We start from the raw sequence: 144,179 nt of genomic DNA, 5'->3' as shown, positions 1-144,179 counted from the left end.
AAACAAGTGAGCTCAGGAGTTCGAGACCAGCCTGGGCAACATAGTGGGACCCTGTCTTAAAAAAAATTTTTTTTTTTTAATTAGCCAGGCTGGTGGTACACACCTGTAGCCCCAGCTACTCAGGAGGCTGAGGTGGAAGGACGGCTTAAGCCCAGGAGTTTGATTGCACCACTGCACTCCAGCCTGGGCAACATAGTGAGATGCCATATCTAAAACAAGCAGAAGAAAAAACATTACTGCAAAATTGATGACATTGAAAAGAGGAAAATTAACCAGGTGTGGTGGTTCATGCCTGTAATCCCAGCACTTTGAGAGGCCGAGATGGGCAGATTACCTGAGGTCAGGAGTTCGAGACCAGTCTGGCCAACATGGTGAGCCCTCGTCTCTACTAAAAGTACAAAAATTAGCTGGGCATGGTGGTGGGCACCTGTAATCCCAGCTACTTGCAAAGGTGAGGCAGGAGGATTGCTTGAACTCAGGAGGCAGAGGTTGCAGTGAGCCGAGATTGCGCCATTGCACTCCAGCCTGGATGACAAGGGTGAAACTCTGTCTCAAAAAAAAAAAAAAAAACCAGTAAAATTATAGAAAAAAAAAAAAAAAAAAAACGGCACCAAGAGTGAGCTATAAACTATGAACTCTAGTTAACAATAATATATCAATACTGATTTATCAGTTATAACAAATGTGCCACACTAACGCGAGATATTAATAATAGGGGATATTGCCAGGTGCCTCACGCCTGTAATCTCAGCACTTTGGGAGACCGAGGCAGGCTGATCACTTGAGGAGTTCGAGACCAGCCTGGCCAACATGGTGAAACCCCATCTCTACTAAAAATACAAAAATTAGCCAGGCATGCTGGTGGGCACCTGTAATCCTAGCACTTTGGGAGACTGAGGCAGGAGAATCACTTGAACCTGGGAGATGGAGGTCGCAGTGAGCCAAGATAGCTCCACTGCACTCCAGCCTGGGTCACCTGGCAAGACCCAGTCTCAAAAAAAAAAGGGGGGGGAGGAGGGTAGGTATTCTGAAACTCTCTGTACATTCTGTTCAATTTTTCTGTAAACCTAAAACTATACTCCTCCCCCATAAAATGTATTAATTTATTTAAAAGTGAGGTTGACTTTTTAACACAAAATGGGAAAGACTTTAGGCAGGAAAGCCACATGGTCAGATATAGGTCTTGAATAAAGTTGTCTGGAGGCAGTATGAAAAGCCATGGTGGGGTGGTAGAGTGAAGCAGAAGGCGAAAGCGTACAAAGCCTCGCATCAAAAAGTAATGCACAGTCCAAGTAGAAGAGGGTGACAGTCTCAGCTAGAATAATGAAGAAGGGAAATAGGAAGCGGGCTTGAGAAATACTTAGGGAGTCAAATGGGCAAGATGAGGTGATTGGTTTCATGTGTACCGTAAGAGAGGGAAAGGAAAGAATGACATCCAGTTTTCTACCATAGGTGCTGAGGTGGGTAAAATTCTACTTAGTTAAATCTCAAGTTCCCCTTTTGCGCTCTCGGATGGCTCACTGCCATTCCTTTATCATTATAGATGGAAATATGTAATTGTGGGTTTTTTTGTTCATTTGTTTTGAGACAGGGTGTTGCTCTGTTACCCAGGCTGGAGTGCAGTGGCACCTTCGCAGCTTACTGTAGCCTCAACCTCCTGGGCTTCTAGCAATCCTCCCATGTCAGCCTCCCAAATAGCTGGGGCTACAGGCACGAGCACCACACCCAGGTAATTTTTTATTTTTTGTAGACACAGGGTCTCACTATGTTGCCCAGGCTGGTCTCAAACTCCCAGGCTCAAGCAATCCTCTCACCTTGGCCTCCCAAAGTGCAGGCCTGAACCACCATGCTGGGCCAGGCTTGTTTGTTTGGTGGCAGTCTGCTTCTCTAGATTGAAAAGGCAGTGGGGTGGAACCATGTGTGGTCTTGCTCATCCTTCTATCCCAGCCCTAGCACAGTGAGTGGCACAGAGTAGGCACTTGATAAATAGTTGTCAACAAATATAGACTGTGTCAGTTATACCTCAATAAATTGGGGAAAAAGAAATTAAAAATGGACTGAGAAAAGGTACATACAGGAAGAAAAGACACTTTAAGAAGTTCCTTTTTGGAGCCAGGCATGGTGGCTCTCGCCTGTAATCCCAGCACTTTGAGAGGCTGAGGCGGGCAGATCATGAGGTCAGGAGTTCAAGACCAGCCTGACTAACATGGTGAAACCCCGTCTCTACTAAAAATACAAAAATTAGCCGGGCATGGTGGCGTGCTCCTGTAATCCCAGCTACTCAGGAGACTGAGGCATGAGAATCACTTGAACCCAGGAGGCAGAGTTTACAGTGAGCCGATATTGAGCCACTGCACTCCAGCCTGGGTGACAGAGCGAAGACTCTGTCTCAGGAAAAAAAAAAAGGAAGTTCCTTTTTGGACATGGTGAGTTTGAAATGACTGTGCAAAAGTCCAGGTGGAGATGGCCAGGAGGCAGCTGGAAATGAGTTTGAGATTCAGGGAGAGATTAGGTTTGGAGATAGAAAGTTGAGAGTTAAGGCCGGGCGCGGTGGCTCACGCTTGTAATTCCAGCACTTCGGGAGGCTGAGGTGGGCGATCACCTGAGGTCAGGAGTTTGAGACCAGGCTGACCAACATGGAGAAACCACATCTCTACTAAAAATACAAAATTAGCAGGCGTGGTGGTGCATGCCTGTAATCCCACCTACTCGGGAGGCTGAGGCAGGAGAATAGTTTGAACCCCGGAGGCGGAGGTTGTGGGGTGAGCCAAGATTGTGTCATTGCACTCCAGCCTCGGCAACAAGAGCAAAACTCCATCTCAAAAAAAAAAAAAAAAGAAAGTTGAGAGTTAACAGCATGTCATAAAATAAAAGCAGGAAAGAAGTGTGTAGGAGCAGACCCCAATGAAGTTCAACATTTAATGTCATTTACTTCCTCCTACTTCTTAGTCAATCACCTCTGCCTTATCCAAGTGCACTGTCACCTTCCCCTGCACTGCTCACGGGGATGGCATATGACACAGCCCCAGGGGACACATTCCTATGCTGTGCTCCAGGGAGGGCCTGCCTTTGCTTTCATGACCTTTTCCAAGGTGACATCATGTGCCTATGATATCTTTTCCCCATTTGCCAACTCAGTTTTCTCCAGTTCCTTAAACAGCCAGTGAATTCACGGAAATCCTCTTCCATTAAATCTTTTTGCTGCAGACCACAGAATAGCAACTATCCTGAATATTCTGACCTCTGAATAGCATATTACCATTCTGTTGAATCAAAATGTGGACTCTTACTCATTCCCAGTTCTTTTTCCAATTAGATGCCTCGTTGTTTACTCTTAAAATCAACTTAAGTCTCTTTCCTTTCTTTCCTCTTTTTCCTTTCTTCCTCCCCTTCCCCTCCCTCCCTCCCTCCCTCCCTCCCTCCCTCCCTCCCTCCCTCCCTTCCTTCCTTCCTTCCTTCCTTCCTTCCTTCCTTCCTTCCTTCCTTCCTTCTTTCCTTTCTCTTTCTCTTTCATCTTTCTTTCTTTTTTGAGATGAAGTTTCTCTCTGTCACCCAGGCTGGAGTGCAGTGGCACGATCTCAGCTCACTGCAACCTCCACCTCCCAAGTTCAAGCGATTCTCCTGCCTCAGCCTCCTGAGCAGCTGGGATTACGGACATGCACCACCACACCTGGCTAATTTTTGTATTTTTAGTAGAGATGGGGTTTTACCATGTTGGCCAGGCTGGTCTGGAATGCCTGACCTCATAATCTGCCCTCCTCGGCCTCTCGAAGTGCTGGGATTATAGACGTGAGCCACCACGCCCAGCCCATTTATTTATTTTTGAAACCGGGTCTCACTTTGTCTCCCAGGCTGGAGTGCAGTGGCAAGATCATGGCTCACTGCAGCCTTGACTTCCCAGACTCAATCCTCCCATCTCAGCCTCTCAAGTAGCTGGGACAACAGACATGTGCCACTATGCTTGGCTAATTTTTATATTTTTTGTACAGACAGGGCCTTGCTATGTTGCCCAGGCTGGTCTTGACCTTCTGGGCTCAAACCATCTGACTACCTCAGCCTTCCAAAGTGCTGGGATTACAGGTGTGAACCACCATGCCTTGCCCAAATTAGGCTTGTCTTGATGCGAACACCTTGTCTGTTGCTATTTGGTTTATTGTTTCTGTGTCATTGTCTGTGTGTTCGGTCATAGCAGTGATTTATGTGTCCTGAGCTGGTGCTTACCCTGAAGAAATCATAGGCTGTGTCAGGTAGAGCCATGGACAGTCTGGATTATCTAGCACAGTTCTGTTGAAAATATTCATTTGATATGTCAAGCTAGGCATTTTGTTTTCTTTTTCTTTGTTTTATATAGAGTCAGGGTCTCACTATGTTGCCCAGGCTGGTTTTGAACTCCTGGCTTCCCACCTTGGCCTCTCAAAGTGCTGGAATTACAAGTGTGAGCCACTGTGCCCAACCCAAACTGTGCATTTTGGCTCAGAAAATGTTGTTAGGGCAGGAACACTTGGCAGATTTCTTGGTATTTACAATTAGGCACTTAATACATGCTTTTTAGAAATAACAACAACAACAAAAAAGGAACTTGAGCTTCTCAAGTCTTAGCTTTGTCTAAAGCCCACAGGGTCTCTTTAGAAAGGATAATGTCTAAAATCAACGTTATAAATATATTTATGGGAGACTAATTTGAGTATTAATAAAACTCCGGTGTCCTGTAAAAATAAAAATAAATAAATATTTATGGTCTATATGTCAATATAGTAACTTCTCAGTGATGGTCAGTAAGGGATAAATTACTCCATTTAGTAAGTGCCTAACTGTAAATACCAGGAAATCTGCCAAGTGTTCCTGCCCTAACACCATCGGAGAACAACAGGAAGCCTGATCAACAGTGGCTTTTCCCTTGATAGCAAGTGCGGGGATAGGCAGTCCCCTGTAGTCCCAGCTACTCGGGAGGCTCATCCGCATAGGAGCTGCCCATAGTCGCCATCAAGGAGGGACCCGGGCTGCTCTCACTTGTCCATTCTGCCCTTCTTAGTTACACTGACTTTTGTCCTCACACTTGTCATCTCATGGACAGTGGTGGCTGCTTCACTTCTAAGTTTCACGTCCCCAGAAAGATGGTAGCAAGAGGTAGGGGGTGGAGGGACAAGGGAAAAAGACATTTCTTGTACTGAGGTATTGTCATTTTATTCAGGAAGGGAAGCCCTCCTTAGCGATTCCACTTACATCTCATTGACCATCTCTCCCTACAAGGGAACAGAGAGATGGAGTTTGCAGCTTTTACAGCTTCTATGACAGAGCTAGACAAGTGAGATGGGAGAAATGATTGGGAGCTGCCAATCAAGTACTTCAGACTTAAGAAAAAAATCGAAACCACATTATTGCATCTGCATATTTCCTAAGATCCTGTGAGCAACACATCTTACGCTAATTTACTTGTGCAGATGTTGATTTCTATCTACATAATTTACAGAATGATCTCATTTCAAAAATTTCCACTCCATAAAATATGAACAATATTACACTCCTTTCTTATTTTCAGTTTTGGTGTCCGTTTGTATGGTCAAAGTGAACTAGGAAAAGGATTGAAAATATTTCTAGATGCTAATTCAGGTAATTGGGTGAATAAGATATTTTTTTTTTTTTTTTGAGATGGAGTCTCGCTCAGTCACCCAGGCTGGAGTGTGGTGGCACAGTCTTGGCTCACTGCAACCTCTGCCTCCCAGATTCAAGTGATTCTCCTGCCTCAGACTCCCGAGTAGCTGGGATTACAGGCATGTACCACCACGCCCAGTTAATTTTTATATTTGTGATAGAGACAGGGTTTCACGATGATGGCCAAGCTGGTTTCGAACTCCTGACCTCAAGTGATCTACCCACCTTGGCCTCCCAAAGTGCTAGGATTACAGGCGTGAGCCACCACGCCTGGCCAAATAAGAAATATTTTTAACCGTGTGTCATTTTTTCTTTCTTTCTTTTTTTTTTTTATGAGATGGGGTATTGCTCTGTTGTCCAGTCTAGAGTACACAGGCACGATCATAGCTCATGGCAACCTCAAATTCCTGGCCTCAAGCAGTCTTCCTGCCTCAGCCTCTTGAGTTGTTGGTATTACAGGCATGAGCCACCACACCTAGCTGTCATTTTTATTTTACCTTATTATTTAATTTATTTAATTAATTATTTAGAAACAGGATCTCAGTCTATCTGTCGCCCAGGCTGGAGTGCAGTGACATGATCATGGCTCACTGGAGGCTTCACCTCCTGGGCTCAGATGATACTACCACCTCAGCCTCCAGAGTAGCTGGAACTACAGGTAAGAGCCACTTTGCCTGGCTAATTTTTTTTACTTTTATTTTTTGTAGAAATGAGGTCTCCCTATGTTGTCCAGGCTGGTCTTCAACTCCTGGGCTCAACTGATCCTTCTGTTTCAGTCTCCCAAAGTGCTGGGATTTCAGGCATGAGCTACCATATCCATCCCTGGCTGTCATTTTTAAAGTTAGTTCCTGGTCTTTTCCTCTGTGGTGGCAAAAATTTCTTTGACTGGCAAGCAGCAGTACCAAAGCTAATGTTACCTACCTTCCCACCTTTGTCCCCACTTGGCAAATTACATCAATTGGAGTCAGCCAGGTTCCATGGCTCATGCCTGTAATCCCAGCAATTTGGGAGGCCAGGATGGGAGGATGGCTTGAGGACAGGAGTTCAAAACCAGCCTGGGCAACATAGTGAGACCTTACCTCTCCAAAAATTAAAAAATTAGCCAAGGCAGGGAACGCCTGTAGTCCCAGCTACTCAAGAAGCTGAGCCTGGAGGATCACTTGAGCCCAGGAGTTCTAGGCTGCAGTGAGCTATGATGGAACCACTGCACTCCATCCCGGGTGACAGAACAAGATCTTGTCTCTAAAAAAAAAAAAAAAATTAAGGGCTGGGCACGGTGGCTCACGCCTGTAATCCCAGCACTTTGGGAGACCGAGGCGGGTGGACCATGAGATCAGGAGTTCGAGACCAGCCTGGCCAACATAGTGAAAACCCATCTCTACTAAAAATACAAAAATTAGCTGGGTGTGGTGGCGCATGCCTGTAGTCCCAGCTCCTTGGGAGTCTGAGGCAGGAAAATCGCTTGAACCTGGGAGGAGGAGGTTGTAGTGAGCCGAGACCAAGCCATTGTACTCCAGCCTGGGTGACAGAATAAGACTCCGCCTCAAAAAAAAAAAAAAAAAAAAAAAATTTAAAAGGAGAAACCATAAATTGGAGTTGGTGTAGACATAAAGTCAGAGAATGGGTTTTGAGTGTGTGGAGCATTTTTCACTGAGAAGGGCTTTATCTCCATCTTGTGGACAACCTTATCTTTGCAATGTTAGCAGTGGTTCTCTGGCCTTAACCACATAGGAGGATCACGAGGAGGACTTGCAAACAGTCCAATATCCAGTCCTCTCCACCCCACCCCCACCAACTCAGTTAGTATACATATATATATAATCTGTAGCTGGGCGATAGGAGGCAGGAAAAAAAGATCTGTAGCCAACTTTCATATGCAATTAGGGCTAAAAACCAATAAGTTAGAAAAAACTCTAAGTCAGTTATGAATACTGGAACAATCATTCCTTCTATAAGACTGCCATAAAGTAAAAAGAGCAATATCTGTAGGTAAATTATATAATCTTCCCAAGGCCCTTTACAACTTGCAGAGAGGAAATCAAGGAGTTGCTAGCAATATGAGAAATCTAAATCCAAATCCAAACTGCTTCCTGTGCAACTCTCCCTATGATGAGGCAGAAATGTGCTGAGCAAAGAGACATGCAAATACACGCACCATCAGACTTGTCCCTGGGCCAAACTGTCAAGTGATTTCCTCCTGATTTTGGTATTGTATGTGTTTACTGGCTGCTTTCTTGCATATATCCTTGTTTCATTCTGGTTCTTCTCATGAATGCCAATACTTCCCTGAGAGTACGGGGCCCTGGAGGGCCTCAGGTACCCACCCAGATCTTGCTTTTCCCTCCATCTTTTCATTTATTAAAACTTACCTTGCCGGGATCTGATTCTTTCTCACCTCATTATCTTTTTAAAAAGCTTCTCAAACTAATTCCTGCTGATGATGGGTGGGTCTTCATCATGATGCACGCATTACTGGAATATGTTTTTTTGTTTTTAGGACGACGTCTCCCTCTGTCACCCAGGCTGGAATGCAGTGGTGCGATCTCAGCTCACGGTAACCTTTTGCCTCCCGGTTCAAGTGATTCTCCTGCCTCAGCCTCCTGAGTAGCTGGGATCACAGGAGCCCGCCATCATGCCTGGCTAAATTTTGTATTTTTAAAAGTAGAAATGGAGTTTCACCATGGTGGTCAGGCTGGTCTCGAACTGCTGACCTCAGGTGATCTGCTGCCTCGGCCTCCCAAAGTGCTGTGAGTACAGGCGTGAGCCACCAAGCCCAGCCTGTAATAAAATTTAGTCATTAAAATAGGAGACCAAGTTCTGCTTTGGCAGTGGTTGACTGGATGGTGCTGAAACCTCTCACTGAAAACAAACTAGAAAAGATGTACAATATATACCGTTAAGAGTGAAAAGACAAGCCAAAGAGTGATAATAATAAAAGTAACAAAAGAGCTCAGACTCAAAATATATAGGACTCCTACAAATAACTAAGGATTGATGACACAATTAAAAAATGGCTGACAGGCCAGGCATGGTGCCTCACACCTGTAATCCCAGTGTTTTGGGGGGCCAAGCAAGATCGCTTGAGGCCAGGAGTTCAAAATTAGACTGGGCAACATAGCAAGAACCCTGTCTCTACAAAAAATTAAAAAATCAGCTGGGCATGGTTGGACGCAGTGGCTCACGCCTGTGAGCAGGAGAACCGGGGAGGCAGAGGTTGCGGTGAGTTGAGATCGCACCATTGCACTCCAGCCTGGGCAATAATAGCGAAACTCCATCTCAAAAAATAAAATCAAATCAAATCAGCTGGGCATGATGGCACACACCTGTCGTCCTAGCGACTTGGAAGGCTGAGGTGGGAGGATTGTTTTAGTCCAGGATTTTGAGGCTGCAGTAAGCTATGACTGCACCACTGCACTCTAGCCTGGGTGACAGAATGAGACCCTGTCTCAAAAAAAAAAAAAAATAGGTGAAAGACTTCACAAAAGGCAACATTGAAAAGTCAATTAAACATGAAAAGTTTCTTAAGCTCATTAGTATGCAAAGAAATGCTAGTTAAAACCACAGTGTATATACCTACTACACCCATGAGAATGGCCAAAATTTAAAAGACTAACAGTTGGTCCAAGAGTTGTGGGTTGTTAAGCTGATTAATATTGTCTCCCTCTACAACCATGCTTGACTCGAAAAAATAAAGAAAATAAAAAATAAAAATGCTGGCCGGGCGCGGTGGCTCACGCCTGTAATCCTAGCACTTTGGGAGGCTGAGATGGGTAGAACATGAGGTCAGGAGATCGAGACCATTCTGGCTAACACGGTGAAACCCCATCTCTACTGAAAATACAAAAAAGTAGCTGGGCGTGGTGGCGGTTGCCTGTAGTCCCAGCTACTTGGGAGGCTGAGGCAGGAGAGTGGCGTGAACGCGGGAGGCGGAGCTTGCAGTGAACTGAGATCGTGCCACTGCATTCCAGCCTGGGAGACAGAACGAGACTGTGTCTCAAAAAAAAAATAAAAATAAATAAATAAATAAAAATAAAAATACTAACAATACCAAGTGATGGTAAACAGCTGAAACTCTCATACCCTGCTGTGAGAGTGTAAATTGGCATAGTCAGTTTGGAAAATTGTTTAGTGGTGTCTAATAAAGTTGAACATACACATATATCCTATGACCTTGCAATTTCACCTTTTGTTATGCCCATAGAAATAGATGCAGATGTGTACCAAAGGCATGTTTTTGTCGTTGTTGTTGTTGTTGTTGATTTTGAGACAGAGTTTAGCTTTCGTTGCCCAGTCTGGAGTGCAATGTTGTGATCTGGGCTCATCACAACCTCCACCACCTGGGTTTAAGTGATTCTCCTGCCTCAGCCTCCTGAGTAGCTGGGATTACAGGCATGTACCACCATGCCCGGCTAATTTTGCATTTTTAGTAGAGATGGGATTTCTCCATGTTGGTCAGGCTAGTTTCAAACTGCCGACCTCAGGTGATCTGCCAGCCTCGGCCTCCCAAAGTGCCTGGCATCAAAGACATGTTTTAAAATGTTTAAAAATAGGCCGGGCACAGTGGCTCACACCTGTAATGCCAGCACTTTGGGAGGCTGAGGCGTCTGGATCACCTGAAGTTGGGAGTTCGAGACCAGCCTGGCAAACATGGTGAAACCCCGTCTCTACTAAAAATACAAAAATTAGCTGGGCGTGGTGGCACGTACCTGTAATCCCAGCTACTCAGGAGGCTGAGGGAGGAGAATCACTTGAACCCGGGAGGTGGTAAGCCAAGATTGTGCCACTGCACTCCAGCCTGGGTGACAGAGTGAGGCTCCGTTTAAAAAAAAAAAAAAAAAAAAAAAAATTAACAATAAAAATTATTGCCTGGAATCCCAGCACTCTGGGAGGCCAAGGCGGTCAGATCACAAGGTCACAGGTTCGAGGCCAGCCTGGCCAAAATGGTGAAACCCTGTCTCTACTAAAAATACAAAAATTAGTTGGGTGAGGTGGTGAGGGCCCGTAATCCCAGCTACTCAGGAGGCTGGGGCAGGAGAATCATTTGAACCCGGGAGGTAGAGGTTGCAGTGAGCTGAGATGGCACCACTGCACTCCAGCCTGGGCAACAGGGCAAGATGCCGTCTCAAAATAAATAAATAATAAAAACTACTTATAAAAAATCCAAAGCTGAAAACCTAAATGCCCTTTGGTAGTAGAATGGATAAATTGTGATACATTCATACATGGAATACTATATAACAATAAAAGCAGGAACAACTATAGCTACACACACAATAAGTGGGTAAATTTCTCAAATGTAATTTTGCAAAAATAAAGTCAGAAACAAACAATATATATACACATATATATTTTTATTATATTTTAGTATATATATGTATATATACAGAGGTTCGCTCTGTTGCCCAGGCTGGAGTGCAGTGGTGCAATCTCGGCTCACTGTAACCTCTGCCTCCTAAGTTCAAGTGATTCTCCTGCCTCAGCCTCCCAAGTATCTGGGATTACAGGCACACGCCACCATGCCCAGTTAATTTTTTGTATTTTAGTAGTCAGGGTTTCACCATGTTGGCCAAGCTGGTCTCAAACTCCTGACCTCAAGGGATCTGCCTACCTTGGTCTCCCAAAGTGCGCAATTAGAGGCGTGAGCCACCATGCATGGCTGTGTTTTTCACTTTAAATAGGAGAGTTTTTAAATCCTTGAAATGGGCTGGGCGTAGTAGCTCACGCCTGTAATCCCAGCACTTTGGGAGGCTGAGGCAGGCAGATCATGAGGTCAGGAGTTCGAGACCAGTCTGACCAACATGGTGAAACCCTGTCTCTATTAAAAATACAAAAATTAGCTGGGCATGGTGGCATGCACCAGTATTCCCTGCTACTTGGGAGGCTGAGGCAGGAGAATCATTTGAACCTCGGAGGCAGAGGTTGCAGTGAGCCGAGATGGCGCCACTGCACTCCAGCCTGGGTGACAAAGCAAGACTCCGTCTAAAATAAATAAATAAAAATAAAATAAAATAAAATCCTTGAGATGTACCTGGAAGTGCTCCTCAAACTTTACTGTATGTATGACTCACCTGGAGATCTTGTTAAAAGGCAGATTTTATCCAGTAGTCTGGGGCAAGCTCCAGTTGATGCCCATACTGGTCCACCAAGCATGCTTTGACTATCAAGGGCCTACGGCACTTCCCAAACTATGTTCCACCAACAGTAATGTTTTGCAAATTGTTAACATTATTAAATTACTAAAATATAATAAACATTTACTTTAAAAACATAATACTGGCTGGGCCCAGTGGCTCATGCCTATAATCCCTACACTTTGGGAGGTCGAGGCAGGAGGATCACTTGAACTCTGGAGTTTGAGAACAGCCTGGGCAACAAAGTGAGACCCCATCTCTACAAAAAATACAAAAATTAGCCGGATGTGGTGGTACATGCCTGTAGTCCCAGCTACTGGAGAGACTGAGGTGGGAGGATGGCTTGAGCCTGGGAGGCAGAGATTGCAGGGGGCCAAGATCGTGTCACTGCACTCCAGCCTGGGCAACAGAGCCAGAATCTGTCTCAAACACGAACACACACACACACACACACACACACTCACTCTCTCTCTCTCTCTCTCTCTCTCTATATATATATATATATATAAAGTATTTTCAGGTTGCTCTTATTTTGTAATAATTTGTTTTTAAAAGTCCGTGTGCCATATCTGAGAATAATAACCTCGTAAACATAAAGCTCAGTAAACAGCTATGTGCCAGGTACTGTGACACTACCTAATTTAATCCTGAAGAATATGCCTGGAAGTGGCAGGAAAGGTCAGCCCATGATGAACATGAGCTGTCTGATGCTTTGCTGGAAAAGCAGCACTTAGCAATTGGCATCTCTGTGGTGGATTGTCTATTGATGGGGCTGGAAAACTTCTGTAAAACACTAGGTGGTAAATATTTAGGCTTTCCGGATATTGAGACTCAGGAAATGCTACCCCAAAGTGAAAGCCTCAGAAGCAGCTCTCTCTGACCTCCTCCTGCCCTTCTGTCTCTTCCCTGCTTTGTCCCCCAGGGCAACCAATAGAAACTAGAATCCTTCTTCTCCATGGTGGGTTATAAGGCCTAAAAATATTATTCTAACCTCTCCCCACCTTTCTGTCTAGAGATGGTCATAAAGAAATTCCCTGACCTATCTGGCTTGACAGTAGGTCATAAGACCCCATTCCAGGATCCTGTTCTATACCTGAGAGAAAGAAATGCTACAACAGAGACGCCAAGAAGAACCTGAACAGACGGGTCTTGCTTGTCTTCCTCTTCTTGGTCTACTGCATTAGATCACACCCTTTGCCACAGTTGTACATGACTAACCACTCTTCGTTGCATCTAAGCATAAAAATGGACAGTTTTTTCTATATCTCTGGGTCTTCATTTTGAAGGCTCCCATGTCATGTAAAACCGTGATTAAATAAACTTGTTACACTTTTCTCTTTTTTTTTTTGAGACAGAGTCTCGCTCTGTCGCCCAGGCTGGAGTGCAGTGGCCGGATCTCAGCTCACTGCAAGCTCCACCTCCCGGGTTTATGCCATTCTCCTGCCTCAGCCTCCCGAGTAGCTGGGACTACAGGCGCCCGCCACTTCGCCCGGCTAGTTTTTTTTTATTTTTTAGTAGAGACGGGGTTTCACCATGTTAGCCGGGATGGTCTGGATCTCCTGACCTCGTGATCCGCCCGTCTCGGCCTCCCAAAGTGCTGGGATTACAGGCTTGAGCCACCGCGCCCGGCCACTTTTCTCTTGTTAACCTGTCTTTTGTTATAGAAGTGTCTGCCCTGACCCTTATGATGGGAACCAAAGTTGTCACACCCTTTTCACCCCTACACAAATCATAGGGTCTGTATCATAACTACTCAGCTCTGCCATTATAGCATGAAAGCATACATATGTAAAACAGTGGCCGTAACTGTGGTCCAAAAAAACTTCATTGACAAAAAAAGTGGCAGGCCATAGTTTCCAGCCTTTGGCCTATTGAATCTTTAGTCAGTGATATATGTCTTGTTTTAAAATTTGCATATATTTTAGCTGATAAAATGTTTTAAAATCTATAGTTTGGTTTCCTTCCTTCCTTCCTTCCTTCCTTTCTTCCTTCCTTCCTTCCTTCCTTCCTTCCTTCCTTCCTTCTTTCTTTCTTTCTTTCTTTCTTTCTTTTTTTTTATGGAGTCTCACTCTGTTTGTTGCTCAGGCTGGAGTGCAGTGGTGTGATCTCGGCTCACTGTAGACTCCATCTCTGGGTTCAAGTGATTCTCCTCTCTCAGCTTCTGGAATAGCTGAGGTTACAGGCATGTGCCACCATGCCTGGCTGATTTTTGTATTTTTAGTAGAGTCAAGGTTTCACCATGTTGGCCAGGCTGGTCTCGAACTCCTGACCTCAGGTGATCCACCCACCTCGGCCTCCCAAAGTGCTGGGATTACAGACATGAGCCACTGCACCCGGCCTATAGTTTGTTTTCTTTCTTTCTTTTCTTTTTTTTTTTTTAAGATGAAGTCTTGCTGTGTCTCCTGGGCTGGAGTGCAGTGGCACAATCTCAGCTTACTGCAACCTCCGCCTCCTCGGTTCAAGCGATTCTCCCATCTCAGCCTCCCGAGTAGCTGGGATCACAGGCATTCGCCATCATGCCTGGCTAATTTTTTGTATTTTTAGTATTTTTAGTAGAGAAGAGGTTTCACTACGTTTGTCAGGCTGGTCTTGAACTCCCGACCTCAAGTGATCTGCCCGCCTCAGCTTCCCAAAGTGCTGGGATTACAGGCGTGAGCCACCGCGCCTGGCCTACAGCTTTCTATTAAAATTTCAAATATGAGTTCTAATTTTTTTAAAAATGAAGAATCCATTTACGTATTCTATCTCAAAAATGAATTTTTGTTGTTGTGAATGGTCATTCATGGTCATTTATGGTCACGTAAGTTTAAAAATGGTCATCTAAGGACAAGAGAGTCCCCACATTAAATGATATAGGCCAGGTGCAATGGCTCACACCTGTAATCTCAGCACTTTGGGAGGCTGAGGCAGAAGGATGGCTTGAGCCCAGAAGTTTGAGACCAGCCTGGGCAACATAGTGAGACCTTGCCTCTACCAAAAAAAAAGAAAAAGAAAAAATTAGCCCGGTGTGATGGTGTGAGCCTATAGTCCTTCCTACTTGGGAGGTTGAGGTGGTAGGATCTCTTGAGCCTGGGAGGTCAATGGTATAGGAAGCCATGATCACATTCATCACCACCCCAGCCTAGGTGACAGAGTGAGACCCTGTCTTTACAAATTTTTTTTTTTTAATTTACAAAATGATTTATGGAGTGACAATACAGAAGGGCTAAGTCTTAAGATAGAATTTGCATTCTTGAACCACATACTGCTAGAGCACCAGGCAAACTGTACTGCAGTTTCATAGAACTAGCAACCGTCAATCATACTGCTAAGTTGGTGTACAGACTGCACAGAAATTAAGTATCTGAATTTAGATTCCATATAGAACCCATTCATACTGAGTCCATACTATGAGGCTATGAGAAAGCAAAATTTCAACAAATTTAGTTTAAAGATCTAATTAGCTTTTGTTAGTGGCTCACAAATTGGGCAGCATCTCTTCTAAAGAACAGATGAAGTGCTCCAGTGGGTATGGTAGAGTAGCTGGTTTTCTAAAGTAGCTAAAGCAGGAGTAAGAAAACAGAATAATACAAAAAGATTGGTTAACATCAGGTTACTTATATGGGTTAAAGCAAAGGGGACTTCCTTAATGATACCTGTTCAGGTTGACTGGGTCTCTTTTTTTTGTTTTTTTTTCTTGAGATGGAATCTCACTCTGTCGCCCAGGCTGGAGTGCAATGGTGCGATCTCGGCTCACTGCACTGAACCTTCTGGGTTCAAGCGATTCTCCTGCCTCAGCCTCCTGAGTAGTTGGGATTACAGGCACCCACAACCATGCCCGGCTAACTTTTGTATTTTTAGTAGAGACAGCGTTTCACCATGTTGGTCAGGCTGGTCTCGCACTCCTGACCTCAGGTGATCTGCTCGCCTTGGCCTCCCAAAGCATTGGGATTACAGGTGTGAGCAACTGTGCCTGGCCTGACTGGTCTTCTTCTGATTGGTTGCTGCAATCACCTGTTTTTAGGAAACACGGTCTACTTGGGGTTTTCCTGCTTCCTTAAAGTTTCAGTTGAACGCTGGGTGTGGTGGCTCATGCCTGTAATCCTAGCACTTTGAGAGGCTAAGGTGGGCAGATTGTCTGAGCTCAGGAGTTCGAGACCAGCCTGGGCAAAAAGGCAAAACTCCATCTCTACTAAAAATACAAAAAATTAGCCGGGTGTGGTGGTGTGCACCTGTAATCCCAGCTACTCGGGAGGCTGAGGCAGGAGAATTGCTTGAATCCGGGAGACAGAGGCTGCAGTAAGTTGAGATTGTGCCACTGCACTCCAGCCAGGGTGACAGAGTGAGATTCTGTCTCAAAATAAAAAGTTTAGGCTGGGTGCAGTGGCTGATGCCTGTAATCCCAGCACTTTGGGAGGCCGAGGTGGGCGGATCACCTGAGGTTGGGAATTTGAGACCAGCCTGGCTAACATGGAGAAACCCCATCTCTACTAAAAATACAAAATTGGCCAGGTGTGATGGTTTATGCCTGTAATCCCAGCTACTTGGGAGGCTGAGGCAGAATCACTTGAACCCGGGAGGCAGAGGTTGCTGTGAGCCGAGATTGCGGCATTGCACTTCAGCCTGGGCAACAAGAGAGAAACTCCGTCTCAAAAAAAAAAAGTTTCAGTTTGATTGTCGGGCACTTTAGCATCAGTGATTCCATTTTGGTTTGGTCTGTTGGGGCTTAGTGTAGGAGCTCAGTCCAAAATAATGGCCATCTATAAATTTAACCCAGGCCATCACAGATAAACAAAGCTGGACTTTAATTGAAGTGGTGACAACTGATGTTATTCAGTAACTATTGACAGTAGTGGAAACAGCTGAACTTCATTCTAATTTACACAAGGTGCCTGTGTTTTAAAGGGAGCATGAGGGCGTAGGAAGGAGGAGCAATAGGGAACGCAAGTGAAACATTACAAAGGGTTGGTCAGTGTAAATGTGAATAGACTGTGTCTGCAAGCTGGGAATTACGTTTTTGTTTGTTTGTTTTGAGACAGGGTGTCACTCTGTCACCCAGGCTGGAGTATAGTGACATGATCTCAGCTCACTGCAACCTAGGCTCAAGTGATCTTCCCACCTCAGCCTTTCGAGTAGCTGGAGGCTGAGGTGGGAGGATTGTCTGGCTAATTTTTTGTATTTTTAGTAGAGACGGGGTCTTGCCATGTTGCCCAGGCTGGTCTTGAACTCCTGAGCTCAAGCAATCCCCCTACCTTGGCCTCCCAAAGTGCTGGGATTACAGGCGTGAGCCACCACACCCGGCCATGCCAAGCAGGCAGTTATGGAAGTTAGGATTCTATCCTCCCACAGAGACTGGGAGACAGAGGCACTGTCCTCATAATTATATCTTTATTTTTTCTTGAGACAGAGTCTCACTCTGTTGCCCAGGCTGGAGTGCAGTGGTACAATCTTGGCTCACTGCAATGGCCACCTCCCAGGTTCAAGCAATTTTCCTGCCTCAGCGTCCCGAGTAGCTGGGACTACAGGCGTGCACCACCATGTCTGGCTAACTTGTATTTTTAGTAGAGACGGGGTTTTGCCATGTTGGCCAGGTTGGTCTCAAACTCCTGACCTCAGGTGATCTGCCTGCCTTGGCCTCCCAAAGTGCACAGGCAGGAGCCAATGCACCCAACCTAATTTTATATTTCTAACTCACACTACCTTATAGTTGTGGAAAGATTTCTCTGAAACACTTCCAAAAATATGATCGTTTGCTACAATAAAGAACAAGTGTGACTGGGCACTGTGGCTCATGCATGTAATCCCAGCACTTTGGGAGGCCAGGGTGAGACGATCGCTTGGGCCCAGGAGAGTTGGAGACCAGCCTGGGCAAAATGGCGAGATTCCTGTCTCTACAAAAAATTAAAAAATTAGCCAGGTGTGGTGGCATGCACCTGCAGTCCCAGCTACTCGGGAGGCTGAGGCAGGAGGATTGCCTGAGCCTGGGAGTCCGAGGCTGCAATGAGCTATGATGGTGCTACCACTCTGCAGCCTGGGTGACAGAGTGAGACCCCCAGCTCTAAAAAATACAAAAAAAGAAAAGAAAGAAAAGGAAAAAGAACAAGTGTATCTACTCTATAGCAGAAACAGAAACTTTGAAAACTGTTTTTGTAAATATGTGCTAGAAGCTTTCACTTGGCACTATCAGTACATCTAATTTTAGCTATGCTAGTCTGCATGGAATGGTATCTTTTTTTTTTTTTTTTTTTTTTTTGAAACGGAGTTTCGCTCTTGTTGCCCAGACTGGAGTGCAGTGGCGTGATCTCGGCTCACTGCAACCTGTGCCTCCCAGGTTCAGGTGATTCTCCTGCCTCAGCCTCCTGAGTAGCTGGGATTAGAGGCATGCGCCACAACGCCCAGCTAATTTTTTTGGTATTTTTAGTAGAGATGGGGTTTCACCATGTTGGTCAGGCTGGTCTCGAACTCCTGACCTCAAGTGATCCATCCACCTCAGCCTCCCAAAGTGCTGGGATTACAGGCGTAAGCCACCACGCCCGGCCTCATTTTGTTTTTCTAAAAAATACTTTTGTCACCAGCAAAGAAGACAAAAAAAAAAAATCATTTAAAACACTCAACCCAAAAGAAAACATTTAAAAATAATAAAAACAGATTTAAAAATAGAAAATAAATAGCAAAATAATAGATTTATACCAAATAACTTTTCCCCCAGCTTTTTAGTTGCTAAAGAACATTTCCGTCTGGGCACTATGGCTCTTGCCTGTAATCCCAGCACTTTGGGAGACCAAGGCGGGTGGATCACCTGAAGTCAGGAGTTTGAGACCAGTCTGACAAACACGGTGAAACCCTGTCTCTACTAAAAATACAAAATTAGCTGGGCATGGTGGTGCATGCCTGTAATCCCAGCTACTCGGGAAGCTGAGGCAGGAGAATCACTTGAACCCGGGAGGCGGAGGTTGCGGTGAGCCGAGATCGCACGGTTGCACTCCAGCCTGGGCAACAAGAGTGAAACTCTGTCTCAAAAAACAAAAAACAAAACAAACAAACAAAGAACATTTCCATTGTAAAGTTTCCTCAAGTCCTTTCACCCTATGTCCTGGTTCCAGATTCCAGGCAATCACTGATCTCTCATTATAGTTTTGCCTTTCACTGTGGCTTTACTTTGCATTTCCCTGATAGTCAATGACCTTAAGGATTTTTTCAAAGGTATATTGACCGCTGCCTATATCTTCTTTAGTGAAGCATCTATTCTTTTACCAGATTTCTATTGGGTTGTCTTGTAATCCAAGAGTTTCTCATATGTTCTTATGTAAGTCCTTTGTTTGCTTTATGTATTGCAAAAACATCTTCCCAGTTAGCAGCCTGCCTTATTTTAATGGTATCTTCTGAAGAGAAGATATTTTTAGCCAGGTGCGGTGGCTTACCCGTTGTCCCAGTTACTCTGGAGGCTCGGGTGGGAGGATTGCTTGAGGCCAGGAGTTTGAGACCAGCTTGGGCAACATAGATACATGAGACCCTGTATCTAATACACACACACACACACACACACACACACACACACACACACACACACACATATATATATATATATTTTTTTGAGATGGAGTTTTGCTCTTGTTGTCCAGGCTAGAGTGCAATGGCGTGATCTTGGCTCACTGCAACTTCCAACTCCTGAGTTCAAGTGATTCTCCTGCCTCAGCCTCTCGAGTAGCTGGGTTACAGGTGCCCGCCACCACGCCCAACTAATTTTTGTTATTTTTAGTATAGACGGGGTTTCTCTATGTTGGCCACGGTGGTCTCAATCACTGTGTTGGCCAGGGTGGTCTCGAACTCCTGACCTCAGGTGATTTACCTGCCTCGGTCTCCCAAAGTGCTGGGATTACAGGCGTGAGCCACTGTTCCTGGCCTAAAAATATATATATATTTAAAAATTAGCCAGCTATGGTGGTGTGCACCTGAGTAGTTCCAGCTACTCAGGGATGCTGAGCTGCGCCTAGCTCTTGAGTCCAGGAGTTTGAGGCTGCAGTGAGCTATGATTGCACCACTGCATTCCAGCCTGGGTGACAGAGCAAGACCGTTTCTATTTACAAAAGAACAACAAAACAAAACAAAAAAACCAATCAAACAAAGAAAAAACATATAAGAGAGAGAAGACATTTTTGGCCTGGCACGGTGGTTCACGCCTGTAATCCCAGCACTTTGGGAGGCTGAGGCGGGCAGATCACGAGGTCAGGAGATCAAGACCATCCTGGCTAACACGGTGAAACCCAGTTTCTACTAAAAATACAAAAAATTATCCAGGTATGGTGGCAGTCACCTGTAGTCCCAGCTACTTGGGAGGCTGAGGCAGGAGAATGGTGTGAATCCGGGAGGCAGAGTTTGCGGTGAGCCGAGATTGCGCCACTGCACTCCATCCAGCCTGGGCCACAGGGTGAGACTCCATCTCAAAAAAAAAAAAAAAAAAAAGTTTTAAAATTAAAAAACTTCAATTTGTCATTTTTTTCCCAAAAAGATTTCCCATTTCCTTGTAGTTTTATAGTTTTAGTTTTTATTTAAATCTGTAGTAATATTTACTTATTTTTTGAGACGGTCTTGCTGTCACCCAGGCTGGAGTGCAACCTGGGCTCAAGAGATCCACCTCAGCCTCTCCGGTAACTGGGACCTCAGACACGTGCCACCACACCTGGCTAATTTTTTATAGAGATGGGGTCACATTATGTTGCCCAGGCTGGCTCAAGCAATCCTCCCACCTCAGCCTCCCAAAGTACTGGGATTACAGGTGTGAGTCACTGTGCCTGGCTGTAGTCCTTTTTGTGTTAATTTTTTTATTATTATTTATTTTCCAAATAGTTATTATTTTGGAGATGGAGTCTCACTCTGTTGCCCAGGCTGGAGTGCAATGGAGCGATCTTGGCTCACTGCAACCTCTGCCTCCTCGGTTTAAGCAATTTTCCTGCCTCAGACTTCCAACATAGCTGAGATTACAGGTGTGTGCCACCATGTGTGGCAATTTTTTTTTTTTTTTCTTGCCCAGGCTGGAGTCAGTGGCACGATCTCAGCTCACTGCAACCTCCACCTCTCGGGTTCAAGTGATTCTCCTGCCTCAGCCTCCCGAGTAGCTGGGACTACAGGCACGTGCCAACACGCCCAGCTAATTTTTTTTGTATTTTTAGTAGAGATGGGGTTTCACCATATTGGCCAGGCTGGTCTCAAACTCCTGACCTCATGATCCGCCCACCTTGGCCTCCCAAAGTGCTGGGATTACAGGCATGAGCCACTATGCCTGGCCCACATCCGGTTAATTTTTGTATTTTTAGTAGTGGTGAGGTTTTACCATGTTGACCAGGCTGGTCTCAAACTCCTGACCTCAGGTGATTCACCTGCTTCAGCCTCCCAAAGTGCTGGGATTATAGGCGTGAGCCACTGAGCCTGACCCTTTTTGTGTTAATTTTACACACACTGTGAAGTAAGGGCTAAGGTTAAATTGTTTACCTAAAGGACATCCAGTTATTTATTTTTTGTGACAGAGTCTCACTCTATTGCCCAGGATGGAGTGCAGTCTCACAATCTCAGCTCACTGCAACCTCCACCTCCTTGGTTCAAGTGATTCTCCTGCCTCAGCCTTCCGAGTCTGGGATTACAGGTGCCCCCACCACACCTGGCTAGTTTTTGTATTTTTTAGTAGAGGTAGGGTTTTGCCATGTTGGTCAGGCTGGTCTCAAACTCCTGACTTCAGGTGATCTGCCTGCATCGGCCTCCCAGTGCTGGGATTACAGGCGTGAGCCACTGCGCCCAGCCTATCCAGTTATTCTTGAATGATTTGTTGAAAGACTATTTTTCATTCATTGAATTACCATGACACTTTTGTCAAAAACAACTGAAATCAATGTGTGGATCTATTTCTAGACTCTAAATTCTATTTTGTTTATCTATATGACTGTCTTTAGGCCAATACCACACTGTCTTGATTACTACAGTTTTCTATAAGCTTTGCTATCATGATGGGTAACTTTGTTCTTTATTTTCAAAATTAACTTAGCTATTCAGGATTCTTTTCATGTCCATGTACATTTTACTTATTTTTGAGATAGGGTCTTGCTCTGTCACCCAGGCTGGAGTGCAGTGGTACAATCATGGCTCCCTGTAGCCTTGACCTCGTGGGCTCAAGCGCTTCTCCCACCTCAGCCTCCCAAGTAGATGGGACTACAAGCATGCACGACCACACCCAACTAATTTTTGTATTTTTTGTAGACATGGGGTTTCACCATGTTGCCCAGGCTGGTCTGAAACTCCTGGACTCAAGCAGTTCAACCACCTTAGCCTCCCAGTGTTGAGATTACAGGCATGAGCCAACGTGCCCTGTTGATTTTATTTTTGAGACAGGGTCTCGCTCCGTCATCCAGGCTAGAGTGCAGTGGTGTGATCACAGCTCACTTTAACCTTAAATTCCTGGGCTCAAGGGATCCTCCTGCCTCAGCCTCCCAATTAGCTAGGACTACAGGTTTGCACCATCAGGCCTGGCTAAATTTTATTTTATCTTTTGTAGTGATGGGGGTGGGGGTCTTGCTATGTTGCCCAGGCTGGTCTCAAATTCTTGGCTTCAAGTGATCCTCCCACCTCGGCCTCTCAAAGTGCTAGGATTAAAGGCATGAGCCACGGTGCCTGGTATATCTTATTACAGTATCACGGGACCTCAGTTATGATCCCAAGACAAGTGAGAAATATTTTTCCTCCCGTCCATCACCTTTCAATCCGTAAATATGAGCAAACATCCTTTTGGATCTTTAAATTTTTCTCTTAGCAATGCTTTGAAGTTTTCAGTGTACAGGTTTTACATACTTGTACAACTTTACCCCTAAATTCCTTATATTTTGATGTGATTGAAAATTCTATTTTAATTTTGTTGCTAGTGTATAGATAATTGACTTGTTAATGTTGAGTTGTATCCTGCAATTTCGTTATTAGTAGTAGCATTTTTAGTATTCTCTAAGTATGTGATCATGTAGTCCGTGAACAGTTTTACTTCATCCTTCCCAATGTTTATGCCTTACTGCGCTGACTAGGACCTCAAATACAAGTTTGAAGAGAAGTGGTGTCTTGGTGCAGATCTAAGGGGGAAAGTGTTCAACATTTTATCATTAAATATTACCTGTAGGCCAGGCGTGGTGGCTCACGCCTGTAATCCCAGCACTTTGGGAGGCTGAGGTGGGTGAATCACCTGAAGTCAGGAGTTCAAGACCAGCCTGGCCAACATGGTGAAACCCCGTCTCTACTAAAAATACAGAAATTAGCCGGGCATGCTGACAGGCGCCTATAATCCCAGTGACTCGGGAGGCTGAAGCAGGAGAATCGCTTGAACCTAGGAGGTGGAGGTTGCAGTGAGCCAAGATTGTACCACTGCACTCCAGCCTGGGCGATGAGACTCCCTCTCAAAAAAAGGAAAGAAAAAGTTACCTGTAGATATTTTGTAAATTCCCTTTATTACATTGAGAAAGTTACCTTCTACTCTTTAAGCTTTTATCGTGAACTTTGTAAAATGCTTACTGTATCTATTGAAATAATCCATAATGTGTTTTCTTATTTCTGTTACCATGGTAAATAACACTAATTGATTTTTTCTTTTCTTTTTTTCTGAGACTAAGTCTTGCTCTGTTGCCCAGGCTGGAGTGCGGTGGTGCGATCTCAGCTCACTGCAACCTCCACCTCCTGGGTTCAGGCGATTCTCCTGCCTCAGCCTCCCGAGTATCTGGGATTTCTGGTGTGTGCCACCACGCCCAGCTAATTTTTGAATTTTTAGTATAGACAGGGTTTTACCATGTTGGCCAGGCTGGTCTCAGACTCCTGACCTCAGGTGATCCGCTGGCCTTGGCTTCCCAAAGTGCTGGACAGGTGTGAGCCACCAGACCCTGCCTGATTTTCTTTTTTTTTTTCTTTTTCTTTTTTGAGATGGTGTCTTGCTCTGTCACCCAGGCTGGAGTGCAGTGGCGCCATCTTGGCTCACTGCAACCTCCGCCTCCCAGGTTCAAGGAATTCTCTCGTTTTAGCCTCCCAACTAGCTGGGATTACAGGAACACACCACCATGCCCGGCTAATTTTTGTATTTTTTTTAGTAGAGACGGGGTTTCACCATGTTGGCCAGGCTAGTCTTGAACTCCTGACCTTGTGATCTGCCCACCTTGGCCTCCCAAAGTGCTGAGATTACAGGCGTGAGCCACTGCACCCAACCCTGATTTTCAAATAATATATCAATCTTGAATTCCTGGGAAAATTCTACTGGTCATCATGTAAGGTTGGTGTAATATTTGAAAATCAATTGTATAAAAAATTCATTTTTATGTACTGCTGGATTGAAATTGCTAATATTTTATTAAGGACTTTTGGGATTGTTTTTAAGGGCTTGGAGCTTTCTTTTCTTGAAATATCTTTGAGTTGGAATAGGGGTAATACTAGCCTCGTCAAGTGAGTTGGGAAGGCCTTCCCTGTTTTCTAAAATGTTATGTAAGATTGGTATAATTCCTTCCTTAGATGTTGAATAGAATTCATTAGTGAAGCCATATGGGTCTGGAAGTTTCATTATGGGAAGGGTTTCAATTATGATTCAATTTCTTTAACAGGCAAGGGAATATTCAAATCACCTATTTCTTTTCATGTCTGTTTTGGCAATTTGTGTCTTTCAAGGAATGTGTCCATCTCATCTAAGTTGTCAGATTTACTGGTATATAGTTGTCTATAACAAAGAGCAAGAAGACAAAGGCCAGACTTCCCTCTGAGTGAGGGAAAATTCCTTATCACATACTGACCTTGTTATTAGAAGACACTTGATGCAGTATTTAGGGGTGAGGAGTCATAACATCTGCAACTTACTCTCAAATGATTTGGCAAAACACATACGCGCGCAAGCACACATACACATATAAGAGAGAACGGACAGGATATGAAACAAACAAAATTGGTCAATACAGGGTGAAGGGTATCTGGGAATTCACTGGACTATTTCAACAACTTTTCTGTAGAGTAAACATTTTTCAATATATAAAGTTAAAGAACATATTCACATTCCATAACCCGGCAATTTAAGGGAATAATCAGAAAACCACACACATACTCAGCACAACAAAGTTTATCACAGATCAAAACTTGAAAACACCCTAAACCCCCCCAGAGGATTCAATAAACAAACAATACAATATGATACCAAAGAGCCGCCGACAACAACATACAACATACAACAACAACAACAACAACAACAACAAAAGACATACTTTTTTCAAGGGTATCATGTGGAAAATGCTTAGTACAAATAGGCTACTGAGGGGAAGAGTTCCAACACTGAGTATGTGACCCCTTCCTATATGCACAGGAAGAAGACTGCAGAGAAACACCATGCAAGCAGTGGCTATCTCTGTGGTGGTGTCACAGGTGAAAATGACTCTTCCTCATACTCCTCTTCCAAACATTTTTTTTTTTTTTTTTTTAAGACAGAGTCTCACTCTGTTGCCCAGGCTGGAGTGCAGTGCCACGATCTCGGCTCACTGCAACCTCCACCTTCCAGGTTCAAGCAATTCTCTTTCTCTTGCCTCAGCCTCCCGAGTAGCTGGGAGTATAGGCATGTGCCACCACGCCCAGCTAACTTTGTATTTTTAGTAGAGATGGGGTTTCACCATGTTGGCCAGGCTGGTCTTGACCTCCTGACCTCAAGTGATCCACCCTCCTCAGCCTCCCAAAATGCTGGGATTACAAGTGTGAGCCACCACGCCTGGCCTCTTCCAAACTTCTGGAAAGATCCCAGAAACTCTCTATCACTCCAGGGCAATAGGAAAAAGAGCTTACACTTGTTTAAGGCCTGGATTACCCCCAAAAGGAAGGGAAGGAGATTCTGCAGGCAGTGGTGATAACTGGTTTCAAAGTAGCCTGGCAAAGTGGACTGGGTATGACTGTGAGATCTGGTCTCATGCCCTCCAAAATAGGCAAGGTTAAGAGATCAAGTAAGACGGTACATGGGAAAAAGGTAAAGTTATATACACATGTAAAAGCAACTGTCTGTTTCACAAGGACATTCATCGGCTTGGAAGCTATTATTACAGGAAATCCACATGAAATAATGAGGTCTACACTCTAAAGAGCTGAGTGGAGGTTTGAATCTGCTTCCTGGATGATCCCGTGCAAACTATTCAGCCTTTCTGAGCCTATTTCCACCTCTGAAAATTTGGGATGATGAAAATTTTTATCACTATCCTCCCTGTTGAAAGATTGTGGGCTGGGTACAGTGGCTCATGCCTGTAATCTCTGTTTTTTGGGAGGCTGAGGCAGGAGGATTGCTTGAGGCCAGGAGTTCAAGACCAGCCTGGCCAACAGAGAGAGACCCTGTCTCTACAAAAAAGAAAAGTAAAATAATGTTGGTGTGGTGGTACACATCTGTAGCCCTAGCTCCTTGGGAGGTTGCATGAGCTAAGGAGTTTGAGGCTGCAGTGAGCTATGATCACACCACTACACTTCAGCCTGGGAGACAGAGAGCCTGTCTTTAAAAAAGTGTCTGGGTGCAGTGGCTCATGCCTGTAATCCCAGCACTTTAGGAGGACAAGGCGGGTGGATCTTCTGAGGTCAGGAATTTGAGACCAGCCTGGCCAACATGGCAAAACCCCATCTCTACTAAAAATACAAAAAAGTAGCCGAGCAAAGCGGTGCGCACAGTAATCCTACCTACTCCAGAGGCTGAGGCAGGAGAATCGCTGGGACCTGGGAGGCGGGGGTTGCAGTGAGCCGAGATCGCACCACTGCACTCTAGCCTGGCTGACAGAGTGAGACTCTGTCTCAAAAAAACAAAACAAAACAAAACGAAACAAAAAAACAAAAAAGCAACAGGGGAACCTGTTGAGTCCCCGGAGAACGAATACAACTGTCCCAACTCATAAATCCTGGGGTTGCTCTTGACCTCTGTGTGGGGCTGCCGGATCGTCCCTGAGTACAATGCTGACTGCACAGGCTGGACCACTGTCCTAGGCTGGGAAGTGAGGAACAAGCAGATTTCCTCTTGAAATGCCTGCCTGAGCCAGCTGGCCTCTACATGAGTAGAAAAATTATTTTGACAGGGATCAAGAAGACAGAGATTGAACAAGATATCTGCCTCAACTGCAGCTGGAGATGTGGCAAGAAGATGTAAGGACTCATTGTAGAAGAGAGAAATATTTTGTTTTTCTATCCGTTTTATTTTTGTCCCTGTAAGGGTAGGAACAAATCTTTCTGGGTTTGGAGTCAGTGACAATACTCACAGCAAGGAATCCAACATCAAATACTGAGATTCTTGTTTTACAAAAGTGATCTATTCTTAAGGTTGTGAAATTGAGTCTTCTATTTGACAAAAATCATTGTTACCCAGAAACACTTTAAAAATGTTAATATAATTCACTGCTTTCTGCATTATGAACAATGAAAGCAAGAAATCTGGTCAAACTGAGATGTTGAGAGGTAGGCTGAAAACTGGCCACTGTACTGTTTCACTAAAACTGGAAAAATAATACAAATGCAGACTCCAGAGGTGAAATTCAGGCGATTTATTGTAAACAGGATAACCCTAGCACTCCACCATACTGGCTGTGTCACATGCTCCCTCTTTCACATCAACTGGTCAAAAAAGAAGACTTTCTTAAGAAGCCTCAGGTAACCAATAACTTAGTTCCACAAATCTCATTTACTAAGCACTGAGTAAACTGCAGTATATGGGGTAGTCTGTTATTGCTCATGGACTGCAGCTTGGACCCATCTAAATGAATCCATTAGTATGCCTGAGTGATCAACAGCAGCTCTAGATCCAACCTGGAAATTGGAAAATGCTGATGCATACTAAACAACAATTGCAGGTTCATGGAAGACTACATGAGATTGCTCTCAGATTTCTTCATGTGTCATTCTCATAAAAAAAGACTTAAATTTCACCCACTTTTTAAAAAGAGCTAAAAGTTACTCAATAGCACATAATTTTCCACACAAAAGGTAGGTGGATTTTTATTTACTAGTACAGTGGTGGATTGGAACACTCAGGCCTAATTTTAGATCTGTCTTGTATATACTTGCAGTTTAATGAAAAGCTGCATAGTCAACAAATGCATAAAACCAGAAGGAAGTGATTTCACACACCTTCCGATGGACAAAGACAGGCCTCATACAAGGAGATTCTTGGAAAGTAGGGATAAAAACACGGTCACAGCACCACACTGATCTGACAGTAGAAATGGAGCCCCGCTTTTGAAAGCAAGCCCATAGTTGTGACTATATCGTTCTTGCCCCAAATTGAGATTTGGAAAATGGCAAATGTAAAAACTTAAGATGTGAAAAGATACGACTCTACAGAAGAAAGTCCTAGCCAATCTAATCATATGGGGAGGTAAAATGTCCTTTGAAAACGCCATTCTTCACTGTGCCTGAGTTAGTGGATGACAGGGCCACTTACTGTTACTAGTGCTTGTATATGGAAATATATTCACAATTTCTCTTGAAGCAAGTTTTAATAACAGTAAATATTTCAAAACAGCTGTTAAATCTACAGTAACAATTTCACCTAAAATAGTATCTCATGAAAAAAATATTTTTTTAAAAGTCCACTCCAGTCATCATCTGTGTACGTGTTTATATTTATATATTCAAAAAAATAACTTAACATTTAAGGCAAGATTAGACTGGTAGCAACAAGGAATTTTAGAGTCTTATGAAGACCTGCTATATAAGAATGCAAGGCTTTATTTTTTATATTTCCAAAAAGGTGACTTGTATTTGCTGCCTTTTAAATTCATAAAGGGGCAAGATATTTTGGTTCACATACTGACTGCAATTTCACTGTAATAAAAAGTTATACAGGTGGTTACAAAAAGCTGATGTTGGAAAAGCATGTCACACACTCAGTAGGATCTGAAATTGACCCTATTTGTATGTGTTAAATAAATATGTTGTGTTAAAGCAGTATGTTGATGAGGAAAAGTAAAACTCATGGAACACTGCAAACCAACTATGAAGAAGGAGGTCAATATAATTCAACCAGAATGAAAGAAACCACAGTAATCCTGAGAAATTCGGTTTAGGACAAAATTGATGTAAGGTAAGTCTGTACTTCTAGCATTGTAAATAAGTAGGGTTTTCTAGCATTTTACTAGTTGGAATAAAAAACATGTTCAAATTTTATAAAAAGATTAAAACCATGCCTTATATAACCAGCAATTTCACTAATAAAAGATTACATTGCTTTATCATCTGCCAAATGTAATGTTTTTCACTGATTTACATGAAACCATCAAGTAGAAAGCAAATTTGAGGATCAATTTTTAAAAAGGTATTACTTTCTAAATGTTGTGAAGCCTTCTATGTCAACCTAGGAGGCTTTTAGAAAAGAACTTTTACTTTCCTCGAACAAGTGACTATTTTACAGAATAGGGAAGGAAGATTCTACAGGAATATCATTCATTTTAAGCATTGTTATACAGGGGAAATTTCTCTCAGTAATGAAAAGAAAAATTTTAAAATATTTAAGAGGCATGTATTTAAAAAATATTCTACATCTATAAGATTTTGTAATTACTTTGGATTTATAATATTTCTACATAATGACATTTGACAACTTTTCAGTTTGTTTCTCTAATAATGAATCAGAAACTATTAAAGTGGCCAAGATGATTTTCCTAGGCTCTGGAAGACTCAGGAATGCATCCACTTGCACTTTCCCACATGTGGGGAATCTTCAGAGTTTTGCAGCCATGAAGTTAATATGCGGTTTTACAAGGGGAAACAACGGCAAACCACGCTTGAATTCGGTCATGTTCTGAATCACTTCAGGCTGCGAAGAAAAAAGTTTCCTTTTAATGTATTTAACCTAAACATCAGAATAAGGACATCGACTTTTCTGGGGGACACTGGGAGCACACCTCAGTTCTACTCAATATACTGGTTTTTTGTTTTGGCCTGAGGCTGCTCTACTTAATAACCCATGTATCACGATTTGCTGACCTTTCTTCTGGATCAGTAGGTCCGGAGGGTCATGAGTTGGTCTGTACAAACCTATGGTAAGTGTCCTTAGTCCTTTTGGTTTTCCTCTGGGCAAACAAGGGCTGGTTCACCAGGGACTTAGAGGCCTAGCATCAAGGCTTCAGCAGAGTAGCAGAAGCTGATGTGCCCACCCACAAAGAGCCTAGTTACACTGCCAGTTTCCTCCTCTTGCAAGTGAATGTCAATCTTTCTAGATGATTAAAATATGCAGGTAACATGGGAGAGACTAAGAAGTCTCTCTCCAATATTCAGTGCTGGGAACGGATGTAGCCAGAGATGATACATTGTAAAATAACACAACTGTTCCAACAGGAGGCAAAGGCAGACACGGGTAGAGGCTGAGTGACTAGATGTTCAGGGAAGAACTAAAGTAGAAGCTCCAATACTTGGTGACCTGAAACTTTTAGTTCATCAGTGTCCTGATGAACAAGCCTCTTCCGGCTGGGCACGGTGTCTCATGCCTATAATCCCAGCACTCTGGGAGGCTGAGGCGGGTGGATCATCACTTGAGGTCAGCAGTGCAAGACCAGCCTGGCCAACATGGTGAAACCTCGTCTCTACTTAAAACACAAAAACTAGCTGGGCGTGGTGGCGTGTGCCTGTAATCCCAGCTACTCAAGAGGCTGAGGCAGGAGAATTGCTTGAACCCGAGAGGTGGAGGTTGCAGTGAGCTGAGATCGCACCACTGTACTCCAGCCTGGGTGACTGTGTGAGACTCCATCTCAAAACAATAACAACAACAACAACAACAACAACAACAAAACAACAAGCTGCTTCTTCTAAATAGAAAGTCCTCTCTCAGTACAATCTAACATAACATATTTCTTACTTGTGGCAAGGCTGGTGCTTGTGACAAATTTATATCATTTTGACATGGGAACTCTCCAACAACAGGACCTATAAGAAAATAAAAGGTTTAATACTTTGTACTTACTGATACTATCACACAAGAACAACTAAAAAAAATCTAAACCAGACTCAGTTAATTAAAAACACTGCACCAGGCCCCGTTCATGTACTTCTCAGATTCTCTCAAGGTTGTCTGCTACCCAAGGCCTTAAGTACCTGTCCTGCCTTCTATCCAGAGCCACCCAATGATGGCTCATGATATTCCTGAGGTCATAAAACTTTGGCCACAGCAGTTTTAGTGCCCAGGTCTAATGTGACTTTCTGGCCACCCAGAAGGACCTAGTAAAACTGCCCAGAAAGCCAGGGGAGTTAATGGCCACAGGACAAACTTTGGCTAGTAAAAGCCAGGAAGCAAGAAGGACTGGGAAGTTAGCTTGCTTACCCATACTCCCCACATGCAGTGGTTCATGCAGCCTCTTTGGAGACATCCCAACAGCAAGCCTCTGTGTTTTCCTGTGATACTGTGGCTAGCTCAGCATTCTGTCACCTGGTACTGGCTCTCTCCTTCACTGCCTCATTTCTCTTTTCCCCTTATTATCTGCAGGCATTATCTCCAGTTTCCGTTCTCTACCTCTTTTACTTTCTGGTGTTCTGTAAGGCATGTAGCTATGACAAAGGCCAACCATCAGATGGCTCAACATGAGCCTAAAAAGGCAATATTTAATACTTACAAGAATCCATTTCCCTGGCAAGAACATGGACGGATACCTTATGTCTCCTTGGGGCATCTACTGCCAACATTTCCTAGGCAGAAAGAAGAGCAGGGTCACCCTTTTGCTCCACTAAAGAACTTACATTGAAGTGTTCTCTGATGACTATGAAGACTCAGCTATCACGCAGTCAGATATAGAAAAGATGCTTCCCTTTCTGGCCGGGTGCGGTGGCTCATGCCTATAATCCCAGCACTTTGGGAGGCCGAGGCAGGTGGATCACTTGAGGTCAGGAGTTCGAGACCAGCTTGGCCAACATAGTGAAACCCTGTCTTTACCAAAAATACAACAATTAGCCAAATGTGGTGGCACATGCTTGTAATCCCAGATACTTGGGAGGCTGAGGTGGAAGGATTGCCTGACACCAGGAGGCAAAGTATGCCATGTGCGGTGAGCCAAGATCACGCCACTGCACTCTAGCCTGGGCGACAGAGCAAGACTCTGTCTCAAAAAAAAAAAAAAAAAGAAAAGAAAAAGAAAAGATACTTCCCTTTCTTTTTCCTCACTTACATTATTTTATTTAAGTTCTACAAATATTTAGCAAGGCAGGCAAGAATTATTCTTTTTTTTCCCCTTTCCTTTTCTTACTCTAAGGAAATAATTATTCTTAACCCAATTTTATAGATGAGAAAACTGAATCCAAGGAGATTAAAAAATTGCTCAAACTCCTACAGCTGATAAGTGCCTGAGCTAGGATTCACACCCTAGCTTAGTACTCACTGGGCTGGGCTGTGCAGGGCTGTACCTGGTGATCTTTAGTGTCTACAGAGACAATGGTCTGAGCTTAGACAGGGACAAGCACAACGCCTGCTCCTCTAAGAACCTTCTCAGATTCTGCTTGTAAACTGTGGTTCATCTACCAAAAGAGAAAGGAAACTAACAATTACTGAGTCCTGCGTTATATCAGGCACTCTCCTATGTCAGCTCTCTTAATTCTCTGTGAACTAAGCATCATGATGATTCTTACTTTAGAGGCATGGACTCTAAGACACAGCAGCTTACATGAATTACATGGGTCACACAGTTCATAGGTGATGGTGTCGGAGGCTGGAGTCTGCTTGCTCTCTCCATTCCACCTTGCTGCTTGGAGGGATTCCCCTTGGTTACTACCATGAACGCCAGCAGTGCTAGGTTGGCAGGTGGATCCTGTGGGGAAGTATGTCCCAACCTTTCCCTTAACAGCAGACTTTTACTTTCCTTTCTAATGGGGTACAAATTGTGACAAAGTTCCTCTGATGTCTTAGCCATAAGCAACGTTTCATATCCTTAGAGCGGAGAAATCATCAGCCAAACCAAATCCACTCAACAGTTACTTACTAATAACTGTTATTAGTTATTAGTAACTGAGTAGTTGCTAATTAGTTACTAGTAACTGAGCAGTTACTAATAAGCCTGGTCCTGTGTGCAAGGAAGCCCTGTTGATGTTGCACAGCAAACCTGCCCATGGCTCCCCGCTCTACTCCCCGCCAGCAGGCATAACAGCCCAGATTCTCACAGGCCTGCTCTGACCTCTCCGGCCTCTTTTCCAGGAGCTCAGCCCAGGTCTGCCTCTATTAACATGTAGTACCTCATCTAAGAACTTCATCTTACTGGAGTAAAAAGTTTGTTTCCAAAGATCTCTTCTCCACTTCCTGTCACCCAAACCTTTACTACCCGCTTGTCTACCCACATCAGCAGACAGCAGAACACCCTCTCCAGTTTCAGATTGTTCCCAATTTTCTGCCCAACTCTGGACAATCCTCATTTTTCTAAAAACAAACAACTGCACCTTCTTGCAAACTATTAGTATGTTCTAAGGAACACTACAGTCCCAGGAGATATTTATAGGTATTCTGTGTAAAAAAGGATGCATGGTGAAATCAGTTTAGAAAATGTTAGTCAAAATTAAATAAATGCAGGCTAAAGTCTTTACTGTGAGACTTCTTACAATTTCTACAATACCAGCACACTCTGTGATTCTCTAAGAATGGGAATAGCCTTTCCCAAACTTGTATGATCATGAAATCCTTTTCCTAGGTACCCCATTAATATCTTGCATACCATGGAATACAGCTAGGGAAATGCTATTCTAAACTTAGCTGAAGCCTGGTTATAAATACTCTGTTTTTTTTTTTTTTTTTTTTTTTGAGACGAAGTCTCACTTTGTCGCCTAGGCTGGAGTGCAGTGGTGCGATCTTGGCTCACTGCAACCTCTGCCTTCTGAGTTCAAGCGATTCTCCTGCCTCAGGCTCCTGAGTAGCTGGGATTAAAGGCGTGCATCACCATGCCCGGCTAATTTTGTATTTTTAGTAGAAATGAGGTTTCACCATGTTGGCCAGGCTGGTCTTGAACTCCTGACCTCGTGCTCCACCCACCTCCGCCTCCCAAAGTGCTGGGATTACAGGCGTGAGCTACCGCGCCCAGCCCCTCTCTCTTTTTTTTGAAGCAGGGTCTAGCTATGTTTCCAAGGTTGGTCTTGAACTCCTGGGCTCTAGCGATCTTCCTGTCTCAGCCTCCCCAGCAGCTGGGACTACAGGCTATTATTACAGAATAACAAGAGTAATTTAGATGAGACTCTTCTCTTCCTCTATACAATGCAAAGGGAGCCATGATGTAAAGAAAATACTTTGTCCAGCCATTCATTTTCGTAGCCAAAATGGGTGAAATCTCATTGCTGAAAAAGATGCATTCAAAATACCAGCTTTTGCTGCTCAATTCTGAAACTAGAATCTCCTTTTCTTATTGTTAAAGTAATAACAGCTATATTAATACTTGTTTGCAAACAGCCTTAATACTTTTGCAGAAGAGTTGCAGGGAGAGGTGTAACCAACTCATGGATGATACAAAATCACCATTTTTCTCAAAGAAACTATCAGCACCTTTTGGTCAAAGACTGTTACTTTTTCCTTACCCTCTCACTCAGCACTAGGAGTGGTGAATTACATAAACATTAGAAACTCTAGTACAGGAAAAAATGTGATCAAGCCTCATTGTACCACTAACTTCACAAAGTCATTCTAATGAGAACTGTAAGCACTGACTTCTGTGCTGGTAGCTATAATACATCCCTAGAAAAAAATACCATAAAGTAGAGTATCTCTCTAAAAGGATGTGGGCACAGGGTGGGACTGAGTCCCCGACCAAACAACCTAATGACAAACCAGAAATGGCTAGAACATCAAGGGACAATTCTAAGGTACTATAGTAATCACAGAGTATAATTTTGCTCCTTATTTTGAAAAACAGGCATAACAGTATTTTATACAAACTAGAGGCCCCAATATATTACAAAAAATATATGTAACACTTTAGGTACAATTCCATTGCAGCATACATTTTGAATTTTTGCATTTAGCATACTTATTACACATTAATATACCTACTTAATGGAAATTTTGCTGTCCTTAGAATTTTTATAGAGGGGAAGATTTAGATGGTGTGAACCTCTTTTTTTTTTTTTTTTTTTTTTTTTTTTTTTTGAGACAGAGTCTCGCACTGTTGCCCAGGCTGGTGTGCAGTGGTGCGATCTCAGCTTGCTGCAACCTCCGCCTCCCAGATTCAAGCGATTCTCCTGCCTCAGTCTCCTGAGTAGCTAGGATTACAGGCACCCGCCACCACGCCTGGCTAATTTTTTATTTTTATTTTTAGTAGAGACAGGGTTTCACTATGTTGGCCAGGCTGGTCTTGAACTGCTGACCTCATGATTCACCCACCTCAGCCTCCCAAAGTGCTGGGATTACAGGTGTGAGCCACCGCACCCAGCCGGTGTGAATCTCTTAAAGTTTGCTGGAAACACTTTAATGGTGGTGCCTCCCTTTCCTTTTGATAAACTTCCTCAGTGAGCACAAGCATGTAAAACTTATAATATCTCTGACCATGATTCAAAGGTGAGTAATCATTTATTTTAAAAAGCGGCCATAGTGGCACCTAAATGGGTGAAGACAATTTATAGTTGTCAGAGCTTGGAAAATAATCTGATTATCAAGTTCTTTTGTTTTCTTCGTTCTTCCTTCCCACCAAACAAGCTCAGCAATATTCTTTGCAGAGTAGGGTGGAGAACAGAGAGAAGAAACTGAAAGCGTGCCTAAAAAGGTAGATTTGGAAGTCAGGAAGGGCTGTCACAGTCCTTGGTTTAGAGCATGGGTCAATCTTTTGACTTCCTTGTGCCACACTGGGAGAAGAACTGTCATGGGCCACACGTAAAATACACTAACAATAGCTGATAAGCTAAAACAAAAAAAAAAATTTTGCAAAACATCTCATAACGTGGGCTGCACGTGGCCTGCAGGCTGCAGGTTCGGCAAACTTGGTTTAGAGGGAAAGGAAAACAGTACTTGGTTCAATAAAAACTGTCTTTATTCTAAAAGTCATTAAGTGTTTGTGTCAAAAAACTTAAATCCACAAAAACACCTTCATAAATCCAGCCTGAATGGCTTCAAAGCAGCAACACACAATATAGCACATACAATAGATGTTTTGGTTTTTTTGAGGCACAGTTTCACTCTGTCACCCAGGCTGGAGTGCAGTGGCATCATCTCCACTCACTGCAACCTCTGCCTCCCAGGTTCAAGTGATTCTCATGCTTCAGCCTCCTGAGTAGCTGGGATTACAGGTGTATGCCACCATGCCCAGCTAATTCTTGTATTTTTAGTATAAATGGGGTTTCACCACGTTGGCCAGGCTCGTCTTTAACTCCTGACCTTAAGCGATCCTTCCGCCTTGGCCTCCCAAAGTGCTAGGATTACAGGTGTAGGCCACCATACCCAGCCCTACAATACTTTCTTATGAGTCAAAATCTAAATATATGAATTTGACTTACTTTATAGAATTTGATGATATCTTCCTTGGTAAGTGTCTTTAAATAAGCAACTTCAGTGTTATCTGAAAAAGTAATTAAACAATATTTTACTAACATTTCCATATGAAGTAGCCCAGAACAGTACACTAAATGACAATATACTTCACTCCAAGACTCTTAAGTATCCATATATATTTTTTGAGACAGAGTTTCACTCTGTCGCCCACACTGGAGTGCAGTGGCTAGATCTCGGCTCACTGCAACCTCTGCTTCCTGGGTTCAAGTGATTCTCCTGCCTTAGCCTCCTGAGTAGCTGGGATTACAGATGCAAGCCAACACGTCTGGGTAATTTTTGTATTTTTAGTAGAGACGGCGTTTTGCCATGTTGGCTAGGCTGGTCTTGAACTCCCGACCTCAAGTGATCTGTCCATCTCAGCTTCCCAAAGTGCTGGGATTATAGGCGTGAGCCATCGCATCTGGCCAAGTATCCACATTTTTTTTTTTTTTTTTTTTGAGATGGAGTCTTGCTCCGTCGCCCAGGCTTTGGTGCAGACGCGCAATCTCGGCTCCCTGTAAGCTCCGCCTCCTGGGTTCATGCCATTCTCCTGCCTCAGCCTCCCAAGTAGCTGGGACTATAGGCGCCTGCCACCAGGCCCAGCTATTTTTTTTTTTTTTTTGTATTTTTAGCAGAGATGGGGTTTCACTGTGTTAGCCAGGATGGTCTTGATCTCCTACCTTGTGATCTGCTCACCTCAGCCTCCCAAAGTGTTGGGATTACAGGCGTGAGCTACTGCGCCCAGTCAAGCATCCACATTTTTAAGTGACCATTTGCTTTGATTTCAAATAAAAGTAAGTGGGTGCTGGCTGGGCACAGTGGCTCATGCTTGTAATCCCAGCACTTTGGGAGGCCAAGGTGGGTGGATCACTCGAGGCCAGAAGTTTGAGACCAGCCTGGCCAACATGGTAAAACCCCATCTCCATTAAAAATATAAAAATTAGCCAGGTGTAGTGAAGTGCGCCTGTAGTCCTAGCTATTCGGGAGAGGCTGAGACATGAGAATCACCTGAACCCGGGAAGCAGAGGTTGAAGTGAGCCAAGATCACATCACTGTAGCCTGGGTGACAAAGCAAAATTGTCTCAAAAAAAAAAAAAAAAAAGGGGGCCAGGTGTGGTGGCTCACACCTGTAATCCCAGCACTTTGGGAGGCCGAGGCGGGGGGATCACCTAAGGTTGGGAGTTCGAGACCACCCTGACCAACATGGAGAAACCCCATCTCTACAAAAAAAACAAAGTGGTGGCACATGCCTGTAATCCCAGCTACTTGGGAGGCTGAGGCAGGAGAACTGCTTGAACCCGGGAGGCAGAGGTTGCGGTGAGCCGGAGATCGCGCCATTGCACTCCAGCCTGGGCAACAAGAGTGAAACTCCGTCTCAAAAAAAAAAAAAAAAAAGGAAGTGGATATAGTGCAATGGGTAAGAGCCTTGGCTCAGGAGCCAGGCCAGCCTGGATTCACATCCTGGCTGTCTGGTTATGAGCTTTTGGATCCTGGCCAGTCATCTCAACTTTTCTGAGCCTCAGTTTCCTCATCTGGAAATGGGGGATAACAACTACTTAATAGGGCTGCAGTGAGAATTAGGAAAAAGATATATGACAATAACACAACGCTAGGTACATGGTAAATGCTCAATAAATGAGAGATACTATTATCATTAACAGTGAATCCAACTGCCAGATACATTATAGGTAGGCCGGACATGGTGGCTCATGCCTATAATCCCAGCACTTTGGGGGTCTGAGGCAGGAGAATTGCTTGAGCCTAGGAATTCAAGGCTATGGTGAGCTATGATGACACACTGCACTCAAGCCTGGCTGACAGAGTGAGATACTGTCTGAAAGAAGAAAACAAAAATAAAAATTATGGGTAAGGAAACTGAGGTCCAAAAACGGTGTCTTGACCAAGAATTTTAGCTTGTTGGTGTCAGAGTAAGAACACAACCCACATCCCCTGACTTCTAGTACAGCTTGGCACAATTCATTGTTAATCTATGCTCTAGAAGCAAGGTGAAAGGAAGCTGATTCAAGACAGGAGACTTCAAGAATCACAGCTCTCCCAAATCTGAAAGGAGTGAAAAATCTTTGGAGATCCCTATAGGCAAATCTCCTGTGGCTCAAGGGTAGCATTTGCCTCAAAGGGGTTCAATCTGGTATTATCTCATTTTTTTAGTATTATGGGAAATAGATACTTAGGTACCTGTGATCAGAATCTCAGGATACACTGATGAAACAAAAATGTGAAATTGATATTATTATTAATACTTTATTGTGAGATATGGGTGGATCCAGGTCTAGGTTTGGAGGAAAAAAAGAGATAAGGTTTCTAATAGAAAACTGGAGTTAAATTAAGTAACAGTTCTTTAAAAGTGCCAGCCATCCCCCCACCCCAACTCCCCAAATAGGAAATGGAATATCACCTACAAAATGAATACCATTTTGTAGAATGGCCTTAATCAAATGTTACTTGAATGCCATAAATGTTGGGGCCCTAATTTTACCTTACCTCTATCAAAATGATATTGCTGGGAGATGATTTCTCCCCAGTATTTAGCACACTCTGCAGATAGCTTCTTTGGTTTGTCTAGTCGACGAATTGCTAATGCTTGAATGTGTTTTTGGAAGGCCTCTTCTGTCATGTCCTCTATGGACTTTTCCATGGTAATTAAGAAAGCTTCCACTCTGCTTTCTAGGTAGTGAGGTGGCTTTTCTGACTGGATGATGAATCGCAAGCCCTGTATGCCATTGGCTCGACGTGGCCCGCTGAAGACGATATAGCCTGAAACACAGATATCAGCCAGTCAGGACCTTGGCATTTGAGACCTGGGTCATTTTTAATCCTTTAAAAACTAACCTGTCTGAGCAAATAAAATCTAGTTTAAGGTTTTAGATTACTCGCCTCTTAAAGAAATATGAGCACTTAAGATAGTTTCAGTTCCTAAGGACAGAGCAGAAGAGCTCTCTGAAGAATTACAAGGTTGGAGACGACTTTTTCTTCTTCTTAGGAAAAAAAACCCTATTCGTTATTCAAACTCCCATCTTGTCATTCCTCACTCTCTGCTAGCTAATCGTCTTCAATTTATGCTAAAGTTACTCCTAGACTATAAAATGCTGGACTCATTTTCATCCCTTAGTCACAGTCCTAGCTGTGTTTCCTTTAACATCCAAGTTCAGCATATGAACCTGGCTCTCCTACTGTATTTCTTGTTAAGTAATCCATTCCTGAACCAATTCATTCAGAATGCAACTCTCTAGAGATGAAGCTAACTAAAAGTCATACTTCCATGTTATCTCATGAAGCCATGCACTACCTCCCTTCAACACCTTTTCAAAACCAAGCTCTTGGCTTATCTCCTTCAGCTGCCCTGCCCTGATCCACCACCTTCAACAGCTGTGGTGCCTCTGGGTCTCACTTCTGAGGAAGTTTCTTTCTTCAACATAGCCACTCATAGTTTGATTTTTTTGAGATGGAATCTCGCTCTGTCACCCAAGCTGGAGTGCAGTGGCACGATCTCCGCTCACTGCAAACTCTGCCTCCTGGGTTCAAGTGATTCTCTGCCTCAGCTCCTGAGTAGCTGGGATTACAGGCATGCACCACCATGCCCAGCTAATTTTTGTATTTTTAGTAGAGATGGGGTCTCACCATGTTGGCCAGTCTGGTCTTGAACTCCTGACCTCAGGGGATCCACCTGCCTCAGCCTCCCAAAGTGCTGGGATTACAGGCGTGAGCCACTGTGCCCAGCCAATAGTTTTAGCTCTTATAATAATATTTACCATGCTGTACTAAAATTATTCCTTTACAGGCCTGCCATCCTGATTTGACTGTGAGCTCCTTGAAAGGAAGGACCATCCAGAGCATCCATTTTCCATGTCCAGCACCTAGCACAATGTGTATTTAAACAACGACGGGTACTTGGAGAGACTCATCCTTTTTTCACTGGTTCCCTTCTGTCATTACTGGGGCTTCTTTGAACTTCTTTCCTCACTGATCAAATCTGCCAGGACCTCCAGACTTTTAACAATGTCTAAAACTGCAAACACTTGCTGAGAACCTTCTGTATGTTCCAGGCTTGGGATATAAAGATGAATGAGAGATAATACCTGCCCTCAAGGAACTCAAACTTTATTGAATCTAAGCTCCTCTGGATGGCTTGTTTCTCATCTTGCTATCCATAAGCTTGTCCTTAGTATCCTTTCCCCCCACCTAAAATGCCTTTCATTGACATGTATGTAATATACAGTATCATCTCATAAAGAATTGCTTTAATGTCCATAAGATAGTGATTGCTTATCTTTTAGAAGTGGATTCTCTGTAACAAGGTTTTCTCAAGTCTCTCTAAGTAGAGCACGCCTGATACACTGTCAGGTGAAAATGTGGAAAATGTTTTACAGGGAAAATAATTCATCAAAGTCTACAGTACCCTGCTATTTCCCCACTTTCCTCTCACCCAACTGCTCCTTGGTGCGCAGGGTGTTGAAGCAAGGTTCCGAGATAATCTGACAGAAGAGCTCCAGAAACATATTCTCTGAGGTGCTTTGCATGTCTGTTTGGTAGTATATCTCGATGCCACAGTTATTGTGAACTTCATTTCTCTGCTGATAAACAAACCATCCTCCTAGGAAGTTTCAAAAAGACAGCAGCAAGTTCAAAAACTTATTTGGGGTTTAATAAAGTCAATGCTATGTCTGCCCACACTTACGGATGATAATTTAGACATTAATAGAAAAGGGAGGTAGAGAAGCCTGGAGTTATATTTCACTGATTTCACTTTTCTGATCATGTCCAACTTTGACCAACAGTCAAACTTTCTGATTATAAATTGGCAGCACTAAGTTCCCTCTCATCAGAAGGAGGGGAGCCAGCAACATGGCTCACATTTATAGTCCCAGCTACTTGGGAGGCTGAGGCAGGAGGATCACTTGACTCCAGGAGTTTGAGGCTGCAGTGAGCTGTGACTGTACCACTGCGCTCCAGTGGTACAGAGTGAGACCCTGTCTCAAAAAAACAAAACAAAACAAAACAAGCAGAAAGAGAGGAACGTGGCCTGTAAGCCTCTCTCCCTCACCCACCTCACATTCTTCTAGCTTTTTCATACCTTTTTTTTTTTTTTTTTGAGACAAAGTCTTGCTCTGTCACCCAGGCTGGAGTGCAGTGGTGCCATCTCAGCTCACTGCAACCTCCGCCTACCGAGTTCAATCAATTCTCCTGCCTCAGCCTCCTGAGTAGCTGGGACTACAGGCATATGCCACCACACCTGGCTAATGTATCTATTTTTGGTAGATACAGGGTTTTGCCATGTTGGCCAGGCTGGTCTTGAACTCCTGACCTCAGGTGATCCGCCTGCCTTGGCCTCCCAAAAAGGTGGGTTTACAGACATGGGCCACCGCACCTGGCCCCCCTTTTTTTTTTTTTGAGATGGAGTCTCAACCTCCATCTCCTAGGTTCAAGCAACTCTCCTACCTCAGCCTCCCAAGTAGCCGGGATTACAGGTGCCTGCCACTATGCCTAGCTAATTTTTGTATTTTTAGTAGAGACAGGGTTTTACCACGTTGGCCAGGATGGTTGCAAACTCCTGACCTCAGGTGATCTGCCCACCTCGGCCTCCCAAAGTGCTGGGATTACAGGTGTGAGCCACCGCACCTGGCTGCCTGGCCTTTTTCACACATATTCTAAAACATCTCCTTGGTTGCAGTGAGCTGACATCGCGCCACTATACTCCAGCCTGGGTGACAGAGTAAGACTCCATCTCAAAAAATAATAAAAATAAAGATAAATAAAACATCCCCTTTATAATGCCTGAACATTTTCCTTTTCACTTGAGACAGTCTCTCACTCTGGCACCCAGACTGGAGTGCAGTGGCACAATCATGGCTCACTGCAGTCTCAATCTCCTGGGTTCAAGCGATCATCCCACCTCAGCCTCCGCTACAGGTGTGTGCCACTATGCCCACTAATTTTTTTTATTTTAAAGTTTTTGTAGAAACAAGTTCTCACTATGTTACCCAGCCTAGTCTCAAATTCCTGGCTTCAAGCAATCTTTTTACGTTGGCCTCCCAAAGTGCTGGGATTATAGGCATGAGCCACCACCCTGGCCTGAATATTTTATTTTTAAACAGTAAGAGCCTTTCCATGGAGAGTTAAGTGAAGAACTATTTAAAGCATTCACATCTGATCAGTTGGCTAATTCAGAATGATTTCCTACCACCTAGCATTTTGAGAATGAGCTGTGAACTGGGCTATTTTTGAACATGGAAAAATTTGGAAGGGTACTTAGGAGGCAAAAGAGATAAGATCCTAGGAAAGAGACAGAAAGAGGGAAGTGGAGTCAAAAGAAGTAGGAAAGATGAATTTCACTTTGAAATATTGTTTCTAGACTGGCCTCACTTTGAAGTCAACTGCTATGGCTCTTGAAAAGCATATCCTGAGTCTTTCTCTAATTGTAGTGGAATCAGCATATCCTGATTCTTGCCCTGGTTGTAGTGACTGAGGAATAAACTAGCAAAAGTTGGAAATAAACCACTACCAGATCTGTGATGACTGGTCATGCACAACAGCAGAGCTGGGCTCAACGTATCTCTAAGCGTTCAACAAAGGTATCCTGAAGTAATAATATGTTCCAGTTGCTTTAGAAGCTACTCAAATGAAACAGACACACTTTGGCTTTAAGGAAAGTACAGTCTAATAAGAAGATGGAGATGCACTTCAATCCCAACACAAGAGAAGTGCTAAGTAGCTTGAATAGGGAGGTTCAGAAAAATTGTGCTGCAAGTCCAGAGGTAGATGTGATTATTTCTAGCTGGGAGTTTTAGAAAAAGTTTAGTGGAATAAGTAGCTTATAAAATAGGCCTGGAAGAAGTAGGATGTAGGCACTGGCCCATGAGGAAGAAGGCAGAAAGAACACCATTTTGGGAGGATAAAATAGCTGGGGGGAAAAGGCAGCACAGATGGTTAATGCATAGGGAACAGCCAAACAATCAAGCTTGGCCAAAAAAAGCTTCTCTTCCTTCATTTAATATACCTTCTATTACACAGTTTTGAGCAATATCGACAATAATGCTTAATGAGTTTTTATCAGAAGAAACCACTGTTAATGTAAAAGTAACCCAGCATTGTAAACTGCAATATATAAATTCAATAAGTCTTTGTTAATCCCTTATAAAAATATATTTGTAATGATTACAAGTTATCTGCACCTGTGGGTTTCCTAAAACTATTTCTGCCAAAGAATCCTATGGGTTTCCAATTAAATATTATAATTCCAGTTTCCATTTTTATAAATGTATTTTATTTCATGACTTATAGTCAATAGCTCTGTGATACTTTTACTTCCTAATTCCTGTTCATTCAAGTACCCATCAATTCCAGTATCATTCTCTTCAAAATTATTGCCTACCTCCAATTTTACTACTTTGGCCCTCCTACCAAAAATTTTTTTGGCTGAATTATCTATCTCTAATCATACTTCTATAAATAGTAGAGGTTCCCAGGTAAATCTTTGGCATAAAACTATACCAAATTCAGTCCACCTGTAATCACCCACACTGTTATGTCAAAGTAGTCCATCCCCAAAGTTACAACATCTCTACTTACTGTCAGGGAGCTGAACTTCTCTATACCGAACCAGCTGGCTTGGAAGGAGAGGTTTGGTATGAGCATGTTCAATAAGGGTGTCTTCGACCATCTGCATAATTCCTAATGCAGCCTGTAGAAAAAGATATGTCCCAGTATATTACAAAAACATAAACATATCTTGTTTGTGAAATAAACTAGCTTTGTTTATCATAAAAGTGGATTTTTAAATCTTAAATACATTTGATCCTACTCAAATGGATAAAAACTGAGTTTGTCAGTATGGTCATTTTGCAATAGAGTCAATACGGTAGTGGTGAAAGAAACAGACACCCAAACAATCATCAACACTGATGCTGATGCTGGAAAAAGGCACTGCCCAAGATGGTCCCAAGTGAAATGATCCTCACTACAGACACCTGGGGTCACAGAAAAGCAAGGGAGGCAAACATAGGTTTTATTGTAGATAAAATGACCTTGGTAAGAATCTTGCTTCTGCCACTTATTAACATCTGACCTTGGGCATATTGTGCTGGAGGGGGTATAGCAGAGTGGTAGAGACTAAGGGATCTTTTCTTTTTTTTTTGAGACAGAGTTTCATTCTGTCACCCATGCTGGAGTGCAATGGCACAATCATGATTCACTGCAGTCTCAACCTCTAGGCTCAAGAGATCCTCCTGCCTCAGCCTCCTGAGTGGCTAGGACTACAGGCATGCGCTACCACACCTGGCTGGTTTTCAATTTTTTGTAGAGTTATGTTGCCCAGGCTGCTCTCGAACTCTTGGGTTCAAGCAATCCTCCTGCCTCAGCCTCCAAAGTACTGAGATGACACGCGTGAGCCACTGCACCATGCCGAGACTGAGGGATCTTGAGACAAGACTGCCACGGAAATTTTGTAGTGCTTTCCATGTGCTAAGTACTTATCATGTACTATTTAATCCTTACCACACATGATGTAGGCGCTTCTATAACTAATTTTACAGAGAAGAAAACAGATAAGCACAGAGTTAAGACATTTTCAAAAGATTACAGATCTGGTATATAGCAGAGCCAGGATTTGAATCCAGGCTGTCTGATTCTACAGCACGTGCTCTTATCTACTATACAATTATGCCACCCTATACAGAGTAGGGATAATTACTCCCATTTCCTCCTATGATTGCATAAGGTAGGAAACAGCAGAAGAGGCAGCCATGGAAGTAGGTCCTCAGTTAATCACCATCATTCTACTTTCCCTGTGCTCTCTACCTTCCTCCACAGAGCGAGACGGTTGAGTAAACTCTAATGTGTTTCTTATCACACCATGCTGGTTAACAATCTTGAGAAAGACTAGAGGGAAAAAATATCTTGCAATGATCCACAAAAGACTGCTAAAACCTCAACCACCCACCTGCTTTGTTATGTTTCCATGGAGAAGGGCTTCAATGTGCAGCCGTGACAGGAGCTGAGGTATGAAGGCCTTAAGGCGAGGAAGGGTTACATCTGCAAAGGTGTAAGAAGACATAGTGAGTGCTACCTATGAGGGTTTTTTTTTTTTTTTAATTTGAGATAATTTGAGACTTACCAAAGATTTGCAAAAATAGTACAGAGAGTTACTGCAAACACTTCACTTAGTTTTCCCTAATGTTAACATCTTTCAGAACCATCAAAACTAAGAAATTAACATTGGTATATACTATTAACCAAAGTACAGACTTTATTTGGATTTTTCCCATTTTTGTCTTTTTTTTTTTATTCCAGGATTTGATCCACAACCCTCCATTACATTTAGCTGTCATATGTCTTCAGTTCTCTCTAATCTCTGACAGTTTCTCAGTCTTTCCATTTATTTCATGACATTAAGACGTCTGAAGAGTACTGTTCAGTTATTTTATAGAAGTCCCTCATTTGGGTTTGTCTAGTGTTTTCTCACAATTAGATTTCATGTCTGTATTACTATAAAGAATACCACAAAGGTAATGCACCTTTCTCATTGCATCCTATCAGGGGACTCATGAAGTTGATATGTTGTAGTACTTAGTGATGTTAACACTGATCACTTGGTTAAGGTGGTGTCTGCCACATGTCCTCACTGTAAATGTATTATTTTATTCTTTTGTTTATAATCTAATAACTCATATATGCTCTATATGCAATTTGGAAAAGCCCACTTGCCCATCTACACCTATTTTTCCTATTGTAATTACTAAATATTTATTTTGGAAAAAATAAATGAGATTATACAAATATTTTTTTTTTCTTTAAACTTGACCCACTAATTTTAGCATCCATTAGTGGTTACTGCCTGTAGCAATTATTACTACGGAGTTCTAATGGCAATTTTTCTACTTCCCTCATTCTTTTTATATATATTGATTTAATCCTTCTGTAAGGAAGAGCTGTCCCTTCTCCATTAGGACACCATAATAATAATTGCTACATGCAAGATCTACCAATGGATGCTAAAATCAGTGACAGACATTTAAGGAGAAACACGGGAATGGAAATAACAAGTGCTTACCACAAATCAGGAATTTTACAGATGTTATCTTTCACACTATGAAGTAGGTACTATTATCCCCACTTTAAAGATAGGAAAATTAAGTTAAGAAAATTTAAGTCTGTTGTTCAAAGTCATTAAGCTAGTAAATTGCAGAGCTGGGATTTGATCCTTGGTCAGTTCCAAAGTGGATGTTCATTCTACTCCACTGTACTGCCTTAGGAGTCCTCTTCACTAGGCTCCCTCAGCACTCTGCAGCTTTCCATCACAATACTTACCCCCTTGTCTCTCTCTATTAAAATGATCTACTCACATTCACACTTCACCAGACTGGAGGTCCTTCATCAAAGAAACCCCATCTAATTGATCATTTTAAATTATTATTTATTTATTTTTGAGACAGAATCTTGCTCTGTCACCCAGGCTGAAGTGCAGTGGTACAACCTCCGCCTCCTGGGTTCAAGCGATTATCCTGCCTTAGCCTCTTGAGTAGCTGGGACTACAGGCATGCACTACCATGCCTGGCTAATTTTTGTATTTTTTTGTAGAGATGGGGTTTTGCCATGTTTAATTGATTATTTTTTAATCTCAACACCTGGAGTTTTGGGCTGGGTGCATGGTAGTCAGTAAATGCTGCTGGACCACACTGAACCCTGAAGTTCTTGCTACCCTGGCACTTGGATAGCTGAATGATTTAGAGTCACTGAAGAGGCAGCCTCTCACACTGAGTTGTTTCCAAATGAAGCCATTCTGCCATTTTGGATTATTGTAGGATTATATATATCAAAATGGAATAATTATTTACTTGAGCAGAAAAATTTAAACCAAAAAAGTACTGACTTTTCTCTTTATAAAATCCATTTTAGAAAGCCTTCATATCCCTCTGAGATACTATAGAGCTTATTCTGCTTAAAATTAACATGCCATCTGACCCAGATTCTAACGAAGGGTGAAAAAAACCCTCAAACCTTTGCTTTTTGATCATTATAAAAGTAGGCTTTGTTTTGGAAAACATTTAAAATTAATTGTGTGGTATTTTTTTAAAGGTATAATTCTTGCTATTAATTGGATATGACCATAATCATTTTGCAAAGAAAAGCATATTATTTGTCCTGATAAAAAATGCACCTGTTCTAGTTAATGATTTTCATAATCTAGCCTCCTATCCAATGCCTGAGGCAACCAACAAAATAATGACTTTCAGTACTTTGCTCAATTTGTGTCACTGAAGACATCAAAAGCATAGTGTTACATAAGTATAAGAACTTGTCATAAAAGGTTATTAAAACATTCAACAGAATCCTTTTTTTTTTTTTTTTTTTGAGATGGAGTCTCTCTCTGTTGCCAGGCTAGAGTGCAGTGGACGATCTCAGCTCACCGCAACGTCTGCCTCCCGGGTTCAAGTAATTCTCCCATCTCAGCCTCCCAAGTAGCTGGGACTATAGGCGTGTGACACCATGCCCAGCTAATTTTTGTATTTTTAGTAGAGATGGTTTTCACCATGTTGGTCAGAATGGTCTTGATCTCTTGACCTTGTGATCCACCTGCCTCGGCCTCCCAAAGTTGCTGAGATTACAGGCATGAGCCACCACGCCCAGCCCAGAATTATTTTTATTGTATTTTAATGCTTATGACTGAGCACATAGGAAGAGAGATTAATTGGTGAGGTAACGTTGAGAAGTAAAAAATCTAAAACAATAATAAAGGGTGATACCAATCTACATTTTTTCACAATAAAGAAATCCTGAAAGTAATTTCTTTGCATTCAATAGGCATTCATTAGATACACACTGAGGGCATAATATTATACTAGATACTAGGTGAAGAAGTATGGAAGGAAGGTATAATCACTGCTCTCAAGAATTTTAGATTTTCAAGCCAAACTCCTGAAAAATAGATTTAAGATTCTAGGAAAAAAAACAACAAAAGATGACTCTTTAGGCTTTATACATTTTCCAATTTTTAACTGAACTGATCTAAGGATGCTAAAGCAGGAAAAAAAAAAAAAAAAAGCCTGAACATTGTGTGTTAAGACTTTGAAGTTCAGCTAACTTTTTCTTTTCTTAAAACTTCAATATTGGTCGGTTGCAGTGGCTCACACCTGTAATCTCAGCACTTTGGGAGGCCAAGGTGGGTGGATCACCTGAGGTCAGGAGTTCAAGACCAGCCTGGCCAACATGGTGAAACCCTGTCCCTACGAAAAATACAAAAAATTTGCTGGGCATGGTGGTGTACGCCTGTAATCCCAGCTACTTGGGAGGCTGAGGCAGGAGAATCGCTTGAACCCGGGAGGTAGAGGTTGCGATGAACTGAGATTGCACCACTGCACTCCAGCCTGGGCAACAGAGCACACTCTGTCTTCAAAAAAAAAAAAACAAACAAAAAACCTTCATTATTAACAAGGTTAGTACTTGGGTCAGAGCATTTACTCTGCAGAAAAAAAAATTTTTTTTTTTTGGAGGCACAGACAGAGTCTTGCTCTGTCATCCAAGCTGAAGTGCAGTGGCGTAATCATGGCTCACTGTAGTCTCAACTTCCCAGGCATAAGCAATCCTCTCGCCACAGCCTCTTGAGTAAGTGGGACCACAGGTGTATGCTACCACATCCAGCTAATATTTTTATTATTTTTTGTAGAGACAGAGTCTCACTATATTGCCCAGGCTGGTCTCAAACTCCTGGGATCAAGCGATCCTCCTGTCTCTGCCTTCCAAAAGTACTAGTATTACAGGTACGTGCCACCGCACCCAGCCCGTCTGCAGAAATCTAAAAATAGTAATAATTAACTGGTATAGGTCCAGATTGAAAACAGTATATATGGCTAACCTGCCTGAATGCAAAAACCACTTCAAAGCTACCACTGTTTTTTTTATTTTATTTTAAATTGAGAAATAATAACTGTAGATATTCATAGAGTATATAATGATGTTATTATATATACATATAACGTATAGTGATCACATCAGGGTACTAAGTATATCCATCATCTCAAGTTTATTTATCATTTGTTTGGGTTGGGAATGTTCAATATCTTCCTTCTACCTATTTAAAAGTATATGTTACTGTTAATTATAGCCATCCTGCCCACCACTGTTTTTATAAAACATAGGCATAGCCAGTTTTAATAGAACTACACGTTATTTAAAAGTATAAACAGTCAATATCAGAATAAACCAAAATGAATTTAGGAAAAAAATGAAGAAAGTATTAAGCTTTAAGTAGAAAGTCTCACCATCTAGAGCTTCTTTTAACTCATCTTTAGTCCAGGCCACTTCAGTCATCAGCAAGCGGAGGTAGTACATGGCATGCTGGTGAGGCTGTTCAGCCCGGAAATTGTTAAGAGACCGCATATACTAGTGAAGGAGACATGCTTTCATTAATTTTATAAATCTTTTAAAAATCATTTCAAAAGTCCAGTTATAATCAAATTTCAATTCTCTATAAACTATGTGTTACTAGGATATTTTCTTCTTTCCCCTTTCTGAAGTTATACAATTAAGAATGGGGTTTACTCCTCTCCGATACTTACATAAAAGTGCATGCTTTTTCATTTGTTCAGCATCTGACACGGACTATAAATGCCTTCACTATGGGATATCTTTCGTCCCTCAGAAAGTTATCCCTAGTTTTCAGGGATGTCTTTTGGAATCTTTAGGTTCTATGCTATAAAGCCATCCCCAAAGTCTCCATAAGCAAACAACACAAATAGGTAGCCATATAAAATATGGGATCTTTATTTGAAAACTGATGGTAGTTTCTTCTGGTATACAAGAAAAGGTCACAGTTTAGCTTCAGAAGCAGCAGCTGTTCATCCCGTACTTCCATTACTGGGCCAAATATGAATTGAATTTAAGTGGAAGATATGTCAAACCCAAATAGTGTGCTCTAATGTGACAAGGTCTTGTGGGAAAGCAGACCTCAGTCTGATGAATTGTGTGTTCTTCTGAACTGGAGGTTGGGATGGAACATTCAAGGAGGCCTTGACAGCCACTAAGTACTTCTCTTTGAAATTTTGAGCTGCAACTCTGAATTGCAGTGAGCTCTTGGCACCCACAGAGAAGAGGCCAGGTGTCCACAAGAGTCAACTAGGCTTTCTTTCTGGCTGGAGTATCAGATTTTGCAAAGACAAGGTGAGATGACTGCAACAGGGTTATGAATGCTTCTTTTACTCCTTGCTTCTTTTATGAAAACTATTATGAAAACTTTTTATAACACAGCAATATTATCTTATGAATAAAAAAACAGGGTTCAGAAAACTTACTGCTTCTTTGATAATTTCAAATCTTTTTTCATCAATCTCAAAGGTAGCCATTTTCTCAATAATCTTCTTTAGTAAAATTGGCTGCTTGTCATTGTAACCTTTCACGGAAAGCTACAGAAAGAATTCAGGGTATTAAAAGTCTAAAAATATCACAAAACAACTTCCAAATAAACGACTTGATTTTTAAACATGTAGAAAATTCCAAAAGACATATAAAAAATGAAACATTCACTTTAATGTCTCATAAATATATAAATATAGTGTAACAGGAAGATAACATTAACCATCTTTTTTTTTTTGGGACAGAGTTTCACTCTTGTTGCCCAGGCTGGAATGCAACGGCACGATTTCGATTCACTGCAACCTCAGCCTCCCAGGTTCAAGCAATTCTCCTATAACAGCCTCCAGAATAGCTGGGATTACAGATGTGCGCCACTAGGCCCGGCTAGTATTTTGTATTTTTAGTAGAGATGGGGTTTCACCATGTTAGTCAGGCTGGTTTTGAACTCCTGACCTCAGGTGATCTACCCGCCTCGGCCTTCCAAAGTGCTGAGATTACAGGTGTGAGCCACCATGCCCAGCCTTAACCATGTTTTTAAAAAAATTTATTTATTTATTTATTTATTTATTCATTCATTCATTCATTCATTCGAGACAGGGTCTTGCTAGGGTACCCAGGCTAGACTCAAACTCCTGGGCTCAAGTGATCCTCCTGCCTCAGTCTCCCAAGTAGCTGGAACTATATGTGTGAGCCAAAGTACCTGGCCATTAGCAATCTCTATACCCAAAAGCATAATTTTACTTTTCTGAAACAAAACCAACAGTAAGTAAACTCACCTAACATTGAATTATGGTGGCATATACTACATCATCAAAATTCAAGTTCTCATTATAAAATTAATTGTAGAATGTGGCTAAGTTTTTTCTTCAAAAAGAATATCTAATGAATGGCAGGCTTAAGGTTTTTATAGCTGAGGTAAGAAGATAAAAATCACAGGGCATAGTGGCATGTACATGTCATCCCAGCTACTTGGAAAGCTGAGATGGAAGGATTGCTTGAGCCCAAGAGTTTAAGACCAACCTGGGCAACATAGTGAGACTCCTGACCTCAGGTGATCCACCTGCCTAGCCCCCCAAAATGCCGGGACTATAGGCACGAGGCACGGTGCCATGCAGGATCCACAATTCTAACCACTTGCTTATTTGATAAGTTCTGTTGCTGTTCCAAAAGCTAATGGCAAAACAAACATGTAAGAAGGATACAGCGTATGTATCATCAGGATCTTGGCTTAGCACATTTTTTTTTTTTTTTGAGACAGGGTCTGACTCTGCCACCCAGGCTGGAGTGCAGTGGTACAATCTCGGCTGACTGCAACTTCTGCTCCGCGGACTCAAGCGATCCTCCCATCTCAGCCTCCAGAGTAGCTGGACTACAGCCATGTACCACCACGTCTGGTTAATTTTTTTGTATTTTTTGTAGACAGGGTCTTACCATGTTGCCTAGGAGGTTGGTCTTGAACTCCTAGCTCAAAGCAATCTGCCTGCCTTGGCCTCCCAAAGTGCTGGGATTATAGGCGTGAGCCACTGTGCCCAGCCAACTTAGCACAATTTACTTTGTCTCTAAATGCCTAACATTTTGAGAAGTGGGGAATGGAGAATTTCTATCATGATATTTCCACATGGTGGCACCCAAAGCAGTAGAGGATACACTGCAGCTAGAATATCATGAAAGTCTCCATGCTGCGCAGGATGATAGGCAAGAACCTCAGCAGGAGGGAAGGCCACTGGCCATGGCAAGCACATCATGTTTCCTACTGGAGGAGCTAGACTGACAATTAGCAGAAAACCCATTTTGTCATAAATAAATATTATGTGTTTTGATGGTAATATGCTACTAAAAATCAACAGAAAAAAAGAGAAAACAGATGATTACTTTTCTATTTGGAGTTAATTTTGATCTCTGAGCTTCAAACTTCTGTGGACTCTGAGAATGGTTAGATTAATATACATTCTTATACATTAAACAAAAGTTACCAGAGAATTTATTTATGTGAAGAAAAAAAAGTCACTGGAAAATAAATAAAATTTAAAACTCCTAAAATCTTTTGTGTAAGAATTTAAATAAGGAGTACCCCAAAATGCTCTTGTTTTCATTTTTACTAAAATATGTGATACATTTTCAAGAAAAGTGAAGATGAATGTGTGCTATGAAAGGGATGTTAACTTGGAATTGAGATATAAGCAAGCTTGAAAACACATTCCAAAGACAGGATCTAGTTATTTCTTAGATGGATTTAATAATGCTTATTTTAAAACACACATAAAATAGGTAATGGTGCATGCTACAAAATAAATTAAAATGTCAGGTTTATCTGAATATAGAAACTTTATACTACTATCTGCAGAAATAAAGGGAGCCTATTTATAAGTAAAATTCAATCACCACAACAACTATTGATATCTTCTACTTACAGATGTTAATATACTCAATTATATGGAAAGAACAACATGCTTTCAGGATTAATATGTTAAACATCTCAGGCAGAAGAACATGCAAATAAATGTAGCACACATACATGTTCACAAGATGCACTAAACTTTATTAAATCATTCATTAGTGGAACTAACACTAATTTGAGTTCTTCAATCATCAAAAAGGTGCAAGGAAGAAAACCATCAACTTTCTTGTTTAAAAATGCAGAAGTTAATAGTTTTCCCAAGCTCAACATAATGCTTAAACGGGGTGGTGCCTTTTCTTTGGTTTTCATTTTACTTACAAGTATTGCATTCATTCCTGATGCAATGCCATAGCTCAAACCTGAGAGGCGTGCTGCATATGTATACTCTTTTAAATCATCCTTCAATAACCTGATAAACAGGTATGTCATGTTGCAATGAAGAGGATCAGCATAAATGTAGCGACTAACAAAAAGAAAAACAAAAGAAATGCTTTGATACCTCAAGCAGTGGCATGGTAATGAAGAAACATGACCGAAGAGTATGGATATGCAGCCTCATGATCTGGATTTCTAGGGAAATAGTATATGACAACCTTAGGTTTTACAAAAGAAGGAAGACTTCATTTTCCTTTGCCAAAGACCAAGATTTTAAATACAGAATGGGTAAGATCTAAACCTAAATCAGGGTCCAATTTTGTTTGAGTAGAAAAATATGACATTCTGATGAAAGACATTAAAAAAAAAAAAGAAATCAAGGAAAATTTGCATAATATGAATGGTATGTAGTTGAACACTTAGAATAAGAGCTAACTTAAAAATTAAATGAGAAAATATGATTAGCCATAAAGATTAAAAAAAAGAAATTAAACTCATACCCTCAATCAAAAAATGCTTCCATCAAATCAATATAAAAAATGTTGATGAGTGGAAGGCTCTAAGGCGTGGGTACTTACATACATCCCATAGATGGTATTTTGGAGATCATAGCTCAAGCCTGCTAGCTCTGCTGCATATGCATACTCGTTGAGTGAATCTTTGAGGAGCTCAAGGTACAAATAGGCCATGTTACAGTGCAAGGGGTCCACATAAGCAAATGGGCTGGAAGAAAATGTTGACAGTAAAATAGCTGATTTTATTACTTCTCAATGTGATATGGCCTTTTGAGAAGGATCAAGATATTGAACACCGGTTAATATGATTTCCTGAGGATATGGTTGAATTCTTGAGGTTATTTCTTCTTATGAGGAAAAAAACAAGATGTCTGAAAAAGAAGCCTGAAACGTATGTGTATGTGTGTGTGTGTGCGCGCGCGTGCGCACGCACTGCTGGTGGCGAAGAAGGAGAAGGAACTGCCTACCCCAGATGGTGTGGCAGAACTGACAAGTTAGAAATGCAGGGTATGTGAGGAGTGGGAACGGGCCAAAATGCATGGCTATGCTTAGGCTAACGGGAGAAGCACAGTCGACAGAACAGATACAGCATTTGCATGTCTTCCTTCTCTCTCCAATCAAGTCACACCCTTGGTGGACAGGAGTAAAAGACTGGGAAATGTGTCTGTGGTAATTACATGAACTTAGAAAAATTGAGACCTGTGAAAATGTTAGCTTATCCCTGAGTTTTCCCCAAAACAGTAAAGCTAGAGAACTGTCAGTAAAATAATTGATAATTTCTATCATATAGCAGCAGCCAAAACTACGGAAAAAAACTAAAATAGAAAAATAGTTAAATGAGAAAGAACAAAGAAGAAAGAATTATAGAGTACAAGAACTAAACAACCACAGTGATCAACTAAACTTCATTTCCCAGATAAGAAACATAATTTTCTTCAGGTCCCCTGAGTTCGTGGCAGCAGAGCTAGGATTCAAATGCAAGTTAAACGACCTGCTCCTCTGACTATACAACCTTGCTTACCTTTTATCAGAAGAAAGTAAAAGTTTCACTCATTCAACAAATATGTATTATATGCTTACTACAGTGCCAGGCTCTTTTCTAGGCACTGAAGATAAAGAGTGAACAAATCAGGCAAAGTCCCTGACCTCAGAGCTGATAATCTAGCTAGAGGGGACAAATAATAATAAATTTAAATTTGACATTTTAGTTGGTGACAGTGTTATGGGGTAAAATTAAGAAGGGTAAGGGGAATAACAAATGATGGGGTGATGGCAGCAGGGAAGAAAGACTACTGCTTTACATAAGAATGGCCAGTCAAGGCCACTCTTATCACGTGACATCTGGACCCAGACTTGAAGAAGGCGAGTGAGTGAGCCCTGGGGATATCTAATGGGTGGAGTGGAGAACTTCCCAGGCTGAAGAAATAAATAGCTAGTGCTAAAGGCCTGAGGCAGATGCCTGCTTGGCTTGTTTGGCAGCAAATTAAAAGTTTCACTCTATTTGTATCACAGTAAATATAACTAATGTACTGAAAACAAAACCAACATTTTGTTTTTTAATGTTGAGTCAAGGTCTCACTGTGTTGTCCAGGCTGGTCTTGAACTCCTAGGTTCAAGTGATCTTCCTGCCTTGGCTTCCCAAAATGTTAGGATTACAGGTGTGAGCTATTGCACCCAGCCAAAGTCCAACAATTTTATCAAAGCTGATAAAAAAGCAAAAATAGGGATAAAATGTGTAGTCACTTAGAGAATTAAAATCAAAGACAAAGTTCTACAGCTATCCAAATATTCTCCAACTGGAAAATTTGAATAAATGTTCTGCCATAAAATTTTTTAAAGTATGATACATGATGACAGATTTCCTTCTTTGGGCAAATAGCAGCTCAAAAACTTAAGGCACAATTCACAAAAACAAAATCATCAAAACAAAAGAGAGGCTACGACAGAGGTCGGCCCCACAGGCAACTATGCACCATTCTCAGATGGAAATGAAAAGCCAGAAAGTTTGGGGTTTCAAAGCACTACGGCTCAGGCTTAGAAAATAATTCCAAGGAGTGTCCTAAAATGCTGTATCCAGCCTGGCAAGGTGGCATGCGCCTGTAGTCCCAGCTACTCAGGAGGCTGAGATGGGAGGATCACTTGAGCCCAAGAGTTTGAGGCTGCAGTAACTGCACTCCAGCCCTGGGTGACAGAGTAAGACTCTGTCTCCTAAAAAAAAGAACAAAAACAGCTGTATCCACAGCAGCTGTGCTGGTGAAGTGGAGAAGATACTAAACTAACTTTTAAAAGATAATAGGATTCAACAGGGATACCTAAATTCTGGTTCATGTGTTAATTTAAAAAATATATTATTTTGTAACCAGATACTATATGCTTAAATATGGATCACAGGGTTTTAAAAACCATAGGTAACTACACATAATATAATCTTATTTCTGAAAAGATGAAAAGGATATAGACACACACATGAAAATTTCAATTAAAATGTACAAGAAACAGAACAGTGGTTACCTCTAGGAAGACAGACCAGAGGATGGGATTTGTGTGGGAGGTAGACATTTTCAATTCTAGGAAATGTGCTAGGCAGTTTAGAGAACACAAAAATGTAAAATGGTCTCTCAAAGGGTATTCTAAAGAAATTCATCATCACAAAGGCCAAATGGGAAAATGGTGACAAGCTGCTTACAGTGTTAAAAATCTCACTCTCAAATATCAAAAAATAAAAAGCAGCTTTGTAATGCCCTTTACCAATAATAAGCCACAACCTGACAGCCCATGTTTGGTGTAAACAATAAAAAAATCTCTGCACAGTTCTAGATAATCTGTAACTCTCATGCTATAAAACCACAATATTTATAATCACTATAATCTCAATATATTTGTTGATGGAAAATCAGATTCTTTTCCCTTTTTCCAAAGCATTTAAACCATATCTACCTTTAATTTCATGTCAAGCCAACTGAATAAAAATTAATGAAAAAGATGATTATCATATTGAACATTACTGAACAAATAAACCATGACAGGCTTATCTTACAAACCACTGAATTTTAGAAATATAAAATTATAAAAAGTATAAACTCACAAAGTAAAATCTGAATTGGGTGATTAACACACAAATAAGTAAAGGAAGACAGAAACGAATTGAAAATGCACTGAGAAATTACTGCAATAGCATTACTCATAAATTTTACTAAACATCTTCTCCCTTTTTATTAGTAATTTTTAAGTAATCAAGCCAGAAATAGAGGAAGCTCCAGACAAAAGACGAAACAAGACTCAGGATAATTTAGTAACTAGTACCTCTTCTTCTAGACAAGTTCCAGGAATACAAAACCAAAGCAATAAAAACACCCCAAATTATTTATTCTTTCTTCAGTGAGTCTTCTGGGTAAATCTACGGCCTCCTCAGAATCCAAAACCCTGAAGGCTAAGAAGGTCGTCCTAACAATAGCTAACATAAATCATTTCAGCTAAAGGGTATACTCTGACTCAGTATATGGAAGAGTCAGTACATTTTTAATGGAAAAAAAAAAAGAGTTAACAACATTGGTTTTTAAAATACCTCTTAACAGCAACAGCCTCTCCTTTTTTTTTTTTTTTTTTTTTTCCTGAGGCAGAGTCTCACTCTGTCACTCAGGCTGGAGTGCAGTGGTGCAAACTCGGCTGACTGCAACCTCCACCGCCTGGGTTCACACCATTCTCCTGCCTCAGCCTCCCGAGTAGCTGGGACTACAGGTGTCTGCCACTATGCCCGGCTAATTTTTTGTATTTTTAGTAGAGACGGGGTTTCACCGTGTTAGTCAGGATGGTCTTGATCTCCTGACCTCATGATCCGCCTGCCTTGGCCTCCCAAAGTGCTGGGATTACAGGAGTGAGCCACTGTGCCTGGCCAGCCTCTCCTTTTCTTTATATTTATTTATTTATTTATTTCAGCCTCTTCTTTTCTAGGTGAAATAACTCTAATTCCTTTTATTTCTAGACATGGATGTTTAAGAAGAACAGACAACTTTTGGAAATGTAATTTTTGATTTTTATAAGAAGCTTTATAAGCTAGACTCATCTTACATACCTGAAAAATTCAAAGTTGAGACAAGCCTTCGGCAAAAAAAACTTATCATCTTGTTTGAACCAGAGTTTGCTCATAGCTGTATCCTGTGATGGAGAAACAGTTTGGTTAGGGAAATAGAGGTGCATTCAGCAAAAATGTTCAATCAAATCACTCTTCAAGAGGAGGAGGACAGAGGCAATAGAGTTTTGTTCTGGAGCTGCTGTCCCATGGCCCTGAAACATACTCAGAGTCAGGAGGTAGAAAGCTGGAGACAAAGACTGCAGACTCCTGTAGCAGAGTGAAATCTGCCTTCTATTTCCCCTGTATTAGGGAGATGGGGGTACAGAGAAGGAAAAGACAGATCAGAGAAGCCAATACCAACTGTCCTGTCTTCATCTTTCCGGACACTGGGAGGCAGGCAGAGGCAGAAGTCCCTTGCAAGCGAATGGCAGCCAGCTTCCAGGGTGGCCCGCCTGCTGACATTCACAGTCTTGGGTGGTCCCCTCCCACACTAGACCAGGTTGGTCTGCCTTACTAACAAAATATGACAGAATTAATGGTATACCTCTGAGACTGCATTTATAAAAGACACCGCGGCTTGCATCCTGATCACTCACTTTCCCTCTTGGATCATTCACTTTGGGGGAACCCTGCTGCCATGTCAAGCAACTCTACAGAGAGGTCCATGCGGTGAAAAATTAAGGCTGGCCAACAATCACATAACTGAACTTGGAAGAGAATCCTCCAGCCCTAGTTGAACCTTCAGATGACTGAAGCCTTGGCCAACAGCTTGACTATAACCTCACAACGGGCCCTGAGCCAGAACTACCCAACTAAGTCACTGCTGGATTCCTGGCCCTCCTCAGAAACTGTATATGAGGACTGGGCGTGGTGGCTTCACTCCTGTAATTCCAACACTTTGGGATGCTGAGGTGGGCAGATCATGAGGTCAGGAGTTCGAGACCATCCTGGCCAACATGGTGAAACCCCACCTCTACTAATAATACAAAAATGAGCAGGGTGTGGTGGCTCGTGCCTGTAGTCCCAGCTATTTGGGAGGCTGAGGCAGGAGAATTGCTTGAACTGGGACTTGGGAGGCAGAGGTTGCAGTGAGCCAAGATGGTGCCACTGCACTCCAGCCTGGGTGACAGAGCGAGACACCGTCTCAAAAAACAAAACAAAACAAAACAAAAAAAAGAAACTGTGTGTGAGATAGGGTACAGTGGCTCACACCTGTAATCCCAGCACTTTGGGAGGCCAAGGCAGGCAGATCACTTGAGGCCAGGAGTTTGAGACCAGCCTGGCCAACTAGCAAAACCCTGTCTCTACTAAAAATACAAAAATTAGTTGGGCATGGTGGCACATGCCTGTCCCAGTTACGAAGTAATCCCAGTTACTTCGGAGGTTAAGGCACGAGAATTGCTTGAACCTGGGAAGCGGAGGTTGCAGTGAGCTGAGACTGAACTACTGCACTCCAGCCTGGGCAATGGAGAGAGACTCTGTCTCAAAACAAAAACAAAAACAAAAATTGTGTGAGAGACCAGGAATGATGGTTCATGCCTGTGATCCCAGAAATTTGGAAGGCTGAGGCAGGAGGATCGCTTGAGCCTAGGAGTTTGAGATCGGCCTGGGCAACATAGTGAGATCTCACCTCTACAGATATATTGAACGATTAATTAGCTGGGCATGGTGGTGTGTGCCTGTAGTCCTAGGAACACAAGAGGCTGAGGTTGGTGGATCACTTTAGCCCAGGAGGCTGAGGTTACAGTGAGCCATGACTGCACCACTTCACCACAGCCTGGGCAATGGAATGCGAGTCTTAAAAAAAAAGAAAAAAACTGTGTGAGATAATAAATGGTGCGTGGCTTTTACTGGCTAATTTTTTTTTAGTAGAGATGGGGTTTCACCATTTTGGTCAGGCTGGTCTTGAACTCCTGACCTCGTGATCCGCCCACCTCGGCCTCCCAAAGTGCTGGGATTACAGGCACAAGCCACCGCACGTGGCCTAACTTAAATGTTATGGTTTTAAGCTGCTAAGTTTTGGAATAATTTAATACGCAACCATGGATAACCAACACGGCCAAGGATGAACAAATAAGCTATTTATCTTGCCTCTCCACTTCACTCATGCTATACTAAGAATGGCTTTAGTCACTTGAAAGTACCTTGAAACTCTGGGAAGAGATATAAATGGTTTAATGTTCTTGTTAGTTTGCTCTGGGAAGGCCTATTTAAAACAAAGAGCAAAAGTCAGATATGGTAGCTAACACCTACAATTCCAGCTACTTGAGAGGCCGAAGGAGGAGGATCACTTGAGGCCAGGAGTTCCAGACCAGCCCAGGCAACATAGCAAGATCCCATCTCTACAAAAAATTAAAAACAAACTAGCTGGGTGTGGTGTGCGTCTGTAGTCCAGCTACTTAGGAGGCTGAGGCCAGAAGATGGTTTGAACCCAGGAGTTTCAGACTGCAGTGAGCTATGATCCCACCACTGCACTCCAGCCTGGGCAACAGAGAGATCCTGTCTCCAAAAATAAATAAATAGATAAATAAAAACAATACATAAAAAACAGGAGGGGTAAATGAACTTTCTCTTTGCATAAGCTAATACAAAACTCTTTAAAATGTCATTTTTAAAGAAAAATGGGCTAGGCGCGGTGGCTCATGCCTATAATCCCAGTAGTTTGGGAGGCCGAGGCAGGTTGATCACCTGAGGTCAGGAGTTCGAGGCCAGCCTGGCTAACATGGTGAAACCCCATCTCTACTAAAAATACAAAAGATTAGCTGGACGTGGTGGCGGATGCCTGTAATCCCAGCTACTCGGGAGGCTTGAACTTGGGAGGCGGAAGTTACAGTGAGCCAAGATTATGCCATTACACTCCAGCCTGGGCAACAAGAACAAGACTATGTCTCAAAAAAAAAAGAAAAAACAAGAAAAGAAAAGAAAAAAAAAGAAAAATGGTTGCCTCATTAATAATCTAGTTGCTTAAGACAAATTTTCATGTTCCTAAACACTGATTGTTATCTCACTGAACTCATCTAAATTCTTCCAAATGTCAGGTCATTTGAAGAAGATAAAAAGAAAGATGTGTGTGTGTGCCTATAGTCATCAGTTTACAAACAGTTTAGAAGGGAGAAGAAATACGTTTAGAAGGGAGAATGTGCTGTAATAATTTGATACAATTTTTTTACATACTTTACTCAAGCTCTGAAACAATGGCATGAAAAGGACAGTCTGAAAAAGAGGGGGAAGGAACCCTACTTCTCAATAGCACTTCGCACTAGTTTATTATTCCATTAATTTAATATAGTCACTATGTCATAATGAATGTTTTTAAGGGCAGGAAATCCAACAGCTCCCCCTGGACCTGCTCTCTTTCCGGCTTTAGAGATCCTTTCTTATCTTTAATGTCCACGACGCAGCACAAACTTACTTCCTTATTGGGTCTTCAGCAGACATGGAAAAGAGGCACAGACCTTTCCACAGACTTGTGGTTACAGCTCAGACTTACTTTTTTCTCCTATAAAGAAAGCGATTCCCTAGATTCTGCATTGTTTAGTTTTGTTTGCTTGCTTTAATATTTTCAACCTTCTAATATTTCTTGTAGTTATTCTTTCTGCAGCTTTTTTGTCATCTATCAGTATGTGAGCCCCCCCAAATCAACGTAGTACCAAATGTAAGAAATCATTTCTCTAGTCCCCCATGTATTAGGTCTGTCCCCCAATTTAAAATCACTGATTCAAACACATTACCTTAATAAGAGCAGGGTATGGTGTCGCCTCTTTTTCTAATGGTAAAATCTCAAAATTCGTAGGAATAAATTCATTCTTTGTAGGAAGTTTAAATTTCCCATTCAGGTCAGCATTTTGCCATTTCTGGATGAGTAATGAAACACACAAATGCAGTAAGAGCCTGATTTAAGACTTTAAAATAGTATCTCTGCTCAATATATGGGCAAGTATTAAGTGCACAAATGTCACACAGCATTGTTTTCCATCATATATAAAGGAGGTACTACCAAATCTACTGATGGGTTTTCATGAAACTTGAGTCGGTCTTTCTAGTACTAGCAAAGATTTTGTGCTCATATATCTATCCTTCCTCTCCACATCTCCAAAATGACCAGCTGAGGAACAATCTGAGACTATGGAACACAGAAAAGCTGACTGGTCCATATGCAGATCATGTTTATTCTAGCTCTTTAAATAATGGAGAATAATCTGCCCAGGAATATATTCCCACAACTGCTAGACAATAGGTCATTTATATAAGAGCCATAGTTTCAGCTATACAAAGTTATATCCATGTATGACCTGAAAGCCAGGCTAAAGGGGTGTCTTTCACTTCAGTACTTCTCTCTTTTTTTTCTTCTGGAGACAGAGTCTTGTTCTGTTGCCCAGGTTGGAGTGCAGTGGCATGATCTCAACTCACTGCAACCTCCGCCTCGTGTGTTCAAGCGATTCTCATGACTCAGCCTCTCAAGTAGCTGGGACTACAGGTGTGTGCCACCGCACCCGACTAATTTTTGTATTTTTAGTAGAGATGAGGTTTTACCATGTTGGCCAGGCTGGTCTTGAACTCCTGGCCTCAACTGATCCACCCACTTCAGCCTCCCAAAGTGCTGGGATTACAGGTGTAAGCCATCATGTCCGGCATCACTTCAGTACTTCTTTTTTACTTTTACAGACAGAATTTCACTCTGTTGCCCAGGCTGGAATGCAGTGGCGTGATCTTCACTCACTGCATCCTCCAACTCCCTGGGATTACAGGTGTGCACCACCACACCCAGCTAATTTCTATATTTTATTAGAGACGGGGTTTCACTGTATTGCCCAGGCTGGTCTCAAACTCCTGATTTCAATCTGCCCACCTCAGCCTCCTAAAGTGCTAGGATTACAGACATGACCCACCGTGCTCGGCCTTCAGTACTTCTTAAGAACTGGCCCACACCTCTCCCAGATGATCATGTAAACTTTTAAGTGAACCAGTAGTTCAAGCACAAGGTTAAGAACAAAGTTGAGGCCAGGCGCAGTGGTTCACGCCTGTAATCCCAGCACTTTGGGAAGCCAAGATGTGTGGATCACGAGGTCAGGAGTTTGAGACCAGTCTGGCCAACATAGTGAAACCTCATCTCTATTAAAAATACAAAAAATCAGCCAGGTGTGGTGGTATGCACCTATAATCCCAGCTACTCAGGAGGCTGAGACAGGAGAATCACATGAACCTGGGAGGCAGAGGTTGCAATGAGCCAAGATCGCGCCATTGCACTCCAGCCTGGGCAACAGTGCGAGACTCTGTCTAAAAAACAAAAAAAAACACACAAAGTTGAGATTTAGGTTGGGATTCATACAACCTGTAGGCTAGATCTGTTCCCTGTCCTAGTTCCAAAACCTAAGTGGGAGAGATCACAGGCCACTGATTGTTGAACCTAATTTATAAGGCTTTTCAACATTAAAAAAAAAAAAAGCAACTGGCCAGGAGAAAAAAGCAACCAGCCTGGACAACAGAGCAATGTCCTGTCTATTAAAAAAACAACCACCACCACCAATTGTTAATAATTCTGATTTCTGGATTCAGTAATTTGATCTCTAGCTGGTGTGGCACAGCCTTGCAGATTTTTTTTTTTTTTTTTTTTTTGAGACGGAGTCTCGCTCTGTCGCCCAGGCTGGAGTGCAGTGGCCGGATCTCAGCTCACTGCAAGCTCCGCCTCCCGGGTTTACGCCATTCTCCCGCCTCAGCCTCCCGAGTAGCTGGGACTACAGGCGCCCGCCTCGTCGCCCGGCTAGTTTTTTTTGTATTTTTTAGTAGAGACGGGGTTTCACCGTATTACCAGGATGGTCTCGATCTCCTGACCTCGTGATCCGCCCGTCTCGGCCTCCCAAAGTGCTGGGATTACAGGCTTGAGCCACCGCGCCCGGCCTAGCCTTGCAGATTTTACGGTTCTATCTTAGCTCCTGTGTTTGTGTCTTTCTGCACTGGGCAAGTTGGCCATATTTCCTAAGTGGTATCTTAGGTTTCCAGAACAGCTGAATAGTAGGGACTAGGAAACACTTAATAAGTAATTTCACTACTGAGTTCCCAGAGAGATGTGTTCTTAAAAAATTCCCAACCAGGCATGGTGGCTCAAGCCTGTAATCCTAGCACTTTGGGAGGCTGAGCTGGGAGGATCACAAGGTCAAGAGATTGAGACCATCCTAGCCAACATGGTAAAACCCTGTCTCTACTAAAAATACAAAAATTAGCTTGGCATGGTGGCATGCGCCTATAGTCCCAGGTACTTGGGAGGCTGAGGTAGGAGAATCGCTTGAACCCGGGAGGTGGAGGTTACAGTGAGCCGAGATTATGCCTCTGTACTTCAGCCTGGTGACAGAGCAAGACTCCATCTCAAAAAAAAAAAAAAAAAAAAAAAAAAAAGCCCATTCAGGGCAGGTTTATTCTGGTCAGAGTCTGGTGAACACGGGGATTCTTTCTTGTTTTAGGACGATTTCAGACCCAGCACTAATTCATGGAAGATCAGTTTTCCTCACAGTTTAGAGAGATGGACATTTTCACACACTGGGGGGCTTCAACGATCTCCTTCTGTATCATGAATATGTCAGAGAGCTGTGAAGTATCAGTGATGATTTTCTTTCTTAAACTAATTACTTTTTTGTATGTCATTACACAGGTACATTTTTAAAATGTCCATTACTCGAGTTTAGCTAGAATCTAGTCAGTAAAGTTTTCTGGTCTTTTCCCAGGAATAATGGAGCCAATCTCAAAGGCACATAGCCAATGAGAATCAAAAGAGAAAGAAAGAAAAAGTACTAGATAAGTAGGTAACATTCACAAGCAAAATCCTGACTACTGATGAATGGGACAAAATATTGTCTTAACATACCTGTTCTGAAAATCATAATTCCCCTATGTTGACAAAAAGAACGGTGCTATAACATGAGGCATAAAACATAGCACCTCCTGAAGTGAACATGGTATGAATCCTAGAGCCTCCTCTCAGCCTGTGTTCACAGCAAGACTGTGAGCTCTTTGGTCTCTCATGCTTCCTACTTCCATCTCTTCTTGCTTTTCTGCTGCCTGTGCCCGTGTACCCTGCACTTCAGTTACCAAATTTTATGGCATGAGGCACAACCCTGGTGGTTTGATAGACACATGAGAAAGTGGCTAGAGTATCATGTCTTCATGAAAAGGCTAAACTCCAGCTCCTTATCTACTTGTTGATTTCTCTTAGGATGGTACAGACAACACTAGATCATCAGTCTTCCACTCTCTGGGGTCTTAGTTGGTGGATCTAGGGAGCAATGTCCTTCTGATTCCTCACAGGCTTATTCATAGATGAGCTAACCCTACCTTGATGACTTCATCTGGTATAGCTTCTTGTTTGTACTGGGTTCCATACCACTCTTCTGTGCGATCAGTTTTTCCTTCAAAAGATTTAGAAACTATTGCAACCCTAGAGATAGAAAAAACAAACAAAAAAACCCTGTAAACTCACACTGTATATATAAATTTAAAGAACCCGATTCAGGACAATATAAATAATATCCAAGAACGTGCTGGGCCTCTTAAGACCCAGCAAATCCTGTAAGGCTTAGTCCAAACAAGCAATATAAGAATAGAGGTTTCTGATCATAGTCCCTGTTACCCTTTAGTTATAGTCCATTATTTTCAGTGTGAAAAAGTGCTCACAGGAGAGATTCCTCTAGGTTGCTACTGACTAAAATTTAAAAGAAGAGTAGCTAGGGGAAAAAAATATAACAAGGTCGGTTAAAAAACAGTCCTTAAAAAAAGCAAAGAAGTTGCGGATGTGGTGGCTCATGCCTGAAATCCCAGCACTTTATGAGGCTGAGGCAGGAAGATCGCTTGAGACCAGGAGTTCAAGAGCAACCTGGGCAAAATAGTGGGACCCGTCTCTACAAAAAATTTTAATAATTAACCAGGTGGGGGGTGGCAAGCACCTGTAGTCCCAACTACTTGGGAATCTGAGGTGGGAGGATTGCTTGAGCCCAAGTGTTTGAGGCTGCAGTAGGCTAGAATCACACCACTACACCCTTGCCTGGGTGACAAATCAAAACCTTTTCTCTTAAAAAAAAAAAAAGGCAAAAAAGTACTCCTTCCTAGGAATATCTCAGGCGCAGAATTAACAGGAATGATAACAGGAATGACTAACGAAACCTGTTGGCTCATCCAGATATTTTAAAAACGTGACACACATACCCAAGAAACTTTTATTATTGCTTGCTACATTTGTGCTCTATGTTTTTTCCTGCCAGAGACTAGCATCAAATATATCTACTACAAATACACAGGCCTTCCTGCTACTAGGGGAGAAAGGGACAAGACCAAAAAATGTCTACCACTGTAACCTCTGCCTCCCGGGTTCAAGAATTCTCCTGTCTCAGCCTCCCAAGTAGCTGGGATTACAGGCGCCTGCCACCATGCCTGGTTAATTTTTTTTTTTTTTTTTTGAGTCAGAGTTTTGCTCTTGCCACTCAGGCTGGAGTGCAATGGTGTGATCTTGGCTCACTGCAACCTCCGCCTCCCGGGTTCAAGCAATTTTCCGGCCTCAGCCTCCCAAGTAGCTGGGATTACAGGCACCTGCCACCATGCCCAGCTAATTTTTGTATTGTTAGTAGAGATGGGGTTTCACCATGTTGGCCAGGCTGGTCTTGAACTCCTGACCTCAGGTGATCCGCCTTCCTCGGCCTCCCAAAGTGCTGGGATTACAGGTGTGAGCCACCACGCCCAGCCTAAAAGCTTTTTTTGATGCGACAGTAGAAATAGCCCAGAAGAGAAGTCAGATGGAAAAAAGTGTTCAAGGACGGGCGCGGTGGCTCACGCCTGTAATCCCAGCATTTTCAGAGGCCGAGGCAGGCGGATCATGAGGTCAGGAGATCAAGACCAACCTGGCTAACATGGTGAAACCCTGTCTCTACTAAAAATACAAAAAATTAGTCAGGCGTGGTGGTGGGTGCCTGTATTCCCAGCTACTTGGGAGGCTGAGGCAGGAGAATGGTGTGAACCTGGGAGGCGGAGCTTGCAGGGAGCCAAGACTGCCTACTACACACCAGCCTGGGCGACAGAGCGAGACTGTCTCAAACAAAAAAAGAAAAGAAAAAAAAAGTGTTCAAGGAGGGAAGGCAGAGGTAAAATGATGTCAAAAGATAAGTGAACAAAAAATGACAAGACTAGAGGAGCAAAAGAAGTTCACAACCAGTGGAACTCTAAGCCATCCCTGTGGAGCACTATCAGGGACACTCTGCCTCTACTGCCTTTTAATCATCAAAGTTGGAATCATTACACCCCCACCAGTGGACTCAACCACAGGCTGGGACCAATCCTATTTTGAATCTTATGGGTCAAGGAATTCTAGCCAATTAGCTTGGGCAACTTGGTATAAAGTCACTCCTGCTATTGGTTCCACTTCTCCCTTAAGTCCCAATTCCCAATTCAAATAACTAGGTCCATATCTGTTCCTGCTTGTTCTCACCTATCCCCCTAGAGGTTTGATTCTAGCCTCTGAATGCTGGCCTCACAGCTGAAAGCCTAGTACTTGCAATCAAAACTCCCCTCTGATGATACTCATCCATTTTGAGAATCTCAATCTCTTTTCCAAATACCTGCCCCTTGTAGAACCTCCCCAACTTCAACGCTAGTAGTCTGACCTACCATCTATTTTTTATTCATTCTAGACAAAATACTCTACCTGGCTGACTGGACTTGGTCTTGTTATCTGGTTTTTAGTAGATATCCTAAAGCAAGCTGACTCACCTGTCAGTATGACTGACTAATCCTCCAGCTGTAGGTGTTTCTGATCTGGCCTATCTGCCACTAACCACTATCAGTTCTAGAAAACATGCTAAATAAGAAATATGTTCCACAGAAAGATACAGAGGAATCATACGGTTTGACACATCAAAGAGTTCTATTATTGCACCCAGAAGGAAGTGATTCATGTTGGTAGTTCGAGAATCCCTTTTGAGTTGTATGTGTAGAGTTCACAGAAATCATATAGCTGTATGAAGAGTGTATGGTATCTCTTCATATGTGTAAGGGCATTCAATACATGATAGAGCCTATGCAGACTCAGGCCTAGGATCTCGGGCTTCCACTTTTGTTGATTTCTCAGAGAATGAATGGATTGATTCTCAAGGAGACTTCTAAAAAACATATTAAGTAGAAGAATCTGGTAGATGGTCTTCTCATCTACTCTTCCATGAAATACTTGATTTCTTTTCTTTTTAAAGACAGGGTCTCACTCTGACACCCAGGCTGGAGTGGAGTGGACTTGCCCTCTGAAACAAGAAAACCTTAAACTCAGTTCTGAGAGAGAAAGTAAACAAGCTGCCAAGCCAGATGCTCTGGAGGATGACTATCTGACACAGAAAGCAGACACTGAAGGCTGTGTAGTAATGCTTAGGTTAAAAAAAGGAGGGGAAAAAGGCAGACCCATCAAGTACAGTCTTTAGGGATTTGGATAGCTATATACCAAAGTGAGGTGTACGGGTAACATGTGAAATGTTATTATAAGGAAATAGACAAGCACAGTTCCTCAGACTAGGCACAGATCAAATACCAGACTAACAAAAAGAGATACTTTCAGACCAACAGTTAGTATATCATTAAGGAATTCAAGATTGAAATATACAATGAAAGGGAATGTATGAGGTAATAAATAAAGACAGGGAAGAAAATAACAGTAGAGACAGAGTATACATACATCAAACCCATATAGACACCTATGAACCAGAGTGTGAAAGTACAGGGAAGAGCACTTGAATTAGGAGAAAAACAATAATTGAAGTACAGATACCTATGGTATACACAACCGCAGACAGTTGAGAAAAACTAGTACAAATATTGGAGTATTTTAGACCATCTGCTGAAAATCTAATTATACGAAAAATAGGGTTTCTTTTTTCTGAGATGGGGTCTTGTACAGTGGTGTGATCATACCTCACTGCAGCCTTGAACTCCTGGGCTCAGGTGATCCTCCTGCCTCAGTCTCTCGAGTAGCTGGGACTATAGGCATATACCACCATATCCAGCTAATTTTTATTTTTTTGGTAGAAACGAGGTCTCACCATGTTGCCCAGACTGGTCTCAAACTTCTGAGCTCAAACAATCCTCCCTCCTTGGCCTCCCAGAGTGCTAGGATTACAGGTGTGAGCCACCATGCCCAGCCCAGTTTTTTTTTTAATGTGGCTAGAGTGTGGGGGAAGAAAAGGCTGCCAATATGGTAATGATGTGATCCTTAGAAATGAGTGAATAGGCCAGGCACGGTGGCTCAAGTCTGTAATCCCAACACTTTGGGAGGCCAAGGCTGGTGGGTCACTTGAGCCCAGGAGTTCAAGGCAAGCCTGGGCAATACAGTGAGACTCTGTCTCTATTTAAAGAAAAAGAAAGAAATTTAAAAATGAAACATGAGAAAACACAACCTTTTCATACTAAAACTTACAACAGCAAGAAAAGGAAGCAGTGGGCTAGAATGAATGCTGTTGACTTCAAGTATATTTAAAAATGTTTGGAGGGAACGCAGCTGTCAAAGCTGGATGGAACTCACCTGGAAACAAAAGGTCTCCTGACTACAGACATTAAAAGGCAATATGGTTCCCAAATAATAAATTCTCTTGAGATTTTTACAAAGGATCCCTGACAAAGAAAAGGGAAAAGATATCCAAATAATGAGAAGAGGCTTCATAGGTAATTGTGATTAATTCAAACAGAATTAGTGGAAAGGGCACAGACCTGGCAATAAGAAACTGGGATTCTGGCAGATACTGTGAATCACTTTCTTTGAAATCTTGCCAAAATTACAGATCTAAGTTAGGCACAAGCCATTTAGCCTCTCTAAGCCTCAGTTTCATTAATTTTTTATTTTTATTTATTTATTTTTTTTGAAATGGAGTCTCACTCTGTTGCCCAGGCTGGAGTGTAGTGGTGTGATCTTGGCTCACCACAACCTCCGCCTCCTGGGTTCAAGCATTCTCCTGCCTCAGCCTCCCGAGTAGCTGAGACTACAGGAACACACCACCATGCCTGGCTAATTTTTGTATTTTTAGCAGAGACAGGGTTTCACTATGTTGGCCAGGCTGGTCTCAAACTCCTGACCTCATGATCCGCCCACCTCGGCCTCCCAAAGTGCTGGGATTAGAGGCATGAGCCACTGCGCCCGGGCTTTTGTATTTTTAATAGAGACGGGGTTTTGCCATGTTGGCCAGGCTGGTCTTGAACTCCTGACCTCAGGTGACCCACCCACCTTGGCCTCCTAAAGTGCTGGGACTACAGGCGTGAGCCACCACACCCGGCCTAATTTTTAAATAGGGATTCAAATTAGATGAACTCTCTCCTTCCACTAGTAAAATTCTACACTATCATGATATCAAATTAGATTTTTAAAGGATACACAGAGAAGACAGAAGGTTGAAAAAAAAATCTATTGATGAGACTCAAAAATCATACTTAAATAGTGATGAGGCTCGTGAAAAATGCTAAAAACCATTTTTTTAAAGTGTGTGTGTGCGTTTTTTTTTTTTTTTTCTTGGGGCGGGGGAGACAGAGTCTCGCTCTATCCCCCAGACTGGAATGCAGTGGCATGATCTTGGCTCACTGCAACCTCCACCCCCTGGGTTCAAGCGATTTCCATGCCTCAGCCTTCTGAGTAGCTGGGATTACAGGTGCCTGCCACCATGCCCGACTAATTTTTGTATTTTTAGTAGAGATGGGGTTTCACCATGTTGGTCAGGCTGGTCTCAAACACCCAACCTCAGGTGATCCACCTGCCTCAGCCTCCCAAAGTGCTGGGATTACAGGCGTGAGCCACCACGCCTGGACTAAAGTGTTTAAAGTAAGAAAAAAGTCAAGAAAGATAAGGCTTAAAGTTGAGAAAATTCAGTCAACTTTTATTGAGTTCTTACCAGGTCAAATTCTGGGAAAGACAAAATACAGTTCCTATTTAGAAGAAACTCATAATTTAATAGGACACATGACCTACAGCAAAATGTAATCAGTTAATCTCATGTTAACAGATGGCAGGACTACTCCTCTCTTATTTACCTTGTCTTTGAAAGAAACATGGGTCTTTAAACTGTAAAGGTGGACCAAACACAGAAAAAAGGAGTTGAAGATAGGTGAATGAGCCACGTATGAAATCACCTCTCTAGCCAGGTGTGGTGGCTCACGCCTGTAATCTCAACAATTTGGGAGGCTGAGTCCGGTGGATCACTTGAGTTCAGGAGTTCAAGACCAGTCTGGCCAATATGGTAAAACCCTGTCTCCACTAAAAATACAAAAATTAGCTGGGTGTGGTAGTGGGTGCCTGTAATGCCAGCTACTCGGGAGGCTGAGGCAGGAGAATCCTTTGAATCCAGGAGGAAGAGGTTGCAGTGAGCCGAGATTGTGCCACTGCACTCCAGCCTGGGCAACACAGCAAGACTCTGTCTCAAAAAAAAATAAAAATTAAAAAAGAGAAATCACATCTCCAAATACAGATGAGTCACAATTTCTAATGCTTATGCCACTACCAAATCCTAACAGAATCATTGTCCATCATCTTTTAGAAACGCTGGCGAACACGAGATGAGGCAGAAAACTGGAGATGGAGATGGGCAAATGCTGTAACTTTCAAAAAGAAAAAAGGAGTGAAGCCTGAACACCATAAGCCAGTAAATTAGGCATTGATCCCTGACAAAATTCTACAATTAACTGTCAGACTGTCAAACATTTAGACAAGAAGACCGTTGTTACCACTAGGACTTTCATGGATTAATTAAGAATAACTTCTCCCAAATAAATGGAATTATTTATGACTAAAGGAAGGCACATGACAAAGACTCTATAGCTGTTTTTGTAGATTTAATATGGTAAAACAGGCACCAAATGATAGGATCGGGGGAGGCGGGTGACAATGATCATGGAGTAATAACAGGTAAACACCTTTGAACAAGTCATCAAGTCTCAAAATTCAAAATAATTTTCTAACAATTAGGACTGGCAAAAATGAAACTGGCTACCTTAGTATTATGAGTTACCCATCCTTGGTAGAAGTTAAACTGAAGCTGGTAACTACTTAGCTGGGATACTACAGAACAGATACACAGTACCATACTGCACTATTTTACATAAGGGACCTGAGCACCTTGGATTTTGATATCCATGGGAGTCTTGGAACCAATCCCCTGCAGATATGGAGGGCCAAGTGTATACCTAACAGGAGTTGGATTAAATGGCCTCTAAGGTTCCTTTTATTCTTAAGAGTTTCCTGTTTATTTCCCTACCTGGTTGCAATGTTAAACTTGTCTCAGTGGGTATTAAAGAAGGTAATCTTACCCTTGAGCCACCCTAGTCTGGCCTGGCAGTTGGCAATATTATCCCAGGTTGTTTTGCACCATGTATCACTGACCTACTGCAGTTACAATTGTAACAGTCACAGAGACCAATCCTGTAGAGGAAAAGTGCTTTCTCTTTAAATATGAGAGTAAAAAGAAGTACCTAATTGCATAAGGTATCACATTTAGAAATATGCAATTTCAAAAGTAAAACATATGCTCCAGCAAATGCACTCCTACAAAATGTTGCTGGGTCAATTACTGGCTCTAGAGCAGCAAGAATTAGAATTTAAATCATGGTTTTTTCCTACAAAAAAAAAAGCACATCCTTATTATATGGTATAGCTTTTTTTTTTTTTTTTTTTTTTTTTTTAGACGGAGTCTTACTCTGTCGCCCGGGCTGGAGTGCAATGGCCGGATCTCAGCTCACTGCAAGCTCCGCCTCCCGGGTTCACGCCATTCTCCTGCCTCAGCCTCCCAAGTAGCTGGGACTACAGGCGCCAGCCACCTCGCCCGGCTAGCTTTTTTTGTATTTTTTAGTAGAGACAGGGTTTCACCGTGTTAGCCAGGATGGTCTCGAACTCCTGACCTTGTGATCCGCCCGTCTCGGCCTCCCAAAGTGCTGGGATTACAGGCTTGAGCCACCGCGCCCGGCCTATGGTATAGCTTTAATACAGCATTAGCTTGTGTTTGTACAACGCTTTTTGACTTTGCTAAAACATTTTACATCATATAAAGCACTATCCCCATTTTGCAGATGAGCAGGGTTCAAGGAAATTAAATGAGAGCCAGTATTCATGACATTATATAAAGTTAACTTTTCACAAATCCCCCTTTCAGGACTGTCAACTCTGAGGTGTCACATAAGTGATTCAATAAACATTGAAGGAAAAAAATTATGTATCCAAGATCTCATGACTAGTAGTAGGTGACAAAACCACACAAAACTAGTAACTGGAAGGAAGCTTAAAGATTGTTTAGTGAGGCCGGGTATGGTGGCTCATGCCTGTAATCCCAGCACTTTGGGAGGATGGGGCGGGTGGATCACTAGAGGTCAGGAGTTTGAGACCAGCCTAGCTAACGTGGTGAAATCTTGTCTCTACCAAAAAAAAAAAAAAAAAAAAAATACAGGCCGGGCATGGTGGCTCACACCTGCAATCCCAGCACTTTGGGAGGCCGAGGCAGGTGGATCGCCTGAGGTCAGGAGTTCAAGACCAGCCTGGCCAACACAGCAAAAGCCCATCTCTACTAAAAATTCAAAAAGTTAGCTGGGCGTGGTGGCAGGAGACTGTAATCCCAGCTACTCGGGAGGCTGAGGCAGGAGAATTGTCTGAACCCGGGAGGCGCAGGTGCAGTGAGCCGAGATCATGCCACTGTACTCCAGCCTAGGCAACAAGAGCGAAACTCCATCTCAAAAAACAAAAAACAAAAATTAGTCAGGCATGGTGGCAGGTGCGTGTTATTCCAGCTACTGGGAGGCTGAGGCAAGAGAATTGCTTGAACCTGCAAAACAGATTGTCTAATAAGTTCTATTAGTAAATCTATAGCTCTTCCTCCTCATGTTGGTAAGAGGTTTAATTTGTAGAAGGTATATGATAAAATTCAACCAGATTTAGGTTGATTTTTTTCCCCCCGGAATACATAGGTACACTGAGGAAAATACAAATATTTAAACTGTTTTACTTGCCTAAATGAGGCAAGTATTAAAATTAGTGTGGCAAGTAAAGTAAAAATTAGTGTGTGTTCTGGGTATTTTTCTTCCATGTATTTTAATCATGTAAGTAAATGCATATATCACTTAATGAGCAGTTTTTAATATTGATGATGTCCATTTTATCAGTGTGTTTTTTTTTTTTTTGAGATGGAGTAAAGTGGTGTGATCTTGGCTCACTGCAACCTATGGCCCCCCAGGTTCAAGTGATTCTCCTGCCTCAGCTTCCCAAGTAGCTGGGATTATGGTAGAGATGGGGTTTTGCCATTTTGGCCAGGCTGGTCTTGAACTCCTGACCTTAGGTGATCCACCCACTTCAGTCTCCCAAAGTGCTAGGATTATAGGCATGAGCCACCGCGCCCAGCCTTCTTTAAGGCACGGTCTCACTCTGTTGCCCAGGCTGGAGTACAGTGGCATGATCATGGCTCACTGCAAGCTCCACCTCCTCGGCTCAAGCGATCCTCCCACCTCAGCCTCCTGAGTAGCTGGGACTACAGGCATGCACCACCACACCCTGCTAATTTGCATTTTTTTTTTAGAGATGGGGTTTCATCATGTTGCCCAGGCTGGTCTCGAACTCCTGAGCTCAAGCAATCCTCCCTCTATGCCTTGCAAAATGCTGGCATTACAGGCGTGAACCACTGTGCACGGCCAATGTGTTTTCGTCAGTGGTTACTGCTTTTCATGTTCTATCCAAGAAATCTTTGCCTATCTCAAGGTTTTGAAGATATTTTCCTATTTTTTCTGGAAGTTTTATAGATTTAGTGCTTATATTTAGGTCTATGATCTATCTCAAATTTTATAAATAGTATGAGGTAAAGGTCAAGTTTCATCATTTTTCATATAGATATGCAGCTGGTAGAACAGCACCATTTGTTGAAAAGATTTTCCATTCTCAATTATGTTGATGCTCTTGTCAAAAATAAAATCAACTGACTGGCCGGGTACAGTGACTTATACCCTCATGCCTGTAATCCCAGCACTTTGGGAGGCCAAGGTGGGCCGATCACCTGAGGTAATGAGTTCGAGACCAGCCTGACCAACATGGAGAAACCCCATCTCTACTGAAAATACAAAAATTAGCCAGGCGTGGTGGCATATACCTGTAATCTCAGCTACTTGGGAGGCTGAGGCAAGAGAATCGCTTGAACCTGGGAAGCAGAGGTTGCAGTGAGCTGAGATCGCACCACTGCACTCTAGCCTGGGCGAGAGTGAGACCCCATCTCAGAAAAAAATAAAAAAAATAAAAAAGGCCAGGTGCAGTGGCACATGCCTGTAATCCCAGCACTTTGGGAAGCTGAGGTGGGAGGATCATTTGAGCTTAGGAGTTTGAGACTAATCTGGGCAACATAGTGAGACTCTATCTCTACGAAAAAATTTAAAAATTAGCTGAGCATTGGTGGCATATGCCTGTAATCACAGCTACTTGGGAGGCTCAGGCATGAGAATTGCTTGAACTCAGGAGGAGGAGGTTGCAGTGAGCCAAGATCATGCCAGTGCACTCCAGCCTGGGCAACAGAGCAAGACTATTAAACAAACAAAAAAAAAAGCCGGATGCGTTGGTTCACGTCTGTAATCCCAGCACTTTGGGAGGCCAAGGCAGGCAGATCACCAGGACAAGAGATCAAGACCATCCTGGCCAACATGGTGAAACTCTGTCTCTACTAAAAATACAAAAATTGGCTGGGCATGGTGGCACGTGCCTGTAGTTACAGCTACCAGGGAGGCTAAGGCAGGAGAATCGCTTGATCCCAGGACACAGAGGTTGCAGTGAGCCAAGACTGTGCCATTGCACTCCAGCCTGACTCCATCTAAAAAAAAAAAAAAGAAAAAAGGCCCAGAACAGTGGCTCATGCCTGTAATCCCAGCACTTTAGGAGGCTGAGGTGGGCGGATCACCTGAGGTCAGGAGTTTGAGACCAGCCTGGTCAACACGGTGAAACCCCATCTCTACTGAAATAAATTAGCCAGGTGTGGTGGCGGGTGTCTGTAATCCCAGCTACTCAGGAGGCTAAGGCAGGAGAATTGCTTGAACCTGGGAGGCGGGGTTGCAGTAAGCCAAGATCGCGCCATTGCACTCCAGCCTGGGTGATAAGAGTGAAACTCCATCTCAAAAAAAAAAAAAAAAATTAAACCAGTATAGTGGCTTGCACCCATAGTCCCAGCTACTCAGGAAGCTGATGCAGGAAGATCACTTAAGCCCAAGAGGTCTAGGCTGCAGTGAGCTATGATCCTGCCACTACAGTCCAGCCTTGGTGACAATGCAAGACCCTGTCTCTAAATAAATAAATCAAAAGAAGAAAAACAGCCTACCAGGATTTGGGTTATGATGACATTGAGTCTATGAATCAGATTGGAGAGAACTAACATATTAATAATATCAAGTCTCCTAATGTATGAATATAGTATGCTTCTTCATTTATTTAAGTCTTCTTTCATTTTTCTTGGCTACTGTTTGCTCTCTTCTACTGTTTTTAGTTTTTTATGTAGAAGTCTTGCTTATCTTTGGTTAAACTCATTCCTAGTATATATGCAATTCATTTTTGTATATTGACCTTGCAACCTGTGACTGTGCTGAATTCACTTATTAGTTCCAGATTTTTGCAGGCGAAAGTAGATTCCTTAGGATTTTCTACATACGCAACCACGTGTATCAGTGTATATATCACTTTAAATCATTTAAATTATGTGAACTATATCTCGCCATCCCCCACTAGACTACATCAGGCATGAATAACTTAACATATTAGCTTATACAAATATTTAATCTACAACTTTATCTGTTGTTCGCTGAATGGAAAAGGAAAGATTTCTTCATTTTTCAATTCCTCAGTAAATTACCTAGAGTTGAAAAAGAGCATTTGCTATTAAAGGCAGAATGATCAACTCATCAATCTCTAATGAATTCACAGCTGTTGGTAACTTCGTCTAGTTTTTTAGTATGATTTTCTGTATCATAATCAATTTTTGAGTAATTAAGGATTAGGCAATAAATGGGGACTTAACATATTGACAAGAAACTGCATAGGAAACATTGTAACCTACTGGGTACCTCAAACCGGAAATTCAATTTCTAAATAATTTTACATTATTTTCATTGAAAAAGATTTCTAAATTTTGACCCTTAATATATTTTTTAAACCTCAAAACCATGGTATCTTATTCCAATTTTAAAATTCTAGGCTCAGTAAGAAAAAGAAAAGATAATTATAGGCTGCGCATGTGAATCCCAGCACTTTGGGGGGCTAAACTGGATTGTTTGAGGCCAGGAGTTTGAGATCCACCTGGGCAATACAGTGAGACCCTATCTCTATAAAAAATTGTTCTTGAAGCTAATTATTTGTACTCACCCAAACACTGTATCATAATATAAAAAATCATTAAAACTTTTTAAAATAGAGATGGGGTCTCACCATGCTCCTCAGGCTGGTCTTAAATTCCTAGGCTCAAGTGATCCTCCTGCTTTGGCTTCCCAAAAAAATAGAATATTTAGCTGAATCCTAGCATGAGGTCAGGTAAAATCTGGCTAACAGTATTTCCTAGAAGAAAGTCACCTGAGTCCACCAACCACCTAGGAGTCACAATAGATAGGTCAAGCCCACCTGAACATTAGAAGACATTAGTTATTGTTCTCAACCTAAACAGTATGGTGCAAGTCATATATATGCAATTATAGCTAATGAATCTTTGATAATATGTCTGGAAAAGTTCAAACAATGGTAACTAGGAAAAGACTCTGACAGTACAGTCTGTCAAAAGGATTTTTTTTTTTTTTTTGAGATGGAGTTTCACTCTTGTTTCCTAGGCTGGAGTGCAATGGCATGATATTGGCTCACAGCAACCTCCACTTCCCGGGTTCAAGCAGGTCTCCTGCCACAGCCTCCTGAGTAGCTGGGATTACAGACGCATGCCACCACACCTGGGTAATTTTGTATTTTTAGTAGAGACGGAATTTCTCCATGTTGGTCAGACTGGTCTCGAACCCCCGACCTCAGGTGTTCCGCCCACCCTGGCCTCCCAAAGTGCTGAGATTACAGGTGGGAGCCACCATGCCAAGCCCCAAAAGATTTTTTCTTCAAAAAGTTCTATCACATTGTTGATCTTATTCATAAAACAACTGTTCCAAAAAACTTATTTACTTAATCACCAAATTGCCAGTAGAATTTCAAAAATACTTCCCTGAGGAAAAAAATTAAAAATGTAAAACGTGTCATTCAATTATATTCCATCATTTGACTTTAGAAAACATATATGAAATTCAGTTTTAAGGGAGGAATATCATGTGGTGGCTCACAGGCACTTTAGGGACTACTTTCCTCTAGCAAGAATACCTCTGCTGCTGTAAGAGTTTGGACTTTTGATTTCCTGGTTAACCACTGGTCAATCAGGAGGATTCTGAGATTGTAATCTTTACTGTGGCTTAAGAAAAAGAGGGTGTCTTCACTTGCTTATACGAGCCAGATAGGTTGGGCTGACACTTTGGGAGTTTGAGTTAGAATAAAGTCAGGTTAAGACAGGTTATTATTCTATTTTATTTATGATAATAAAATTATATTTGTTTTTTAAAATGTCCTCATCTTTTGGAGATATTGCCTCAAAATAATCTAGGGTGGAAGGAGGATGACTGAAGAGGGATGGATAAAAAAGACTGGCCATGTATCAATGGTTGAAGCTTGCTGTTGCTTCATTATACTATTCTCTACTTTTGTAATCATGCTTGATAAAATGTTTTAAAGCATTTTATTCACAATTTCAAGTTTTTTCAGATTCTAATCACTATTGAAAATTTAGTGTATAATAGTAAAATCTGTATGGTGACTCACCGGACATTTTCTGGTCTGAGTTTATCGAGAACCATCTCTATTAAGTCAGGTCTAAATTCTTCCAGTAAATATTCTGCTGTGAGCACTTCTTCTAGGGGATAATACTTTTAAAAAGGAAAATATAAATAAATATACATAGCTACTACATAGTTTATTAAAGCAGATATGTAATACATTAAATTCATTACTGTACACCCTTTCTCCCTTCAATTAAATTTTACTCCATTGGAAAAATTTTCTGAGGCCCTAAATCATTTTCTCTTTCCTACCACATTGTTAAGCAGTTTCATATTGTTTGATGATTCTGCCAAATATACTGTTAATCTCCAAACATACTTCCATTATAGAGAGCAAAATCACATTTCTTTCAGGGAAAACCATGAATATTTCTGGTCAAAAATTGAGTACTTGTTAATGAAGAAAATTCGGTAATAAAATGCTGACACCTACAGGATTTTTAAATATAAAGTACACACATTTTTATGAACAGAATTTCCTAAATTTCTATGAAACAAACTAGACAAACATTTGGGAAACTGTTGTGGGGAAAAAAACGGCTCATATTTTTGACCAGTGTAGAAAAACAATCCAGAAGATGCTTTTTGGTAAGAGCAACTTCCAATATTGGTAAGAGCAGCTTCCACACTGACTGATTCATTCATCCAATAAATATTTAATGAACATCTACTCTGTGCCAGGCACTGTTCCACGTACTATGGATAAAACAGTAGGTAAGACACATGAAATCCTTTGTCCTCCAAGAAGTGCACAAACATTGTAATTGGGAGGGAGGCAGACAATAAACAAATATTGTAATTTTAGTGAGAGGTGCTATGAAAACAATAAAAAAGGGGGAGGGGCATTATTTTAGATTGGGAGGTCAGAGAAGGTCTGAGGAGAAGAAATCTGAGGGGAGACTCAAATGATAAGAATCTAGCCAGGCAAAGATCAGATAGAAGAGTGTTTCATGTAGAGAAAATAGCAATGGGGGAGGAATAAACTTAATGTCTGAAAATTAGAGAGCCAGTACAGTTGGAGTGGAATGCAAATGGGAGAGGTGGGCTGGACAGTAGTATGGAAGATGGCCAGATAGGCTGGGGCCACATCACCTTGTAGGCCAAGGAAAATTTTGCATTTTATGCCAACTCTGTTGGGAAACCACTGAAGGAATTTAAACAGAGGAGTGAAACATTCAGATTTTAGTTTTCAAAAGATCACGAGGCTGGAAAAATAAACTACAATGGGGATCAAGAGGAAAATAGGGATCCCAGGTAAAAGACTATCATGGTAGCCCAAGCAAGAAATCATGATAACTCAGACTAGGATGGTAGCAATGGAAATTAAAAAAAAGTAAATGATCAATAGCTTTCACATAAGTAGCACTTGACATGCTGCAGAACTGAAATATATTTAAAGCCAATAAGCAAAATGCGTATTTAATAAAAACATTACAGAAAATAAATTTCAGGATGAAAATTAAGATTTTAAACATATCCTGGCATCAACATTTGCCCTGTTGCTACAAAGTTTAAAGTTTTATACCTCAGCTTCAATTTTAATAATTCACTTATTATTGAAAATAATATATGCAAGATTGCTGAAATACTCTACACAGCAATGTATACAGTAAAATAACAACAAACTTACATGCAATATTCCTGCAATCTTAGATGTATAGCCCCGTGGCCTCTCTTTGTCTTTAAACCTAAAAGCAACAGCATTCAAGTCCTAAAATAGAAAATTAATCCAATTAGATACATCCACCCTTATTTAGAAACTTTTTTTTTTTTAAGTGTTTGGCTTGCACTATAAGCTTGCTACTCCATAAATACTCCATAAATACTTTATCACACTTTCTGAAAAAATGGCTATGCTTGATTTAGAAATGCATAGAGTATTTAAAAAAATTCTTAATGTGTATAAAATTTAATCCATCAACCTAGGCTTAAAACCAAAAACAAAATAGGTAAACAATTTTCAATGAAAATAACAAATACAGGATATGGCTCTATAGCCTAAGTTGTTGAAACTAGTAGCCAAAGAATTTAGAAAAACTGTGTGAAAGAACCTTGTGAGATCCAACAATTCCACCATAGATGATTTTGGTGACTCATTCAGAGAACAGCACCCAGATTAGGAGTTATTGTCATAATTTTTGGAAGCAGAAATTATACCTTTAAACTTTTATCTAGTTAAAAAGGATGTTTCTTATACTAAAATACATTTGAGAATCTCGATAGGCTTTAAAGCACATATTTTTAAAAACCCATTTTAAAAAGGCTTTTAAAAATTTGAAAGACAAACACCATTTGTTTTATGCAAAAAAAAAAAAAAAAAAAAAGCCAGGCTCTTCCCACACATACAATAATAAAATCACTTTTAATAACACAATCATACATAAACAATTCATTACTTCTTTGAGAGTTTGCTACAGATTTAAAGATCTGAAAATGACAGAGCTCATGCAGCTTCAGGCAGGAAGTAACATAACCCCTGACAGATTCTAGCTCAAGAAACTGCTGATTTTCTTCTGAGCGATGGAAAAGCATTTGATTTCTTCCCTTTTCCATCCTAAAAAGGGCTACATGATGCCTTTCCCCTTAGTTGTGCCCCAAGTAGCAAATCAGACTAGTACAACTAAGCCTTAACTAATACTATTATACATTGCAAAATTTTAGAGTTCAATTAGGAAAAAAACGTTAAAAGTTTAACTGGGCCTTAAATTTAAACTAATTCACATGTATTTGTTCTTGAAAAATAGATTCCTTAAGAAAAGTTTTGGTGAAACAAAAGTACCTTGCACTCTTGGAAAACCCATTCTTGAGGTCCTTCTGCACGTAACTTCTGAATGTATTGAAACATGTGCAAAATTATATCTTCAACATGTACTGGAAAAAAGGGGCACACTTAAAAACCATTCAGTCCTTGAATCCTTCAAAGCAGTGAGCTCACTCCTAAGGTAAAGTCAGGTAAGTGGAAGATGGTCCCTCTTAGAAAATGCAGTCCTCACCTCCCTGAGACTGGTTTTAGGTGTCCCACACACATGGCCCTCTGGGCTCAGGGATATGTGACAGAAAGGGTGTTGGGGCAGTAAATGAGCAAATAAAAAGCCAAGTCCACATTTAACAAGTGCAACATAATGATCAGTTGTTAAGGGGAGAAGAATCGTCCATGAAACAAAGGCCAAGTTACATATGAAAAATACAATGGATAAGTTGTATGAATTAAAGTGTTATAGCTTTCAACATAAAACAGATCCACAGCAAGAAGAAGTTAAAAAACATCATAGAAAGTAAATTTTCATTCAAAAGTAAAAAGGTGAATCAATACTTACATAATCCTTCCTCGGTCAAGTCCACATTAATGATAAAAAACATAAAACCTCGGGCTCCTTCCTTCTGCCCACCAACAAGAGTATTAACCCAGCCTGCAACATTCAAAGGAAATCAACATGATTGATTGCATATGTGGCTTCTTTGAAGCTAAGAAAAATTTTTTAAATTCATACTGTATGTTCCTAAGACATGAGAATGAACCTCTTGCAAAAAAGATGGGGGAAAAAATCAGTTCAGAAAAACAGTTTCAGATGGTGCAGAAGTGGGGTCTTTCCTGAAGATTCCTCACATCAATTCCCAGTCAAGAGTAGACTACTGGCTGGGCACGGTGGCTCATGCCTGTAATCCCAGCACTTTGGGAGGCCAAGGTGGGCGATTGCTTGAGACCAGGAGTTTGAGACTAGCCTGGGCAAAATGGCGAAACCCCATCTCTATCTAAAAAAGAAAAAAAAAAAAAGACAACAGCATGCCAATAACCACCATCTCACTTACTAACCCAAAATGGTCACATCTAAGAATGTTCATTCACAGGACAATATGCAGGAGAAAATGAGAGCCAGAGTGAAAAGATGTGGTGGACACTCAGAAGCTGCTGCCCAGGAGACTTACCCTTTGATTTAAGTTCTGATAACAGACTTCCAGGACCTTCATGCCCAATGAGATGACCAAGATAATGACCAGGATTTGATTTGTAGTATTTCTGAAGGTCAGGTATGGGAAATGTCACATAGAGATTCCTAATATCTTTAATGGGTACTATTTTGTAAAGTTGCTGGAGAAAACAAATCACAGAGATTAGCTATATACAACTCCTACTGAAGAAAATATTTCTAAACTATGAAGAATGATTTTCATGGAAGAATACCAAATTTAAGAGCAAATCAGGGCCGGGCGCGGTGGCTCAAGCCTGTAATCCCAGCACTTTGGGAGGCCGAGACGGGTGGATCACAAGGTCAGGAGATCGAGACCATCCTGGCTAACACGGTGAAACCCCGTCTCTACTAAGAAATACAAAAAACTAGCCGGGCGACCTGGTGGGCGCCTGTAGTCCCAGCTACTTGGGAGGCTGAGGCAGGAGAATGGCGTGAACCCGGGAGGCGGAGCTTGCAGTGAGCTGAGATCCGGCCACTGCACTCCAGCCTGGGTGATAGCGAGACACCGTCTCAAAAAAAAAAAAAAAAAAAGAGCAAATCAATTGCCACAGAAAATGATACACTGACCACAAATAAATAATGACTCAGCACTCTCCTAGTGGAATTTCATTACAGTCGGTATATAGTCCATGTTTGACCCCCTGAACCATGCAGCTAAATATTAATGGTTTTGAATGCTTATCTTCAGGTACAGGGTAACAGCTTCAACAGTTATTAAGACTACAGCTACCAAAACTACTTTTAGCATGTAAAGACCAGAACATATTGATATGTTTTTGGTGATTCATGATCCTAATAAATGTGAGATTGATTTTATTATCCTGACAAATACTTAAAACCACATGGGGGCTGGGTGCGGTGGCTCACACCTATAATCCCTGCACTTTGGGAGGCCAAAGGAGACAGATCACCTGAGGTCAGGAGTTCGACCTCAGCCTGGCCAACATGGTGAAACCCCATCTCTGTTAAAAATACAAAAATTAGCCGGGCACGGTGGCATGCACCTACAGTTCCAGCTACTCAGGGGGCTGAGGCAGAAGAATTGCTTGAACTTGGGAAGCAGAGGTTGCAGGGAGCCGAGATCGCACCGCTGCACACCAGCCTGGGCAACAGAGCGTAACTCCTTGTCAAAAAAACCAAAAACAGAAACAAACAAACAAACAAACAAACTACATATGGGCTGGGTACAGTGGCTCACGCCTGTAATTCTAGCATTTTGGGAGGCTGAGACAGGTGGGTCACTTGAGATCGGGAGTTCAAGATCAGTCAAGGCAACACAGTGAAACCCTGTTTCTATTAAAAATACAAAAATTAGCCAGGTGTGGCAGTGTGTGCTTGTAGTCCCAACTACTCAGAAGGCTGAGGTGGGAGGATCAACTGAGCCAGGGAGGTTAAGGCTTCAGTGAGCCATGATGGCACCACTGTACTCCAGCCTGGGTGACAATGCAAAACTCTGTTTCAAAGAAAAAAAAAGCATAAATAATGAAATCTCCAAAAATTTTCACCTGGTCTACGCTAAACTGGGTATATATTATGTCAACAAATTAAGAAGACAAAATGCCAAAATTTATGCACTTACTTTAAGATGTTCTTCTTGGAAAGGGTGTTCAGGAAATTCTGGCAGTGGGACACTTTTGTTCTCTACTTCAGAAAATAACTTTACCACCAGATTAGTCAAGTCATCTAAAGATTCTACAAGAAAACAAACAAGGAAAACAGAACTTAAGTGAATCATAACATACAACAGGGAGAGCTTAAAATCTTAGGATCTCCTGAAAAGTTTCAGTACCACTGAAAGGAAAATGTGAAAATGATTACACCTCACACCTATCTCTCTCTATTTTAAAAAATTATTCACAAGTATTATTCACAATATTATTTCACAAGTATAATAAAATTAAAACAAATATTAGAAACAATAATTAATTGCATTTGGAAAAATGACTATGATTATCAACAGGCATATATACTGAACTACTAGCAGAGTATAACATTCACCTTATACATAAAGAATTTCCTTCTATGGTATAAAATTATCTTTTGTGCCTTTAAATGTGAGCATTTGCATTTTATTTATAAAATATGCCTGTTTTTACTTCAATTTTTTGACATGTATGAAGGACTCCAAAATGCACATTTTATATATGTGTGTGTGTATATATATGATATTAGCAAAATTCTACTTTTGGAAGTATAACAAGAAATGAGTTAGGTGTTTGAGAAGAGGGCACAGCAGTCATAGGATGGAATAAAGAACAGCTTGCTTTTTATTTTATACCTTTCTGTGTGGAATTAAATTTTTTCCATTTGTACAAATTACTATTATCCTAAAAAGAAAGGAGTATAAAAAAAACCTATCTTTTTTTTTTTTTTTTTTGAGGTAAGGTCTTGCTCTGTTGCACAGGCTGGAGTGCAGTGGCACGATGCCAGCTAACTGCAACCTCCGCCTCCCAGGTTCAAGTGATTCTCGTGCCTCAGCCTCCCCAGTAGCTGGGATTACAGGCGTGCACCACCATGCCCTGTTAGTTTTTTGTATTTTTAATAGAGACAGGGTTTCATCATGTTGCCCAGGCTGGTCTCAAACTCCTGAGCTCAAGTGATCTGCCAACCTCAGCCTCCCGAAGTGCTGGATTTACAGATGTGAGCCACTGTGTCCAGCCAAAACATATCTTTTTATAAACAAGATAACCTCTCATCTTGATTCTGTCTCCTCAAAAACAGGTTATTTGTAAATGGTATAAACATTCATAACCTGTTACTATCAGTAAGCATTTGAATCAAATAAGAATCTTGCCTTGATATTCTGTGACCCATTTGGAACTTTTCCATGAATTCTTGGGAGTACTAAATTACTATTTGAGAGCTGCCTTTATATGGTGTAAAATTCTCTTTTGTGCCTTTAAGTGTAGGCATTTGCATTTTATTTATAAAATATACCTACTTTTGCCTCAATTTTTTGACATGTATGGTGGACTCCAAAATGTCCAGAGCCAAATAAAAGGCAGACCAGTGGCTGCTTGTTATATGACAAGTGAATTTAGGAATGCAGAGGGAATATTGTAGCAAGAGATGTCAGAGACATCTTTTTGCAGATGGGACATATGACTTGAAACAAGGTGAGCAGTTAATAAAGGTTTGTGGGCCTGCAGTGCTGGTGACAGCAACACCCTGAGCAAGGTTCTACCAGGTGATTCTTTCTTCTTGCATATTTCTACCCTAAAAGCATAAATTCACAGTGTCACTTTTTAAAGGTAAGGGAGCTAAACACTATAGCACAGTCTATCTACCCCACTAAACTGTGAGCTCCCCAGAGATCAGGGAACTGAGTCCCACTCACCTTCATATCATCAAGTTTGGCAACCTTAGTGTCTGCACTTGATGATTACCTATGTGGCAAGTGTTCAGGCAGTTAGTGCTGCCACAGCTAGAGAAACAGCTTCAGGCAAGAAAAGAAAAACTTCTCTTTGTACCCTTGTGACAGAGATCCTTCCACATGGTTACTCTTCCTCTCTCCTCCAGCCAAAAGAAGGAGTGGATTATCTTTTAATCCTCTAAGAGATCCAGTTTCCTCCTCATACCTCTGTACTGTAAAGACATCTCTCTCAGGTTCAGCACAGGAAGTCAGTCACAATGGGAGAGTGATGTGTATGGATCAGGGAACTGAGACACTTTATTTTTTAGATGCTTATTCTGTCATTTCCACTAAACCAAGAACATTCTGAGGACAGGGCTCAGGTTTGATTCATCTATTGCAATTGTCACTTGCCCATTAAATGCTTACTGAAATCATGTGTTTAATCTCAAATACAACATAGATTTAAAAAAAAAAAACAGCTTAGGCACCTATTCCCAGGACTGGGTTCTAAACAGCAAGTGATATTTTAACATTCTAAACCCACCTACCTGAAGCAAGCACATAGCATTACAGAGTATGCTTTTTTTTTTTTTTTTTTTTTTTTTTTTTTTTTTTTTTTTTTTTTGAGACGGAGTCTTGCTCTGTCGCCCGGGCTGGAGTGCAGTGGCCGGATCTCAGCTCACTGCAAGCTCCGCCTCCCGGGTTTACGCCATTCTCCTGCCTCAGCCTCCGGAGTAGCTGGGACTACAGGCGCCCGCCACCTCGCCCGGCTAGTTTTTTTGTATTTTTAGTAGAGACGGGGTTTCACCGTGTTAGCCAGGATGGTCTCGATCTCCTGACCTCGTGATCCGCCCGTCTCGGCCTCCCAAAGTGCTGGGATTACAGGCTTGAGCCACCGCGCCCGGCGAGTATGCTTTTTTTTATTGTCCTCTCTCCCTGAACCCATTTTACACCCTGGTTCTTGCTACCAACTTAAAAAATAGTTTATTTTCTAACTATAAAAGTCACATTTGCCAACAGTAGAAAACTTAGAAACAAAAGCTAAATTACGGTAACAAAAGTTACCATAATTTCATGATTATAAAGATGCTAGAGTGGCTACCACCATTTATGGAGCATTTGCTATGTGCCATACACCATGCTAAACACTTTTTATTATCTCAATTAAACCTCACAACAGGTACAAGGCACCACCCACCACTTTACAAATGTGAAAACTGAAGTTTGAAAAACTGAAGTAAGTTTGTTAGCTCACAGCCACACAGCTAAGTAAGCGGTATATTTGGAATGAAAAGCCAGGTTGTTGGACTGTGAACTGTGAGTTCTTAACTACTATACAACATTATCAAATTTCTAGTACATGCTTTTCCATTTTGTCTTTCACCTACACCATATATGGGATATTAGAGTTTTTAGTGTTTTTGTTGTTGTTTGTTTGAGACAGAGTCTCACTCTGTTGCCCAAGCTGTAGTGCAGTGGCACAATCTTGGCTCACTGCAGGCTCCACCTCCCAGGTTCAAGCGATTCTCCTGCCTTAGCCTCCCAAGTAACTGGGATTACAGGTGCCTGCCACCATGCCTGGGTAATTTTTACATTTTTAGTAGAGATGGGGTTTCGCCATGTTGGCCGGACTGGTCTCAAACTCCTGACCACAAGTGATCCACCTGCCTCGGCCTTCCAAAGTGCTGGAAATACAGGTGTGGGCCACTGCGCCTGGTCCCTATTAGAGTTTTAAAAAATTTGGGGGGAGGGATATGTCTTAGAATTTTTAATAAATCCCCAAATGGGACCATATAGCATATGTTTTTGTAAACAGCTTTTGTTTTCTCTTTAATATATTAAGAACACTAAAAAATATACAATATATTATTATATATAATATACATGTATTAATTAAAAATGTTTTGTTATATTTATATATGCATATATTAGAATATATATTCATATATAGGAGAATATATTAAGAATATCTTCTTCCCATGGTATTAAAATGCTGTCATAAAACTGTTTATTCATTCAATATACATTTACCTATGATGTGCCAAGCACCAAGCACGAGCCCAGGTACTAAGGATAAAGCAGTGAACAAAACAGTTTCTACTCTCAAGTAATTTACATTTTGCTAGGGTGGACAACAAAAACACACAAATATTTAATACCTGAAGCATTAATAAATACTATAAAGAAAAAGCAAGTAAGATGGAAAGCAGAATAAGAAATGCTATTTTTCTATAAGATATTCTATTTTACAATTATAAAATCAGTATTTAGCGAATTTCCTATTAACATTTAGATTGCTAAATTTTTACTAATATATACTATACTGACAGAAACATCCTTTTATATCTCCTATTTGAACTCTGATTATTTCCTGAAATTGCATTTTTAAAAGTAAAAATGCATATTTACTTTTAAGACTGATATTGTTAAACTGCCCTCCAGAAGACTAGAGCAACTGATAACCACCATTACCAATACAAAAAAGCAACACCATCTGCAGTGGGTAGGTATTACTTAAAAACAGCAGGAAACAATGTTAGTAGTTAATTTGCATTTTAAAAATCAAACTGTTGTTTACATTCCAAATGGTCTCCCAAGTTTATCATCATCTGTTTTTTTTTTTTTCCCCAGTTTTTTGAATTGTTATAAGGTCAAATCTGCCAATCTTTGTCCTTTTTGTGTGTGTGTATTTTTTTAACATGGGATCTCTCTCTGCCACCCAGGCTGGAGTGCAGTGGTGTGGTGATCACAGCCCACTGCAGCTTTTAACTACTGGGCTCAAGGGATCTTCCTCCTTCAGCCTCCCTAGCAGCTAGGACTATAGGTGCAGACTACCACATCTCGCTAATTTAGAAAAAAATTTTTTTGGTAGAGACAGGATCTTACTATGGTGCCCAGGCTGGGCTTGCTTTGCTTTTATATGCTTAGAGCACCTATTATTGTAGTAATTTGTATTCTTTTCAGATCTCCACTTAAACTTCTTTGGGGAACACAATGATTTAAACATAAAAATCCCCACCTACGTATTCTCTAACAAGTAGATCATTTTCAAAAGACTCTGAGCAAGTACCTCTATCTTATATCCATCTTCTAATACTGTGAAAAAGCCAATACGAAAAACTTACATTATCCAACTCTATAAAAAATTGTAAGGGTTCTTACCTCGACCTAAAACACAAACAGCCATTAAGTTGGATGAATAGTAAGTAGAATGGAATTTCAGTAGCTCTTGTCTTACATCAATGCCTTCTTGGTTTGGTCTAGTCTCCAGAGTATATTTGTTTCCTGGAAGGGAAGAAAAGGCATTTTTTAGAAAAAGCAAAATATGTGGACGTTTAAAGTTTTGTAATTATCACTGATATTCCTTAAGATGAACTTTAAAAATAGAGTTTTAATACACATAATAACTCAAATTTATTTGAATGTTAAGTGAATAAACAGGATAACATAGTAAAAACCAGCAACGTTTTAAACTATAGTCTTCTCTACGGAATTAAAAGTGTCTTTTTTTTTTTTTTTTTTGATACGGAGTCTTGCTTTGTGGCTCAGGCTGGAGTGCAGTGGCGCGATCTCGGCTCACTGCAAGCTCCACCTCCTGGGTTCTCGCCATTCTCCTGCCTCAGCCCCCTGAGTAGCTGGGACTACAGGCACCCGCCACCACGGCCCGCTAACGTAGAGATGGGGTTTCACTGCGTTAGCCAGGATGGTCTCGATCTCCTGACCTCGTGATCCGCCTGTCTCGGCTCCCAAAGTGCTGGGAGCCACCGTGCCCTTTTTTTTTTTTTTTTTTTTTTTTTGAGACAGAATTTCGCCTTTGTTGCCCAGGCTGGAGTGCAATGGCACGATCTTGGCTCACCCCAACCTCCACCTCCCAGGTTGAAGTGATTCTCCTGCCTCAGCCTCTCTAGTAGCTGGGATTACAGGCATGCGCCACAACGCCTGTCTAATTTTGTATTTTTAGTAGAGACGGGGTTTCTCCATGTTGGTCAGGCTGGTCTTGAACTCCAGACCTCAGGTGATCCGCCCGCCTCGGCCTCCCAAAGTGCTGAGATTGCAGGCCTGAGCCACCAAGCCTGGCCTAAAAGTGTCTTATAAAAATTATACTTTTGGCCGGGTGCGGTGGCTCAAGCCTGTAATCCCAGCACTTTGGGAGGCTGAGACGGGCGGATCACGAGGTCAGGAGATCAAGACCATCCTGGCTAACACGGTGAAACCTCGTCTCTACTAAAAAGTACAAAAAACTAGCCAGGTGAGGTGGCGGGCGCCTGTAGTCCCAGCTAATGAAGTCCCAGCTACTCGGGAGGCTGAGGCAGAATGGCGTAAACCCGGGAGGCGGAGCTTGCAGTGAGCTGTGATTCGGCCACTGCACTCCAGCCTGGGCGATAGAGCGAGACTCCGTCTCAAAAAAAAAAAAAAAAAAAAATTATACTTTTGGCCAGGTACGGTGGCTCACGCCTATAATCCAAGCACTTTGGGAGGCTGAGGCGGGCGGATCGCCTGAGGTCGGGAGTTCAAGACCAGCCTGACCAACATGGAGAAACCCTGTCTCTAATAAAAATACAAAATTAGCCAGGTGTGGTGGCGCATGCCTGTAATCCCAGCTACTTGGGAGGTTGAGGCGGGATAATTACTTGAACCCAGGAGGCAGAAGTTGCAGTGAGCCGAGATCGTGCGGAGCCGGGATCGCACCATTGCACTCCAGCCTAGGCAACAAGAGGGAAACTCTGTCTCAAAAGAAAAAAAATTATACTTCTTTGCTGGGCAGAGTGGCTCTCACCTGTAATCTCAGCACTTTGGGAGGCCAAGATGGGTGCATCATCTGAGGTCAGGAGTTCAAGACCAGCCTGGCCAACATGGTGAAACCCCCTATTAAAAATAAAAAAATTAGCCAGGCATGGTGGTGGGCACCTGTAGTCTCAGCTACTCGGGAGGCTGAGGGATGAGAATCACTTGAACCTGGGAGGCAGAGGTGGCAGTGAGCCAAGATCACACTACTGCACTCCTGGGCAACAGAGTGAGACTGTTTCAGAAAAATGTCTACATCTGTATCTGTATTTCCACTTCTTAAAATCCCTATGAGATAGTATTATGAGCGCTTAAAAGACAAAGTAAGATCCACATGGCCTCCATTCGTGCTTATTTTAATTTTCAATTCTCTATGTACTCCATAATTAATTGAACAGAGTCACTAAGGGATTTTTTTGGAACTTGCCAAGTTACTTGTGGAAAGAAATTCACTATTTTGGGCCAAAGCATTAAATTTGTGATGTGAATTCTCACAGATGTGACCTAGACTGGTTAAAAAAAGGATACAATGCTATTTTTATAACTCTCCAGCGATGTATGTAGTGAACCACTAACAGCTCTCATGAAATCTTAATAACTAATTCAAGTAGGGTAAAATATGTAAGTCAAAAACAAATAGTCAAATTCTCTAAATAATACTTTGCAAATTAGGGACTGGAAGATGAAATTCCAATGATCGGTGTCTCTCCAAAATGGCATCTTGACCGGAAATATCCTAAGATCCTGGCACAATAACTTTTATTATTGGTTCTACTTACACTACTAAGTAAGATCCTGTCTTTCTTCTGAAGAGATAAAACTATGGTAGAGTATGTTCTTGATGTGGTTTAATTTTTTTTTTTTTCTTGTGTTTTTATAATATCTGATACAGGGGCACTGGGAAAGTCCCTTTCATGAAATTGGATGTCTACCGAAAGCCACCAGATGGCGCTCTCAAACTCAGTCTTCAGCTCAGTAAGCACAGCACTGAGTAAAGATTCATGTCCCAGAATACTTAACAGATCCAGTGAAGAGAAAATGTGCAAAAAACAGCCTAGCAAGTAACCTTAATCTTAACTCATTAACTTTTTGCTAGTCACAAAGTAATCACATACTTTCATACTCAGTAGACGTAGCTTATCACCCAAGTTTCCAGGTTGTTCTTGTTTTTAAGGTAGGGTCTTACTCTGTTGCCCAGGCTAGACTGCAGTGGTATAATCACAGCTCACTACAGCCTCGACCTCCTGGGCTCAAGATCCTTCTACCTCAGCCTCCAGAGTAGCTGGGACCACAAGCATGTGCCATCACGTCCAGTTATTTTTTTATTTTTTTGGTAGAACCAGGGTCTATGTTGTCCAAGTTGGTTCCAGGTTCTTAATTAGTCCTCTCAATTTCTCACTGAAGACGAGCTCAAGCTGGGCACAGTGAATCATGCCTGTAATCCCAGCGCTTTGGGAGGCCAAGGCAGGCGCATCACTTGAGGCCAGGAGTTCAAGACCAGCCTGGCAAATACGGTGGCATGCCTATCATCCTAGCTACTCAAGAGGCTGAGGCATGAGAATCACTTGAAACCAGGAGGCAGACTGCAGTGAGCCAAGATCGCACCACTGCACTTCAGCCTGGGTGACAGAGTGAGACTCCATCTGATTAACTGATAGATAAATAAATAAATAAACAAATAAATAAGACCTAGTTCTGCTTTACTGCCCAGAGAGGTCCTGAGACATTCTCTCACTCTACCTGAGGGGTCCAGATGCTCTTAGATGCATACCCATAGTCCTAACTCCTTAGGAAAAAAAAAAAAAGGCCTTTCGCTGGAGAATGTTTGAAGTTCTCTCATATCAAGCTGAAATTTGAGTATTGATGATGCCTTTCTTTTCTACTAAATGAAGATGCTAAAAGCCACAGTTCCAGAGGAAGTTTTGCTTAAGCTCCTTAGTGCTTTACATTGCCATCTCGGCTCACTGCAACCTCCACCTCCAAGGTTCAATTGATTCTCCTGGGGCCAGATATCTTCTGACTGCATAGCCTTGAACAAGTTACTTTACTTCTCTTTGGCTCAATCTCCTAAACTGACATTAGTGGGCTTATAGTACGTAGTAAGAAAAATACATGTAAAAAAAGCGTAAGACTATTACTTAACAAAAATGTTAAAGTCTTATGACACCAACTGTTGTTTAGTATGCAGCGAATGAGAACTCAGACACTGCCTGAGGGAGTGCATCTTGGATCAACCGCTACAGGAAACAATCTAGTCAATTTGAAGATGTCCATATCCTACTACATAGTAATTCCACTCCTGGATATATGTATCCAGAAGTCTGCGTACAAGGAGACCTGTACAAGAATTCCATAGTAACACTGTTTCACTAATAGGAAAATGGATAAATAGTGGTACAGTCATTCAGCGAATTTTTCAAAGAGCAATAAAATACAAAAATTATCAGAGGAATACTCATCAATATGGACAAGTCTTACAAAACAAAATGTTGAATGAAAAAATATAAGCAGCAGAGATTACATACAATAAAATACTATTTCTATGAAACATAAAAACATATAAAACTATACACATGGAAATGATAATCATTAAAGAAGATAGTGGTTATCTCTCAGGAGCAGGGAGGAAAATGCAATTGAAGTGTACACCGGATGCTCAAAGTGCATTTGTAACATTCTCTTTCTTTAAGCAGTGTGACAGGGAATGATATGGCAAATGTCTGTGTACCTACCTCTTTGTATGACAACTACATCATACATCTGTAAAAATACTGAAGTATTTAACATAATAATGAATAAACAACAGAAAATAAACAACAAACAGTAGCTACTGCTGTTACAATTTGAATTGTAGGAAAGACTCTTGGCTTCTGAGTGGATTATTAAATAAAAAGATGTACTCACCAAGGAAAAAAACAGATTGTGGCTAGAAGCTGAGTAAATGGTCCAGATTACTGCCCCCCAACAACTAAGAATCCGGCCGGGCGCGGTGGCTCAAGCCTGTAATCCCAGCACTTTGGGAGGCCGAGACGGGCGGATCACGAGGTCAGGAGATCGAGACCATCCTGGCTAACACGGCGAAACCCCGTCTCTACTAAAAACTACAAAAAACTAGCCGGGCGAGGTGGCGGCGCCTGTAGTCCCAGCTACTCGGGAGGCTGAGGCAGGAGAATGGCGTGAACCCGGGAGGCGGAGCTTGCAGTGAGCTGAGATCCGGCCACAGCACTCCAGCCTGGGTGACAGAGCGAGACTCCGTCTCAAAAAAAAAAAAAAAAAAAAAACAACTAAGAATCCATGTATGGAGAACAACGTGAATGAGACTGGGATAATAAATACCAGTTTAGTCTCTAGACACATACTGTCCTAATTATGGAGGATCAGGGTTGCTCACCTACTGGGACCCTTCCACTCTAGGCCTGCTAGGAGAGAACACTGCCTTGGCATTTAGGAATTCAGGGATTCTTGTCCTGACTCCATCATGTGCTAATTAGAAACCCTGGAAAAGTCTCCAAATATCTCCAAGGGGTCATTTATTTCATCTGTAAAATAGGGATAATATGGATATTTGTCCAGTTGGCAAGAGCAAGGAAGGGCTCAATCCCTGACTCTCCTTCATTTCCTAGCTGTGAGACACAGGCAGGTTTCTTAACCTCTCTTACACCTCAGTTTTACTTATTCATAAATGGGAATAGTAAGAGAACCAACCTCACAGGATTGCTGTGAGAATTAAAATATAAATAATCTGCTGGGCTCGGTGGCTGACACCTGTAATCCCAACACTTCAGGAGGCTGAGGCAGGCGGATCATTGGAGGTCAGGAGTTTGAGACCGGCATGGCCAATATGGAGAAACCCCGTCTTTACTAAAAATACAAAACTTAGCCAGTCATGGTGGCAGTCACCTGTAGTTCCAGCTACTCGGGGAGGCCAAGTCAGGAGAATCGCTTCAACCCGAGAGGTGGAGGCTGCAGTGAGCCGAAATCAAGCCATTGCACTCCAGTCTGGGTGACAGAGCAAGACTCCATCTCATAAATAAATAAATAATCCATGTTAAGGTTCAGCATAGCATTTATCAGACAATAATTACACAGTATTAACATGGGGTTTTGTGAAGCCTAAGAAATGTAATAATGGATGTGAAGAGGGGTTGGTAAATTGTAAAATCCAGTAAGTGCTACTTTATATTTTCATTTTAACAACCTTTATTTTATTTTCAATTCTGTTTAGAATAAATAAAGCTTACAAACTCAGTACTAATGTATATGAATGCTGATTTTCGAGGGAATAAAATTTATTTTCCTGGAAAATTCTAAAGTCAGCAATATATTTCTTATTCTGAGAAGGAATGAGTTTTAAGTTTTAGAAATGTCTTAGAAACCAGAGGTTTCTCCAATAGTATGTTCTCAGGAAAGGTCAACTTTATAGTTATAACCCATTTTAATTTTATACGTTCTCTGAAAATCCAAGATCCTGAAAGTTAGGCTAACATACATATAGCTAGTTAGTTGGAATTATTATAAACTTTTTTTAAAGTCTTTTCTTCTTGCTATAGCAATCTTCTAAAAATCCTGGAAGTGAGAGACTAAAGCCTTTTAATATATGTGAATTTTCTCACAAAATTTAAAATGACAATTCTTCTGCAGCTAAGTATATGCAAGCACAAGATACGAGTTATAAGAGGGAATTTTAAGCAAAAACCTCTTAAATGCCATCAGAAAACATTCCTACACTTGATTGGTCCAGCTCTTGTTTTCAGTAAATTTCTAGTTTTCTGTAGACACATATCCCAGTGAGGGTAAAAAGGTAACAAAATCCATGGAAAAGCTTAGGGAACAATAAATGATTACATGGACTAAAATATATGAAATGTTTTTATATCCATGAGTTTATGTGATACACTCAAAAAAACAAATTAGTCACCTTGAAGGATGCTGACGAACCAATTCATTATTTTCAAAACTGGTCAATAAATGGAATGGAATAAAAGCATTTATCCTGCCTTTCCTATAGTAACTGTACCACTGACTAGCCAAATAGTAGAAAAAGAGATTTTACAGTAGTACTCAAATTAACCAAAACAGATGGAATAATAGAATTAGCATTAGAAAAAACAAAATTAGGGAGGTGATGCACTGGGAATCAATGTTTGCAACATCATAAATAAATGACCAGACATTGTATGCCCAATGGAAAAATACATCACCACCTATGAAGGTGCCTTGTCAAAAAGTCAAACATAAATTTGATCAAACCTCTATATCCAACTGCCAATTTGTAGAAATACAGAAGACAGAGGACTTGTTAAACTACATTGTTAGGGGTGCAGTAAAAAAAAAATCTAGGCTATGAGAAGTTCGATAAAACAAACAACCTGATTATTCGATAAATAAATTCCAAGAGGGGAGTGAGGGGAAGGAGCAGAGGAAGAGATGAAGGATGAACTTATAAGCTAAAAAGAGACTTAAAAGACATCAGACTGGTGTGGTGGCTCACTTTGGGTGGCTCACTTTGGTGTCCTAGCACTTTGGGTGGTCAAAGTGGGAGAATCGCTTGGAGCTAGGATTTCAAGACCAGCCTGGACAACATAGTGAGATCCTATCTCTACAAAAATTAAAATAATAATAATAATAAAGGACATATCAAACAGTCACTAATACTTGAGCCTTATTTGGACTCTGATTCAAATAAACTTTAAAAATTATGATTTTTATAAGAACACTAGAAATTTGAACACTAACTGGATATTTGATAATAATGGTAACAATAATGGTATTTTTATGTTTTTAAAAATGAACTGTTATGTTTTAGAGATATATACTAAAATATTTACGAGCAAAATGATATCTAGAACCTCTTTAAAATAATACAAAAGGGTAAATGGAAATGTAATGCACACATAGGGTCATTATAGTATTTTACATACTTTTGTGTATGTTTTAAATTCTTCACAAAAAAAAAAATGGTGAAGGGAAAGAAAGAGGAAATAAGGGTGGGAGGGAAGAGAGAAAAAAGTAATTGAACTTGTATTAGAGTCTGATTTGGTGTGTTATTATCTTTACCACAGGATCAGGAGTCACTGAACTACCCTCTGGCTCATATTCCACAATTTTATTTGGTTCTATTTTTTTATTCTATTCCTTCCTATTTCTCTATGCAAAGGCATCCTTTGTTATACTCAAACTATCCTAACTCATGTTCTCCAAAAGAAACCAGGCTCACTCCTTGGTCTTTTCTTCATGTCATGGTTTTGGGGGTCAACCTAATTATTATCATGAAGAACATAGGCTTTGAGTTCAGACTGACTTGATAATTGAAATCCATAACCCATACAGAGAGTTCCACTACCGCCCTATTGCTCTCCTCTCTGTACTCCCTGCAAGACTAAAACATTAGCCAAATACAATAAATATTAGTTCCTTTTCTTTTTCCCCTTGAATGGCTCTTCCTTCTGCTTAAGGAAATCTTATCTATACTTCAGGAGAAGTGAAACTGCATCTCCACTAAGATCCTGGAGAATTAAATTCTGGGCAACACTAAAACAGGCAAAATAGAATAGTGTTTAAAAGCTCCAAATCTGGACTCAGATCCTGACTCCAGCACTTAAAAGCTGAGGGACCCTAGGCAATTTAATTATCTTAAGTCGTAATCTACACGTATGTAAGATGGAAATAAGAGCATCTACCTACTGGGGTTACTGTGAGAATTATTAGAAATTAAATAATCCACATAAAGTGCTTAGCACAGCACTCAATAAAAATTAGTAAGAAAAAGGAGGAAGAAAAAGGAGAGATGATGATCCTGGAAAATCAAAGCTAAAATTACACTCAATGAAATCCTGGGTTTGCCTTGCTTCTCCAACTAAACTTTCAGCACCTTGAGTGCAACGACATTGGTTACACTTCTTTGCATTTTCGAATGCACTTCACATGTAGGGCGACTAAAAAAATTACTTTTCAACTGAGAGAGACAAAATTCGGGCTCATTTATATTTATAATCCTATGAACTTGCAATAAGCATACTAGAGTAAATAGCAGCGGAGTCAGAGAGATCACTTGAGCTCAGGAGTTTGAGACTAGCCTGGGCAACATGGTGAAACCTTGTCTCTAATAAAAATACAAAAACTAGCCAGGTGTGACGGCACATGCCTGTAATCCCAGCTACTCTAGAGGCTGAGGCAGGAGAATCGTTTGAACCCAGGAAATGAAGGCTGCAGTGAGCCGAGATTATGTGACTGTACCCCAGCCTGAATGACAGAAGGAAACCCTGTCTGAAAGAAAGAAAAGAAAAGAAAAGAAAAGAAAAGAAAAGAAATTTTCTTTCTTTTCACTGGCTGGGCGCAGTGGCTCACACCATAATCCTAGCACTTTGGGAGCCCAAGGTGGGCAAATCACCTGACGTCAGGAGTTTGAGAGCAGCCTGGCCAACATGGTGAAACCCGTCTTTACTTAAAAAAAAAAAAAAAATTAGCTGGGCGTTGTGGTATGCGCCTATAATCCCAGCAACTTGGGTGGCTGAGACATGATAACCACTTAAACCTAGGAGGTGGAGGTTGCAGTGAGCCAAGATCATGCCATGTCACTCCAGCGTGGGCGACAAGAGTAAGACTCAGTCTCAAAAAAAAAAAAAAAAAAAAAGTCACCCACACCTAAAATACAGCCCCACCCTCTATATTCTTGTCTTCTACTTTGCCTTTCCTTCTACCTATACATGAAGGAGTACCTGTTTCAATGCTCCCACCTACTCTTTGACCTCCTTCTTTTATTTTCCTCCCAGCTGACTAAACCCAGTTGCTCCCACAGTGTCGGCAGAGTTGTTTGGAGAAACAGATCAGTAAGGCATAACCAGAACTAAGTTTTTCCTTTTCCTATTCTAAACGTACTTGTAAATATTCAACTGTTCCTACTTTAATTCCATGAAGAGGCAAACAAAAAAACAAAATAGGGCAGAAAAATGGCTTCCAATTTATCAGGAACTATGAAACTAAAGGCATATGTGAATAATGAAGAGAAAAAGCCAAAGTGGACACCAACTGAATTCAATAACATAGTAAAAATATCATTCATAAATTAGCCAGGCATGGTGGCAGGCATGTAATCCTGGCTACTTGGGAGGCTGAGGCAGAACTGCTTGAACCTGGGAGGTAGAGGTTGCGGTAAGCCGAGATTACACCACTGCACTCCAGCCTGGGTGACAGAGCGAGACTCTACCTCAAAAAAAAAAAAAAAAGAAAATATAAATATAAATATATATATGTATCATTCAACATGATCAAGCGGGATTCATCTCAGGGATGCAAAGATGGTTCAACATATACGTATCAGGCTGGGCACAGTGTCTCACGCCTATAATCCCAGCACTTTGGGAGGCCAAGGCAGGTGGATCACCTAAGGTCAGAAGTTTGAGATCAGCCTGGCCAACATAGTAAAACCCTGTCTCTACTAAAAATACAAAAATTAACCAAATGTGGTGGTGGGTGCTGCAGTCCCAGCTTCTTGAAAGGCTGAGGCAGCAGAATCGCTTGAACACAGAATGTGGAAGTTTGCAGTGAGCCGAGATGGCACCACTGTACTCTAGCCTGGGCGAAAGAGTGAGACTCCATCTCAAACAAACAAACAAACACAAAATATATACAAATATATACACATCAATAAACATGATACATCACAGGGCCAGGTGTAATGGCTCATGCCTGTAATCCCAGCACTTTGGGAGGCCGAGGCGGGTGGATCACTTGAGATCAGGAGTTCCAGATCAGCCTGGCCAACATGGCAAAACCCAGTCTCTACTAAAAATACAAAAATTAGCCAGGCATGTGCCTGTAATCCCAGCTACTGGGGAGGCTGAAGCAAGAGAATCACTCGAACCCGGGAGGTAGAGGTTGCAGTAAGCCGAGACTGCACCACTGCCCTCCAGCCTGGGCAACAGAGTGAGACTATATCAAAACAAAATAAAACAAAAACATGATACATCATAGTAACAGAATCAAGGACAAACACCATAAGCTGAAAAAGGCATTTGACAAAATTCAACATCCCTTCACGATAAACATTCTCAACACACTGGGTACAGAAGGAACATATGTCAAAACAATAAAGGCCATACATGACAAACTCAGAGCTAATATCATACGGAACAGCAAAAAATTGAAAGCCTTTGCTCTAAGATCTGAAGAAGACAAGCATCCCCACTTTTACCACTTTATACAGCATAGTACTGGAAGTCCTAGCCAGAGCCATTAGACAAGACATAAAGGGCATCTAAAATGTAAAGAAAGAAGTCAAACTGTCATTGTTTGTAGACAACATAATCTTATATTTAGAAAAACCTAAAGACTACCAAAAACACCTGTTATAACTGATAAATGAATTTAGTAGGGCCGGGCGCGGTGGCTCAAGCCTGTAATCCCAGCACTTTGGGAGGCCGAGACGGGCGGATCATGAGGTCAGGAGATCGAGACCATCCTGGCTAATACGGTGAAACCCTGTCTCTACTTAAAAATACAAAAAACTAGCCGGGCGCTGAGGCAGGCGCCTATAGTCCCAGCTGCTCGGGAGGCTGAGGCAGGAGAATGGCGTAAACCTGGGAGGCGGAGCTTGCAGTAAGCTGAGATCCGGCCACTGCACTCCAGCCTGGGTGGCAGAGCAAGACTCCATCTCAAAAAAAAAAAAAAAAAAAAAAAAAAATTTAGTAAAGTTGCAGGATACAAAAGTCAGCATACCAAAATCAGTGGCGTTTCTATATGCCAACAGTGAACAATCTGGAGAGGAAAAAAGGAAAAAAAAAAAACAAACAAATCAAGAAAGCAATCCCATTTATAATAGCTACAAAAAACAAAAACAAAAAACACACAAAAAAACACAAAACACACACACACACACACCCTCTAAGAACAAATTGAACCAAAAAAGTAAAAGATATCAGCCTGGATGCAGTGGCTCACACCTGTAATCCCAGAACTTTGGGAGGCCAAGGTAGGTGGATCATTTGAGCTCAGAAGTTTGAGACCAGTCTGGCCAACGTGCGAAACCTCGTCTCTACTAAAAATACAAAAATCAGCTGGGCGTGGTGGTGCAAGCCTATAATCCCAGTTACTTGGGAGGCTGAGGCAGAATTACTTGAACCCAGGAAGTGGAGGTTGCAGTGAGCTGAGATGGCGCCACTGCACTCCAGCCTGGGCAAAAGAGTGGGACTCCATCTCAGAAAAACAAGAAAAAAGTAAAAGATCTCTACAATAAAAACTATAAAATACTAATGAGAGAAATTAAAGAGGGCATACACAAAAAGGAAAGATATCCTGCGTTCACGGGCTGGAAGAACTAATATTGTTAAAATTCCATACTATCCAAATATCTACAGATTCAATACAACCCCTATCAAAATACCAATGACATTTTCCACAGAAATAGAAAAAAACAATCCTCCAGGCCGGGCGCGGTGGCTCAAGCCTGTAATCCCAGCACTTTGGGAGGCCGAGACGGGCGGATCACGAGGTCAGCAGATCGAGACCATCCTGGCTAACACAGTGAAACCCCGTCTCTACTAAAAAATACAAAAAACTAGCCGGGCGAGGTGGCGGGCGCCTGTAGTCCCAGCTACTCGGGAGGCTGAGGCAGGAGAATGGCGTAAACCCGGGAGGCGGAGCTTGCAGTGAGCTGAGATCCGGCCACTGCACTCCAGCCTGGGCGACAGAGCGACTCCGTCTCAAAAAAAAAAAAAAAAAGAAAAAAAGAAAAAAACAATCCTAAAATCTATATGGAATCAAGGCAAGGATGTTTTCAGAATCCTACTGTCCTTTCACAGCTACCAATCAGGTATTATACTATTAACATGATTTATTTAACATTATTATGGGCTTCACAAGCACAATCTCATTTAATATTGACATCAACCTGATGTGGAAGGAAACTGGGGCTTAGAGAAGTTAAGAGGCTGAGCAAGATGGTTCATGCCTGTAATCCTAGCACTTTGGGAGGCTGAGACAGGAGGATCACTTGAGCCTAGGAGTTTGAGATCAGCTTGGGCAACATAGGGAGACCCCATCTCTACAAAAGATTAAATAATTAGCTGAGTGCTGTAGCGTGTGCGTGTAGTCTCAGCTACTTGTGAGGCTGGGGTAGGAGGCTCATTTGAGCCCAGGAGGAGGAGGTTACAGAGTGCCAATATTGCACCACTGCACTCCAGCCTGGGCAACAGGGTGAGGCCCTGTCTCCAAAAAAAAAAAAAAAAAAAAAGACAGGGTCTATGTTGCCTAGACTGGTCTTGAACTCCTGGGTGCAAACCATCCTCCTGCCTCAGCTTCCTGAGAAGCTGGGATTACAGGTACATACCACCACATCTAGCTTTTTGTGTCTCTTTTGAACAAGAATTTTAAATTTCAATGAGGTCAAGTTTATCTCTAAACCTATGGTTTATGTCTATCTTTATGGGTTTTTTTTGTGTGTTTAAGAATTTTTCTTCTACCTGAAGATCAAAAAAATTCTCATATATTTTCTTTTAAAAGTTGTAGCGAACCAAACTCAGTGGCACGTGCCTGTAGTCTATGGAAAGTCTACATAAAGTCCTAAGGAAGAACTATATTTTTTTCATTCATTTATAATGTACCTCTTCCTTACATCAAGTTTCCATGTTTGTGGATGTTTCCAGGGTCTATAATCTGTTCTACTGGTATCTTCATGCACCCCTGCATCAATTCTAATACTGTAACAACTAGAACTTTATAATAAGTCTTGGTACCTGGTAGAAGTAGTTTTCCTTGTTCTTCAAAATTATCTTAGCTATTCTTGGCCTTTTACTCTCTTATTAATTTTATAATGAGATTATAAAATCCCTCAAAAAAACTTACAGGACTTTCAACTGGCACTGCACTGAATTTAGAGAAATTTGGGGCATATTTACATTTGTGTTATATAGAGTTTAACTATCCATGTGCATAATAAACCTCCCCATTTAGGCATTCTTTTATATCCATTACATATTTCTTGCAACTCTTTCACTGGATTTCTGAGTATTTTACAGCTTTGTTAAATATTGCGAATGAAATAATTTTTACCCCAGCATTTTCCTGTAATTGATTATTGATACAAGAACAAGAACGGGCGCAGTGGCTCACGCCTGTAATCCCAACTACTTGGGAAGTTGAGACAGGAGAATTGTTTGAACCCGGGAGACGGAGGTGGCAGTGAGCCAAGGTCGCACCACTGCACTCCAGCCTGGGTGACAGAGCAAGACTCCATCTCAAAAACAAAACAAAACAAAACAAAAAACCGCAATTTTAGTGTGTTTCTCTTCTTTCTGGCAACCTTGCTTAATTATTTGTAATGACTGATCTGAAGATTTCCTTCAGTATTTTTATGGAGGCAACTCTGTCATATAGAAATAAAGAAATAGGTTTTGTTTGTTGTGCTTCCTTTCCATCTTTTATAATCACATTTTCCCCTTGACTTACTATAACGATTAATACTTGTAAGTATAGCCAAACAAAAAGTGATGGTGGGCATCCTTATTTTTTCAACAGAAATCCTCTGAAACCTCCATTAATCAGGAGGTTTGACAATAGTTTTTAATTAGCTTAAAAGTTTTTTATTGTTGTGGTTTATTTTTGTTCATGGATGAGTGCTGTATTTTATCCAATGCTCAGAGTTTATTGTCTATCACTTTGGACTACTAAAACTGTGGGTCAGGACCCATTATATTGTAATTAAATGCATTTGAAGTATTAACAGACCAGAGATTCTCTACAAAAAAAAAAAAAAAAAAAAAAAAAAAAAAACAGAATATAACGGAAAGTGCCAGACTACATCCCATGATGTAAGATAGTGTTTCACAAAACTTTTGTTTCAGCTGCTTACACAAACACATATATGTACTTTGAATTGCTAAATAAAATGTCCTTCTTACTATGAGTTGTATACAAAAAAGAGTTTGAAAGCCACTAATCTATACTATTTCTGAAGCATGAAAAATGTTAGGGACAAACATCTTACTGTAAAGTTTTCTTAAAACAGATAATACAATGTGTGGTTTTTATTCATTCAAAAATACATACCTTTTCCTGGTATTATTATTTTAAATCAAAATCCCTTGATGAGACCAGGCATGATGGCTTATGCCTGTAATCCCAGCACTTTGGGAGGCTGAGACGGGGGGATCACTTGAGGTCAGGAGTTTGAGATCAGCCTGGCTAACATGGTGAAATCCCATCTCTACTAAAAATACAAAAATAGCTGGGCATGGTAGTGGGTGCCTGTAATCCCAGTTACTCGGAAGGCTGAGGCAGGAGGATTGCTTGAATCTGAGAGGCAGAGGTTGCAGTGAGCCAAGATCACCATACTGTACTCCAGCCTGGGCAACAGAGCAAGACTGTCTCAAAAAAACAAAAACAAAAACAAAAACAAATTCCCTGATGAACAAAGTGGCCCACATTCACAAAAACATCTGAGGCCAAAGCAATCTACATACATTAGCATAAATTTCTGACAAAGGATCCTACTTCAAGGATCACTTTTGCAAAGTTTTAAATATGCATAATATCTGAGATGAGGGCATACAGCTTTCATCAAATTTTCAAATGTACCTGTGACCTTAAAAATACATACAACTATGGCCGGGCGCAGTGGCTCACGCCTGTAATCCCAGCACTTTGGGAGGCCGAGGCGGGCGGATCATGAGGTCAGGAGATCGAGACCATCCTGGCTAACACGGTGAAACCCCATCTCTACTAAAAAAAAAAAAAAATACAAACAATTAGCCGGGCGTGGTGGCGGGCGCCTGTAGTCCCAGCTACTTGGGAGGCTGAGACAGGAGAATGGCAAGAACCTGGGAGGCAGAGCTTGCAGTGAGCCGAGATTGTGCCACTGCACTCCAGCCTGGGTGACAGAGCAAGACTCCGTCTCAAAAAAAAAAAAAAAAAAATACATAGAACCTCTATTCCAAAAAATTCAATGTAAGTTTATAACTCTAAAATCAGAAGGTAACTTGACATCTGTATTATTTATATCACATTTTCTGTACTGTGTACCGAGTCTGGCTCACTTGTTTCTCAGCTGTTTATATTACCATGTACTTTGCTAACTGCCTAGCTTTGTCAGGCTATAAAAAGAAATATGCCCTGAAACTTCATCCATATGGATATGCCATGCAATGTATCTCTTTGCCCATCATTCCTGAAATCTTTCTATAGAATATTTTAAGATTGTTCTTATGGCCAGGCATGGTGACTCATGCCTGTAATCTCAGCACTTTGGGAGGCTAAGGCAGGAAGAATACTTGAGGCCAGGAGTTCAAGATCAGCCTGGTCAACATAGTGAAATCCGATCTCTACAGGAAAAAAAAAAATGTTCCTTGTTTGTGACCAGAAGTAACATTACTCACCTTATTCACTGGATTTATTTCTGGAAAATGTGTAACTGCTTTCTGATTATGCTGATTATAATTTGTCACCAGTGAAGTTATTTTAAAAAAGGCAACTCCCAAAGAGGAGTTCCAACATATTCTGCACAATAGCAGCATTGTTTGTGTAAGTATCTAACATACCAAAGAGACTACTTTAAAAAACAAATAATCGCTGGGCGCGGTGGATCACGCCTGTAATTCAGTACTTTGGGAGGCCGAGGTGGGCGGATCACCTGAGGTCAGGATTTCAAGACCAGCCTGACCAACATGGCGAAATCCCATCTCTACTAAAAGTACACAAATTAGCTGGGCGTGGTGGCAGGCGCCTGTAATCCCAGCTACTCAGAAGGCTGAGGCGGGAGAATTGCTGGAATCTGGGAGGCAGAGGTTTCAGTGAGCTGAGATCAGGCCACTGCACTCCAGCCTCGGTGACAAAAGCCAGACTCCATCTCAAATAAATAAATAATCATTTGAATGTAATGTTTTTGAAAAAACAAAAAAAAAAAGTTGGTTTTTTTTTTTTTTTTTTTTTGAGGCAAGGTCTTACTATCACCCAGGCTGGAGTGCAGTGGCTCAACTGCAGCTCACTGCAGTTGACCTCATTGGCTCAAGCCATCCTCAGCCTCCCAGGTAGCAGGGACTACAGGCACACACCACCATGCCTGGCTAATTATTTTATTTTCTTGTAGAGACAGTGTCTCACTATGTTGCCCAGGCTGGTCTCAAACTCCTGAACTCAAGCAATCCTCCCACCTTGGTCTTCCAAAGTATTGCAGTTACAGGCATGAGCCACCATGCCTGACCTGATATTTGTTTTTTAAAACTCACATTCCCTTCTTGACATACCATGTATGCTGATATTCTCCACAAAAATCACTTCTCAAAAAATTCAGCATTATGTAGACATTCTAAGAACCATACTATTCATCTTGGCAACTATGTTAATATTGAGTGCAGAGTACTACGGTTCTAAAGAATATAATGTCACTGCTTCAAAGTGTAATTTTTGAAAACTCCTAATTCTGTAAAGCTATGCTAATTTCTCTGACTGCTGTTGGATATATTAGAATGATATCCAAGCTTAAAGTTGTCTTTATGGTTTTAAAAAGTTCCCAAAACTAATTTATAAAATAAGCATGTTCTCATAATAGAGAAGTTAATTTTTAAGCATAAATTTCTAAGTACACTAAATAATATATTATCATTATTCTTATACACTTTTATAATACCCAAAACAGTATTTTAAAAGTAAAGCAATCTGTTAACAATGATTACCTCTGGTGAGTAGGACTGGCAGGAATAGATAAAGAATAGACAGACTTGGTGTTTCTGCTTTTATTTTTACTTTAAATGCTTTTGTACTGTTTAAATATTTAAACAAGTACTTTTTAATGAAAAATTGAAGAAAAAGGTACAATTATAAAGTCAAGAGTCTCCACATTTATCTTATTCTACTTCCTGTTATCCCCACTTCTTATCTCCCTCTAGGAGATTGTAGCACTTTCAGAGCAGGGATCTTCTGTGTCTTCTACAGTGTCCTGTCTCCCACAGAGCTAACCCCATAGCAGATGCTATGCATCTGGATTAGCAGAAGTGGAGGAAATGAGGACAAGTGGATTCAACAATACTATAGTGAGCCTTTACAAAAAAAAGTACTTTGGAAGGTAGGCTTCGGAATAAAAGAATCTATTATCTTCTCCATATGGAATGCTGGTTAATATCTATTCACAACTCTAACTGCTCTGCTCCTTAAATGTTTAGAACCCTATTTGAACAGGTTCTAATGTGGAACCACAGTAGAAATGTGGAATTTTGAAATCTATCCTGAATTGTAAAATATGCCATGAACTGTATATGCCATGGGTTATATACATAAATATATACATAAATATATTTTATATAAACATTAAAATATAATACTATGCAGTGGCCTTGGGTTTAAATGAGGTCAAGGAAAACAGCTGTTGACAAACCTGTCCCAAATTTACTAAAGGGGTGTTTAGGATTCCCTGTAGCTTTTTCCAATTGAAAGAGTCTCCAGGCATCGTTCATCACATTCTTCTCATGTTCTGAGTCAACTGCATTCACCTCTCTGTCTTTGCAACTTTCATCGAACAAGGGGCACAGAAAAAACTGTGCAAACCTAAGGGTATGAAACATAATTAAAACTTGAAAGACGTCATTTTAAAAGAATGGTCTTTTAAAAAGATTTTTCAAACTTATTAGATAGGAAATGCAAATTTTGCAGAATCAGAAACATAACAACCGTTGCTACTAAGAAAAAAGGAATATAAAATAAGTGTTATGGAAGAGAAGAAAAATCTAATATTGAACAGAGGTAAATGCAGAGGAGTTGATCTACCCCAGAGATGATAAATAGTGAAAATTTAAAAAATTAACACCAAAAAAGGTAGATTATGGAGACAACAGCAGTCTATTTAAGATTTTTAATTTGGCATGTCTATAAAAACTGTTATATGTGGTTAATTCTCCAAAAAAAAAGAGAAAGAAAGAAAAAGGCAGGTCATAGTTTTGAGGCCAATCTTAAATTTTAGGTGCAATGTCACTAAGACTCAGGCACCTTAGGACAAACAAGTGACCTACTTTTAACAGGCTCAATTTGAATATTTCTTTCTTCTTACGTAGAAAAACAAACTTGAATTAGTAGGAAAAAACATAATGCAGTGAAAAACCTGAGGTATGACATAGTTTGACTAAGTCATGATTATGGGCTTTGATGAAATTATAAGAGAAACAGTCCATAAACTTTTAATAAGCAGTGATTCGGTAAATAACACAGTATGTAACTTTAACATAAGTAACTGATAGGCCTTTCTTGAGGCTATTCCTTAATAATAGTACCAAAGTTTAAGATACCTACAGCTAATAAATTAACTCTTCTATATCAGGTTAAATTTAACTCAGGATTCCTGTAGTAATTCTTAAGAAACTTCACATCCCATTTTATAGAATAAGACTTGATTTAGATGAAGTTAAGAGCAGAGGCTCTGAACAGGACTATTTTATTCAGTGGGTCTAAGGAACTCTTGGGTCTATAAACATCTCAGTTACTACACCTCACAGTTCAGCTGTCACAGAAGCCATTATCATTACTTGCTATTTACTTTAAGTGCATAAGTAAATATGATACTGTGCTAAGTACTTTACATATACCACAAGGGGAAACTCTATCTATCTGGAGTCTATAATCAAAGATGTATGAAAACAGAATTTCTGGCCACATAACATCTTTTATCCACCCCAATACCTCGAGGCTGGAAAAAATGTCTAACAGCTACATACCAAAGCTGGATAGGCCCAGATAAAGGGTCATGTTATGACACAGTATAATCAAGTTTTTTAAATGATCCTCTTATACAAGTGGATTTTTAGTTTGAGACAAGTAACAGACATCCTCCATCATACAGAGATCTACTATATGAACATCTGCTGTAGCATTTGTAAAGCAGGAAATGAAATTCAGTGTATGATCCCAGGGCACTCATTAATGGAAGTCCTCTGGGAATACGTATCAGAGATGATTATACCTTAAAGCTGCTGCCTAAAGACCGAAACATAAAATAGAATAAGTAGGAAACAGACTACTTTGACCCAGTACATATCGTAAACCCACGCCCTTGCCTTGATAATGCTTTTTCAAAAATACAACAATTATTATTAAAAGTAAGCAAATAAAGCTGACAGTGACTAAAAGTGTCAAATTTCATTATAGATCCAAAAAGTTGCTGAATTACACCTTGGCATCACAGAAAACTATAAATATTCACCAAGGATAAGTTACACTTCAAATAATGAATCAAATCACTGATGTAACAAAAAAAATTAGAAATTGTTAGCTGTATAAAAAATTGACCCCCCCCAAAAAAAAAAATTGACCAAGGCTGGGTGCAGTGGCTCACATCTGTAATCCCAGCATTCTGGGAGGCTAAGGTGGGCGGATCACCTGAGGTCAGGAGTTCGAGACCAGCCTGACAAACATGGGGAAAGCCCATCTCTACTAAAAATACCAAATTAGCCGGGCATGGTGGCACATGCCTGTAATCCCGATTACTCAGGAGGCTGAGGCAGAATTGCTTGAACCCGGGAGGCGAAGGTTGCAGTGAGCCAAGACTGTGCCATGGCCTGGACAACAAGAGCGAAACTCCATCTAAAGAAAAAACTATATATACATTGACCAAGAAATTAAATTGGCCTAATGGAGCTTGCTCCAGGAAACACTTTCAAAATATCTCCATGGTTGAAACAGCAGGTCAAAACGTTCTGTATCTACTAAGCATCCTTGAGAAGCAAGGAAATGAATGAGGAGAGAATATTTAAGGTTTCGCATTCTGGAACAGAAGTATGTCTGAAAAGAGATCAATGACACTATCAGGTTAGTCCTCATCACATGCTTTATATGTAACACCAGTTAGAATGGAAAGGGCTGCTGAAAATTCTATACCTCAATAAAATACTTTGCAGGCCTGAAGACTCATTTAAAGTCATGCCATTATTATTCCTTTACTACTCAGTAAGTATATGACATCACTTATTGTTTCTTTTTCAGAAAACACAGGTTAAAATACCTTTTGTTAAACTATGAAGCTATAAAGCCACCTCTGTAGAAATAACAATTGTTGTTATTATTAATATGACAAGTACACAAAGTTGGATAATTCATAGGGTATTCTGCATTACCTGTCTAGGGCACCTTCTAGGTGTTCATGAGAAACATCAAAATAGTAATTGGTATGTTCTCCACTAGTAAAGGCATTTGAACTTCCTGCATGCTCACTGAGAAACTGGCTGTATTCATTTTCTTTAGGGTATTTCTTTGTTCCCAAAAAAAGCATATGTTCACAAAAATGACTTAAGCCAGCAATATGTGGAGGATCCGACAATGAACCTGAAAGAGAAAACACGTATATAATAAATCATTGTCTTATGTTGAAAGCTAGTAAATACAGATGACTTGTAGTTCTTGTTAGCATGACAACTCCAACCACATAATCAGAGAAAGTTAAGCACAAGCTACCTAAAATGGTATTATTTAGAAAGCAAATCAGTAGTCAGAAGACTGGTTTCTAGTGCCTGCTCTTGACACTAATTAGTTGGTAACTTTGGACAGGTTACTTAGTGTCTCCAAACATTAGTTTTACCACATCCTGGACAGGAAGAAAGAGCTGGACTCACAGTTTTAAGAGCTAGAATTTTCTTGTCATGATTTCATTGCAGGAGACTATACAGCACAGTGCTAACAGCATGCATTTGGGGGTTACCGGCTCTACTAGCTGTGAAATGGTAAGCATGATACTTTACCTATCTTGGCTCAATTGCTTCAATATATACCCATCTAAGAGGGCTGTGTGAGTACAAATTAGATGACATTTGCAAATCACTCTGGTAGTCCAAAGCATTATGGCAGGCAATAGTCAATATTACCTTATTTCCTCAGTTCTAAAATGGCACTGAGTTAAAAGCTTTTCAAAGAAGACAAAAAGAAACACTGTCCCACTAACTGTGCACATACATAAAAAGCAACCCAGCCGGGCACAGTGGCCCACACCCCTAATCCCAGCACTTCGGGAGGATGAGGTGGTCAGATCACCTGAGGTCGGGAGTTTGAGATCAGCCTGGCCTACATGGCAAAACCTCATCTCTAATAAAAATACAAAAATCAGCTGGGCATGCTGGCGGGCACCTGTAATCCCAGCTACTAGGGAGGCTGAGGTAGGTAAATTGCTTGAACCTGGAGGTGGGGGCTGCAGTGGGCGGAGACTGTGCCACTGCACTCTAGCCTGGGCAACAGACTGATACTCTGTCTCATAGAAAAAAGAAAAAAAAAAAAGCAACCTGATTAAAGCAACATTAAATCTGTAAGAAACATGCACATGGCAGGGCGTGGTGGCTCATACCTGTAATCCCAACACTTTAGGAGGCTGAGGTGGGTGGATCACCTGAGGTCAGGAGTTCGAGACCAGCCTGGCCAATGTGGTGAAACTCCATCTCTACTAAAAATACACAAATTAGCTGGGCGTGGAGGCGGTCACCTGTACTCCCAGCTACTCAGGAGGGTGAGGCAGGAGAATCGCTTGAACCTGGGAGGTGGAGGTTGCAGTCAGCTGAGATCACGCCACTGTACTCCAGCATGGGTGACAACAGTGAAACTCCATCTCAAAAAAAAAAAAAAGAAATGTGCACACGAGGCTGGGCACGGTGGCTTACACCTATAATCTCTGCACTTTGGGAGGCCGAGGCGGGCAGATCATCTGAGGTCGGGAGTTCAAGACCAGCCTGACCAACATGGAGAAACCCTGTCTCTACTAAAAATACAAAATTAGGCGGGCATGGTGGTGCATACCTGTAATCCCAGCTACTCGGGAGGCTGAGGTAGGAGAATTGCTTGAACTAGGGAGGTGGAGGTTGCAGTGAGCAGAGATCGCACCATTGCACTCCACCCTGGGCAACAAAAGCAAAACTTCTACTCAAAAAAAAAAAAAAAAAAGAAATGCACACACAAGAGCCTATGAAATATGATATTAGGCCAGGCACAGTGGCTCACGCCTGTAATCCCAGCACTTTGGGAGGCCGAGGCGGGCAGATCACAAGGTCAAGCGATCAAGACCATCCTGGCCAACATGGTGAAACCCCGTCTCCAATAAAAATACAAAAATTAGCTGGGTGTGGTGGCACGCGCCTGCAATCCCAGCTACTCAGGGGGCTGAGGCAGGAGAATTGCTTGAATCCAGGAGGCAGAGGTTGCAGTGAGCCACGATTGCACCACTGCACTCCTGCCTGGCGACAGAGTAAACTCTGCCTCAAAAAAAAAAAAAAAAAAAAAAAAACAGAAAAAGAAAAAGGAATATATTATTAAATGTACCAAGGTTAAAAAAAATTATAACTGTTACTGTAAAGAATGGCAATGAATTTTTGCTGCTAGGTCACCTTAGGTGGGAATCTAACAAAATGTCCTTAGAAAATGTAAGATTATTTGACTGAGACAACTGCAGTTTACCAACAGTTTTACGAGGGTTCTGGTATAAAATAAGGTACATGGAACTGGTAACTACTGAGTATTTAAACACGTATGGAAAGTTCTAATAAATGTCAACATTATGTCAATGAAACAAAACGAAGCTTAATTCACAATTTTCAATTGTACCTATATGCACATCAAGTGCTGCTGATGACTTATCCGTGGTGGGATCACTGATAAGAAGTACTTTGATGCCATTGGCCAGCTCTAGCCCTCGATATTCTCGCTTGTCTTCAGGAGACTTGGTAATGTGATTTCCTATTCTCTTGATGGCTGGATTATTCATTTTGCTGTAAGTCTTTCTTTGGAAACTGAAAAGAAAGAGATTATTTTTTTTTTTTTTTTTTTTTTTTTTGAGACAGAGTCTCGCTCTGTCACCCAGGCTGGAGTGCAGTGGCCGGATCTCAGCTCACTGCAAGCTCCGCCTCCCGGGTTTACGCCATTCTCTCGCCTCAGCCTCCCGAGTAGCTGGGACTACAGGCGCCTGCCATCTCGCCCGGCTAATTTTTTGTATTTTTTTAGTAGAGACGGGGTTTCACCGTGTTAGCCAGCATGGTCTCGATCTCCTGACCTCGTGATCCGCCCGTCTCGGCCTCCCAAAGTGCTGGGATTACAGGCTTGAGCCACCGCGCCCGGCCAGAAAGAGATTATTAATTGTTGTTTTGTGACTTTATTTTTAAGGACAAACAATAACATCAACTAAACCCATATAATACATCATCAGATTTTTTTAAATGCTGGAGGAAAACTTTTTATAGCCACTCTACAGGGTGCAGTCATTCCTTTCCTCCCTCTTACCCCTCATTCTTTCAGAGAAATGCTAACAAAATTGTTTTCATGGAGCCATATTTGTATCTGAAAGAGCACATGGATAGGGATTTGAGACAGGGTGGCTTAGACCATGTGTTGGTCTGTATGCAGAACTAGAATAGAGTTTTTTGCTGGTTTTTTTTTTTTTTTTTTTGAGACAGGGTCTCACTTTGTCACCCAGGCTTGTATGCAGTAGCGTGATTTTGGCTCACTACAGGCCTCAACCTCCTGGGCTCAAGCAGACCTCATCCTCCTGCCTCAGTTCCCCCAAGCAGCTGGGACTATAGGCGCTCACCACCACACCCAGTTAATTTTTCGTATTTTTTGTAGAGATGGGGTTTCAACTTGTTACCCATGCTGGTCTTGAACCCCTGAGCTCAAGCCATCTGTCCACCTCAGCCTCCAAATGTGCTAGGATTACAAGCGTGAGCCACTACGCCCGGCCTAGAATAGAGTTTTATTTCACACTATTTCAGAGGTATCTGCTGGAATAAGTTAGGTGAGATGTTGTATAAGAACTATTACTGGGTCAGTCCAAACACTGCTCAAACTGATGATATTGAAAGATAGGGCAGATCTGGAACTTGCAGGTCTGATATACACATGCTCAGAACATAGGGAACAACCCTCATAGGGAACAACCCCCAATGAGGAATAATCCTGTAAAGTTCTAATATAAAATAAGAGACCTGTGTTGTCCTATGATGGCAGCAATAACAAGGACATAAAACAAACAAAAAGTTGGAAGAACCCCAAGTAATTTTTATAATCTGCTGAAGAGCTGAATGCCAGAGCAGGAAAAGTCTGGCAATCTTAACAGAGATGTCAGAAAAATTCTCTTACAAAGGGCTTCCTCTGACAGTCTTCTTTGTTCTCTAGAAAGGTTAGATTACAGAGATGGGAAAGGACTATCAGTACACAGAATCCTGTAGGGATGCTGGCTGGTATTAGGGCAGTGAAGGGACTTTCCAGAGTGTGGGGTATGCATGTTTTTTGAGAGCAGGATAGATGTAACTTTTGTCTATACTGGAGATTGCTTAATAGACCAAAAAAAAAAAAAAAAAAAAAATTGAACCTGCTACTACTGGCAGGTTGATATACTGCCAGTATATAATTGAGTAAAGCCAAAAACATATCTGAAACTACAGAGGAAAAATAACCCTCTCTGAGCACATTTGCTTCTTACCTGCAAGACAAACTAAACAGATCTAACTGTTCCTTAAAGACTGATAGCTAGATTTAAAGGTAAGTAAAAGGGGGAAGAAATAGGCATACAATTATTTTAGATAATTTTTTTTTTTGTTAAAATCTCTAGAGATTGAGAGAGGAAAAAAATCTAGTTTGCTTTCACCATTATACTCTCCTCTCTGAAATCACCTGTAACTATTCTCCTAATGTGCATAACAATTGATAAACCAAAGGGGTTTGTTGCTATTAAGACTGTCCCCTAGATCCCCTAGATCTATTTTTTTTTTTAATCTCACCCTCTCTTACAGTGCTGATAGATCTTCTTTAGAGGACAGAAGATACGGAATTTTAAAGATCAACATATCATACTAAATGTATAATACTGGTTTTAAAAATAACATAGTACTTTACAACAGATAGTGCTAATGGTCTTGCCCTATAGTAAAAATCATTTCTTGAAAAACAAAGTATAAAATACAATACTAACATATTGGGGCTATAAGGTCACTGTCGGAAAATTCAAAAGCAACTTGAAACTGAAAAGCCATTATTAACAATTATTTTTGGGCGGGCGCGGTGGCTCACGCCTTTAATTCCAACACTTTGGGAGGCCAAGACAGGCAGATCACAAGGTCAGGAGATCAAGATTATCCTGGCCAAAATGGTGAAACCCTGTCTCTACTAAAAATACAAAAAGCAGCTGGGCATGGTGGCCTGCACCTGTAGTCCCAGCTACTTGGGAGGCTGAGGCAAGAGAATCGCTTCAACCCAGGAGGCGGAGGCTGCAGTGAGCTGAGGTCAAGGCACTGCACTCCAGCCTAGCGATAGAGTGAGACTCCGTTAAAAAAAAAAAAATTATTATTATTATTTTCTATCTCATTGGCCATAAACCACTTAAATTCAATGTCAAAGAACGATGAAAATATCTGAGTGCAAAGTCTAAAAAATGGTGTTTGTGGTAAAATAGTAATAATTCCCAGGGTGACAGGAAATGGTCTATTTCAGACTCCAAAGAGGGGTACAAGGAACCTCAGATAACAGTCCTAGGCCAGCCACAGTGACTCACATCTGTAATCCTAGCACTTTGGGAGGCCGAGGTGGGCAGATCACCTAAGGTCAGGAGTTCGAGACCAGCCTGGTCAATATGGTGAACCCCATCTTTACTAAAAATACAAGAAATTAGCTGGACATGGTGGCAGATGCCTGTAATCCCAGCTACTTGGGAGACTGAGGCAGGAGAATCGCTTGAACCCGGGAGGCAGAGGTTGCAGTGAGCCAAGATCATGCCACTGCACTCCAGCCTGGGTGCGACAGAGCGAGACTCCATCTCAAAAAAAAAAAAACAGTTCTGGTTAAGACATTTGGCAAAGGACAATCTGTTTAGACTGCGGCAAATGCCTTCAGTGTGTACGCAGTTTGTTTCAACAACACTGAGTTCAACATAAATTAAATGATTTTTTAAAATGAGCCCCAACTTAGCACCAACATAACACTAAATAAGCCACAAGGCAGCCTCCATTAAGACCCCCAGCAAGAAGAGCAGTGTGAAAATGGCAGTGTTAATAAGAACCTCCGTGTGTACCAAGGAGAATGCCTGAACTTACCCCAGGCAAGAATCTACTCCAGGGAGAAAAGGGGTTGGTCTTCTAGCGATAGTTATACTCAATTTCCTCTGCGGTGCTTGACCCAGTGAGTTTGACTTAGGTAACCAAGAATTACAAATGATTAAAGTGTAATAATGATGATGATGATGATGGTCTAAAACTTCTGTCTAAACCACAACTGTGGAGAAGGGAGATGAAATATAGCTCACTTTGGAAGTATAAATTATCTTACTATGTGGGAGGTTAAAAACTCTATATAATAAAGATAACCACCTCAACTATAAGCTACACTCTGTACGTTTTTTCAGGGTTTCAACTTCCCTTATCTGGATTTTAATTTTTTCAGACAAAAAAATATTTAAATTGTAAAACACAGAGTAGGATGTAGGTAGACAAAACAGTTCCAGCCCAGTAAGAACTATCTACAAATTATCAGAGTTCATCACAGGCATGGATATAACTTACTTGGATGCTGAAGTTGTGTTGGATTAATATTCCTGATATGGTTGAGAGTAAAGAGATGGATTTATTCTACAAGTCAAACATAAAAATTAGTCCAACTACTTTTTGTACAAAGGATTAAGAAAAGCTAAAAATTTCCAAGATGGCAATACTCCCTAATCAAATATCATGACTTCTTGAGGAAGTAAAACCCAAAAGAAACAGTAGCAACATTTTCAAACAAAACCTATTTCTGGCAATCCTATTCAATACAAAGTCCGGGTTTACCTATAGCGTATCTATCAACACTTCCTACAGCAATTTGATTCTCACCTTCTGGAGAAGTGAAGACAATGACTGGGAACTCTTCCTCCTCTGATGATGAATTCATCAACAGCTTGCCTGTCTCTGTATTTATACTCATAAGATCACCTGTCTATCTACCTCAGATCATTAGCATAAAGTCTTCAAGAGTAATTTTATTTACAGCAAATGTTCTCCAATAAGCAAGCATACTGACAATTTAGATGACAAGCTAGTGTTAACCCAAATGCTTTCTCAGACATTTATATTTTTAACTTGTTAAAGTTAAAATTTTAGGAGCAATAAAATTACTTTCAATTCTAGGGACATTGTCATACACTGGAAACTTCATAAGGCACAGAAATGTCTTTTCAGCACTCTGATAAACTGGAGAGATATTTAGTAATTACAACACTTATTTTGTCATTTTGTTCAGAATTTAAAACAATGACTATAATCACAGAAGATAAAAGCTGGAAGAGCCACTAAATGTTATCTAGTCCTTTGTAGTTCATAGACTGGCTACACTGGCTTCTCCTGGGAGTTTGTTAAAAATGCAAAATATCAGAACCCACCAGAGACCTACTGAGCCATAATCTGCATTTTAACAAGATCCCCAGGAGGGCTAGATCCCCTCATCTTACATACAAGGAAACTGAACCTCAAGGAGTTTAATAAATCAGTTGCCCAAGATCACACAGTAAAAAGTTATAATCAAACTCAGTCTTAACTCCCAGTCCTGTGTCCAGCCTCCCCTCCATATCCAAACAAACATTTAAGAAAGTCGATTAAGGTCCAGGCATCACATTACGCAAATGGTTACAAAGATGAGTACACCAGAGCCCTTGTTTTGAAAGAACCCAGACTAGTGATGATGTCAGATATAAAAACAGGTCATTATCTTTTTTTCATATTTTTTTGAGACAGGGTTTCACTCTGTCACCCAGGCACAATCTTGGTTCACTATAGCCTCAACATTCCGGGCTCAGGTGATCCTACCACCTCAGCTTCCCCAGTAGCTGGGACTATAGCCACTCACCACCGTACCCAGCTAATTTTTTGTTTTGTTTTATAGACAGGGTTTTGCCATGTTCGCCAGACCGGTCTCGAATTCCTGACTTCAAGCAATCCAACCGCCTTGGCCTCCCAAAGTTCTGGGACTACAAGCATGAGTCACAGTGTCTGGCCTCTAGGTAATTTTTTTTGTATAGATGGGGTTTTGCCATGTTGTCCGGGCTGGTCTTTCAAACCCCTGGGCTCAAGCGACTGCCGCCTTGGCATCCCAAAGTGCTGGGATTGCAGGCATGAGCCACTACACCCAGCCCAGATCATTATCTTTTAAGTGTGGTGACAAAATTGTCCTCAGAGCACTATGGGAGTAATAGAAGGGGTGCACCTAACCCTGTCTAGGAGAGGAGAGTAGAAGCACACCAAATAAAAGGCAAGGAGACAATCAATCAAGATAGAAGGGAAATATGTGAGCGGAGCCTGACAATGAAGAAAAAGCATGAGGAATATAGTGGAAAAACAAGAAGCATGGTGCTAATGAACTATAACAGGAACTCCAGGTCACGATCATGGACTAAGACATGTAAAGGCCTAAATTTCAGGTATGCAAAAACAAATCCCCAAATATAAGGTCATTTCCAAATTCCACACCAAGAGTAAATTTTACTATGCAAAGAATCTTTTATTCAAGTGACCTTTCAGTCTTTCTCATCTCTCTTTCAAGTGTTTCACAATCAATATAGTAGCAGATTGGGAAATTTTACTTTGCTTTTTACTTCCTACTCACCTCCACTGGTCTCTTACAAATTTAAAGTCAGACCTGATTTAGAAATAATGACCTATAAACCTGAACAGGTGAGTGGTCACGTTAATAGTGAATTACAAACCAAAACCTCCCTTCTGTGGCCTTCTGTGGAATCCATCCACCCCCTCCCAAAACCATAGGTGGAAGTCAAGGCCTACAGCACTCATGCATGTGGAGGAGGAACCCAGAGAGAAAAGGCCTGGAATCAAAACCACACTACATAACATTCCCACTTCCTTGCAGAAGGCAGAGGTAAATAAGCAGAGGGTGACAAGATAGTGGTGGTATGAGCCCTAGGATGCCTCAACATATTAATGCTTAAGACCATATCCGAAGTACTATTAATATTACATGAACTAAAAAATAACAACACGTCTTAGGGAACCACCTACCCAAAGCTCTTCAGTTATAGGAACAGGTATACCTCACTTCATACACCAGCTAGATCATAAAGTTGGGTACAAAATAAAATTCTGTCAGTTAAATCTTATTCACCCCTGATGTTTTGCCTTTGTGCCAGGCAGAATATCAGCTATTGTAACTCCATGTCCTGGCCCTCTGGAAAGGAGTTTATGACAAACAAATAAACCCTTAAATGAAGTAGGGTGGTTGCAATTTAAAGAAATTCTAAAGCAGTATCATTCTAGAGAGAAGTGCTTTTGCAAATGTTGTTTTAGTTTGATGCATGCCTATCAATGGTTGTTCATTTAACACAGAATACTTTATAGAAATGTTATAAAGTTTAAGCAAATGAACAAAACTTCTGTTTTAGACCTTGTGCCAGAGAGGTAACTATAGAAAGTTTCTTGTAGTTTGGGTATCAAGGGTGTTTCACAAGTATCCTTCTTCCACATGGAGTTTTCGGGGCTGTTAGGAAATGTAAGATATAGGCTGGGCGTGGTGGCTCACACCTGTAATCCCAACACTTTGGGAGGCTGAGGTGGGAGGATCACCTGAGGTCAGGAGTTTGAGACCAGCCTGGCCAACATGGTGAAACCCCATCTCTATTGAAAATATAAAAATTAGCCAAGCATGATGGCGCATGCCTGTAATCCCAGCGACTCGCAAGGCTAAGGCAGGAGAATAGCTTGAACCCAGGAGGCAGAGGTTGCAGTGAGCTGAGATCGCGCCACTGCAGTCCAGCCTGAGTGACAGAGCGAGACTATCTCAAAAAAAAAAAAAAAAAGATACAATACTATTGCACAAATCTAATCCTAACAATCACTCTCATTTTTTTTAAAGTGTCATGTGATTTATAAACTGTTCATTTAATCTTTCCATTCTCCCTAAGTGGTGGGTCACAACAGCTGTTCACAGTCATCCTCTTCAACTCCAAATGAGAAACAAAAGCTCAGTCAGTGCTTGCATACTAAAGTATAATCAAAAAGAAAAAAAAAAAAAGGTAAGTAACCACTTACTTGCCCAACGGCAAGCTGATTTGTGGTAAAGCTGGAACTACAGAGAAAGAGGAAGCGTGGGAAGGGGAGGAACAGAAGGTGGTGCTGAAGGAAATCATACACTGGTTTATTCTCCAGCTCCTGTTTATCACCCTCACAGTCCTTCCCTGACCCCATTCTTCTTCGCTTACAATCCCGAATAACAAAAGCCAGGAAACAAAAAGTAGGTCAAAATAAATGCTCCAAGGAAAGTTTTCAGTTTTTTACTCCTTCTTCTGCATATAAAACAGAGGTGTAGGGGGAGTCTGCAATGCTTCTAATCTACCAAAGGAGTCCCTTAGCTAAGAACCATAATACATGGCAGGATTAAATGTATAACAGGTTTAAAGCGAGAGAGTACATGTACAGAACTGCCTCATGCATGAGAGGAAACATAAAAATAAGTACTACAGTAGGCATGAATGGGTTTAAGTATACTAATTTTTAAAAGTATACATTAAACCACAGGATCAGAAAAAAAGGGAAGAAAATCATAATCATCTTGATAGGTGCAAAAAAGTATTTAAATTCTAAAACAACGATTCATGTATTTTTTTAAAGTCAGCAAACTGGAATTACATTTCTTCATTTTAAAAAGAATATCACAGAAACTATGGTAATTATCATACTCAATAGTTTATATTACAAATAATGTAAACAATCTCACGCCCTCCTCTACCAACACGATGCCACTAACATTTCTTCTATTTCAACACTTTATTGGTAGTTCTAACCAGTCCAAATAAACCAAGAAAAAGAAACAAAACACGTAGAGATGAGAAAGAGGAAAAAAATTAACATGATTCTCAAGCAATATGATTATGTATATAGAAAATCCCAAGAATCTACTGATGACTTCCATTTCTGGGTAGGATATAGTAGCTCATGGCAAACAAATTCAACTTCAACAACTAGAAAAGGCCATGATAAATTACAAAAGTCACGTTTGCAAAGATGTTGGAAAGTTGTGCAAGCAACAGGATTGGATAAACTAGTCCCAGAAAGGCAAGCAACCTCTGAGGTGAGTTGATAATCATCATTCACTTTCTTCTCTGAAAATATTTGCTAATTCTGAGTGCAGATTGAAGATCATGCTTGCCCTAAGCAAAGGGACTCTACTGGATGAAGAGATATCATTGAGGCTTCAGTGGTGGCATGAAGTTGGTGTGACAGATTAAAGTCCCAAGAGGTCCCAAATTTGCAACTAACTTTACCAACAGAAGATTTTCTGAGATACTACTACATATTTACCAGAATGGCTAAGAAGAAAAGGAGGGCAAATACCAGGTGTTAAAGAAGTTAACAAACTCTCACACACTGCTATAGAAATGCAATTTGGTACGGGCACAACCATTTTCAAAAATTGGCACTATACACTAAAGCTCACATTACGACCTAACAACGCTAGTAACAGATAAATAACCCAAATAAATGCATTTATATGTTGATAGCAACACTATTCAAAATAACCCATACTAGAAATGATCAAATGACAATCAACAATGAAATGATAAATTGTACATTCACACAATGGAAAGTATACAGCAATAAAAAGGAATAATATAGAACAAAGCACAATATACATGAATCTCACTAATATAAGGTTGAGTGAAAGAGGCTAGACACAAAAGACTACTGTAACCTTCCATTTATACAAAGCAGAAGAGCAAGTAAAATCAAGCTATGCCTTCATTCCAGGATAGTCATTACCCTTGGGAGTGGGAGTAGTGATTGGATTTGAAAAGGAGAATGAAGGGGCTTTGGGGTTCCAGGTCATGTGCTGGTTATACAGGTATGTTCAGTTTGTAAAAATGCATTAAGTTGAACACTGACATCTTTCAATACAAAGTTCTTAAAAATAGAGCTTTTCAAAATATCATAAAACACAGCAAAATAAAAGGAAGTGGGAGATACATGAATTACTGATATTACAAATATCAACCACCAAAAATCATCCTGGAAACAGTACCACTTGAATACTGGAAAGTAGCTACCCATACCAAAGAGGTCCTAAACTAAGCTCACTAAGGAACAGTAGTACAATTAACATAATTAAACCTTCTCAGGTGTGTCTTGAGACAATTACTTCTGTTGATTGGCCACAAGAAATAGGAGGCCCATGTAAGTACAGCATCAGTCAACAAAGTTAACTCAGTATGCTAAATCTTTTAACTCAGGTCTTTACTTATTACATATTATTTGAACTAGCTTTTAGTAATTACTTTAGACTCTAGTTAAGATTTAAAAATAAAACTTGACACTCCCAGTAACTAATAAAGAGCTAAGTATAACATAGATAAAGCAAAATGATTAAACTTTGAATAAATTCTCCCCTCAACAACTTTCAATATTTATACCAAACAATTTCTAATTCAGGATTTGAATGAGACAAATTATTTTTAAAACAAAATTAAAAGAATACCATACAAAGTTAACATTTCTTCAAACTCAATTAATTTTACATATGGGTAACCTCTCATAGATGCTTCATGAACCCAGAACAGCAAGGGCAGCTTAAAGACACCTGTCTTCTTCTTTCTTCTTTCTTCTTCTTTCTTCTTTCTTTCTTCTTCTTTCTTCTTTCTTCTTTCTTTTCTTCTTTCTTCTTTCTTCTTCTTCTTCTTTTCTTCTCTTCTCTTCTCTTTCCTCCTCCTCCCCCCTCCTCCTCCTCCTCCTCCCTCCTCCTCCTCCTCCTCCTCCTCCTCCTCCTCCTCTTCTTCTTCTTCTTCTTTTTAAGATAGGGTCTCACTCTCCTCCTCCTCCTCCTCCTCCTCCTCCTCTTCTTCTTCTTCTTCTTTTTAAGATACGGTCTCACTCTCATCATCCAGGCTGGAGTGCAGTGCCACTATCAGGGCTCACGACTTCCTGGGCTCAGGTGATCCTCCCACCTCAGCCTCCTGGGTAGCTGGGACTACAGGCATGCGCCACCATGCCTGGCTAATTTTTTTTTTTTTTTTTTTTAAGTAGAGACAGGTTTTGCCATGTTTCCCAGGACTACTCGAACTCCTGGGCTCAAACAATCTTTCCACTTTGGCTTCCCAAGTGCTGGGATTATAGGCACAAGCCACCACGCCTGGCCTGGCTTCTAAAGATTAATTCAAATTAGTTACAGGTCGAAGAGTTATCAACCTGTAACTAATTCTCTCAAGACAGCCCTCTAAAAAAAGCAAACCATAAATATCCCTCATCAAAAATGGTTGGGATCAGAAGTGTTTCAGATTTTCCTGGATTTTAAAATATTTGCATTACATTTACCAATCGAGCATCTGCTTTGAGCATCATGTTGGTGCTCAAAAAATTTAGAATTCTGGAGGATTTCTGATTTTTCAGATTTGGAATGCTCAACCTGTATTCTGTACAGAGGGTTCAGTTCCACCTATATGTACATGCTGGTTCTGACAGAAGATAATCTGCCCAACTCAGAGAATGCAGCCTCAGGAAACTTGACCTGTACTTTGCCTTAGTATGATTCCTCACTGTCTGCACTGATCTACTGACCACTTGCAGCCCGTGTTCGGCAATTACATACCCTCACCTTTACCAAATGACCTCTCTGCTCCTGAGGTACTGGATACTACCGGACTATTCTGGTCAAACCAGATTGCCTGGCCTCATCTAGTGTGTTTTTGTTTTTAAAAACAGGTCTCCCTATGTTGCGCAGGCTGAAATTGAACACCCAGGCTCAAGCGATCCTCCCATCTCGGCCTCCCAAGTAGGACGGTGTGCTATCGTGCCCATTTTGGCCTCATCTAGTTTTGACAATCAAGAGTTAGATGAGGCCGGGTGCGATGGCTCATGCCTGCAATCCCAGCACTTTGGGAGGTCGAGGCAGGTGGATCACCTGATGTCGGGAGTTCAAGACCAGCCTGACCAACATGGAGAAGCCCATCTCTACTAAAAATACCAAAATTAGCCAGGCGTGGTGGTGGGCTCCTGTAATCCCAGCTACTCGGGAAGCTGAGGCAGAAGAATTGCTCGAACCCGGGAGGCAGAGGTTGCGGTGAACTGAGATCGCGCCACTGCCCTCTAGCCTGGGCAACAAGAGCAAAACTCCATCTCAAAAAAAAAAAAAAAAAAAAGTCAGATGAAATGTATACATGGCCCATTAAATTGACAGGGGTACCTATAGTTGCACCATACTCAGGCAACCTTCACAGGGTTTCTACTGTAAAATATGTTTATATAAACTTCACCAAGGTATAGTTCCTGGTACACAGCAGTCATCCACGAATGGTAACTTGATTATAAAATCATCATCATCATCATTATGGTCGTAGTGGGTGAGGTGCAAACAGACCACCTCCATAACCACCATGTTATTACCAGCATTCTTAACACATACTTATATGAATTCCAGATGTTATTTGTCATCTCTAGTGGTCAAAAACATTCATTAGGCAGGCTGATAATAGGATTATACTTTATAAGACTATTAGGAAAACAGGTAAATAATTATCCCTTTATAATTGCAATAGATGAGCCAGTGTTTATAGTGAGTAGTTCTCAATGGGTGACTATTCCCACTCACCAACCCCCACTGAGGACATCTGGCAATGACTAGAGGCATTTTTTATTGTCACAACTGAAGGTGCTAATGGCATATAGTGAGTGGAGGCCAGGGATGCCACTAAGCATCCTACACTGCACAGGATATCTCCCACAAGAATTATTTGGCCCACACCTGTAATCCCAGCACTTTGGGAGGCTGAGGCAGGCGGATCACCTGAGGCTAGGAGTTCGAAACCAGCCTAGCCAACATGCTGAAATACTGTCTCTACTAAAAATACAAAAATTAGCTGGGCATGGTGGCACAAATCTGTAATCCCAGCTATGCGGGAGGCTGAGGCACAAGAATCACTTGAATCTGGGAGGTGGATGTTGCAGTGAGCCAAGATTGTGCCACTGCACTCCAGTCTGGGCAACAGAGTGAGATTATGTCTTTAAAAAAAAGAAAAAGATTTTGGTACAAAATATCAATAGCGCTAAGGATGAAAGACCCTAATTTACAATTCTGATTTTATTACCCCCAAAATAATGGATGAAAATCACTGCAACCAATTCTATCCACTTAAACCCAGGAGACAGCCTCATTAAAGTACAAAAAGCTTCTATAATTAAACTCCCATCTATGTATCTATATATTTCTCAATCAATCAATCGAAATCTAAGCCACAAAAGATTTAAATGAAGAGAGAAAAAACTGATAACAAAAGAGAAAGAGAGAAGGAAACTTTACAGGAACCTTGTCCTAGAGTAAGGAATCTAGTGCACAAGTGAAGGGTTAAGCTTAGAAAGAAGCAAAACCAGTTATGTCAGAATAGATGCTTACTGAATACTCAGTATCTTGCAGCACATATACTTGTTTAGGGAATAAATATATTATATAATATATTATATATACACATAATATATTCAATGAGCCCCTTATATAGATCCTATTATCCCCATTCTTTACTGGATGGGGAAATTAAAGCTCAGAAAAGTTATTTGGTTGGAACCACATAGGTATAAAATAGAAGAGCTAGGATTCAAACCCAAGTCTTTAGACACAAAACCACCATGCTGTTAAACACTTCACCAAGTTAAAAGTATAGTTCAACACTTTGGGAGGCTGAGGCAGGCAGATCACCTGAGGTCAGGAGTTCAAGACCAGCCTGACCAACATGGAGAAACCCCGTCTCTACTAAACATACAAAATTAGCCAGGCACGGTGACACATGCCTATAATCCCAGCTACTCGGGAGGCTGAGGCAGGAGAATCGCTTGAACCTGGGAGGTGGAGGCTGTGGTAAGCTGAGATTGCACCACTGCACTCCAGCCTGGGCAACAAGAGCGAAGCTCTGTCTCAAAAAAAAAAAAAAAAAAAAAAAAAAAAAAAAAAAAAAAAAAAAAATTAAAAAAAAATTAAAAAAACAAAAAAACAAAACCATGAAAAAAAAGGAACTAGTTTGTTGGCTCACAACTGGGGCAATTTCCAAAATGATTTTTTAAATGGCTTCTCAGGTGAAAAATTCAAGCAGACAATGGAACAGAACCCACAGCCTAATTCTAGCACTTACATCCTCACTCAACTGCTAATCTAATGCGGTTTGGCCCGATGTTGCTGTCAATTTTAGGTTCCACTTTGTTTCTTTTACATATAGGATAATAACTGCTGAAAGTTTAGAAAGTTAGTAGCCTCGATTCTGACTCTTTCTTAACAGCAATGCTATTCTATTTCGTTATTTAGGTATAAACTTTGTATTTTATTTTTTCTTTTTGTGAGTACATAGCACGTGTATAGACATAGACTTTATGAAAAGTCACTGGCCGGGCGCGGTGGCTCATGCCTGCCAGCTCTTTGGGAGGATGAGGACGGCAGATCACAAGGTCATGAGATCGAGACCATCCTGGCTAACATGGTGAAACCCCGTCTCTACCAAAAATAAAAATAAAAATAAATTAGCCAGGCGTTGTGGCATGCGCCCGCAGTCCCAGTTACTCAGGAGGCTGAGGCAGGAGAATGGAGAGAACCCGGGAGGCGGAGGTTGCAGTGAGCTGAGATCGCACCACTGCACTCAAGCCTGGGCGACAGAGCAAGACTCCATCTCAAAAAAAAAAAAAGTCACCTCTGGCCGGGCACAGTGGCTCACGCCTGTAATCCCAGCACTTTGGGAGGCCGAGGCGGGCGGATCACGAAGTCAGGAGATTGAGACCGTCCTGGCTACCAAGGTGAAACCCTGTCTCTACTAAAAAAAAAAAAAAAAAAATACAAAAATTAGCCGGGCATGGTGGCGGGCGCCTGTAGTCCCAGCTACTCGGGAGGCTGAGGCAGGAGAATGGCGTGAACCCAGGAGGCGGAGCTTGCAGTGAGCCGAGATTGTGCCACTGTACTCCAGCCTGGGCAACAGAGCAAGACTCCATCTCAAAAAAAAAAAAAAAAAAAAAGAATGATCACCTATATTCTTTTCAACACCATTAAAATGGACTCATCCATAAAACTAACCAATTGATAAAGGCAATCCACAAGCATTCAAAACTATTAGGTAAAAAAGTGAACTCACTTTTTATTGCCACAGTAGGCAAAACTAAGCTCAGTGTTGGTAGACACAAGGAGAGCAACTGATGCTTATGTAGACAATTTAACCTAGTCTTCACGGACTAGGCTGTGTCAGCAGTACCACACCACCAAGCATTCAAGTAGAGGCTACTTTATGATACAAGTTTCAAACTATTTTTTAAAAAAGAAATATGCTTTCTTCCACTGAAATCTTACGGAAATCTAATTCATAAAATGAAATGATTAGTTTAAGAAGGGAAGAGGAAGTCATTGACACCCTCCCCCTATCCAAATGAACAAAACAAAACAAAAATTCCAGGCTCCATCAGTGTTGGTGATACTGACAAGGATTCCCAAAGCTCTGACAAGTATAGTTTAAAAATTAATGCAGAACCCCAATAAAAATACCAAAAAGCTACTTTATGGAGACATATTGATGTTAAAGTTTATACGGAAAAACAAACACACAAGAATAAATAGCAAGGAAAGGCCGGGCACAGTGCCTCACACCTGTAATCCCAGCACTTTGGGAGACTGAGATGGGTGAATCACCTGAGGTCAGGAGTTCGAGACCAGCCTGGCCAACATGGTGAAACCTTGTCTCTACTAAAAATACAAAAATTAGCTGGGTGCAGTGGCGGGCGCCTATAGTCCCAGCTACTTGGGAGGCTGAGGCAAAAGAATCACTTGAACCCTGGAGGCAGAGGTTGCCACAGCACTCCAGCCTGGGTGACAGAGCAAGACTCCGGCTCGGAAAACAAACAAAAAAGACAGACAGAACAATGGAAAAGACTAAAAAGTAGAGAATTAGACTGAAATACATATGGAAACTTAGCATTTAACAAAAGTGGCATTTCAATTCAGTGTAAGAGATGGACTTTAATAGTGTCTGGACAATTGAGTTGCCATCAGGAAAAAGACAAAATCAGTCCACATCTAACATCATTCACAAATATAAACTCCCAATAAACAAGAAAACAAAATGTAAAAAATGAAACTATGTAAGTGATATGGTTTGAATCTGTGTCCCCACCAAATTTCAAGCTGAATTGTAAACCCCAGTGCTGGAGGTGGGGCCTGATGGGAGGTGACTGGGGCAGAGTTCTCATGAATGGGTTAGCAGCATCCTCTTGGTGCTGTTCTTGTGATAGTGAGTGAGATCTGGTTGTTTAAAAGTGTGTAGCGGCCGGGCGCGGTGGCTCAAGCCTGTAATCCCAGCACTTTGGGAGGCCGAGACGGGCGGATCACGAGGTCAGGAGATCGAGACCATCCTGGCTAACATGGTGAAACCCCGTCTCTACTAAAAAATACAAAAAACTAGCCGGGCGAGGTGGCGGGCACCTGTAGTCCCAGCTACCTGGGAGGCTGAGGCAGGAGAATGGCGTAACCCGGGAGGCGGAGCTTGCAGTGAGCTGAGATCCGGCCACTGCACTCCAGCCCGGGCGACAGAGCGAGACTCCGTCTCAAAAAAAAAAAAAAAAAAAAAGTGTGTAGCACCTCCCTCCTCCTTGGTCCTGCTCCTGCCATGTAAGCAGTGCTTTCTTCCCCTTTGCCTTCCACTGTGACTGAAAGTTTCCTGAGGCCTCTCTAGAAACCGAGCAGATGCCAGCATGATGCTTCCGGTATGCCTGCAGAACTGTGAGCCAATTAAACCTCTTTTCTTTATAAATTATCCAGTCTCAGGTATTTCTTTACAGCAATGCGAGAACTGACCAATACAGTAAGTACTAGATAAAAGATAGTTGAATTCCTCTTATTCTTCTTTAACTTTGGTATAGAAAAAAAATCCAAAGGCATGGATAAAAAAACTAAATATAAGAGCTAAAATCATAAAACTCTTAGAAGAAAACACAGGGCAAAAGCTTCATGACATTGGATTGGGCAATGATTTCCTGTATATGACACCAAAAACACTGGCCTCATAGAATGAGTCTGGAGTTATTCCTTCCTCCTTTATTTTTTGGAATAATTTGAGCAGAATTGGTATTAGTTATTTAAAAAATCCCATCTCTACTAAAAATACAAAATTAGCTGGGCATGGTGGCACATGCCTGTAGTCTCAGCTACTTGGGATGCTGAGGCAGAGAACTGCTTGAACGTGGGAGGCGGAGGTTGCAGTGAGTCAAGATCACGCCACTGCACTCCAGCCTGGGTGATAGAGCGAGACTCCGTCTCAAAAAAAAAAAGAAAGAAAAATTAGCTGGGGCACGGTGGCAGGCGCCTATAATCGCAGCAACTCGGGAGGCTGAGGAATGAGAATTGCTTGAATTCAGGAGGCAGAGGTCGCAGTGAGCGCCACTGCACTCCAGCCTAGGCAACAGAGCAAGACTCCGTCTCAAAAAAAAAAAAAAAGCAAAGAAAGAAATGGTATTTGTTCTTTTCTCAAGACCCCATCCTCTCCAAAATCTCTTTTGCTAGAAGTTCGGACTATTTCACTTCTGATGTCATCTTCCACCTCTCTAACTCCCAACCTCTCCAACTATGTTTCCTTCTTATCCCTAAATGTAATCATTGTCAAGGCTGGCCCCTCCCCACCACATCTGAACATAGATTATTTTTCCTATATCCATCCATGTCTGTGTCTTCAACTCTATTCTCAGATTTAGGAAATCAGCTCAGGCCTTCTTACCAAGTTCTGGTCATATTTCAAATGCTTCCTGCAGATCTCCCCTTGGCTATCCAGTAATCACTTCAGACTCAATATCAGCAACTACCTTGTATATTATTCCTAAAAATATCTCCCTGTTTTAACATTCCCATCTCTACTAAAAATGCCATGCTACCTCTAGGAAGAAGATAATATAATGGTCAACCCCTCAGGTTCTTGAGTGAGCCCAGCTGAATTCATATCTCGCTAAGCCACTTATTAACTGTATATCCTTGAGCAAGTTAACCTCTTTGAGCTTCAATATCCTTATCTGAAAGAAAAAAAAAAAAAAAAACACCACCACCACCACTCTCCCACAGAATTCCTGTGGCCATTAAAGACAACGACATATGCAGCCAGGTGCAGTGGCTCACGGATGTAATCCCAGTACTTTGGGAGGCCAAGGTAGGTGGACTGCTTGAACCGAGGAGTTTGAGACCAGTCTGGGCAACATGACGAAACCCTGTCTCTACAAAAAAAAAAAAAAAAATCCCCCCAAAATTAGCCAGGTATGGTGGTATGTGCCGCGTTCCAGCTACTAGTCCCAGCTACTCGAGGAACATGGGAGTACTGAGGTGGCAGGAGAATCATCTGAGCCCAGAGAGGTCGAGGCTGCAGTGAGCCCTGATCACACCACTGCACTCCACCTAGGGGTGACAGAGTGAGAGTGACTGTTTCTCACACATACACATACACACACGCACGCACGACATATGCAAAGCTCCTAATAAAATGCATAAACTGGGGTTATTATAAGTGAAATAAGCCAGGCACAGAAAGACAGACATCACATGCTCTTACTTATTTGTGGGATCTAAAAATCAAAACAACTGAACTCATGGAGATAGAGAGAGTAGCAATGGTTACCAGAGGCTGGGAAGGGTAGTGGATGGTTGAGCGCAGGTGGGGATGGTTAATGGGTACCAAAGGGGAAAAAAAAAAAAAGACCTAGTATTTGATAGCACAACAGGGTGACTATAATCAATAATAGTTTAATTGCACATTTCAAAATAATTAAGCAAGTTTAATTGGATTGTTTGTAACAAAGAATAACTGCTTGAGGGGATGACTACCTTCCACCCAAAGAAGCATTAACATACAATAGGCATTCAATAAATATTAGCTACTAAATCTTTTATGGTTAACATTACCAGTGGCAGCAAGAGCATTACAGCTGAATCCACTCAGACCCCAGCACAGGTCAGATTTGTTCTAGACTCCCTATGGGAGCTGAGGGTAATAGCCAGCTCAAAAGTGCCTACAAGACTGTGCCCCACTGCCGTACCCAATCAACCTGTTCTCTTGGTATGCCTTTGGAAAACCTGCCACCTGCCAGGCAGGACAAACATCTCACGTAGCTGAACTTCCCAGAGCTGGGTCTCCCCCACGAGAGTTTTCCCTACCCTGGTGGCCCTTCCTAGACTCAAAGTCACTCCGGCTCAAGATCTCAGGCTTCTCTGACTCCCCCATCATCCCTATATCCAATCAATAACTAAACCCTGCTGAATCCTTCTTGCACGTCTTCTGCAGACACTCTTCTTTCCCTGTCATTTGTACTACCTTCTTTATCCCTCATCAGTCTCTGCCTGCATTTCAAACTGTGCTTACAAAAAACAGCCAGATTAATTATCCAAAAACACAGCTTTCATATGTCACTCTATTGCTCAAAAAGTATCTGAGGTTCTCTACATACAATAGGACAAAATTTCACTTTCCTTTGCTGATATTGTGAATTTCCCTACTTCTGCACCTTTGCTAATACCATTCCTTCTATCTAAAACATTTTCGCCTCTGGTTGTGGTGGCTTATGCCTATAATCACAGCACTTTGGGAGGCAGAGGCAGGAGGATTGCTTGAAGCCAAGAGTTAGAGACCAGCATGGACAACATAGCAATATCCTGCCTCTACAGAAATTTAAAAAATTAGCCAGGCAGGCCGGGCGCGGTGGCTCAAGCCTGTAATCCCAGCACTTTGGGAGGCCGAGATGGGCGGATCACGAGGTCAGGAGATCGAGACCATCCTGGCTAACATGGTGAAACCCCGTCTCTACTAAAAATACAAAAAACTAGCCGGGTGAGGTGGCGGACGCCTGTAGTCCCAGGTACTCCGGAGGCTGAGGCAGGAGAATGGTGGGAACCCGGGAGGCGGAGCTTGCAGTGAGCTGAGATCTGGCCACTGCACTCCAGCCTGGGCGACAGAGCAAGACTCCGTCTCAAAAAAAAAAAAAATTAGCCAGGCATGGTGGCACAAGTCTGTAGTCCTAGCTACTCAGGAGGCTGAGGTGAGAGGATCACTTGAGCTCAGGAGTTCAAGGCTGCAGTGAGCTTTGATCGTGCCACCGCATTCCAGCCTGGGTGACAGAGTGAGATCCTGTCTCCAAAAAACAAAATGTTTTCTCACCTCTCCTTCTTTGTTCATCCAAATTCAATATTTCCTTCAAAGACTCTTGCTCAAATCCTGCGTTCTCTGCCAAGCTCTCCCCAATCTTACTAGTAGCAGAGTGTTCTCAGCAGAGGGAAAACAGTGCAAATGATCTGAGGTAAGAGCAAGTCAAGCAAGGAGACCAGTGTGACTCATATTGTTGAGTAGGAAGTTTATTACTTAAACCTAAAATTTGAGGGAGAGGTTCTGGCTAGAGAAATACATTTGGAAGTTGTCAGAATATAGATTAGGCCTATCTTACAGAATGTTTGTGATGATCGATATGATACCGGGGCATATTTGCATGACTGCCATTCAGCAGTGAACTCATACATCTTTATGAATGATGTTAAATGAATGTTAAATGAAAAAAAGTAACTCAGAGAAGAAAAGTTTGTAGTAAAGGTCAAAAGCAATAAAACTAAACAATATACTACTTAAGAAGTATTAAATGTGATAAAGCTATAAAGAAAACTAAGGAAATTGTTATCCAAATATAGAACAGTACAGCCAAGTGCAGTGGCCCACGCCTGTAATCCCAGCACTTTGGGAGGCTGAGGTGGGTGGATTACCTGAGGTCAGGGGTTTAAGACCAGCCTGGGCAACGTGGTGAAACCCCATCTCTACTAAAAACACAAAAATTAGCCAGGCATGGTGGTATGCGCCTATAGTCTCAGCTACTTGGGAGGCTGAGGCAGGAGAATCACTTGAAGCTGGGAGACAGAGGTTGCAGTTAGCTGAGATCGCGCCACTATACTCCAGCCTGGGCAACAAGGCCAGACTCTTTCTCAAAATATAATAATAATACCTCTACAGGGGAGGAATAGAGTTACAACTGGGCAGGTGAGCACAGACAGGTTCAAAGTTGCTGGAAATGTTCTATTTCCTAAAGTAGATAGTACACAAGTGTTTGTTTTTGCTTCTTTGTCCTATATACTCTGGCTTGTACAATATTAAATAAGAGAGTACAAAAACAAGAAGCAATACATAAACCTCAAATAGATGTTTCACAATGTTTTTAATAATTATTAAATCGAGAAAAAGGAAGAGTAATTGTGTGACCTGTATAACAAGGCCTAAAAAGAAGAAAGGATTTAGTCATATAAAGAAAAGAGAGAAAGGGCATCTCGGAATTGGGAACGAATAGGTCATGTAAAAGGAGACAGCAAATTGGTAAATCTGACTGGAGAAGAGTTAGGCTGAAAAGTTGGGCTAAGGCCAGCCAACAGAACGCTTACATTCTGGGTCAAGAAGTTTGAACTTGATCTTGAAATAGCGCAGAACCACTGGTGATATTTAGGCGAGACAACAGCTTGGGAAAAGTGATTTATTAATCTGACAGTGATGATAAGAATCAACTAGTAGGGAGACAGAAGGCTGGAAAAGTCAGTTCTAAAACCTGTTCAGGTGAGATCATCTCACTGATGTAAGATGTTACTGAAGATGATCACGGCCGGGCGCGGTGGCTCAAGCCTGTAATCCCAGCACTTTGGGAGGCCGAGACGGGCGGATCACAAGGTCAGGAGATCGAGACCATCCTGGCTAACACGGTGAAACCCCGTCTCTACTAAAAATACAAAAAAAGAAACTAGCCGGGCGAGGTGGCGGCGCCTGTAGTCCCAGCTACTTGGGAGGCTGAGGCAGGAGAATGGCGTGAACCCGGGAGGCGGAGCTTGCAGTGAGCTGAGATCCGGCCACTGCACTCCAGCCTGGGTGACAGAGCGAGACTCCGTCTCAAAAAAAAAAAAAAAAAAAAGATGATCACGTCCTGAACTAGGATGGTGTTGAGGGTCAAGATCACTCCAAGAAACTCTAGGAGTCTTTAAGATGAAAGACTCAGGAGGATTGGGTCTTGGGAATAGGCAATGAGGGAAAAAGATTCAAAGATTTTCAAGCTAAACTGAAAAAAATGGCAATACCAACATAGCAAAACTAAGGATTCTGCAGAGAAAAACTGTTTTGAAAAAAGACCATTAATCAAGTAAGTTATGCAATAAATATGTACTGAGTACCTACTATGTGTCAGGCAAAGTGTGATGCCTTCCCTTCAGAAAGCAGCTCGTGAGTCCTACTTTATTTTTTTTTTATTATTATTATTTTTTTTTTGAGACGGAGTCTGGCTCTGTGGCCCAGGCTGGAGTGCAGTGGCCGGATCTCAGCTCACTGCAAGCTCCGCCTCCCGGGTTTACGCCATTCTCCTGCCTCAGCCTCCCTAGTAGCTGGGACTACAGGCGCCCGCCACCTCGCCCGGCTAGTTTTTTGTATTTTTTAATAGAGACGGGGTTTCACCGTGTTAGCCAGGATGGTCTTGATCTCCTGACCTCCTGATCCGCCCGTCTCGGCCTCCCAAAGTGCTGGGATTACAGGCTTGAGCCACCGCGCCCGGCCGTGAGTCCTACTTTAAAAAGTTATGTTGCCGGGCGCGGTGGCTCACGCCTGTAATCCCAGCACTTTGGGAGGCCGAGGCGAGTGGATCACAAGGTCAGGAGATCGAAACCATCCTGGCTAACACCGTGAAACCCCGTTTCTACTAAAAACACACACAAAAAATTAGCTGGATGTGGTGGCGGGCGCCTGTAGTCCCAGCTACTCAGGAGGCTGAGGCAGGAGAATGGCGTGAACCTGGGAGGCAGAGCTTGCAGTGAGCCGAGATCATGCCACTGCACTCCAGCCTGGGCAACAGAGCGGAGACTCTGTCTCAAAAAATAAATAAATAAATAAAATAAAATAATAAAAAATAAAAAAAGTTGGCCGGGCGCGGTGGCTCAAGCCTGTAATCCCAGCACTTTGGGAGGCCGAGACGGGTGGATCACGAGGTCAGGAGATCGAGACCATCCTGGCGAACCCGGTGAAACCCCGTCGCTACTAAAAAATACAAAAAACTAGCCGGGCGAGGTGGCGGGCGCCTGTAGTCCCAGCTACTCGGGAGGCTGAGGCAGGAGAATGGCGTGAACCCGGGAGGCGGAGCTTGCAGTGAGCTGAGATCCGGCCACTGCACTCCAGCCTGGGTGACAGAGCGAGACTCCGTCTCAAAAAAAATAAATAAATAAAAATAAATACAAAAATAAAAAAAGTTACGCCGAGCACAGTGGCTCATGCCTATAATCCCAGCACTTTGGAAGGCCAAGGCGGGTGGATCACCTGAGGTCAGGAGTTCGAGACCAGCCTGGCCATCATGGTGAAATCCCGTCTCTACTAAAAATACAAAAATTAGTTGTGTGTGGTGGCGCCCACCTGTAATCCCAGCTACTCTGGAGGCTGAGGCAGGAGAATAACTTGAACCCAGGAGGTGGAAGTTGCAGTGAGCCAAGTTCCTGTCACTCTCCAACCTGAGCGACAGAACGAGACTCAGTCTCTAAAAAACAACAAAAAAAAAGTTACACCTTTAATAGGCAAAAAGAAACAAAACAGTTCTTTAAGAAGAATAAAATAATTTTGTGAGTCCCACTTTTTAAAAAAGTAATCTGCATGGTGATAAAAAAAAATACTAAGTTGTTTTTCAAAATTAATTGAAAGAAACAAAACATAAGAGTGGAGGTGTCTAATAAAGGGTCAGAGGTAAAGCAGTTTACTGTTTATTACTGAAAGCTCCTTGAGGACAAGATTTATGGCTATCTTTGCATTTACACAGTACTGGACACGGTGTGTGATCACTACAGAGTAGACATTCAAATAATGTCTAAACAGAACAATGAGGACAGACTGAAGACCAGCCAACTGAGAAGGCTCCAAAACCTAACGTATCTATAGAGAATCTACCCCTGTGGAAGGAAAGTGCTCTAGCCTTGTCATCCTGGCTAAAAGGTAGCCTGATCCTCTGGGTACATGTTTAGGAGATATAAAATACCAACAGAAAAATAGAAAGGATACTAATGTTTATGAAACATATACTGGGCCTGGCACAGTGGCTCATGCCTATAACCCCAGCACTTTGGGAGGCGGGGGGATTGCTTCAGCCCAGGAGTTTGAGACCACCCTGGGCAACACCGTGAAACCGCAACTCTACCAAAAACAGAAAAATTAGTTGTGGGATGGGGGGTGTGAGCCTGCAGTCCCAGCTACTCAGGAGGCTGAGGTGGGAGGATCGCTTGAGCGCAAGAGGTAAAGGCTGCAGTGAGCTGAGATCACACCACTGCACTCCAACCTGAGCAACAGAGTGAAACCCTGTGTCGAACTTAAAAGAAAACATACTGAACTTTTCCTCCCCTATCCTGGGAAGACTGTCCCCAACCTAACTTTTTTTTTTTTTTTTTAAGACAGAGTCTCGCTCAATCACCCAGGCTGGAGTGCAGTGACACGATCTCAGCTCACTGCAACCTCCAACTCCTGGGTTCAAGTGATTCTCCTGCCTCAGCCTCACGAGTAGCTGGGATTACAAGTGCCCACCACCACGCCCAGCTAATTTTTTTGTAGAGATGGGGTTTCACCATGTTGCCCAGGATGGTCTTGAACTCCCGACCTCAAGTGATCCGCCCACCTCGGCCTCCCAAAGTTCTGGGATTACAGGCATGAGCCACCCCACCTGGCCTCAACCCTAACTTTCAAGACAGGCAGGATGTGTGGATTAGGTTAAAGAAACTCAGGATACCCTGTCCTTTTACACTACTAAAAGGCATTTTTCTGATTAAAAGTAGTTTAAAAGCTTGAATGTTGATAGTCCCAATTGACATACCACTGTTTCCTAAGCCTACGGAACAGGGAAATGCAAAGTAGGGCTGCCTGCAAAGTGAGATGACTGATGCCCAGGTGGCTCAAGTTGTTGCCAGGGAAATGGGCTACTATCTCCAGGTGCCCCAACAGTTCAGATCATTCCACGCAGTCCCAAGTTATAAAATATGGCTGAACACAGAACAAGGAGGTTACTTTGTAAATGGGTTGATTTTAAATAAATGCTTTAAGACCATCTCTGTCTCAAGAGGTTAGACTAGAAAATGAATGCCCAAATACCAGCAGAGGCAGTACTTGTGTTTGCAAGTACATAACAGTCAAGAGCTCAGGCTCCGATGCCAGATAGACATGGGTTAAATTCCAGCTCTTTCAGCAAATAGCTGTGTGGCTATCTCAGTTAAGACATTCTTCCTACTATGTACAGTAGGGCTGACTGCATTCCTTAAGGTGTGAATATGTGGTAGCTTCAGACGTTAGGGCTTTCCTTCCTAAAACTATGCCCTAATCCTTTTGGTTGGACCTGTATTTTCCTTAAAAGCCTCACTCACTCATTTTAGGGTAGAGCTTTCCAGCTGGCTCATCTCATTCATTATGCTTTGAATCTCTCAAATTTCCATCTTTGAGAAAAACATATCTTGAAACTCTGGATGGTCGACTGGACTTAATAACTACAGAGAAAATGTAATTTTCACTAGAACATACAAACCACTTAGTTATATAAAACTTAAAATTGGTGCTTTCTTTAAAAATCACAAATGCTATATGCTGGAGACAGTATGAAGCTAAGCCTAGCCTATCAGTAATGAATTTAGAACAAAAGTGGACTGATCCAAAAGAGGACAAAAGGAGGCATCCTGCCTGTGCTTACCACCTGATTATCTAAGCTCAGGGGTCTTTTGCACATTATAGGAGATTTTGTGATGTAATGGAAAACAGAGGAGAACAAGTTCCATAGAGTCTTCATTTGTATTAGCTTTTCTCAGTGCCCCACTGCTACTGTCCTAACACAGGCAGTAAAGACCAAGTTCCAACAGGTTTCTCTGCCTCGACTCTCTCTACTCCCTGACATCTTGCACACAGCCACCAAACTACTTTCCTAAACTCCCAGTTCCATCAGATAACTTCCCAGCTCAAAAACTTAATGTCTCCCTACCTACTACGCACTGGGAAAATCCCAACTAGAATTCAAGACCCAGGCCAGCATTACCCTACCGTTATAATACAGGACTTGGGTCCTCCTAATTCCCCCAGGGAAATTCTCTAAAGCTTCAACCAGACTAATCGGCTCACCGTTCCCCCAACACAAACTGTCCGCATATCTAGGCTGGATTACGCCCACGCCAGCCCTCACTCCAACCTTTCTGCCATTCCTTCCAAAGCCAGCCTACCCCCCCTTTTCTATCTCTACCTCCATACACTACCCATACTACTCATCTTCTGACCCTCATCAACACACCCTTTTAGCTATCTCAATTCCCGTGGCATCCCAATCCGCTCAAGTCAAATCAAAGTTCCTTGGAAGGCAGACACATACTTTACATAGAGGGTCCATCACAGTGCCCTGCACTTAGTAGGTGCTGGCTATTACTGATTAAAACCAGGAGGGGTTCAAATAATGTTTCTAGGGAGGGCAAGATAATACTGCCTATCCTCTTCCATTCGTAGTAAAAAATATTCAACGTTCACTACAAGCCTGAAAAAGCCTAGCGTACGCAGATCAACGGTGAAGTGGAGAGCACGCCACTGGATGGCAAAAAACCTGTGTCCTAATCCTGATTTTGCCACAATCTCGGCAATTGTTGGGAAATCAAGCCATCTCTCGGAGCCCCGGTTGTCTTCGAATAAAACAAGGGAGCTGCTGTAGAGGATCCCGAGGTATCTTTCGGCTCCTAAATGTCCCCTGATAGGAAACCCCACACTCGTCTTCTCACTAAGGCGAGAGGCTGACAAACTTTTTTTTCCCAGCGCGGGCATTCCACACGGCCCTGGAAACTCAGTGCCCGGAGGAAAGGGCAGGGCTGAGGGCAAGGTAAGAAGCGGTCCCCCAAAAGTCGCCGGATTCCTTTACCCCACGGCTCGAGTCCGCCTCAGGTTCCCGGCCCCCTCACAGACGGACTCCGGCAGAGTGACGCGGCGCGGCTCCCGGGTGCAGGCCGGGTGACTCTGTCCGCCCCCGCGCCCCCCACACTACTGGCACACGCCCCGTGGCCCCGGGTAACTGCCCCGGTCCCTCACCAGCCCGAGGAACGTCCCCGACTCTGGACCAGGCCTCTGGCTCCCGCCTGGCGAGCCGCTCTTCCGGCCCTTGGGGCAGCCTCAGCGCGGCAGTCCGGGCCCCAGGCCGGCGGGACGGGCAGCGTGAGGGGCAGCGGCGGCGGCTTTAAGTGCTGATTCACCACTTTGCAACCCGAGCGCCAAACCACCGTGACCCACGGGGCCCGAGGGCCCGGGCGCTCCATTCCGCTTACCCACACAGGCGCTCCGGGGGCGGCAGGCGGGCGCCGAGGACTGAGCGGAAGGTGCTGGGCAGCGCGGGGTGCAGAAGCCACGCTAGCCGGTACCGCATTAGCCAGCGCAGTCGCCGGGATCACCGCGAACGCTTCCTGCTTGCGCTTCGTGCCGGCCCTGCGCACTGCGCATGCTCTAGCCGCCGCGCCGCGCGGTCTCCCGGGAGCTGCGGGCAGGCAGCCGCTCCGGGTTTTGCCTGGAGCCGGATGGGGCGACGACGCTAGCGAGGACGGTGGGGACGGCGGGCAGCCGAGGCCTGAGGTGGCGGGTTGGTGGGACGGGGGTTTGGCCGGGGCGCTTTAGGAGCCAGCACCCAGACTTTCCCAGGCGGGGAGGGTCCCAGCTAGGTCCCATTGGCCGCACTTGTGAGGGTGGCGACGTGTCTGGCTGTGAGGGAGCAAGGGGCGGTTCATGAAAACAGTGAGGGCACACGGGGACATGTTTTCTGAGGCACCCCCACTGACTAGCGTGCCGGACCCTGCAGGTGTCGGAACTAGGTTCCTGGTCTCGGCGGCTTCACAGAAAATGAATCCGCGGCGGGCGCCCGGGCAGCGGGCTCCCTCTAGAGCGCGGTGGGGACGTGGACTGGGAAGGCATAGATGCGCTGGAGACCAGGCTGGAGTGCGGCGTGGGGGAAATTCAGACGCAGGGGTCCGCAGTAGAGAGGTCAGGACCCAGGGGGACGTTTCCATCCTTGGGGAAGCTAGCAGCTCTCTTAAGAGGAAGGTGCGGGTGGGACGGGCGCCACAGCAAAAGAAGGCTTCAGATCCAGAGTAGAAACTACTACTCTTGTTAGTACTCCGTACTAGGAATACTACTAGTGTCAGTCGGCTTCAGTCGTTACTTTTTAAACAAAGAATTTTCTCCCCAGTGGGAGAGAATACTTTGCACCCACGAACAGCCTAATAGTTGTTATGGATCTAACTTTCCATGATACCTTATGGGAGTCTTTAAGGAAGAATGCGATTATGGATGGTAACTTCCCAGCTTAAGTATTTTTAGGTTTCTGATTGGTAGACCAAAGACTGCAACCAAAGCAGTGTCCTTAGTCCAAGTATTGCTTTAAATGGGATTTCAGTAGGAAGATTCCTTAATCCAGTTGATGCTTTATCGAAGGCATACCCACGGTCTTTTTAACAATGCAGTTTCACCTAAAGGCAAACCTTTGGATGAAAACAGGTAAAAAATTATGGCAAGCCTCCTAGTGGGGTTTGCAAGTGCATGGTTTTAAGAACCTTTAAATTACCAGTCCCAATGCAGAGTAGTCAATCACCTTGAAACAGCTCCTCTGAGAGTGTTAATGCAGACTTTCTGAATACATTTATGCTCCATTAATGGAATCTATCAATGGACTGGGTAAAGGGTAGATTCAGACTTGGAGGGCTTGAAACATACACAATTTGGGGGACCTCTTTGAGACATAAAATACAAATTATAAATACAGAATTAGCAATCAAAAGATTAGAGAGAATACATCACAACAAATACTGGAGACTTGGAGATGAGTACCCTTTTTTTTCCTGAGATCCTTTAGGCTATTTATTAGAAATGTTTACATAAAAATGCTTCCAGATGGCCAGGCGTGGTGGCTCATGCCTGTAATCCCAGCACTTTGGGAAGCCAAACTGGGTGGATCACGAGGTCAGGAGTTCCAGACCAGCCTGACCAACATGGTGAAACCCCGTCTCTACTAAAAATACAAAAATTAGCTGGGCATGGTGGCACGCGCCTGTAATCCCAGCTACTCAGGAGGCTGAGGCAGGAGAATCACTTGAACCCGGGAGGCGGAGGTTGCAGTGAGCTGAGATCAAGTCACCGCACTCCAGCCTGGGCAACAAAATGAGACTCTATGTCTCAAAAAAAAAAAAAAAAAAAAGCTTCCAGACAACAACTGGCTTTCCCTCTACAAATCCCAGTTTGGAGCCTGTGCAAGTGAGCAGCCCTGAAGTTTAAACTTCATTAGCTTCATGATAAATTTCCCTCTGGTTGGAGTGGATGTCCTGGATAAGAAAGAATAATATTAATATAGTCTCATAACTATCGTCTCAATAAAGAGGAGGTGGATGGAAAGAAAAGTAACAATTTTGAGGGTCTACTCTATGTCTGGCATTGTACATTGATCCTTCATTAGTCATCATGACCACCCTCTGTAATGGATATTTCCCCACCTACCAGAGATGAGGAAGCTGTGGCAGAGAGAGGTTAAGTAACTTGCCAACAATTGGACAAAAAGAGTGGAGTTGTAATTTGAACACGGGACTGTCTGATTCCGAAACCTGTGATTCGCTCATCTCATTTATGACTTGACAAATGTTTGTTGAATTCCTTACAGATACCAGGTACTGTAAAGGTGCTGGGGATACAGCAGTGGACAAAAGAGACAAAAGTTTCTGTCTTGATGGAGCTTACCTTCTAGCTGTGTGGGAAAAACAGATAATAATCAAGTAAGTGAGTGATATGAAGGAACAGGTGGTCAGGAAAGGCCTCTCTGAGGAAGTGACATTCAAGCAGACCCCAGAATGATGAGAAAAAGTAGGAAATGTGAAGATCTGGGGTATAATCTTTCCCACTCTCACTCAAACAAGTATAAGGTGTAAATCACCTAAACAACTTTCTTTTCTTTTCTTTTTTTTAGATGGAGTCTCGCTCTGTCGCCAGGCTGGAGTGCAGTGGTGCGATCTCGGCTCACTGCAACTTCCATCTCCCGGATTCAAGCGATTCTGCTGCCTCAGCCTCCAGAGTAGTGGGGACTACTGGCGCGTGCCACCATGCCCAGCTAATTTTTGTATTTTTAGTAGAGACGGGATTTCATCATGCTGGCCAGGATGGTCTCGATCTCTTGACCTCATGATCCCCCTGCCTCGACCTCCCAAAGTGCTGGGATTATAGGCGTGAGCCACCATGCCCGGCCTACAACTTTTTTAGAGGCATAAAAAGTAATGTGCTGAAGTCATTCTTTGCCTTAGGAAAACTAGACACATATTCAAATATAAGTACTCTGATATACTGGAAGCCAAATATTAGTGTTCATCTGTGCTGTAGGTTCCTTCCATTAGTCCAGATAGAATAGAGTTCACCATAGAGCTGAGTCAGGAGTTCCTAATGAATTGAAAGAAAAAAAACTTAAAAAGGAAGCCCAGTGGTGACAGATTGACATTTATTTCCTAATTGGTAATGTTCAGAAAAATAATATTTTTTGTCCCCCTGGATGTTTTAGCAGAGGAAAGAAAAAGAATTTTTTTTTTTTTTTTTGAGACGAAATTTCGCTCTTGTCACCCAGGCTGGAGTGCAATGGCATGATCTTGGCTCACTGCAACCTCTGCCTCCCGGGTTCAAGCGATTCTCCTGCCTCAGCCTCCCAGGTAGCTGGGATTACAGGCATGCACCACCACGCCCAGCTAATTTTTATATGTTTAGTAGAGATGGGGTTTCTCCATGTTGGTCAGGCTGGTCTCCAACTCCTGACCTCAGATGATTTGCCTGTCTCGGCCTTCCAACGTGCTGGGATTACAGGCGTGAGCCACCGCGCCTGGCCAATAATTTTTTTTTTTTTTTTTTTTTTTTAATAGGCCGGGTACAGTGGCTCACACCTGTAATCCCAGCTCTCTGGGAGGCTGAGGCAGGTGAATCACTTGAGGTCAGGAGTTTGAGACCAGCCTAGCCAACATGGTGAAATCCTGTCTCTACAAAAAAATTTAAAAATTAGCTGGGCATGACAGTGTGCACCTGTAGTCCCAGCTACTCAGGAGGCTGAGGCACAAGAATCGCTTGAACCTGGGAGGCAGAGGTTGCAGTGAGCTGAGATCGTGCTGCTGCACTCCAGCCTAGGTAACAGAGTGAGACCCTGTCTCAAAAATAAAACTTAAAAATGTCTTTTGAGGCTGGGCATGGTGGCTCACGCCTGTAATCCCAGCACTTTGGGAGGCCAAGGCAGGCAGATCACCTGAGGTTGGGAGTTCGAGACCAGTCTGACCAATATGGAGAAAACCCATCTCTACTAAGAATACAAAATTAACTGGGCATGGTGGCACATACCTGTAATCCCAGCTATTCGCAAGGCTGAGGCAGGAGAATTGTTTGAACCCAGGAGGCAGAGGTTGCGGTGAGCCGAGATCAAGCCATTGCACTCCAGCCTGGGCGACAAAAGTGAAACTCCATCTCAAAAAAAAAAAAAAAAATGTTTTTTGAACTAATCTAGCCTATTGTTATATATTCAAAATCAAAATCTGAATTCTGAATCCATCAATTCAAAGTTTTGTACAAATAGCTAAAGAGAAAGCATACCTAGGTAGTTAATAACAAAGGGAAGTTTAAAGTTAGGGCTAACGCGGTGGCTAATGCCTGTAATCTCAACAATTTGGGAGGTAGAGGTGAGAGGATGCTTGAGCCCAGGAGTTCAAGACCAGCTTTGGCAACATAGTCAGGCCTTGTCGATATAAAAAAAATAAAAATAGGCCGGGCGCGGTGGCTCAAGCCTGTAATCCCAGCACTTTGGGAGGCCGAGACGGGCGGATCATGAGGTCAGGAGATCGAGACCATCCTGGCTAACACGGTGAAACCCCGTCTCTACTAAAAAAATACAAAAAACTAGCCGGGCGAGGTGGCGGGGGCCTGTAGTCCCAGCTACTTGGGAGGCTGAGGCAGGAGAATGGCGTAAACCCGGGAGGCGGAGTTTGCAGTGAGCTGAGATCTGGCCACTGCACTCCAGCCTGGGTGACAGAGCGAGACTCCTTCTCAAAAAAATAAAAATAAAAAATAAAAAAAAATAAAAAAATAAAAATAAAAAAAATTAGGCAGCAGGTGCAGTAGCTCATGCCTGTAATGCTAGCACTTTGGGAGGACAAAACAGGAGGATCACTTGAGCTTAGGAGTTCAAGACCAGCCTGGGCAACACAGGCCTCATCTCTATTTAAAATAAAGATAAAATCAAAACAGAACAAAAAATTA

General features: G+C 41.8%; 1 protein-coding gene across 3 annotated transcripts; it reads right to left on the bottom strand.

Annotated features, from left to right (window-relative positions):
- Positions 1–27,037: 27,037 nt before the first annotated feature.
- IDE (insulin degrading enzyme) lies at positions 27,038–139,366 on the bottom strand. 3 transcript variants are annotated; one of them, XM_010381319.2, is made up of 25 exons: positions 139,193–139,366; positions 112,481–112,665; positions 110,017–110,224; positions 107,292–107,461; positions 89,306–89,428; positions 84,368–84,480; positions 82,745–82,907; positions 82,135–82,227; positions 81,597–81,688; positions 80,448–80,528; positions 78,801–78,904; positions 65,291–65,393; positions 61,696–61,818; positions 57,965–58,047; positions 53,956–54,100; positions 50,544–50,654; positions 49,515–49,635; positions 45,197–45,288; positions 43,828–43,939; positions 40,685–40,852; positions 38,743–39,015; positions 36,207–36,268; positions 31,370–31,442; positions 30,619–30,686; positions 27,038–29,580 (listed from the first exon to the last, which is right to left on the bottom strand). In XM_010381319.2, the coding sequence occupies exons 1-25, from the start codon at positions 139,288–139,290 to the stop codon at positions 29,485–29,487; spliced, it is 3,060 nt and encodes a 1,019-aa protein (XP_010379621.1). In that variant the 5' UTR covers positions 139,291–139,366; the 3' UTR covers positions 27,038–29,484. The 3 variants fall into 3 exon arrangements, with proteins under 3 accessions (XP_010379621.1, XP_010379622.1, XP_010379625.1); XM_010381320.2 differs by lacking the exon at positions 53,956–54,100 and adding an exon at positions 53,321–53,465; XM_010381323.2 differs by lacking the exon at positions 112,481–112,665 and having other exon boundaries at positions 139,193–139,303.
- Positions 139,367–144,179: the final 4,813 nt, after the last annotated feature.

The sequence above is a fragment of the Rhinopithecus roxellana genome, chromosome 11, assembly GCF_007565055.1.
Source record: "Rhinopithecus roxellana isolate Shanxi Qingling chromosome 11, ASM756505v1, whole genome shotgun sequence".
In the NCBI taxonomy this organism is placed as follows: Eukaryota; Metazoa; Chordata; class Mammalia; order Primates; family Cercopithecidae; genus Rhinopithecus; species Rhinopithecus roxellana.
Note: the sequence above shows the minus strand (reverse complement) of the source record. Positions and strands in the feature narration are given on the sequence as shown.

Coding starts and splice junctions, on each gene's coding strand:
- IDE (XM_010381319.2), bottom strand. CDS start 139,290: ATGCGGTACCGGCTAGCGTGGCTTCTGCACCCCGCGCTGCCCAGCACC. Junction 89,429..107,291: donor CTTTAGTAAATTTGGGACAG/GTTTGTCAACAG, acceptor CTTCCCTTCCAG/GAAACAAATATACTCTGGAG. Junction 31,443..36,206: donor ATATCATCAAATTCTATAAA/GTAAGTCAAATT, acceptor CTTTCTGCCTAG/GAAATGTTGGCAGTAGATGC.